The sequence below is a fragment of the Castor canadensis genome, chromosome 3 (genome assembly GCF_047511655.1).
Source record: "Castor canadensis chromosome 3, mCasCan1.hap1v2, whole genome shotgun sequence".
Lineage (NCBI taxonomy): Eukaryota > Metazoa > Chordata > Mammalia > Rodentia > Castoridae > Castor > Castor canadensis.
The window spans coordinates 33052999-33196212 of NC_133388.1; the positions used below are offsets into that span (position 1 = coordinate 33052999).

A 143214-nucleotide genomic window follows, 5' to 3' on the forward strand; every position below is an offset into this window, starting at 1 on the left:
ACAGAGGACCAGAGACATTAACCATTTCTTCTCCCTTGATTTTTTTTCTTGAACTGACTCATTTACATCCCCATGCTAAATTATGTCCTCCATAGTAATTTAATCATATAAAACTGTGCAGACTCAAAATTTGGGGCATTTGATGTTTTTGCAAAGCCAGATTCTAGGAACCATGCCCATTGCTGAACACATTGGATGTGGTTTAGGTAGCAAAGCAAATGACCTAACAAGGAATGTATGTGCTAAGCCCAGTTCCTGTTAAATTAATAGATTCACATTCTGGTACATTCACCACCTCACGAGTCATAGCAACCAGATGACGGCATGGCAACACGGCAGCTGCGGCCACTGAACATGAGAAAAATCGGAGCCCGGTGTCTCTGGAGGGAAAACAGAAATGGCCTCTACAATTGCCAGTTTCTGCAAGATTGGTTGAGGGGAGGAGCTGTGGGGGCAGTCACAAGCAGATGCCTGCTCTTGGTCAGGGCCAAGGAGAATGACATCTCTCCTGCTTCCTAAAAGTTTGTTTTGTGTTTTGAAAGTAAATAATTACCTCCAGTCAGAGAGGATTTGATGCTGAAAGACACCATCACACAACAGCCTGTTCTTCCCAGGCCTGGAAGCTGTATGGATGCAATTCTTCTCAGAATCTATGACTTGCTCTTGTAGGACCACAGCTTTTCTTTCTAGTTTTTAGACACTCCCCCCCACCAACACACACACCCAAATCACCTACCCTTTCTGGTTGCTAGAGTTAAAGGCCCTTCTTTCAAGCTCTCCTTCCAGATCCAAGGCCTAACTCCCTGGCCCCTGGTTGTGCCAAGGCTTCAGCAATCAGGATAGATGCCCAAAGAGGAGAAAGAGGATGCTTGGACAGGTGTCACTTCTTGTGACACAAAGACACCTGCACATGCTCTCAGGAAGGTGACACTCAATACCAAGGTTGCCTGGGACTGAGCAGCTGTCTGCACCCTCCGACCTAGTTTGAAGGATAACCTTTGTTCTGCAAAGGGAGTGAGGACCAGGATTTGTGTATTACACTTTAATCTGTTCTGGTCCTTGGTTTTTCCTCCACATTCTATTTCCAGATAGAATGGGTCTTCATTGACTTTTCTGTTGGCCTGTGTTAGTGATCTGTGGTTGTGTAATAAATTACCTCAAAACACAGCAACTTGGGCTGGGGATGTAGCTCAGTGGCAGAGTGCTTACCTAGTGTGCACAAGGCCCTGAATGTACACTCTCTCTCTCTCTCTCTCTCTCTCTCTCTCTCTCTCTCATACACAGCTTGAGACTCCAAACATTTAATCTTACAGTTTGTGGGTCAGGAATCCAGGCAGCTTATGTGGGGTTCGGTTGTAGTCAAGCTGTTGGCTGGATTGGAGAGCTCACTGGAAGGCTTTGACTTTCATGGGTCAAATGGCCAACCACTCAAAAGGTTGTTGGCAGGTCTCACTCTCCTTCCACAGGCTGTCTTAGGACATGGCAGTTGACTCCCCACATAGAGCAATCCAAGGCAGAGTGAAGGACAGACAGCACCCAAGAGGGAACTCACAGTTTTCTTTATAACCTAATCTCAAAAGTGATATCACATCACTTCTGCTATATTCTCTTTGTTAGAATTGAGTCAATGGGTCCAGCCTACGCTTGAGAGGGCATTACACAAGGTAGTGAATACCAGGAAGCAGAGATCATTGGCAGGGAGCTGTTTTAGAGGCTGTCTACCACATCCTCCACACTGTGCCCTGGAACTCTGGCAAATGCCACCCTATCCAGAGAAAAAGCAACGCACATGTGCATATGCAAGTGTTAGGCCTTCACACATTTACACTATCTGCTAATTACTCCCAGGCGTGCAGAAATACTGAATATTCATGAAATTGCAGCTGAGACTTTGGAGTTACAATACTAACAAAGAAATATTCTGCTCTTGTTTTAGCAAATATGGAGCATCATGTGATTGTCTTTAGACGGCTGGATGACATCTTCGCTCTACTCATTGGTTGTCTTAAGCAGAATGCACTAAGGAATTACTTCCCTCTGTCCCAGAATTGAAATGCGCAATGCCTCCACCACCTCCCCTCCACCACAGTGTGATGTAATAACAGTTCCAGAGAATTGTAATTATCAAGCCTAACGATGCACTTAGTTCTTAAAGCAATATTATTTTTCTTACGTTGTACATTTTGTATTTATAAATGTGTCACTAATGTCTCTGTAGAAATCAGAAGTAGTGTATTAAGAGCTGCAACATGGAGAATTTCATGTTGCTAGGGGAGCATGGATCTACACCCGCCCAGTCTTTGACTGAATATGTGGCTTCCTGTGAGGTGGTAAGGCGACCTGGGAATCATTTCCCAAATGTCATTTTCCATATCACCTTTCTACACAAAACCTTCACTCGAATTTATGTCTCCTTCTGCTTCAGAAAAAGATGATGCATTGGAGAGAGGTTTTATCTGACCAATGTGTTAGTAGAAATAGTATTTGGGAGGAAAAAAGGTAAATCTGTCCAGTCTTAACTGAGGCTTTTCAACCCCCTTTTAGAGGTCTCTGTTTTCTGGGGCAAGCTACAATGAAGCTAATGTTTGTTAGGAAAGACCTCCACTGCAGTTTGGCTGTTTGCTATTTTGTAAACCACAGCAAAGGCTAACCCCATCTTCTCTCCACCCTAAAGGGATTAGGAATTCTTGAACACAGCTGTGTAACTACTTTGTTGCTACTTACCAGAAACCCAAAAGGTGGCTTTCTGATGTAGTTTTATTTAATATGGTGAGCAGATTTATTCTGGGCAATGATAAATTTCAAAATTGTTATTGCCTGAGGCTCCTGTTCTTGTTCTCAGGGCTCTACCCTACCTTCTAAGTCACTTTTGCACGGTAATGATGCCCCAAATACATTAGGCCCCATAGAGACCTTTTGAGGCTTGAGTGAAAAGGAAGAGATTGAAACCACGGAGAAGGACAGAGAACAGAACGACCATTTTGCAGCCCCATGGCCCCTGGAATGTGATGCATGGTAAACGTCCCCAGCACGTACAATCCGTAAAAGTGACAGGCCAGCGGGGCAGGCCTTTTGAGGGAATGTAGGGACAAAAGACAGATGTTTGAAGGCCCAGCTGGGGCATTATTTAGAAAAACACAGAGCACATTGCTTTTCCCTCATGACCTTTCCAGCCCCAACCCTCGCTCATCCCGCGCGTGTGTGTGTGTGTGTGTGTGTGTGTGTGTGTGTAGGGGGGGGGTGTTTCTTCCAGAACCCCCAGCTCTCTGGTGTCCCTGGAGCCCTAATGCCCCCACCCCCCACATCAGCCCGGGAAGCAGGGCACCTTGGTGTGGCGCCCGGATCGCACATGCACGGCGCAGGGGGACGCGGCTGGAGCAAGTCTCCCGCAGCTGCGGCGCTGGGTGGCGGTCGGCGCAGGGCTGCGCGGGCGGGGCGGGCGGCTGCAGGGTCCGGCGCGCCACCGCGCGAGCTGCTGGGTCACATCGCTGGCGGCGCCGCCCGCTCGGCGAGGAAGTGACGATTGCGCCGTCCCGAGAGCAACAAAGTTTGAGTCTGCGGGCCGCGCTGGCTTGCGCCCCGCACCCCGCGCCCCTCCGAGCCGCCCGGGATCCAGCGTGCAGGTGAGAGCCGCGGACTCTGCGCCCCTTTCCGCCGCCGGGGCGCCGACGTGGAGCTGGGAAACGTTCCGGGGCTCGGCCTGGGCGGCGAGGTCGGGGATGTGGTGGGTCGGACAGGGCTGGAAGCCTGGGTGCCGGCTGCGCTAGGAGCGGGATGGCGGGGGTGCCAGATCCGAGCTGCGCCCCCGTAAAGGGCTGCTTTGCTGCAGGACTTAAAAGAGCCAGGGCTGCAGCCGGGCTAGCTCCAGGCGCCGTGTGCGAGGCGGGCGGAGGGATGCGGGGAAGGGGCTTGCCCGGGCCTAGATCTAGGGCCAGTCCTCTGTCCCGCGCCCCCATCCCTGCAGGCCAGGCCTCCCCAGCTCCTTCCCGGTGGTGTTTCCCCGGGAAACATTCTCTTCCTCTTTCCTTTAGACGAGGCTGCAGGAAGGAACTTAAAGGAACTTTCCCCCACCTTTATTTACTCCAGTGAGGAAGAGCAGAGCAACACCCGAGTCTGGGAAAACAACCCTATGCATTTCCAGAAAGCAAAACCCGAATTGCCCCCCCGACTCCCCCCCACACCCCCTTGAAACATCCTTCCTGACTCCCCACCCTTCCCCCTCTCTACCATGTCCAAACCTGACAGTGATCACTAAGGCCTAACACTATGCACTTTAGCCATAAAAACTGTCAGCACACCCACGTACATATGTGTGTTTTCTATATAAAACCCAGAAAGCCGCTTCCAGTAGACTCTGTGGCATCTCGTCCTTTTCTGTTTTCTAAAACTACTAGGGCTGCAGGAATGTGCCTGGAAACGTTGATGGTTGTTCCCGCCGCCCTCCGTAGCCTCGTGGCGCAGGGTTTTTAGAAGAACAGCTGAGAAGTTTATGACATCCCTTGAGGAGTAACTTGGGCCTTGGCGGGCCTGTCCGGATGGCGTGCGGGCTCCCTGGTTTGAGTCTGCAAACTGTAGCCTCGGTGGCGGGGACACGATGGTGTGTGCAGGAATGTGCTTCGGAGCTGTGGAGACTGAGATGGGATGTGTAGAGGTTGAATGGTGCAGTTCCTAGCAGCAGCTTCCTGCCGGCCTGTAATTACAGAGGGATTGCACAGTCAGGCATTGTTGGCGTGGATGTTTATACACAGGCTATTGTGCAAGACCTTGGTGGTGGGGAACAAAACGCAGATTTGCATTGCAAATGCCCAGGACAGATCTGGGCCTGAACTGCAGTTCTTTTTGCCCTTTAACCTTAGCTAGGTGATTTGTTTCCTTGCCTCTCCCGGAGCCTTTGAAGACCCCCAAATGCCTGAGAGCTGGAGTGGACTCAGGAGCACAGGATCGCACCACTCCTACCTTAGGCAGCCTGAAAACTGTGCCAGGAACTGTACCTTCATTTGTGTCTGGAGAAAATGTGGGATGACGTCAGCAGGAAAAAGAAGATAGGAGGAGATGGCTATCAACCTCCCTAAACGGGAAGGCTGTTTGAATTAGCAGAATTGCACGCGTAGCTGGACTATGGCTGGCTGTAGGGAAGACTGGTTAGATCACGAATGTCTGAGTTGGCCAGCTAGACTTTGAGCCTGGAAGTGTTAGCTGCAGAACTTAGGTGGGTCCTAATTCCTTGATTGTATTCTGGGCAAAGGGGAAATGTAGTCTGGGACAAAGGAAAAGTGCTGGGGCTTGAAACTGTATGTCTGTGATGATGTGGTGGGGGTGGGGGTGCTACAAGAGTGAGTCATGCACTTTTCTCCAGCATGGCTCCCAGGTCTGCCTCCTGAGTAAGGCCTGTAGTTAGTACAGTCTAAGTTGAGAGTCCTCACATCTACTAAGATGCCCTGCAAGAAGGGAGCTGAGCCTGCAAGTATGAAAAGAAAACAGTTTCTCCTTGAGGGCCTAAGACATGGCCACCTGAACTTGTAGAGGGATCACACAATTCCTCTACTGCACAATCCAAAGGCAAGTACTGAATCTGTGCAGGCCATTCTTTTCCCATTCCAAATCTCAGCCTCACACCCTGTCCTCAGCAGAAGAATCTCATGGGGCAGCGCTCTGCCCTACTAGGTTGCTATGTAACTGGGTGGCGTCACCTTACTGCAGCTCATGGCTAGCCTAGCTTCTTAGAGTACCAGGTACAGAGGACCCTGGCATGCTGGAGCTTCTTCATGCTTAGCCGTCTCCCGAGCCAAGCAACTGAGCTCCACCTGTAAGGAAAATGCTGTTTTGTAGCCTCGTGCCAGCTGTGTGTCATGGGCACAGTGACCATTTGTCAAACCAAAACATCAAGGTATAGTCCCTGGCAGGTACCTCTGTGCTTCCAGAGAGTTGAGGACAAACATGTAAAATCAGGACAGCTCTGGAAAATCTGGGATGTCTGGTCACAGTAGCCACAAGGGAATGAGGCTTAAAGCAAAAGCCCCACTGTAGCAGGAGTCATCACAGGTTTCATAACCCCCTGTTCTAGGGACATTGGGTTTTTACTGAACTTGACTGTCAAGGTCCAGGTTTGTTCTATCACCTGATCAGGAGTACTTTAGTGAAAGCCTAGTGGTGCCCAGTGCTTGGCTTGCCAGGCAGGAGGGATCATATTCCCTTCTGTCCCTAAAGGAAAGAAAACTATGAGTTTGTGATTTTTTGTGTGTTCATGTAGAACCTTATGGAAACTAAAAGTGCTCAAAGAGCTGGACTCTGGTGGCTCATGCCTGAAATTGTAGCTACTTGGGAGGCTGAGATGGGGATTGCAGTTTGAGGCCAGCCTGGGCAAATAGTTCATGAGATCTCATCTCCAAAATAACCAGAGCAAAATGGACTGGAAGTGTGGTTTAAGTAGTAAAGTGCTTGCTTTGCAAGCCTGAAGCCCTGAGTTCAAACCCTATTCCCATCAAAAAACAAAACAAGTGCCCAAAGGCCCTCCGGGTGTAGCTGGGAGAATGGAAGGGAGGGGCCCCTTGCAAGGCCAGTGAAAGAAGAAAGCCCAGCTTTCTGGAATTGTGGAGCCACTTGGAGTAGCCACCTGCCTACCTACATCTTTAGTTGAGCCTGGCTGATTTTTGCACAAGACTCAGGTCATTTCCCCCAGGTTTGCTGGCCTTTGCCTCTGTGCTCAGAGAGCTTCCCTGCAGTGGTACACAGCCCAGTTTAAGACCGGAAACTTGATCCTGACTTCCTCTCCCACCTTATGTAAATGCTGATTTATGGCTTGAAATTGCTATCCAGTTCAGAGCCTCTGAGCTGCCCTGTCTGCACAACTAGGAACAGCAATGAAAGAGCTCGGATTCAAAACTTGACAGATTTAAAAATTAATTTTATTGCTCCAAGAGGAAGAAATGCTGCAGGTAATTAGTGAGTTCAGCAATTCTGGCAAAAACCTGAAGGTGCCATTGAGAGAGACATAGAATCCCAGGGAAGGCAGTGGTCTTCGAGAGGAGGCCTTATGCCATCTGGGCCTGATATTTACATTTCTATTCTTCTATCTCCTCCTGGCTGCCTCACTCCTTACACAACCCAGTGTTTTGACATCACAACTCACCTCCAAAAAAGGAGGTCGAGCACCCCCAGCTGAAGAGGGCATTGAGAAAGGGCGGCAGTTTTCCAGACACTGTGGCTGGCTGCTCTGTCTTGCAGATTTGCTTCCTTCTTTAAGACATCCCCTCACCCCCCTTCATTTTTTCTCACTGAAGCATCTCTTTGTGAGACCCTTAAACCTTCTTTTTCTGGTCTACATGACACAGGGCAAAAGCGTCATGACTTTCTGTCTCAAGTGCCACTTGAAATACACCCAGGGCTTTGGATAAGCCTCAAATAAAGGGCTGCTCTGTAATCTCTCTTAAAATGCCTGTTTGCAAGGGTCACCCTCCTGCTTAGCAACCTTCAATGGCTCCCCACTGTCTGCATGGTAGGGATCAAACTTCTAGACTGGTGGTCAGGGCCTTCTACACAGGGGTACACCCTCTGCTGTTCTCCTGCCCTAATTCATAGCCCTGACCCAGTGACCCACTCTGGGTGTTTGTCCAAACCACTGGTGGCAAGCATTCCCACCTCCCATGCTTCCCTGGAGGCTTAGAATGCCTTCCTCTTCTTCTCTTCTGCTTGGTTTAGTCCTGCACTCTTCTAGCCTAGTTCATGTTCCCTTTGTTAAGAATTTCCCTGTCCTACCCTTTGTCCATCCCCTCTGGGACTCCAGTAACATTCACTGGGGCTTTCTGCTGAAGGAAACCTTGAATCCTGATGTAAGGATTTTCAGCTTCTCCTTTGGCTTCACCCTACTCTGTTCAGCAACTTAACTGTGCCTTTCGGTAGATAAAAACAATCACTTTTTAACTACACTGGAAGCCCTCATTTTGTATATCTTTGCTTTACTCAGCAATCCCAGTAAACATTTGATGATGATGATGATACAAACCGTCATAGTTGTCAAATTTTGTCCACTTGTGCATATGTATACTTGTAGGTCAAGCGCCAAGCACCATGGCTCCTGGTCTTTCTTCCAGTTACTCAAGCCTGCTTCCTCCTGCCTGGTAGCTTCTCTCTGGCTCCTCTTGGCTTTGCATCTTATTACTTTTTTCCATTTCCAGCATCTCTTTCTCCTGTGTGTCAAACAATATCTGGCTTTGGCACTGGCTCCTCCTTGTCCTGATTTGGTTTTGTTGGCCTCCTATGTCTTGGGGGCCAGTTTTGAGGAGAGAGAGTTTGTTGTGTGGGTTGGCCTGGCCTTCTGAGGGAACCCAACTGGTATGAAAGGAGGTAGGACTAACTCTCAGGCAAGACTTGTAAGGAGGAAAAAAAGCTGCTTCCTGGTTATAGGCTGATCATGTGTTGAACTTAAAAAACTAGGCTAAACTATAAAACTGAATCCTGGGGACATCCTGGCCAAATCCTGACATTGGACTTGACGAGGAGGATGCATAGCCTCCACCTAGTTCTTAAGCCATTAATCACAACCTTGCCTCATAAGCTAGATTTTTTTTTAATTTGAGATATAACTCACATATGATAAAATGTACCCTGTAAAATAGAGTCTTTAAAATTTTTGTTTTATTTAAAAATAAAGTCTGGTAAATTCTCCTTCCCCTAGTTTTCTATTTTTCTATCTGAAAAGGTAATACCACCATAGTTCAAAATTCAAAAGATATATTATACAGTGTAACATAAGTCTCAAAAATAATCTCAACATAGGCAAGAGATTATTATATATATATGCATGTATATAAATGCAATAGGATTAGAAAAATAAGTATCTATTTTAGCTATGAGAGACTTTCTTAAGAGATATAAAGCCCAGAAGTCATAAGAAAATATTGATAGAAATGATTACATAAAACGTTGAGATAATGAATTTCTCCATTTCTTCAATCCTCCAGTATCCCTCTCTCAGACAACTGCAATTTGATGTCATTGTTTTTTTCCCCAGTAGCTAAATTGTATCTCATTATATGAAAATGCCACAATTTATTTCACTAATTTCTTTATTTTTTTGATGGCACTGGAGTTTGAACTCAGGGCCTTATGCTTGCTAGGCAGGTGCTCTTACTGCTTGAGCCACTAGGCATGCCCTTTTTTTTCTTTGGGATAGGGTCTCTTGAACTATTTGCCAGGGGTTGGCTTTGAACCACAGTCTTCCTGATCTCTGCCTCCTGAGTAGCTGGGATTACAGACTGTCTAGTTTCTTATTGAAGAACATTTGAATTGTTTCTAGTCCTTTGCAACTCACATAGTATTACAGTTAACATGCTGAATTCATATTAGTTGAAAATTCTTATTGACTGAATGTGGGTAGAACTAGGATTACCATTGAAAACCGCTTCTGAAAAGTTCTACGTAAACCGAATTTGATAAATGAGTATTTTGTAGAATCTGCTGTTTGACAAAATAATCAACTTTTAGAACTGGATAGTATCTTAGGAAGTGTTATCATCTAGCCCCAGTTTTTAGTAACCATAGTAACAGCATCTCTCCAAATCCATGTGGTTCAGGATTTAAAACTAGGAAAGATACCTATGCTAACTCTCTCATTTTAACTAAAGCTCAGGGAAGACAAGATACCCTGTAAGGTCATACAGCTGTTGAATGAACATTTCGTTTCCATTCACCATCCTGCAGACTTAGTCATCATAATAATCAGTTCCAGTATGTCTATTTGTAAACTAAGAATTTCTTAAGACAGTACAACAAATATTTAGGAAGAAGAGACTTAGAAGAAGAAAACAGAAAACAAAAGCCAGGAGGAGAGGGGAGGCCTTTAAGAAGGGAGTGGGATGTATATAGACTTCTTACCTTTATATATTATCTCATTGTAGTCTTCATTGATTCTCTTTTCTTTTTTGGTGCTGGGGTTCCAACCCAGGGCCTCACATGTAAGCACATACTCTTATTGCTGAGCGACACCCCCTGCCCTTCATCGATTGTAATTGCTATCAACCTGTTGAGTTCCCAAAATTCTACCCAGATTTAGTTGGCCAACAAGATTATTTCATGTTTTCTAAGTGTGGAACAAGGGTTGGACAACACCAAGAAGTTAGAGAAACCCTTCTGGTTCCCAAAAAACATGAGGAGAAGGCCCAGAAACACAGATGTGACATCCCTGGAACACCAGTTGACATAAGGCCAGCTGTCCTGCTGAGCTTCTGTGGAACAGCTGCAGAGCTATCAATACAGTCTGGCACAAGGAGCAGTGCAAAGTGGGTCCCATACTCTCCTTCCCCCAGAAGACTTGCAAACCAGCTTCTGAGACAGGTCAGATGCGAGGGAAGTCTTGAATAGGGTTGGCTCTGTCACTGGGAGGGTAGAGTTTGGTGAGTAGTCAGTTTGTAAGGTGAAAAATTAAAATATAGTCAATATTAAGCAGGAAAGTCCTTTAGGAGAGCACCAGGTTGGCAGCAGACATAATGGCTCTTTTTTTTTTTTTAATTCATGTGTTTGTGTTTTGAGCCAGTCTGGCTATGTAGCTCAGGCTGGCCTTGAACTCATAATTTTCCTGTCTCAGCCTCCCAAGTGCTGGGATTATAGGCATATATCACCATGCCTGCCTCATGCTGGCTCTTGATAATTCAATTTATCTTAACCTGTTCTTCTAGTACTAGAAGTTGCAGTCTCTAAGGTTGAGCATGAGATAAAGTGGTGTTTTGTTTGTTTTTTTTTCAGTACTGGGATTTGAACTTAGGGGCTACACCTTAAACCACTCCACCAGCCCTTTTTTGTGAAGAGTTTTTTCAAGATAGGGTCTTGCAAACTATTTGCCCAGACTGGCCTTGAACCTTGATTCTCCTGGTCTCTGTCTCCTGAGTAGCTAGGATTACAGGTGTGAGCCACCAGTGCCTGGCTGGTGTGTGTTTAAATGTTACAGTCTCATTCGGCACACCAAGATATTTACACTATGATATTCTGCAGCAGCAGGCTCTGGGCTCTTAACCCATGCTCAGCCCTGATTGGAACAGCAGGTTTACATGGCTATTTTCCCTTGTTCTATTCTGTTCTGTTTTGTTCCTTTCTTCTCTCCTTTCCATACTTTCTTTCCTCTCTTCTACTAAGCTTGACTATTTGAATCTGTGTCAGTTAAATGAACATACTAAGAGATTCCATTGCCATGTGTCTCATGGGAAGATCATGGGGGCTATAAGTTGAGAACTAACCATATGAGGTTAAGCAAGAAAGGCTCTTAGAATTGGTGTACAGGGTGTAAGGGAGATCCATGGAGGAGGTTTTTAACTGCAGCTCATTCACTTAGGATTGCAGATGAAAACCTGAGGCTTGGGTTGCCCCATCCTTGGTGTTGGGCTGGGAGAGGGCAGTGCCCATGTGTAGTGGGCATTTTGCTCTAAGACCCTGGCTGTCTGTCTGCCCTCTCCTTGTTCCCCCTCCCCAGCCTTCCTATTGCAGGCTGTTACAAGAGGTCTGCAAGGAATCTACCAGCGTGATTCTGTCTTTCTTCCCCGGCATAAGCTCTGGAGTAACTCTGAAGCCAAGGGCCACTGCTGACTCCCTCTTGCATTTGCACTAGAGGAGGTGGGAAGGCTCAGGATTTCTTCCATCTTCTCTTTGAGAAGGATGTGCTGACCTAGCAGATAGCATTTAGGATCTGACTTCCCTGGTTATGGAGGCAAAAAAGAGGGGCCCAGCTATAGCAATGGTTGCACATGGTTTACAAGGCCCTTTCCCTCACTTCTTCATTCTTTCACTTGCTGATGCTACATGAATTTATTGAGCACTTCCTGTGCTTGGTTCAATGGATACAATGAAGAAGGTTCAGGCACCACTTTCAACATAGTCAGTGTGGAAGACAAAAGGCAGGAGCAGTTAAGTGGCAAAGAAGTCAATGTGAAAGTGTTTGGGAATCTCTTGGGCTCAGAGAAAAGACTGGTCACTTCTGCCAGGGTCAAGGGAGAGCAAAAAGTCAGGAAAGGCCTAGAATGGCCTCATGCTTTGCACCATGCCTGTGCTTAGTTTCTACTGTGGAATTAATGAACAACAGGCTGTCTGAGGAGCCTGAGAAATGAGTAGGTGTCTGCCAGGTGGCATTCTAGGCATAGGGATCAGTTCAGCAAGGCCTGGAGGCATGAAGGTCTGCTCTAGAACTGACTGTAAGTAGTGGGGTGCACTAGAGCACTGATGGGAGCAGGTAGGCAGGGGCCAGGTTGTGGGCCAGTTGTGCGTGTCAGCCAAGAGGTCGGAACCTTCTGGGGCAGTGCAAAGCTGCTGAGGACTGGGCTGGGGTGTGAAGGCAAGGGAAGATGGGTGGCAAAGACACTGATGAACAGTCATTGCAATTCTAAGGGCAAGAGCAAGGCAACAGGGTGGAAGGTGGACACTAGTTTAGGGAGGTATGGGAGTTGGGTTGACAGGCATTGAGGACCCACCGAATGTATAATGTGAGGGAGAAGTTAAATGGTTTGTTCAGATTTCTGCTAAAGACATAGAAGGAGGAGCAAATTTTAGGTGGAAGACAATGAGCCTAATTTTAGACATCTTGAGTTGAGGAGCTGTGGGACATCTGAGAGAGATGTTTGGTAGGCAATTTGCAGGTTTGGGGCAGGAGATCCCCAAGAGACGGCATGGGAGGTGTTGATCCTTCTACCCGATATATAACCTCCATGAACTCTAACCAAGCCACACAAATAAACACCATCTAAGTAAAAATGGTGACACAAGTTATAGACAAACCTGAACCCTTTGTCTATCAGGCATTCTGGAGCAGACATTTGGGGATCACCAAACATAGATAGCAGCTATTGCTCAGGGAGCCGATGACATCTTCCAAGGATTTGAGGGGATCACTCTTTAAGGGGTGAAGTTAAAGGGGAGTTAGCAAAAGAGACTAAGAAGGAACCAAGGTGAGAAAGGAAGAAAAACAGGAGATGTGTCAGGAGAACAAAGGAGGAAGAGGGAACTTTGCATTTGATAAGAGCAGAGACCAGGATTTTGTGCACTTAGTACAGTGCATAGCACTGGTGAAGTTCTCCATTATTATTTCTTAAATTGAGTTGAAAATGATCAATCATTGGTCAGTGAGAAGTCAAGAAAGAGTGCTGAAAAGACTTGTTGATTTAAGAATTAGGAGGTTATTGGGGCTTTGCTTAGGGGAGGGGAGCTTCTCATTTGATGCAAACTCCCTGAGAAAAAGGCAGTGCTGGCATCACTTGCCACAGGTTGAAGTGGCACGTGCAGGTTCTAGAATCTAGGTTTCCTGACTCCAAGTGTACCTTTCCCTGAACTGGTGAGGAAATAGGGAAGGGTCCAAGGCAACAGGGATGCCTTTAATTTCTAATATTAATGCAGAAACCAGGGCATCTGTCACATCCAGGGCCAGGGTTGTATTTGACCTTTACTGCATTTGCCCTTATTTGTTATTCTTAGGTGACAGGGATCCTTTTGGATGGTGTGAGTATTTTAATTAGATTCTTTTCATAAGAATCTAATCTTTGTTTCAAGGGCCAGAGGAGTCTATTTGCAGATAGAAGGAGATGCTGGGATAGTCCAGGTCTTAGGTTTACAAATAGCAGAAGCTAACTCTAGCTAAATTGAGGAGAAAGGGAATTTATTGGAAAGATATTCTGGCTCACAGAATGTCCTGGAAAGCTACAGAACAAGGCTCAGAATCAGTTGGGATTTTTGGAAAGTCAGTGGCCCAGAACCAAAGCCAAGGTGATAAAGATACTGTCCTGGGATCACTGCTCTCGGCAGACATAGATGCTACCACCCTTTTCAGAATGACTTCTGACCTCTCCCTACCTTTTTGTGCCACTCACTTTAGGGGAAAGGCCTAGGCTGAACATTGGCTTGGTTATCCCAGCATAGGTCATATGCCTGTGTTCTTGCTGCTGGTTCTGAAGAGCAAGGCTCTGGAGGCTGCAGCTTCCCCAGTGGCAGGCAGAACTCTGCCTCACATTGGGACTCATGCCAGGTACCTGAAACCAGCAGAGGGGGGCGCACAGGCTGGGTGGACAAGTGTCCCCCATAGAACTTGGAGCCCATTCTTGTCCTCAGACTGGGATGGTTGGGAAGTACTGGTTGTGGGTGAGGGAGACAAGGACATACCCCTTGGGCCACTGACAATTTCCCATCTTGATCTTAATCTCTTTAGATAGCTTTCCAAATCTTTAGCCTCTAGCTGAGCTGTAGGATTCTTATATGCTCTGGAGATCTGAGCATATCACTAGCAATTGGTTTTCTTCTCTGGAATCTGAAGTATTCCAGTGGATAATTCGGCATCTGGAGCCTTCTGGCACATTTGATTTTGCTTGGAAAACTTCATTGCTGCATGCAGCCAGTGAAGCCAAAGCTTGGCACTTTCTAGTTAATGGGTAGTTACTAGAATTCTGTCCCTCTCTCAAGGTTAGGTGAGACTCACAGGGCCAAGGGGTGTTTGGGAGGTTCCACCTTGTTTTTCAGACTAAAGGCTGGAGTTTGACTTCTGGTTTGTTTGCAGAACAATAGAGGTCCTGGTGCCCAAGCTGCTTAGGTCACTGGAGAGGTGGGCACTGCTCCAGTTCTGAAGATGTCACAGCTTCCTGAGACACACATCCTTTAGCCTGAGAGAGCTAAAGGAACTAGGGTTTTGTTTGCCTGAGCTGTCAGCGTCACCTGTTACATTCAGATTTCTTGCCCAGGTTTCTCATTAAAAAAAAAAAAAAGTAAGCTCTAGCCCCACTTCTTGTCCTTAGATCACCAGGCTGCATCTCTCTGAAGCAAGGGCACCTTGACTGAAAAATGTGATTATTCAGTTCCAATGACCTTAGATTAGTGAAACAATTTCCTTCAAAACCAAAAAAGGGAAATGGAGTTTTGAATTTGCCTGCTCTTGACCATGGTGACTGTAGTAGTCTAAGACTTTGCCCCTGGTGCCTTGAAGTAGGGAGCTGCTTCCCCATGGAGCTGGGAGTGCCATGGGCTGGTTTCTTGCAGCCCTGGACTGGAAGCAATTACTGATGCTGAGGCTTAGGAACCAATGCAGGGCCAGGATGGCTCTTGGGCTGGGGAGGCAGGGGTGTTCCTGGCCAGTGTTAGCTCTGGCCTAATTTACATTGAATGTGCACATTTGTATCCAGATGAAATAAATTATCTTAAGAGTAACATTAATGCAGAAATGAAGTCTCAGAAGACCCAAGTTATTCTATTAAAACACAGCTTTGGTCGTGTCACCCTTAACAACCTTTGAGAGCTGCCCACATCCTGCAGGAGAAACCCCACCTTCCTCAGAATGGCACCCAAGGCCATTGTGTGAGCCCCAGCCCACCCTCCTGGCTTCTTCCCCTGCCTCCTCCCTCCCCCAGCACAGTCCCGGACATACTTTCACTCCTCTGTGCATTTGTTCTTCGTTACCTCTGCATGGAATTCCCTCCTGCCCCTTTCCTCTTGCCAGATATCCCCAGGGCCAGCCAGAAGTCACCTGCATCTGCACTCTCCTCCTGAGCCACCACCTTTGCATTTCTGCCATTGAATGTGCTCACTATGGGATGTTTGAGTTAGATGCTGGTATGCCTGGCATCTTACTGTCCTGGAACTGTGCCTGGAACACAGTGAGTGTCCCAGAGTGGGAACTGTAAAGGCAGCCTGAGGGGATGTAGGGTGCAGTAGGACCCATGCTTAGGTAGATAGGTAGCTTGGAGAGCTGTTTTTTTTGCAGAACAACTCCCAGCCTGCCTTAACACCTGCCCCTTGGTGATTCTGTTTCTTTGAGCCTCCCAACAAGACCTTGGTGAGATAGGAAGGGGATTTGGGGACACAAAACCTAGTAACAGGCCTTGCTCGTTCTGAGGAGGACTCTGAATGGACTCTCTGAGAAGGCATCTGTATTGAGGAGCTGTCTAAATGTGGCAAAGACTTCCCTTCCCACCCTGAAGAAGAATAAATCCTAGCTGCCCTTAGAACACCCTTCAGCTTTTAGCCCCGGCACTGTTTGCTGGCTTTGCACTGAGAACGAGTCAGCAGACCATGGGAGGAGACAGAGATGGGGCTCTTTCAAATGAAAGCCCTGTTCAGTCTGGTCACGAGGCTGTCAGAGCAGCCTGCAGCTCTTCCTGTTGGACAGTGGAGAGGAACAGATGCTCTTGACAGTGACTTCAGGGTACAGTTCAAGCTCCAAAGTGCAAATAAAATGAGGTGGTTAGAACACAGGGGTTCTTCATCACTGAAATTCTGCAAGCCTGTGAACAGAGCCTGGCAGGTGGTGTCTTCATTGTGCCTCACAGTGGGACTTGGAGGCCTTGCAGGTCCTGTGTGAATAGTGCTGCTTAGTGAGTACTGTGGGGAGCACCTTTTTTGACTTTCTTTCTATTTTGGTGGACTGGGGTTTGAACTCGGGTTCACACTTGCAAAGCAGAGTGCTCTACCACTTGAGCCACACCTCCAGTCCATTTTACTCTAGTTATTTTTAGAGATGGAGGTCTTACCAACTGTCTGCCTGGGGCTGGCCTCAAACTGCAATCCTCCTGATCTCAGCTTCCTATGTAGCTAGGATTACAGGCATGAGCCACCAGCACTTAGCTGGACTTTCTTTCCTAAAAGTCTTTTCTTAAAGCTGAGGTACCCCTAGGGCAGGACTCACATGTCCATGGGCCATCTAGGCCACTGGTGAGTGCCCAACTTAAGTTGTTCTCAAGACATGTTTCTAGAACCTAGAAGCATATGATATTTCTGGAATCCCTGTTGGGAACTCACCAATATGTGTCTTTGTTCTTGGCTCCTGGAAGATCAGCTCAGGTGGAGCCTCGATGGTGAGTGGGGGGTGGGTTTGATGTTCAGACAAGGTGTTGATGTATTTTAGGAGGACCAGTATGTGGACTCTGCCTTTTTTTTTTTTTTTTTTTGGTGTGGGGGGGAGGAGGGGTGGGGCATGGGGATTGAACTCAGGGCTCCTGCTTACCAGGCAAATGCTCTGCCATTTGAACCATTCCTCCAGCCCCCAACCAGTCTTTTTGCTTTTAATTTGTTTTGTCAGATAGGGTTTAGTGTTACCTTTGGCCCTGATTCTCCTACCTCCACCTCTCTAATAGCTAGGATTACAGGTGTGTACCATCACGCCCTGCCCTGCCTTTATTTTATTTTTCTCTCCATAAGGCCTACTCTCTCTCCTCAACCCATCTCAGTCCTCTAACTTCCTACCCACATCTTTCTGTTTTCTTTCTTCATCTCCCCACAACAAATCAATTATGCTACTTCTAATAGACATTCAATCATAGAGTGTTACTCAGATGCTCATGTCACTGGGAGGTGGGAAGAGTGCATTTTAAAAGTAGAGCCATACAGGAGGGTCCTGGTTTCACTCCCCAGCAACATACAGAAAGAAAGAGAGAGTGAGAGAAAGGAAGAGGAAAGAAGGAAGAAAGGAAGGAAGGAAGAGAGGGAAAGAAGGAAGAAGGAAGGAAAAAGTATACCTTGGTTATTGGGAGTGGGAAGTGTTGTCAGGAAAACTTCTTTGGAAAATAGACAATTCAGGTGACTCACACAGAGCAATATACATCTAAAAATGTAGAACTTAAAGCTGTAAGAACATGCTAATTTCCTGTTACCTGTGAGTGTTACTCTTGGGAATTAATTCTAAGGAAATAGTTCTAAAAAGGAAAAGAACTATAAGCACAAAGATATTTCTGGCAATGTTGTTTAAAATAGCAAGAAAACTGTTACCCCCTCTTTGTTCTACATGGCTGCATCATTCATGACCCTTGGATTCCAGAGTATTGTGGCCCTGTTACATTAAGATGAAGATGATATTAATTCATGGGAAAATGTTGATGAATTTTGATGAAATATGTATCTGTTTTGTACTTGATGTGTGCAAAAAATTGGGTGCACCAGCCATAGATTAAAATGGCATAGTGTACATACTAGATTTAGGTGAAGAGGCTATGCATGGAGTAGCTGTGTTTGAAAGTGCTTTGGTAAAAATACAGTATAAGGCCTTTTTTAAAACAAGGCCTTAACATCAAAGAGTTTGGAAATGAGTAGGAAGGAGGCTGGAGAGGGACTTCAAACTTCCCATCTGTTGCCACCAGGAAGACCAAGCCAGTCTGTCTTACCAGCCACTGTTGCTGTATGCTGGAGCTGGGGCCTTCAGATTAGCCTGACTGCACTGCCTTGCTAACCATATAACTTTGGGGTTCACAGTGCTGGGGCATGTGACCCCAGGTGACCTCAACCCCAGAAGATGATTGTTCACACCTGGGTTTCCAGGGAACCAGCCAGAGAGCTGAGCATAGAGCCCTTGAGGTCCTGAGCCACCCACTCACCGGCAGGTCCCAGCCACAGCAGGAGGAAGCCAATTCTCTCTTTTGTAGTTCCCAACAGGCAGCAGGAGGACATGCTTTGCAAACTGACCTCCTGCAGCGCAGCCTCACCCAGGTGGGGCCCTTGTGAGGTAGTGTCTTGGGTGTGTCCGTTGTTGCACATATTTTCGCAGTGAATTTAGACTTGTTCCTTAGTGCTGGGCTCATAAAGCCCCCAAATTTATCCAGTCAACTTCTGGCTTAACAGTCAGGGTCATCTGACTCTCCATGAGCTCTACCGGGACAGGCAGCTGTAGAAGTGGCCCTATGACTGAGTAGTCAACCCATTGATCTCCTTGTCATATCCGGGTATCTCTGAACCTCAGGTGCCGGGTGAATGGCTTTCTTACCCACAACTCCCTCTTGAGTTAGCCTCTGTTTATAGCCTTTTAAGAGTGGGGAACTGGCTAGGTGCTGGTGGCTCATGCCTGTAATCCTAGCTATTCAGGAGGCAGAGATCAGGAGGATCGGGGTTTGAAGCCAGACTGGGCAAATAGTTCTGTGAGACCATATCTTGAAAAACCCTTCACAAAAATTGGGCTGGCAGAGTGGCTCAAGGTGAAGGCCCTGAGTTCAAATCCCACCCCCCCTCCAAAAAAAAAGAAAAAAGCGTGGGGAACTTTGTTGTCATGTAAAATATCTGTTTGGAGAGTCTTTGCTTGTTCTTCTCCTGTGACTATCCCAAGAGAACGACTGGGAATGTGACCCCAATGGGAAATGGAGACTCCTTGGTGTTGTTTGGAGTCCTGGGGTGGGTGGAGGCTAGAAAGTTCTGGGTGTACCTTGAATGGGCAGGTTAGAGCTTGCTAAAACAGAAGCCACTGCAACAGGGTATGTGTGGAGAGATGCAACAGGGTATGTGTGGAGAGATTTGCAGGTCCAGCTGAGGCCCTACATATTTTAAGTACATATTCACTAAAAGAAAATTCCAGAACTTTCAAAGATTTGGAGTTTTTTGTTCTGCTATCAGATTGAGATAGGACCTTCTGGCTGGAGGTTTGCCAGGGTCAGAGTGTGGGTTCAGGGCTCACTGGGCTGCTCAGGAGGGGTACCCAGACCTGTTTCATGTCTTCTAGGACAAGCAATGCTTGTGTGTATGTGTTCAGAGTGGGGTGGAGGCTATCCAGTGCTTCCATAGAATATGGTGCTCATTCCTAGATCCTCTGGCTCCGTCCTCATCCTGTGGTGACATGGAGCCTAGTTCTGGTCATGGCTGGTGACTGAATACTAACCGTCATGGAATCTAAGTAACTAGCTATCTTCTTGAGCTCAGGACCCAAGCTCATCTCAGTTCCCTAATTTAGAGACCACGTGTGTGCCCCAGGGTTATCGGCAGCTCAATTTTTTGAAGCTTGAAACACATTTCCATAGAAACAATGCTATAAATGGTGGTTGGGTTCCTAGGCTAGCCCACAAAGAGCCCTTATAACACCTCAGAAGCTGCTGAAATAAGGTATTAGTAAAATTGAGAACGCAAGTGCAGCAGTGGGAGCTCGCACCCAAGATGTTAGAGGTTAAATGGTGTGGGCTTATTTAGGTAACTTTTGTTTCTTCCATGAGAGGTGTCTTTCAGAGTCCTCCAGATAAGGGGAAGCTCTGGGGCCCTTCTGCCCACAGTGATAACCCCTTGTCCCAATTTGCATTCCTTCTCTTGTCCTAATGAAACCAGGTGTCTGGACTTACCTGCTCCCAAGGACCCTGGACGGGGGTATTTTTATGATGAGAAAACCCTGCTTGGTGGCCCTTACATCAGGATCTAGATCAGGTTGTCTTAGTAGTCTATATAGTCTTTATTGTTGATTAAGCTATCTTCGTCAACCTGACAGAGTAAACATTACACCCTAACAATTTACACTGTTTAGAATTCTCTTCTGATTACCTCTAATGGACCTGTGAAGTTTTGACATAGTTTGTGAATCCACCTTACATATTTCTTTGTGCTGATTTTGTCACCTCACATGATTTTGTCAACTGGTTTCATTTTTGTCCATTGGTTTCATTAGATTGTTCTATGTATTGAGCCCATTGGAGTTCATTGTTATTCTATCATACCATATGATAATCTGAATGGATTTCAATGTTTGGTTCTACAGACAGACACTATGATCTTCCTTTGCAAAAGAACTCTTTTGTGTGGTATTTTGGTATATTTTCATGGGAGATAATCTCCTAACTGTAATGATCTAGTCAGAGCCATAGACTCTTGCAACTCAGCGCCAGATCACACTCCAGAAAGACTTAAACAGCTTCTTGTAGCACGGCCATGTGTATTTAACTATTCCCCCATAGCCCTGCCAACAGCAGCTTTCTTGTCTTATTTATTTATTTTCAAGGTGACTCGGGGCCATAATGAGACCTTAATGGTGTTCCAATTTGCATATCCTAAATTGCTGCTGAGACTGTACATTTTTCTTCATGATGATTTGCTGTTTGTGTTTCCTCATGTATCAAACCCTGCTCATCTCCTGCAACTCCAGAGCCTCCTGCTTGCATTTATCTTCATGAGCTCCTCTCCTGTTGGGAAACACAAAGTCCTCCCTCCCTGGGTGGAACCCAGGGGCCCACCCCTCACCTTCTAACTCATCCCTACACCTGTCTAGTTCACTACCCCAATGACTCTTGTCCTTAGCCCTCTGACTACTGGCCATTGCCTACAAGCTATGGACACTGGAGGGAGTTCAGGGGACTGGAGACTGAAGACAGGAGGTTGAAGGGAGACAGGACCATTGTCTGAGTGGTTCTTGAAGGAGGTTCACAAGAGCTTAGATAATGAGCTCACAGCGTGGTGGACTTTGCACTGCAGGACAGTACCCAGGATGTCAAGGCCCAGCTACAGCAGCAGGAGCAGCAGCAGAATACCATACACCATTGAACCTAAGGAGCCATTGATTATTATATTCACCATTATTTTATGTATATCTAAGAAAGAGAAAGTACTGCTAATTAAACCATACATGCAACCTGGGTATGGTGGTGCAAGCCCAGCTACTGTGACCTCCTTGGAGGGAGGCTGCTGAGTCTGGGGACTCTCCCCACCACCTGTCAGGGCTGGAGAGGACACTAGAATGCATCTGCTCTAGGGTCATGCACTCAAAGGCTATCAGGGAACAGAGAGCATGAAATGACAGAGGCTGGCACAGTGTGATAATAGATGGTAGTGACCCATGACCTAGGAAGGGGTAAGACCAGCAGAAAATTAGGATGTTGAGTCACAGCCAAGTGCCACTCCCCTCAAAGTGCTATTCAGCTCCACCTCCAGGTAGGAAGGCTCAATGTGGCTCAGTGTTCCACAGTCACCCTCTCTCTCTCAAATTCCTGACATTTAGTTTAAGTCTTCTGATTTCAAAAAAATGTTGTCAGTAAATTCAGTTAAAAGAAAACACAATATGGGTCAAATAAAATAAGCCTGTGAGAGAGAGTGACTTATTGGGCTCCAGTCTGTGACCTCTGATTTTATTCAACTTCCTAATTTGGGAAACACAGGCCCAGAGAGGTATCCTTTGTGATGTAGCAGAGAGAAGGAATCAGAGTCCAGGTCAAATTCCATCTGTATGACCTCAGAGAGTTGTTTAACCTTTTTTGAACCTCGGCTTCCTTACCTATAAAATAGGGGTAATGGCTTCCTGCCAGGGACTGGGTGGATCCAGTAGACTTGTACCATGTCAGGCGTGTAGTAGAAACTTGATTGATGTGTTAGGTAGGGTCTGTGTAGGGTCATCCCAAAAATTAGAGGAAGAACCAGGACTAGAAATCTGCTCACATGACTCTCAGTCTAGGGCTTGTTTTACATCATATAGGCCTGCTTTCAGGGAAGTTTCTGGAGGTGTCTGGACACAGGAGTCCTTCTTATCCCTAGGAAATTGTAGGTCATTTTATGAGAGCTTGAGTGCCAGACAGCTACTGAGCTTAGATAATGAGTTCACAGCTTGGTGGACTTTGCACTGCAGGATCCAGTACCCAGGATATCAAGGCCCAGCCACAGCAGCAGCAGCAAAATACCATACACCATTGAACCTAAGGAGCCATTGATTATTATATTCACCATTATTTTATGTATATCTAAGAAAGAGAAAGTACTGCTAATTAAACCATACATGCAACCTGGGTATGGTGGTGCAAGCCCAGCTACTTAGGAGGCTGAGACAGGAAGATCCACTGAGCCCAGGAGTTCATGGCCAGTCTGAGATACAGAGTGAGACCTCATCTTACACACAAAAAAACAGAAACAAAACAAAAAACCCCAAACATGCTATCCATTATAAGAAGCATCCATGATACCTGAGATGTTAAAATGAGGAAAACATACATATTAGAATTGATGAACTAGAACAGCAATAAGAGAAGTAGTAATGATCTGTTACTTTTTATTGATTACTTTAAGTTTTCATATAAATTGTTTCATTCATGCATTTATCACAAGTATTCACTGAGCACCCATCATGTGCAGGCCCTGTGTCAGTACCAGGTATGCCAAAGTGAGGAAGATCTAGGTTGTGCTCTTGAGGAGTTCTGATTCCAGGCGATGGTATGCTATGCCTGAGACAGTTCAGCAAGCAGAGCAGAACAGTGTGCAGGCAGTGGAGTAATGATAAACAGAGGATGCCATGGATGTTTAGGGGAGAGAGTGGCTGTTTGGATCCTTAGGAGCAGAGACCAAGAAGAGGTTTGGGTGCCTCGAGTTTATTTAGGAAAGGAAGCAGGATACAGAAACAGAAATAGCTAAGCAAAGAAGGAAATGTTGTAGCTGGAGGCCATGGGGAGCACTGCTGCATGGATTGCTCCCCCCCATAGAATCGGTCCCACCAAAGGCTCCCTTTGGGAAGGGGCCACAGATAACCGAAGATGATGCATCAGCTGAGTAAGGAGATGAAGGGCTCTAACACTGCATCCAGCACCCTTCCTCTGCTTGGAGGAATTAAGAATAGCTTCTGGAAGAGCTGCTGTGAAGCTCTAGACTGCTGGGAAGCCTGGGTGTGGGGTTTACCTGCAGATCAAGGAAGAGGGAGGAGGTGCATGAGTGAGGCATGAGAGTGAGAAAGCAGGTATCTTGGGGAACCTCAGGTTGTGTGTCTGTGTTGGGCTGGGGCTGGGAAGTAGGGCAGAGTCAGATGGTGCCAGGAATGAAAGTGCCTAACAGTCTGGTTAACAGTCCCAGCTTTATGCAGTAGCCATGGGAGTTACTGAGGAATGAGCACTCTGGTGGCAGGGTGGACAGTAAAGTGTGCAAGAGTAGAAGCAAGGAGATTAGTCAGGAGATGAGGAACAATGATAGCCAGTATGGATCAAAGACTTGAAATGTGTGTCAGACATTTTTAAGTTCTTATCATCCTCATTTTGCAGACAAACCAACTTGAGTGGTTAAGTAACTTGCTTAAAATCATCAAGGTAGTGCTAGCCAAGATTTGGACTCAGGTCTTAGCCTGTGTTCTTAACCTGTACGTGTACATGAAAATGAATTTTGGATTCTAGTCCATGACTTATCAGTATGCTTTTGTTTTAAAAATAATGCTTTGCTTTAGTGCATGCCTCATTGTACGCACTGGGTCTTTGGAGATCCCATTCCTCCTGACCCACTGCCACAATGTAGGGAAGCCAGTTCTAGAAATCAGTCAACAAGGGAGTCTGCACAAGGACTGGTTGTGCAGAGGCTATGGGCCTGTGCTAAAGTGGGGCCCTCCGGGAAGCTGGCAGCTCTTGTTCTGTGAAGAAAGGGTCTTTCTGTCCCATGGCCCTGCTGGCCTGCCCTCCCTGGCAGCCACACCTGTTTTGTCCTTTTCCCTACACCCAGCCAGACATCTTTCCCAGAGTGACAGCAGCAACTGGGGACATCTACAGAAGCTCCCTCCCAGATCTGACAAAGGCACTCAGAACCTGGCTTAGCCTGCAGGGGAGAAAGACTGGGGAGGGGCAGGTGGGAAGGCAGAAGGATGCAGACAGCTGTGGGCTGGTGTGGCAGGCATGGCCCTGCACCAGAACAGGTGAAGTAAACTTGAATTGAGGAGGAGGGTCCCTGAATTCTCAAGAGTAAAAAAAATGGGACTTCTCAGCGCATAGTGGCTTAACTCAGAGACTGGAGTGGTTTTGAGCTCCCTCAGCAGGACCTGGCAAGAAGGGGCAAGGAGAAGGCACCATCATCAAAGGGGTCCCTATTCAGCCCAGGAGGGCAGCACTGTGGAAAGGCGTAGTGGAAAGTACACAAAGGGCTGGGTGGCGAGAGCAGCCTTGGGGGCGCACCTCAGATGTGACACTAAGTCCATTTTGGAAACAGTTTGAGCCAATAGGGCCTTTTAAAAGAAAAAAAAAAATCTTGCCTTGGGAGGATGAGATACAAAGAAGTAACAATTGTAACCTCTTATCCATATATAGCATGATGCAGTTGTAAAGCTTTTTTTTTTTTTTTTTGTCCATTTGATCTTCTCAGGTTACCTAGAAGGTGGGTACTCTGTCATGGTGCATCTGTTACAGGCCAAAAAAAAAAATGAAGCTCACAGAGGCCTATTGACAACTGTCCTAGGATCACTCAGTAGGTTTGTTTTAGACAGGATCCAACCTCAGTTCTGGTTCTCTGTTCTTTCCACAACTTTCTCTTTCTTCTGTTGTAACTGTAGGCAACAAGGTCTTAGGAGCAGTGCTTTTATTCTGCAAAGGGAAATGACAGTAGAAATACAAGCACATAGGGACATAAGGAACCCAGCATTGGGGACTTGGTATGCTCCCAAGAGTAGTTGTTTTCCCAATTCCTCACTTTAGTAAAGGTTGATTGTTCACTTAACACAGACCATGTGTGCCGGCCTCCGTGGAAAGGTACTGATAGAGAAGGGACATAGAAAAAGGATAGGAGTGCAGGTATGGGGCCTGGGACAAGAAAATGCTGCTTTTAAATAGTGAGCAATGGAAGCAGAAAGTTAATGGAGCCAAGTGGGTGGATGGTGAGACCCTGGCTTTCTTGGAAGTTTTTATTCTTTATTACAGTTTTATTGAGATATAATTCACAGGCCATAAAATTTACCTTTGGAAGATTTTAATGATCTGGGGTGGGTAACAGTGGGAGGGGAAAGATATAAGGAAAGGGTGTAGGAGTGTGAATATAGTGGAAATATTATGTAGTCATGTGTGAAAATGGAAAAATGAGACCTGTTGAAAGTAGTCTTAAGAATGGGGGGAGGGGATAAAGGAGACTGATGGAGGGGGTGAATTTAAGATGTATTGTGAGCAGTTTTGTAAATGTTACAATGTATCCATAGTACACCAATAATATGATAATAAAAATAAATTAAAAAAATTAAAAAGACAATGCCGCTTTTAAAAAAAAAGAAAAATGCTCTGGACACTGGTGATAACCACTCTGGGCAGTGCTGGACCACTCTTAGCAGAGTCTGGAGAGCTGATGCAGTCACAGGAGACCTCTGTAATGCCACACTGTACCCTCAGTTGGACCCAAAGTTTGGAAACCTGTCCAGGGTGCTCTGCTAGGGCGCTATGCTTCCTGGAGTGTTTCTCAGCAGATACCTCTTGGGAACTAGAGCTCTGTACTCCTCTCTTCCCTGCAGTTTGTGTAGAAGGGAGATAGTGGACAAAATAACATTCTATGGGTAAGGTCTCAAGAATGTCTCCTCACTACCCCAGGCCCAAAAGATCACTTTCTTGGTGGCTCCAGAGGCTTGTAGAAATGGCTGAAGCTTCTAAAACCAAAACTTTCACTTCACAAGTCACTGATTCTGCACTGTCATATCTGCAGCAAGATTGACCTCCAGGGCTTTCCCGGAAAGGCCTCAGCTTCCTTTATACCTCCCCATCTTCCCGTGTTGGGAGGCAGGCTTCCCCTCCTGTCAAGGGGAGTCTGTTTGGAAGTCTTGAGCCTTTCTATCCTGCACATCCATGTGTCCTCTTTCCTCCTTCTCCTCCTTTCTGAGGTGGCCCAAATTTAGTTTAGTTGAGGTGAAGCAGTGTGCTGCTTCAAGGTGAGCAGGGCTCACTGACTTTGTTTCTCTTGCCACCTGCCTCTACTCCCTGTGCTGCTCTTGGGCCAGGCCACACAGCTGGTCTGGGAAGGGAAGAGGTCCTGGCAGGACAAGGCTGAGCACTGCTCTTTGGAGTGGCTCCCACTTGTTCCTTGGAGGCTGGGTCCTGGCTCCATGGTGGCAGGCTCTTCTAGGAATGTGCTCCCCAGCTGGGTTTTCTGGTTGGTTGGGAATGTTCCTGGGCTGGTCTGCACTCTCCCAGGGGCCCCCTCTGGTCTGGCCCCAGGCCAGCTGCAGGGGCTGGGCCCTTAGGGAAGTCAGGATGGTTACAGGTCTACAGAAGAACCTGACGGTTCTCCAGTGGGCACTGGAGACTAAGTGGCATTGCTTTTGTTTTCCTCACTTGGATATTCTGTCAGCAGAAGGGAAGAAACCAGGCAAAGTGAAAAAACAAAACAAATCTTTACACCTAGCCTCAACAAGAGTCCTAAGACTAGCCTCCACTTAGGGGCCTGTGTACCTGAGCACTCCAGTCCCAGAATAAAGCAATTGCTCAACTGCCTTATTCCATGGGAGACTGGAGAAGTGATAGATGATGACTTATCCTGTGGCCTTGTGCTAGTCACATAACCTCTCTATACCCATGTTCTCAACCATCAAATGAGAGGGAGAAAACTCTCTCACAGTTGTTCAGTGGCTGTATGGGGAAGTGCTTTGAGACTTGCCAGGAACAATTCTGTCATAGTGGATGCTAGATCTGGGAGTCTGGACTTTTCTTTGCAAAAGGGGGTTTCCCAGGCTTCTCCATTCACTTTTTACAATTACAGAATCATGGATAGCAAACTGGAAGGTATTTTAAGAGGTCATTTGGTCTAGTCCCCTGGCATAATTATTGGTATTTTGTAGCTAAGACTGTTTTTAAGTGATCATTAGTTTGACATATCTGTCACAACAGGACAAATAAGCCCTTTTCCTCTGGGTGAGGTGTGACATCAGGTGCATATAGATGCTCCAGCCAGCAAAAGATGGAAAGCCATGTCCCTTAGGAGCAAGTGTAAGTTTTGCAGGGTTTCTAGGCAGAAGGGCCCATGTTGTCTGTCATCCACTTCCTAGTGGGGTGAAGGCCCAGACCCTGCAGACTGGGGCAAGGGTGGGGAGGTGGAGTGAGAATCATATTCTTTGCCACTCTTCTCTGGAGAAAGCAGGGATGTACCTGACTCTTTGGACTGGCCACAGGGGAAAGTGGCTACAATAGGACACAGTGTATTCTTTGGTGGTTTTTCCTTCAAAGGAAAATCTCCTCTGACTCATCCTAAAAAGTAACAAGGAAACTCTGAGCTACATGGAGGAGCCCAGCCCCTTAACTTGACTTTCCTCTAGCCTTGTAAGACCTTAAATTCTTAAACTGAGCTGCTGAAATTATTGCCCATTTTCTGCCAGTTGGGCAAAGAGGCACCAGGGCTTGGACCAGAAAATTATTGGGGGCTATTTAAGGGAAAGCAGGGGGACATATGGGCATGGAGTGAAAGGCTTCCCAGCTCTGGCCTGAAGTTGCTAGAATTCAAAGAGCTTTTCATCGCCTAAGTGATGGCCATCATGTAGGTCCTTTATAAGGGGCTGAGACCCGTTTCTCAGTAACCTTTACAAACCACTGGGAGGCTGATGAGCCAGAAAGTGAAATTCACTGAAGTGGTTAATAAAGTGCCTTGGAAAGGTAATGATTTTCCGTATTCACAACCAGAGTTTTCTTTGTGGAAGAAAGCGACCAGTGCCCTCTCCACCGACACACACACACACACACACACACACACACACACTTTCCTCACACACACACACACTTTCCTGGCAGGCCCGATGGGTTTCCAAACATTTCGTCACCGTCTCCTCCTGACCTTGGTGTGCAAGGAACTAGCCGGGGGCCTGTTGGTTCCAGCAAAGCCATTGGGGACGCCGGCCTGAGTTGGGGGAGGGTGGCTACAGATTCAGGAGTTGAGGTGAGGTCTGCTGGAAATCCCCAGCCCGGGCAGCCGCCGGAGGTTTAAAGCCGCCTTCCTCTGCCTTATTTGGTCGCAGGAAGTGGGCGGCGCCGGGCCTGCTGGCGGAGAGGCGGCCCCGAGACAGTTGTGCTGATGAAGTGGTAGAGCTGGTTCCTGCTCGCCGCCGTGCCGCGCGCGCCGGCCAGCAGCTGGGCGCTCCGCGCTCCCAGCCTCTAGTTGTGCAATCCTTTGTAGCGCGCCAGAGTCCTCCTCCTTCGCTGTTGCCTCTCTCTCTCTCTCTTTTTTTTTTTTTTTCAAGCTGTGAGCTCAACCGATGAGTCAGAGCCGTGCAATCCTGACACTGCATCGCAGGACTGGGGGTGACACGAAGGGAGGGAGAGCGCTCTCGAGGCGGACAGTACGGACGCGGGGCGCTCAGAGACTCAGGGGTGACAGCCCGCGCGTTCCGCCTGGGCCCTACAAGCAAACTTCCCAGTTTCGGGAGGCGCGGGCTGGCGGAAACCCCGCGATCGTCGTGGGAAGGCGACGGCGCCTGTTTGTTTTTAAAATCAGGCAGTGCGTGCAGGCGGCTGGAGTCCCGGAGGCGACTGAAGGCGGCGGCCCGGGGCGGAAGGGGGGACTGCCGAGGCCGGAGCTCAGACAGGAGTCGGGTAAGTGGCGCTGCCCGGTCGTCGGCCGAGGCCTGCACACAGCCGAGAGCAGCAAAGGGACCTCGGGCGGCGCGCAAGCGGTGACCGCTCGTCCCGCAGGCTGCAGCTCTGCAGGCGCGGCCCTGAGCCGGGGCGCGAGGCCGCGAGGACCGCCGCGCGCCAACTTCTGCGGCCTGGGCGGCGGTGAGAGCGGGTGCGTGTGGACGTGCGTGGGCCGCCGCAACCCGCCCCCGCGCGGCCCGCACTCAGTGCCTGCAGCTGCGGGTGCAGCGCAGCCCCGCCGTGTTTGTGCAGCTACGCAGCTCGCGCGCGGCCCCCGCCCACCCAGGCGCGGCCCCGACTGGAAAACCCTCCCAAGCCTCCCCGCCCGCGGCTGCTCCTCCTCCGCCGGAGCGAAACGTGGTGTCCGCAGGGACCCGCTGGCGTGACAGAGCTCAGGCCCGGGATGCGAGACGAGGGGCTCACGAGCTGCGAGGACTTGGCACGAGAGTCCTCTTCCTCTTCCATCGTGCTTGGGAAAGCGTGCTTGGGCACTGTGTCCGCGCCGGCACTTTGAGGGGGGGGGCAGAGGTGCAGCGGTGGGCAGAGAACTGGGCCAAGTGCAGTAGAGGCCTAGACTGGAGCGCGGGGCGCGGGCGAGCGTACAGCCGCCTCACCCCGCGCACTCCGGCACTGCTGGCGCACCTCAGACCTGTCATCCGTCTCGCCCGCCCCCGCATGTCCGCGCCACAGTGGCCCGCCGAGCCCGCGAGGCGCCTCGCCGGGTGCTGTGTTGCTTGGTGCCAGTGGGGAACGCTGGAACCTGGATTCGTCCCGGCAGTCCATGTGGCCAGCTTGGTGGAGATAATAACCTCCACCCCGCACACTGACATAGACTGGAGCGTGTGCACCTCTCGGGGTCCCCACCCAGGCCTTGGAGTAAGGGCCTCGGGGAAGCCGAGGAATCTCGTGAGCCCTGGGGCTTTCAGGTCTCAGCTCCAGGGCATATCTCGAGGAGGTGCCTGCCACCCAAAGGGGAGACACACCACTGAGCGGTCCAACCTATCCTGTGGTGTGTGCTGCAGGAGAGATGAAAGGGGAAGTTACTCGCCCCATTTAAAACTTTGTTGGCCACAGCTTTGGTGGCTGTTTCCTGCTTGCACGATCCCGCTTTGGATTTGGGTGCCAGGCAGTGGAGCCTCACTTGAAGGCGGCGGGATGGGGGAGCAGTGGCTGGCCCTGGAGGCCTTTGTGGCACGTGTTTGCCGGGGGATCCCTTGTAGGCAGCTGTGGCCCAGGAGGGGAAAGGGTGTCTGTCTTCTTCCAGTAGGGGGAGCCTGGCCTGGAGGTCTGGATTGTCCTGTCCATGCAGCTTAATGAGGTCTGGTGAAGGTGGAAGATTTGTAGCTCTGAGGAGAAGCCACTCCAATATTGGGGGGGGGGGGGGGAAGGTCGAGTAAACCATCAGTCTTGCTCCAGTGCCTCCCAGTGAAGGTGAGGTACATGCCTTTAGGATAAGAGAAATGCATCTTTTCCTCAGGTGTTGTATGGCTTCAGAACCAAAAGAAAAGGTCAAACCTTCCCAGGTTGAAAACATACGTGTTCTTTCTTTCCTGCTGCTCTGTAGTGAGTAAGGTTCAATTACTGTGATAAACCATCTCATTGCATGGCCCTGGTTTAGTCTCCTCTCTAATTGGATTGGCTTCTGGCTGGTTTCTGTGGTCTGTGTAGCTCCTAGGGGACAAAGGGGTAAAGAACCTGGAGGATGCTTCCTTTCCCCTCCCCCCCCCCCATCTTGTTCTGGGACAGCCTACTTGCTTTCAGTGTGGTCACTTCAAGACTAGGCAGAACCTCATTTCCTGTGGCTCTATTATCCCCCTACCTCACTCCAGGAAAGAGTGTCCTTGAAGTGTCCACAAGGATGAGAGTTTAACTTTTAAACGTGTGATTTAAAAATAGCCCCAAGTGTTTGACTCTATGGGCTGCTGCTTTTAATAAATGAAAGGAAAAAGAGGCAACGTGGCTGTTCAGTGAAGACCTCTGGAAGAAGAGGGGAGAGGGAGGAGGTTGGGGGTGCTCCAGGCATAATGTTCTGGAAGGGGAATGGCCCAGTCCAGGAATCTTTGGCAGTTAGGTCTCCCAGAAGAAACCCTTGCTCATGGCAACGTGGAACTGGCCACAGTGGCTGGGGGACTCCTTATCCTTTTAGTCCTGTTTGAAATGTCACTGCTGAAGGCCTTAGCCTTCTGAATACTGATTGTCACCTTACATATTATTTGTGCATATGCTGCAGCAGGGTGACCAAAAACATAGACTCAGAGCTAGTCTTTCTTTGTATCTCCTTCATAGAGTTGCTGTCAGGAATCTTGAGTTATTATACACAAGACGTAGCCTCTGCTCTAGTGTAAGCTCTGTGTTGTTCCCACAATGCCTGCACATGTGCTAAGCATGTGACTACCTCTGTAGTCACAGCTCCTTGAGAGACTGAGGTGGGAGGATCACTTGAGCTTCTGAGTTTGAGGCTAGCCTGGCTACATGGAAAGACCCTGTCTCAAAAAAAAAGAAAGGGGGCCTATCATGTGAGAGCCTGCTGCTGGAATATCTTCACACTGCACCATTAGTTTCAAAAGGATAAGTCCACTGTGAGTGATTCTGGTGTTAGTGAATCAAGTTCCTTTAGCACTGCCTTATTGCTGGGCTTCTGGAGCTTGTGACCTCAGAGTGAAAGAGTTGTGTAGACTCCTGACTGGGGATCTGCTAAGCTGGACATTTCCTTTGGCCAGGTCAGGTTGGCATCCTTCCAGTAAGTGTGTACGTGTACCAGTACAGGGGCAGCTATGGGGTTCTATTCTTTCCTGACTCACTGCAGCCTGCAGGAAAGGCAGCCAGTGGTCACGTTTGGTTGGAGGAATTGCTTCTGCATGTTGGAACTCTGACTGTATGGGGCTAAAGGAAATTGCATGCTGGGCTGGGACTAGGTGGAGTATGCTGAAATCCCCAGTTCTTACTAAGGGATCTGTATTTGCATTCAAAGCAACATCAGGATACTGTGATACTGTGAGCTCATTTTATGAATCAGAATCATTACAGCATAACTGCAGTGTTGGAAACTGCTCTTTGGAATCCAGATCACCCTCACTCCACCCCTACCACACGCACACTAACATGGGCTCTCACAGTCACATGCCTGGGAGCACTTAACAGTTAGAGGGGGCATCAATTCAAATTCCAGAACCACCAAACAAAACTTGTCCACACCCACTTCTGCCCCCACACTCAGAACACCATTCCTGGATGGTGTGTGGACATCACCCTAGCAGTGACTCTGAAAGAAGCTTGGCAAGTGCATGCATGAGAATGAAGCTTGGGCAGACCCAGGTTCATACTCCAGCTTCTTCACTTGCAATGTGGCTTTGGGCCTTGCTTAACTTCCTGAGCCTTGGTTTCCTCCCCGTAAAATGGGGAGGATAATAGTATGGTTGCTGTGAAGGTTAAACAAGATGCATGCAAAGCGACTAGCACATAGTAGGTATTCAACAGATGGTAACGGTCATTTCACTAGATCCAGCTCCTGTTTGCCTTTTGCTCCTATGAGGGAAGAGGAAATGAAGGGTGTCCTGCTTGTGGTAGGAAAGCTGAGTCCAAAACCACTGAGGCTTGTATAAATGAAGCTCATTTTCTAACTCCCTAGCTCTGGGCACGACATCCACTTCCCGCTAGATGAGCCTAGCCCCTGGTGCCTGTGCACCTTTGCAAAGGACTCTGTCCCTGGAGACGAGGGTTAAGGGCTCAGCTTCTCAGAGATCAGATTGTTCTCTGGGGAACCTACCCTCCCAGGCCCCAGGCTGAACTGCTCACTTAGTTGGGAGGTGCTTTGTCAGCCAAGAAAAATGTCCCCTTGTCTTTGCTTCACTTGAAGCCTCCCAGTGTGCATAGATGGAGGTTTGAGCGGAGCTGGGATGGGAGTTCTCCTACCAAAGACCATTTTGACTCCTCTTCCAGTTGAACTAGGAGCAGGGATGAGGGGAACACCAAGGTGTTATGTAAGAAGAAAGTTGCCACTTGCAGAAAAAAGCTGAGGTTTTGCTGGGTGGGGGGTGGGGAGTCTCTTTGCAGGAGGCGATTACTGGCTGTGGTTTGTGGGAACTGGTGGAGAGGAGTGGGACTAGGGGCCTGAGGCTTCCCTGGCAGCCGTGTTGCTCTTACTATTCCTGGAACCAAGCCTCTGGCTGAGCTGTGGCCAGCTGGGAAGGTGCTCCCTGTTCCCTCTGCCTTTCTCTCCAGCCACAGGGAGCTCTGGTGAAAGTGTATTTTCCAGGCACTGCTTCTTCCTTCAAGTCTCAAGGAGGAGGAGGGAGCAGCCTGGGTGAGGAGCAGCCTGGGTGAGGCTTTCCTCTGAAGCAAAGAGAGGGAAGTACATTGGGCTTGCAGCCAGAAGGGGGTTCCCTCAGGCCACCCAATTTCTTTGGGGGCAAATGGGGTCTAGAGAGGAAGGAATGCTGTGAGGGAATTTGGTCCTCAGCTTTTTCCCATAGGTAGGCAGGCAGAGGTCCCAATTTGGCCCACTGTTGTCAAAACATACCAGTTCTCTGGACGGGAAGGCCCCCGGAACTCAGAAAGGGGCTGAAGTGGTAACTTGCAACTCTAGAGTGCAGACTGGCTGGCCCTTCAAACTCCTCCTCCCAGCCTCCAGCATCTTCAGGGGCAAGCACTTGGCTTTTCAACTGACCTTGCTCCTTCTGAGGTCTCAGCTGGCCCTAGTTCATAGTCCTGGGCACAAAGCACTGGAAAACTCTGGGACATCTAGTCCCATTCCTTCACTATCATAAGGAGAAGCCAAGAGACTGAGTTGGTTGATGTTTCACTTTCACCGTGGGGGAGATGGAGAAGGCCACCTTGAGGGGAAAGAGGGCCTGTGCCCTGCCCAGCTGGGATCATTGCCCCTCTCAGTTTGGAAATAGGGAGGGCTGCTGCAGTGCAGGAAGAACCCAGAGGAATACTGTCTCGGCTCCTGGGCGTGGCTCAGCTCAGCTCTCAACTGGCTCCATAGTTATTTGTTTGTGTGTGTGAGCCCTGTGGTTGAGACACTGGATCTGAGCAAAAACAGAAGTACCACACTATGTCAGCTATGCAGTGTGCAGACTGGGCCTTAAAAGGGACAGTAAGGAGAGGAAGAAAGGGGGCAGAGGCCTCTCTGTATGGTGGCTGCTGGTGCTCTTTCTGTTCCTACCACAGGCTTGCACATGAGCGTAAAGTCCTTCCATATTGCTAGCAGCTGCCTTTCCTTGCTGGCTCTGGGCAGAGGAGGTGCCAAAAATAACCAGGCAGGCACTTCCATTGTGGGACATTCACTGTGATGGCCTTTGGGCAGTCATGCTTGCTTTCTGCAGCCCCAGTGTCTCTGTTGTCCCTGCTCCTACTTCCTGTGGCCACCCTTCCCCAGCCTCCCTCAGGCGATGGTGCAGTCCCTTTTATTGCTCTTAGAGTGAGCCCAGAAGGCTGGTAGCTCATCCTTGTCTGTGGCCCTGGAAGCACTGCCAGTATTATCTGGAAAATACTCTTGCCCCACTGTGTCCCTGAAGTCCCTGCTGGCACCACTGAGTCCAGAGGAGGACTGTGCTGTGTGTGTGCTCTGGAATTCTTTCCAGCCTTCTCTCCTGGGTTTGTAAGCCAGATGCCTTGTGTGCCCGCAGAGCCCAACACTATTGCTGGAACTCCTTGTTTCCTTGTCCTGCTCAGGCCTGGCTAGCCCTGCTCTGCCAGCCATGGAGCTGGAAGAGGCATACCATTCATTTCCCCCAGGGTGTTAAAGACTGCTAGCATGTCTGACTACCCCTGCTCAGCCAGCAAGGGGGGAAGGAAATCACATTTACTGAGTGCTTACTTTGTGTGAGGCACTTCATCTATATATTACCTCATTTAACCTCTCAATAACTGTAAGACAAAACTATTAATGCTCATCTACTGATAAAGAACCCGAGACTCACAGAGGCTGGTGATGGGAAAGGCCAGCTACACCTTCTGTCTGACACTTCTTACCAAGAAGCACCACACTTCTGACTGTTTTCATGGGCAGGAAACAGTGCTTTACTATTGGAATGAAGTATTGATGGTAGGAATTTGTGCATCATTCGACCACATGGTAAGGGAGAGATTTGGGGTTGGGAAGGGTGGGGAAGACCTCTTTGTGCTTCCCTCTGGAGACACTTAGCAGCCAGAAACCCAACCTAGAGGCCATGTTGCCAAGCTATGGGACTGGGGATTCATACCTGGCCCAGGGATTGCTGGACCTGTCACTCGTGCATGGAAGGAATAGAAAGGCTTGATTTAGGACCTTCCAAATATCTCCTTCTGTCCAAATGCATCCCAGCCTCTGCAGTCCTGAGAGCCGTAGGCAGGGGGTAGGTGGGATCTTGGGTGTCCCTGGCCGCAGAGATTGACCCTGGGGCCTATCATTCCTGTTGGGTTGGCCCATGTCCCAGAGAGCCTGGTTGGTGTGTACTTGGGGCTTAGGCTGAATGCTCTGCCGGTGCCTGGTATGCTGTGCCAGAGGCCTCTGGGTGTATTTCAGGAACAATAAAGAATAAATCAATATAGGAGAAAAGGCCCTACAGCAGCTGCTCAGAGACTGGAGAAATGCAAGGAATGTGCAAACATTTGGCAGAAGTCCTGCATCTTGACCAGGGCATGAGAAAGGGCCTGATGCTGCCTAGATGGTTGGGTAAGACAGGCAGCTCTCTGAGCCCACTTTGTAGCTCTTCTAGGAGTCTCTAAAGAACCATTCTGGGAACCCTCTTCTACTGGCTGCAAATTTTTGTGCTTCTTGGTCACTAGCAGCATTGGGGAGCTATATCAGCTTCATTCTTTATTCATATCCAAAACCAGCAGACACCAACTCTACACCTCCACCTCTACCCCTGGCTATCAGGTAGGTCTTAACTCTTTCTAGAGTTGATCAGGCAGGAGAGCTTGGGCTAATGAAGGCTCTTGAACCCATAAATCAGACCCCTGCTCCACTTTCCTGTGGGGGAGGAGATGAGCCAAATAAATGTCAAGGAACTGATGTTAGTGCCAAGTCTGAGGGAGTGCCAAGTGTAAGAACATCCACCTGGGAGCCCTGACCACTGCTCCACCCAAGTAGTCATCTGTGCATCCTTGGGCAAGTGACTATGGCCCATGGTAACTTTCCCTCCCAGGGCTTCAGTTACATCAGCCATAAAACAAGGTTTTCTACCATGATCTTTGGAGGGCATGGGCATTATAATGTCTCCTATTCAGGATGTACCATGAATGGCATTTAGTTAGAAATTTAAGTACTTGGGAGAATAAGACCTCTGAGAGCCCCATGCTGAGATGTGGATGACTATGGCTGGGGCTGATGCTCAGTGTCCTGGGTGGGAGCCATTGGTACAACAGGAACCCAAGCATAGAGCTGATTGGGCTCAGACTTCAGGGTACCAGGGGAAGTCTGGGCATCATGGGGATTTGAGGCCTCTGATACCCAGGGCTGTCAGAGTTGTGGTTTTATTTTTAAAGAGCTGTTGGCCAACTGTGGGTGCATGTTTGGAGGGTGTGGGAGGACCATGGCTTCCTCTTGGGGAGAAGCTGCAGAGCTTTCCACAGGTTGACCCAGGGCTGGGAATCACCTGTAGCCTCTTCAGAGTTACTCGCCAGCTGGGCTTCTCTCAGCCTTCTTCCCCAACCAGCCATGAAATGAACATCACAGTGATTTTCAGGCCAGCTGAAGCCACTCTTTAGGAAGCAGGCGTGAGCAGCTTGGAGATTTCTGCCATCCATAGCAGACAACCTGGTATGGCATCCAAACAGGAAGCTGAGCCTGAAACTTGGAGAGGAAGTTTGCAGAAAGAGCTCTGGAGCCAAGCAGGCTTGGGCTCCAGTCCTGGCCTTGCCTCTGTACTGTGACCTCAGGCAAACGATTTGACCCTTTGGGTCTTTTCAGGTTCCTCACTGAGAAAGGGGAAGACTAATATACTTACCTTGTTGTGAGGATTGAGCAGGATTAATTCAGGGTGTGGAGTGCTTTGCACCATACATGCATATTAGCATATTCAAAAAATGTTAGAGGTATTGTGATGGTTTTTTTCTGATAGGGTCTCATGAACTATTTGCCGGGGTTGGCTTTGAACCTGGACCCTCCTGACCTCTGCCTCCTGAGTAGCTAGGATTACAGGCATGAGCCTCCCATACCCTGCTAGAGGTATTGATAAAGGCTTATTTGTGTTAGTGGGATTAACATTGGCTCCAAGCTTTGCTCAGCATTTTGCTAAGAGGCTGGGCCTGCCTAAATGGATTTGTGAAGCATTGTTTTTGGAGTCCTTGTTTCTGGAGTCCTGCTGTGCTCTTGGCTATATATCCTAAGGCAAGTTTCTTTCCTTCTCTGGATTGCTATGTGGAATGAGGAACTGAAGTGGGTGAACATGGCCATCACTTGATATTTGGAATCTGCTCAGCTGGGCCCTGCTTTGCCAGTTGGCTCTGGAGAGGCCCACACCACCTTCTTCAGGTGGTGGGAGATCTCAGATCCTGCTGACCCTAAAGTTTTCAAAGCACTTCTACAAGACTCCCCTCCCCCTTTTACTTTCCACTGGTATACCAGGTGGACTCTCCTGATCTCTAGGGGCTTTTACCAGTGCCCCTAGGTTCCCTCCAGGGACATCTGGAAGGCTGGGGCTGGGATTATTTCTTGAGAGGAACATTTTACAATATGCTGTGGTTGGAAATGCCCCCAGGAAAAGCAGCCCTGGGAGGGAGCAGGAGGAACAGAAGAGTCCATGCTTTCTTTGTGGGATTCTCATAGGTAGCATTCCTTCTGAGGCCTACGATGTAGCGGAAAGAGTGGAGGCTTTGAAAGTAGATAGCAAACATTTGAATCTTGTTTCTACCACTTTAACAGCACAGCCTCTGTTTCCCTCTGTAGAAAGGAAAGACCCCTCTGTGGGTGGTTTGCAAAGTGCCTATAAATCCTTTTGTGAAGGATCTGCCTTTTGGATATTCTGTAGACGGGCCCTGGGAGTGGAAATATTTGCCTGTGGCCATTTTCTGGGAAAATCAAGGGGTGCATGACAACCTGTTACAATCCCAAAGTCCTCGACAACTCACAGCTGTTTTGATTCTGGGATCATTAAGCTTGGTGGTCAGAATTAGTGTGTGTGGTGTGAGGAATGGGCAAAGGACTATCCAGGCATTTGCAAATGTCTGAATCTGTTGGGCAAAAGGTATAGAGAACTTGGGTTGAGGAAGGGAGAGGCCTTTCTGAATGGGGAGAATGTCTGCACTTTGTTTTCTGTAAATTTCTCAACTCTTATTATTTGATGTCCAAATTCAGTCTGTTTTGATCAAAGAACATACTTTGTGTGATTTCAGTCCTTTTAAATTTATTAAGATCTGTTTTATGGCTTGATTTATGATCTATCCTAGAGAATGTTCCATGTACTTTTGGGAAGAGTATGTTCTGCTGTTTTTGGGTGGAGTGTTAAGTAGACATCTTTTAGGTCTAATTGGTTCATAATGTTTAAGTCATTTTTTCCTTGTTGATCTTCTGTTTAGTTATACTGTCTATTATTGAAAGTAGAATATTGAAGTCTCCAATGATTGTTTTGCCTATTTCTCCTTTCAGTTCTGATAGTTTTTGCTTCATATTCTTTGGGGCTCTGTTGTTAGGTGCATATATGTTTATAATTGTGATGGACACTTTTATCATTGCAAAATATCCTTTGCCTGTGGTAACCATTTTTGTTTCAAGAACTATTTTGTCTAATATTAGTATAATAATTCCTGTTCTCTTTGGCTACTGTTTGCATAGTATCTCTTTTTCCAACCTTTCAACCTATTTATGTCTTTGAAAGTGTGCCTATTGTAAACCATTACCTTTTAATTGGAGTGCTTAATACATTTACATTTAAAGTAATTGTTGATAAGGTAGGATTTATTTCATGTCATTTTGTACATGAGACATTTTTATATGTCTCTTGTTTTTTTGTTCCACTGTCCTCATTACTGTTCTCTTTTGTGGTAAATATATTTTTTGAATATACCATTCCCAGCCTGTAAAATGGGACAAAAGTAAGGGTTAAATGAGATCCTTCCTGTGATGCACTTAGCACAGTGCCTGACGAACAGTAAGTGCTCCAAAAACATGGCACTCAGCTGAACTCATGTTCTGCGAGAGCCACCGTCCTCCCTAGGGTTAGCGAAGAGCAAAGTCCTCTCAGGGGCTTGTGGAACCTCCCCCTGTCTCAGGAACAAGATACAACTCTCTGACAAGTAGTCCCTTTTGGGGAGTGAGGAGCGATGGGTCCTGGAAAACTTCACCATCCCAGGCTCTGAGCCTCAATTCCTTCCCTGCTCTATCACCTGGCACTACCTGGGGTTCTTATGAAGCCTTGTAGATTTTCCTCCTGCTCTACCTCTTCTCTCTGCCATATCCATCAACCTCCTTTGGAGGGTTTTCTGCACACACTGAAATTTGAAAACCATGGCTCAAAATTGACACAGATGGGCAGAAGAGTGTGACAGAGAGAGGCCTAGTTTGGAGTCAGTGGGCTTGGATTCCAATCCTGGATCCTCACTTGTGAGTTCTGGGATCTGGGACAAACCAATTTTCAGAGCCAGCCTCTCATGTCTCAGTTAGAAATAGGTAATTATACAAGTAAGCAATGCTCACATACCTTGGACGTGCAGGTGGCGCTGTGGCTACTGTTTGATGTGACAGAGGCGATTCTCTGGTTTTTTTCATTCCCACCCCTGGTTCTTAAGTTCCTCAAAGGCAGCAACCAGCAAGTATAGACTGTTGGCTCAAACACCTGGTTCCCTGACAGGCAGTCTGCTGCCCTCTACCTTACTGTCTCCAGATCCTGCTGCATCCAGCCTTGGGGTAGAAACAAAAGAAGCATTATGGAATAATGGTGAAACAGCAGAAGATCCAGAAAGTGCAACAACAGTATGTGCTGGAGGGCTTCCTGGAGGAGGCAGGCCTTGAAGGAAGGCAGTTGTTAGAATTGAGGCAGGGCTTTCAGATTGAGGGAGCAGCTTCATTGGAGGCTCAAAGTTAGGGAGATCTCTGGGGTGGGGGGTCATCTGTTCCTTGTGTTTATCTCTAGCCCCTGAACCAGCCACCTTATATTGTAGTTAATATGTGTTTCTCTCCACCCATCACAGGGTAGAAACTGTGCCTTGTCTGTCTGCTCAGAGCCTGGCCTGCAGCCAGCACTAGCAAATGCTTGCTGAATGGATGAAGGGGCCTAGGCAGACCTGCAGGGCTGCAGCAGGGTGTGTAGAGCGAGGGAGGAGGCAGGGTGGGGCCTGTTAAGGGAGGCCCCTGTGACTGGCCTCCTTAGTATCTTGGCCCAGGGCCCAGGTAGGCACTGGGGCACTCACTGGGGCACTCAGGCACAGACTGCAGAGAGCCCTGCCCTAGACCTGCTGGGACTCAGGCCTTTCCAAAATGGGAGCAAATTGCTGGAGCAGCCTCTGGTGGTGTAAGCATCATAGAGAACACCGTGACAGGACAGACCAAGTCTCCAGCAGTGCCCAGGAGAGGTTCAGTCATCTGAAGACATTTGCTGTGTTGGGTTTTTGTTTGTTTGTTTGTTTTGTAGAGATACCTGCCAGTCCCCTTTTTTTTTTCCTGCCGAGTCTTGAATCCTTGGGAGGAGTTTTCCTCAGCCACCTGTGGTCTTTGGTGGCCCTTACCTGGGAGGAAGTCAGCCAGCCCACAGTGTAGGCACAAGCTGAGCCTGGAGGCTCCATCCTTTGCTAACTTTGCCCATGACTCTGCATTTCTTTCTGCATTAGCTTCTCCTCTATAAAAGGGACCTAGTTATTCTGACTTCTGGACAATCTGCTGGTGTTTGTGGGGCAGTAGGGGAGGGAGACAAGAAAGGTGGATGCCTGCATGTAGCTCTGAGTGTCTCACAAGGCAAAGGATTCCCCTCTTACACATATCCCTTTAAAAGCATCTCAGTGTTGGCATTTTTGCTGTCAAAGCTCAAACTGCAGCCAGTTTGAACCTTGGCCAAACTTCTGCAGCTGGCTGGCTTGATGGCTGAGACCCCGGGGACTCCCTCTCCAGCCTTTCAGCCTGAACGCTGCATTTCAGAGCTGAAATTCAGTGCAGGGAAGGAGTTATCCAGGGACCCTGTGCATTGGGAATGGACAGGTCAGAGACCTCCTACCTGTTCTCCCTGCTTCCTATGGGTGGCAGATCCATACTTCTTGCACCTGAGGTCCTTGAGAACAGGGCCTGTGTGTCTAGTGGTCTAGAGAAATGGGGCCCTCTAACCTGGGTGTGAACTCCCATTTGTGGTGAAGTGGAGGGCAAATGAAATTCAGACAGCTGTCTGTGTCCAAGGAAAGGTTTATCTAGGGCCTGGAAAAATCTAGCTGGCCCAAGATGGCAGTTCTAGACCACTTATCCAGTCTGGATGTAGTAGGAGATACCAGATATCTGTGAGAGAGACGTTCAGAAAGTGAGCCTGGACTAGGGGGGCAGCTGGGCCATACTGGGCCTCTTGTCACAGCCTCCTGGTGTTCTAGTCAGACCTTGGTGTCTCGAGGTCTAGCCCAGCCATGTCAGGGCATGAGGTAAACAGATCCACAAGTGCGTGTTTCTGGCCGTGGTCTAGGCAGGGCTGGGAAGCTTTGTAGGGGGAGCTGGTACTTTTCCAGGTGGCTTAAATGTAGTGTGGGACAGTAAGTGCCAGTCTAGGAGCAAGTGACTCATGGGCTAGCCATTGGAGAAGGACTTGTATTCATCTTTGCTGGAGAGACCTGTGCTGTGTGCATGGGGGTGGGATGGGGTTCTGAGGCTGGACCTTTTCATGTCATCTCTACATTCTGGGGAGCTCTGCTGTGCATCAAGTAGAGAAACTGGCCTCAGGACCAGGCAAGTGCCCAGGTGTACACCTGGTTGTGAGTAGTACCTCTGCCTGGGCATGCTAGACTCACCTTGCAGTGTTTTTTTTGGGTGGGACTGGGGTTTGAACTGAGGCCTTCACTCTTCAGGCACTCTACCATTTGATCCACACCTTCAGTCCCTTGGGTGCAGTCTTGAATGAACACCCAAAGGCAGTTACAAACCAAGTTTCAAGCCACAATGGCCTGCAAACTCTATGCCTCCTGTCTGCCAGGGTTGGGGAACCAGGCACCAAGCACCAGGGAGATGATGTGCTGAGCACATAGAAGTGGGGTCAGACTGTGTGATGAGCTCATAGGATACAGTTCCTGTCTCAGTCTTGGAGTCAGGGAAGCTTCTTGACATAATCAGTGTCAGACACCTGAAGAATGGTCATATGAAAAGGATGGGAAAGTCTCATAGATAGAGGTACAGCTTGGTTAATGACCTGAAATCAGAGTGGGAACAGCTGTTGGAGGCCCTGACTGTATGCTTCAAGCATGACGTGTTTGGAGAAGTGGCAAGAGCCAAAGTCTGCGGGGACTTGTGGGCAGGTTAGGGAGTTTGTCCCAAGACAGCCTCTTTGGTGCTCAGACAGTGACTCGTCTGGAGTTTAGGGCTTTGTTTGGGTCTATCTAACCTTGGTGGGGAAACCATGAGCTCTGACTCCCCTGCTTCCTTGTGAAGCTTGCAAGGGCCTGGGATAGTACAGCTTAAGAGCAGGAGCTTAGAGCATCAACCTCCAAGAGCTGGGGGTTCTCCAGGTGGCTCTCAACACCAGGTCAGAGCTGAGCTGCTCAGATCAAACTGGGCTCTCCTTTGTGGCCTGTATGACCTTGTCTGGGTTTCTCAGATACTGAATGCCCAGGTGGCTTGTGAAGCCTCAGCCTTGCCTCCTGCCTTGTGGCAAGAGCTCACTGGACTCTTCTGGGTGAGCCAGCCAAGGTTGGGCATGCAGCTGGGTTGCTGATGGCACTTGGGCAGTCATGTATAGCAGAGCTGTCATCTCTGCAGATCATGGTGACCATCAGTGCAGAGCACCTCAAGGCCTTTCTGGCACCTTCCTCTCTTGGGTCTGCAAAACCCAGATGTGGGTTCAGCACTGCTTTCTTTTCTTGGTGCACAATGCTTTCTTCTATAGAGAGAAAGTGCTTTTCACTTAGATCTTTCTGATAGCCTCATAGGTTGCAGGCTATGGATACTGACACTTGCCTTGTCGTTAGCCCAGGCAGACCTGTGGGTCTGGTCAAGGACTGGTTGCAGCAGAGAGCCTGGAGGAAGGAACTGGTGAAGAAAGTGTGGCAGGCAGTCATACAGACTGACAGAGTAGGTTGCACTGTCTAGGCCCCATGGTGGCTGTGGGTTTCCTTTTGCAGTGTTCCAGCATCCGTTGTCAGAGGCCCTGCAGCTGTCCCAGGGGTGAGATGCATGCAGGGGTACCTCCTTATACCCTCTTTCCTACACCTTGGGGACTTGGCCCATAGGTCAGCAGCCTTTGGAGAAGGTGGCTTTCTTTCTCTTCCTCACTGTGAGGAAGTTCAGGCTGACTTCCACCTGAGGGACAGAGGAGTGGGAATGTGGCAGGAGAAATGGGAGGAAGTGGCTCAGTCCTATCCTGAGTTGCAGGTTGGGAGATGCCAATGGGCTCTGAGAGCTAGAAGCCCTACCAGAAGCAATCAGAACTGAGCTGGGGTGGGGGTGCTGGGGGCCGGCCAAAGTGGGCAGGTATTGGGCCTCCTACAGCTTGATCTCATATACCTGCTGACCCCTCTGTGGTGAGGCCCTGGTTCCCATAAGACTGAGGGTCTCAGGTGTATCTGGGGAGAGTGGGAGGAGGTTACCTGCCAAAGGGTCAGGCGAGAGTAGGGGATTTCCCAGTGCTAATGAAGAGGGACATCTGCATCCAGCAAGCCCTTGCTTTGAGGCATTGGCCGTGTGCTATGGAAAGGTGGACTCAGAGGACTTGAGGTCTCAGTGGTGCCTGTTGGGGATGAGAAATAAGAGTTTAAGCTTTGAATCTGACACACCTGGCTGCAAATCTTGACTCTGTGGCATAACTGTATGGGACCATAGGCAAGTTTACTTAGCCCCTCTAAGCCTCATCTAGCTTACCTGCAAAATAGCAGAGTCTGTTATGGGAATTAAAGGAACACAAAGCACTTGTCACCCTTCTGGTGTAGGTGGGCCACTAGTATTATTACAGTGCTGTGTAGTATCCTGTTGCCTGAGTGGTCCCTCTTCCTTCCTCCCAGTTTCTCAGGTTCTCTAGGCTCAATGATGCCTTTTTTTTGGTGTGTATTGGGGAAGGTTCTAGACCCTAGCACTCTTAGGTCTCCTGTAGGGAGCACAGAGAGGCCTCTGCAGCAGGAAGCCTGGTGATTCGGCCTTCCCCAAACCAGGCCCTTTGATTTGCTCTAAGCAAGTCTCTGTCACAGCTTTAGAAATCTGCTGTGGTATCCTGAATAATGGGCCTCTTTGGTGTGTAGGGCAGTGGGTAGGAGGCAGAACAGCTGAGCCCAGCCCCTTTGGCCTGCCTCTGGACCCTTCTCTGGGCAGGAGTAGCCAAGTCCTGGAGCCCCATTCCAGACTCCAGTTCATCTCTCCCTAACCCTGCACATGTGTCCCTGCCTGCCATGTGGACTTTCCCTCGCTTCAGGCCCCAAAACCCATGCTGTGGGTTCATAAGACAACAGAGCTGTGATGGAGTAGAGGTGGGGGGCCATGAGTGTGTACATCGTATCCTGGGGTCACAGTCCCCTGGAGGCACATGGCCCGCTGAGCTCCCCTCTGCTCTCCTCTCTCACATGTTCTCCTTCCTCTGTCTGCTTCTGCAGGCATATACTTTTTTTTTTTCACTAGGAGGCTCCCTCAGAGAGGTGCAGCCAGACAGTCCCACCCCACAGCTTCATGTAGGCACCCAGGGCGACTTTCCATCTAGGGGCTGACTTTTGGGTCTCTATTTTATTGGGCTGGCTTTCAGGGAAAGAGGGCTTAAAAGTAAAAGGAAGTGGTTGGCTCAAAATTTTGTTTCTCTTGCCCTTAGCTTTCCCCTCCTGTCCAGATCCCCCCTTTCCTGCTAGGGGCTAGGGTGACTTGGATGCCCTCCTAGTCTCTGTCTCTCTCCCTCCCTGAAACTTCCATAAATGAAGACAAAGAGGGTAGCCGTGACGGTCTCTCATTGCCTTCAGGGTCCAGGAGCCAAGGAAGGAAACCAAGGAGGAAGTTACTCCCCTTCTGGGTGCCTGGTGAAAGTGAAAGACAGGGAGGGGGCCTCCAGTGAGTCAGCCAAGCAGACAGGCCAGCCTGGAGCCAGGGCAAGAGCTGCGGAAACGTGCAGAGGAGAGATAGCATGGCGCAGTGCGGGGAGGGGGCAGCACTGTGTGTGGGCAGGTCTTTGGACCCGCCCAGCCCCTGCCTTCTGCTGGTTTCCTGGGAATTGCCCAGGCTGCTAACAAGGATCTAAGCATTGATTGAGGTCACCTGGACCTACAGATTCATTCTCCAGGGCCACCTGAGTGCCTCGTTCCTCCCTTGCCCTAGTGGCCCAGGACCAGAATCTTGGGGACAAGGTGGGCCAACTTCCCAGGGAGAAAAAAACCAAACCAAACAAACAAACAAAAAAAGTCCCTCTGAAGAAAGAAAAATGTCTTTAAAAATGCATGCAAGCAGTTATATAAGTTGTAAAATACAAGTCTAGATTCCGTTCTGTAGCAGGATCAATAATCGACCCTTTTAAAAATCAAGTTAGAGGGAGCCGGGGTACTATTCAGTTGTAGAGTGTGTAACATGCTTCAGGGCCTGAGTTTGAGCCTCAGCACCAAAAACAAACAAACAAAGTTATCAAATAAAAACAAAAAAACCTGAGCACTTTCTTTAGTTAATGATATCATGGAGAAATCTTCTGTATCTAAGTTCTAGCAGTTTACACCCTTTATATCTGAGTTCTTTGCTCAAAGTGCCAGGGGGCTCTTTAACAGTGGAGGGGTAGGAGGTGAGGGCAACAGCAGTTGCTGGCCAGCTACTGGGCTGGATGGGCCTCCAGCCAGCCAGGGCTGCAAAACAGGTTCTGTGCTAGTTTGAGAAAGACTCTGGCAGTCAGAGCCCCACCCAGCAGCTCTTCCCAGGGGTGGGGCCTCACCTACGTGGCTCAGCGTGAAGGACTGAGCCTGGCCCTGAGCCCTGGACTCTGAGAGCCTGGTGAGATTACACAACAAGGATGGTGTGCTGGGGACAAACCCTGTCCCCTCACTTCCTGTGTCTGGGATGTTCTTGGAGTATCTGAGGAGGCATTGGCTCTCTTCTGGTGGGAGGCTTTGCATAGACAGATGTATAAAAGGACAAAGGTGCACAGTTTGGCCTTTGTCGCCCCTTTTCCCAGTTTTCCTCAGGGGCTTAGGCTGGTTGTTAGCCCCACAGTATACAAAATGACATAACCAAGTGCAGTAGACCTGGAGCCTAAGGTGGGGGTGGGGGGGAGTGGGGGGGCGGTGAAGAAGACAAGAGGAAAGTGACAGGGTACTTTGGAAAAGTCTGTACATTCTGCTGCCTTCTTGGTAGCTATCACACGGGTCCTGGCTCCTTCGTTACCAGTGCTGCTCTGAGATATGAGGTAGCAGGATCAGAAGGCTTTGGAGGTCTCTTTCTTACACTTGGGCTGACATCCCGGGATCCTGTGGCTGACGCTGTCACTGTTCTTCTCTCTGCAGGTTCCAGGACCCTGTTGAGCATCATGAACTGGGAAGTGTAGCTGGGCCCAAGAGCCTCTCCAGAAGAGGAAGGAGCCAGCAGTCTTCTCTCCGTGCCTGACCCAGTCATCTGGAATCTTCTCTGCTCCTGCTCTTCCTCACCAGCTTCTGTTCTGGGGCCAGGCTTCCAGCAGGACCTTTCCCCAGGGGATGGGCAGCTGGTGAAGGAGGTCTCACTCCCCAGGCTTAGCTGGCTGCACCATGAACCTCCAGGCCCAACCCAAGGCTCAGAACAAGCGCAAGCGTTGCCTCTTTGGGGACCAGGAGCCAGCTGCCAAGGAGCCGCCACCACCCCTACAAGCCCCACAGCAGTCCCTCAGAGTGAAGGAGGAGCAGTACGGAGGGCACGAGGGTCCTGCAGGGGCTGCCGCCACATCTCAACCTGTGGAGCTGCCACCTCCCAACAACCTGGCCCTTCTGAACTCTGTGGTGTATGGGTCCGACAGGACCACAGCAGCCATGTTGTCCCAGCAGGTGGGCTCATTAAAGTGGCCCAACTCTGTGATGGCTCCAGGGCGGGGTCCGGAGCGAGGCGGGGGTGGGGGTGTCAGTGACAGTGGCTGGCAGCAGCAACCAGGCCAACCGCCACCCCACTCCACATGGAACCGCCTGTCCCTCTACAGTGGACCCAAGGGGAGCCCTCATCCCAGTGTGGGGGTCTCTACCTACTATAACCACCCCGACGCACTGAAGGGGAACAAAGTAGGGGGCCCACAGCTGGAGCACTATGGAACTGCAGTTCGGCCCATGATGCCCCAAAAGTTGCAGCTGGAGGTTGGACGACCCCAGGCACCCCTGAACTCTTTCCATGCAACCAAGAAACCCCCAAACCAGACACTGCCCTTGCAGCCCTTCCAGCTGGCATTCGGCCACCAGGTGAACAGACAGGTCTTTCGGCAGGGCCCGCCACCCCCCAACCCCGCTGCAGCCTTCCCGCTGCAGAAGCAGCAGCAGCAACAGCAGCAGCAGCAGCAGCAGCAGCAGCAGGCGGCAGCCCTGCCCCAGATGCAGCTCTTTGAGAACTTCTACCCCATGCAGCAGCCACCTTCCCAGCAGCCCCAGGACTTTGGCCTGCCACCAGCTGGGCCCCTGGGGCAGTCTCACCTAGCTCACCACAGCATGGCCCATTACCCCTTCCCTCCCAATCCGGATATGAACCCAGAACTGCGCAAGGCCCTCCTTCAGGAGGCCCCGCAGCCCGTGCTACCTCAGCCCCAAATGGCCTTTCCCCGCCGCTCCCGCCGCCTCTCCAAAGAGGGAATCCTGCCTTCCACCACCCTGGACGGGGCTGGCACCCAACCTGGGCAGGAGCCCTCGGGCAATCTGTTCCTACATCATTGGCCCCTGCAGCCGCCAGCACCTGGTTCCCTGGGACAGCACCATCCCGAAGCCCTGGGATTCCCACTGGAACTGAGGGAGTCACAGCTGCTGCCTGATGGGGAGAGACTGGCACCCAATGGTCGGGAGCAGGAGGCTTCTGCCGTGGGCAATGAGGAGGGCACGAGAGCAGGGGGCACAGGAGACTGTGGGCAGATGATGCGAGGTGGGGTGATCCAGAGCACCAGACGGAGGCACAGGACATCCCAGGAGGCTAATTTGCTGACCTTGGCCCAGAAGGCGGTGGAGCTGGCCTCGTTGCAAAACACAAAGGTGAGATTGGCAAGGGGGGGTGGGGGAAGGGACCTGCCCTGCAGGGGACATAGCACAGGGATAGCAAGTGACACTAGGCCCACAAAGACAGTTTTGTCAGTTCATTGAAGGAATGAGAGAACCTGTCCATGCAAAGAATCCCTGCACAAAGCACCCCTACTTGAAGAGAACCCACAGTTACACACCCAGAGGTTGGCAGGCAGGAAAGGCCAATATACCGCCCTTGTTAGCTTCTTCATGTGGAAACTAAGGGTTGGGAGTAAGGGGAAGTGAGACCATTTCCAAATCCAGTGTGTTAAAAGAGAAGAATAGGGAGGTGTTTACACAGTGACAACACATATCAAAATGCCTCGAAGTGTAACCTAGGAAATAAGGTTGATTTTGTTGTATGAAAATTATACTGCAAAAAAGTTGATTTAAAAAAAAAAAGACAATAATGATAGGAAGAATGAACGGAATTTGAGCACCTTTGTTGCACTTAGAGCTTTTTTTTTTTAATCTGATCACAAATAATTTATCATCAAACCCAATAGGAAGGGTGCTGTTACCTATTCCTATTTTCTAGCCAGAGAAGTTGAGCCTCAAGTGGAATTTCCCAAGGTCATGTAGCTGGGTTAGAAGCCTCGTATCTGACCCCAAAACCAGTGTTTGCCTTTCTTCACTATAGGTCTAATGGCTGATGCCTTTAGGGTCAGGTTGGTAGGTAGGAAGCTGCAGAATTTGCTTAGGGATAACCACACTTCACCACCCATGGGGAAATAGATACAAAGAACACCTTTCATCTTGCCACATGTTCGTTGTTTACGTTTTTTTGTTTTTGTTTTTCTGGTGGTACTTGGGGCCTTGCCCTTGCCAGGCAGGTGCTCGTGCTCTTACCATTTGAGCCACACCCCCAGCCCTGTTGCTGTGGTTGTCTTTTGAATAGGGTCTCACATTTATGCCTGGGCTGTGCTGAACAACCATCCTCCTATTTATGCCCCCTGCTTAGCTAGGATGACAGGTGCATTCCCCTGTGTCCAGCTTTTATTGATTAAGATGGGGGGTCTCAAGAACTTTTTGACCAGACTGGCCTCACCTCGATCCTTCTGATCTCTGCCTCCCAAGTAGCTAGAATTACAGGCATGAGCCACCACTCTCAGCAACTTACTTTCTTTTGTACAGAGATTTTTCTCTACAATGTTTAGATGCTATGTCATGTGCCATCCACTGTATAGGCCAAATGAAACACATCTGTAAACCAGATGTGCTCCAGACCAGGATGGCAGGACCTGGCAGAAGGGAGTCTGTGTTAAGTGTTGGGAATATGGTGAGAGAAGGATGCTCAGGGAAAGGCCAGGTTGTCAAACGCCAGTGGGAGCCAATGTGGGTGTTTGAGTCCCTGGATTAAATGGGCATGGGAATTCTGATCATCAGGACATAGCTTCAGAACCTCACTTCCATCCCCCCAATCTCCATTTTTTCCAGGATGCCAATGGCTCTGAAGAGAAGCGGAAAAGTGTATTGGCCTCAACTTCCAAGTGTGGGGTGGAGTTTACTGAGCCTTCCTTAGCCGCCAAGCGAGCACGAGATGAGAGCGGGATGGTACCCCTCATCATCCCAGTCTCTGTGCCTGTGCGAGCTGTGGACCCAACTGAGGTGGCCCAAGCTGGAGGTATTGATGAAGACGGGAAAGGTCTTGAACAGAACCCCACTGAGCACAAACCATCGGTCATCGTCACTCGCAGGCGGTCTACCCGTATCCCTGGAATGGATGCTCCAGCTCAGGTATGAGAGGCTGCTCCTCTAAACCCAACCTCTCCAGTGCTTGGGTACTGCTGGGCAAGGACCCTATGGGAAGCAGAACATGGCAGTTTTGGAGGAATTTAAGGAACCCAGGAGATAGTATTTTTATTTTCCAAATCAAACTTCTGGACAAATGAACATATGGGAGATGAGACAGTTTTATATTTGAAATTGAGACTGGGAAAATCTAGGAAGTGTGAATCTCTTGTTGCAGGTCAGCAAATTTTGACTGGCCCCTAAAATGTATCAAGGGCCCATGCTAGGAATGAGGATGTGGAAGTGTTTGCTTGCTCTGTCAGTACTGAGATATGTACCTTAAAATCTCAGGTCTGTTTCTTCTTTTACTCTGCCATTATTTGTTTTACATGTTTTGATGTAATGTTATTTGGTGCATACTCATTTAGAACTGGATCAGACATTTTCTCATTATGAAAGGTTTCTTATTTTTAGTAACATTTACCTTTTAAAGTATACTTTGTCTGATATTTACCTTTCTTTTGGTTAGCGTCTGCAGGGTGTATCTTTTCCCTGGATCCCTACAGGATGATCCCTACAGGATCATCTTTTCTGTATCCTTCACTTAAAGAATATTTTTCAAGTGATATATAATTGGGATGTGTTATTTTCTAATCTAACAACTTGTCTTTTGATTAAAATGTTAATACAACTTATATTTTTCCTTCTATTTATTCACTAATAACATTATATATTTGATGTCAGATGTTGTGGTGCATGCCTGTAATCCCAGCTACTTGGTCAGCAAAGACTGGAGGATCATGAGTTAGAGTCCAGTCCCAGCAAACTTAGGGAGAACTTATCTCAGAAACAAAACACAAAAAACAAAAGGATTGGGGGCATGGCTCAAGAGGTAGAACACCTGAAGCATAAGGTCCTGGGTTCAATCCCCAGTACTGCAAAGAAAATACAACATACATTGTAAAGAATAAAGAACCTGATGTTTTTTATATATGTAGACTCTGTGGAATGGCTAAATCTTGATAATTAATATAGTCATTGCCTCACATACTTACTTTTTTGTGGTGAGGACATTTAAAATCTGCTGTCTTAGCAATTTCCAAGTACACAGTGTGCTGTTAACAGTGAGAGTCACCGTGTCATACAGTAATCCTGTACAGTATTCCTCCTGTCTAACTGAAGTTATACTTCCTTTGTCCAGCATCTCCCCATCCTCATCCGAAGCTCCAGCCCTTGGTAACCACCATTTTACCATCTGTCTTTATGAGTTCCACTGTTTTAGATTGCACTGATACCGTTCATTTAATGTAATTACTGGTACACTCAGGTTGAAATCTTTAATTTACTGTTAACATTCTGTTCATTCCATCCTGCCTTTCCTACACTGTGTTCCTTTTTTCCTTTCCCCTTCACTTTCAATTAATTGAAATTGTTATTCTACTTTTATTAGTTGATTTTATTAGTTGCATACTTAATTATTTCTCTTTTAGTGATTATACTAGCAACCCTCTCACATTCATTTTAAATTTGTTCCCAACACTTGCCCTTCTGTTGCTTTCTTCTCCTATCTCCAGTCTTCTATCTCGATCTTTTTTTTTTTTTTGGTGGCACTGGGGTTTGAACTCAGGGCCTCACACTTGCTAGGCAGGTGCCCTACCACTTGATTCACTCTGCCAGCCCCATCTCAGATCTTTTATATGCTGTGGAGGAATATCTCATAGCATTGCTTTTAGTGTGCATCTGCTAGTGATAAATTTTATTTGTCTTTGATTATCTGAAAGTGTTTTTATTTTATCTTCATTTTTGAAGGATAACTTTGCCAAGTAGTGGATTCTAGGTTTGTAGTTATTTTCTTCTGGCACTTTAAAGACACCATTCTATTGTTTTCAAGCTTCATTGTTCTTACAGTGTTAAGAAAGTCCTCATGAGAGGCTGAGGCAGGAGGATTGTGAGTTCAATGCCAGCTTGGGTGACATAATGACACCCTGTCTCAAAAAAAACCAAAATTATTACTGTTCAAGCCATATTGTTGTTTGAATGTAAGGTGCTTTTTTATCTTGTTGCTTTCAAGATTTGGAGTGTTTTGTTTGGCTGGTTTTTGGCTTTGATTTTCAGCAATTTTGCTATGTTTACCTAAGTATATTTTTCCTGTTTAAAGTTTGTAGTGAGTCTTAAATATTTCTTGTCCAATTTTTCTCTTCTCCTTCTGGAACTCCAGTTGCATGAATGTCAGACCTTCTTCTATATCCCCAACATATGCCTGTCATGCACTTTCCCGTATTCTGTTTTTCAGTCTTACTATCTTTACTTCATTAATTCTTGTATTCACTGTGCCTAATGTGTTGTTAAACTCATTCATTGAATGAGTTATTTTTAGTTGCTTTACTTTTTTTAATTACCAAATTTCCATTTGGTTCGGTTTCAGTTTCTAGTTCTTTGAAGAAAGTTCCAATCTTGCCTTTTATTTTATTGTATACAGTAAGTCTAGTTCTCTTAAAGTTTGTGTCTGATGACTCCGTTAACGTAAGTTTTCTTCTGTTACCTATTATTTCTTGTTTTTAAATCACATTTTGCTTTCTTGTATATTTAGTTATTTTTTATTGAATGTTAGTGTATTTTCTGTTGCTATAACAAAATGCCTGACGCTTGGTACGTAAAAAGAAAAGGCATTTATTTAGCTCACACTTTTAGGGGCTGAAATTCCTAGGTTGATGACCCCACCTGTTCAGCCTCTGGTGAGGGAATCCCTTTGGCCGCATCACCACATGGTGGGAGTATCTGCAAGAGACAGCAGTCCTGTAGCAAGACACGAAGCAAGAGGGACATAAGGGAGGCTTGCTCTTATTATAGCTTGCTCTTGAGAGAATTAACTCACTTCTTGAGACCAGTATTAATTTCTTCTAAGGGCAATGCCCCCATGACACAATTACCATGCATTAGGCCCTCCCTCCTAAAGTTTCTACCACATAAACACCACCATACTGGTGTTCTAGCATATAAACTCGTAGGGAACAAACCACATCCAAGCCATAACATCAGACTATATGTGAAAGATTGCTTAATGTCTGAAGGGTGTTGCTTTGGTTCCATAAGACTTCTCCCATCCTCATCTCTCTAATGGCTTCTTTCAACAGGGCTGGGTTGGGACTGTGTCCAGGCTGGTTCCAGAAGCTCTTTGCACCAGCCCCCAGTGCAAAGCCAATCCCAGCATTAGTTCTTTTCCCATGAGCTTACTACTCTATACTCTGAAAAATTGATAACTAACTTCAGTACTTTTTTCTTCTATAAAATATAGATCTCTTTTCCTTCATTCACTATTGTTCAGTTAACATCTCCCTACCTTCTAGAGTAACTCCACTCTTACCTGCCATTTTATTTTCCAGATGAGAAGCCATGGTTTCATAGCCAAGTTCTAAAAACTTTAAAAAAAAAGCTTGGTGCCAATGGCTCATGCCTGTAATCCTAGCTACTCAGGAGGCAAGAGATGAGGAGGTTCGAAGCCAGCCCTGGCAAATAGTTCAAGAGACCCTATCTCGAAAATACCCACCGCAAACAGGGCCGGTGGAGTGGCTCAAGGTATAGCCCTGAGTTCAAGCCCCAGTACCACAGAAAAAACCCAAAGCAAACAAACAAACAAAAAAGTATATGTGTTCCATCAATTCCTCCAAGATGTGAATCTTCCTTTTTCTTCTTCTTTTTTTAAGTGTTGAGGTAATTAAAGATTCTGGATGATATTGTCCTCTTCCAAAGAGGATTTATCTTCACTTTTGATGGGTAGCACAGGGCATGAGCAAGCCTAAGTCACTTGGATTTAATCAGAAGTTGAGATGGGCTGATTTGAAGCTGGGCTTCCCTGTAAGGACAAGGTGGCTTCGGATTCGCCTTTGTCCTGAGATACACCTCTTTGGAGTCCCAGTGCAAAACCTGGGCATTTACCAGACTGTGCTTCCTTGGTAAGACCTAAATCCAGTTTTCATCGTGATAGCTCCTTGAATTTGTTAAAAGCTCTGTTCTGTTTCTTAGCCTCTCATTTGCTTTTTGCAGTAATGGCATCCACCTCTAGGAAATAGACAGCTCCAATACTGGGTTCACCTCTTCAGCTTTCTTGTCTTTTCTTTCATTCTGCCCTCTCCCCTTCCACCATGGTTCTTTAATTTGTTGCCAACCTATTTGTTCTCTGAGACCTTCAGGAATGTGCTTTTTACATTGAAATCAGATTTTCTAGTTATTTGCAACTGGAGGGTTGGCCTGCCTGCCTCTAACAGGAAGGGAGAGGGGGCTTCAAGAGTATTGTGAGATAATAAATCCAAGGTCATCTGTTCTCTGGGGTTTTGTTCTGTAGTTTTGGGAAAAGTTTGTGGTAGGGGCTTTAGGCTGAGGCCTGGGCAATTTGTCCTCAAAGTGGGCAGGAGAGAATCTGAGCAGCTATATAGCTGAGCACATCCATTTCATAGATGAGGAAAAAGGTCCGGAACAGGCAAGAGACTGATTGTATCAGTCTGCTTTTCATTGCTATAATGAAACTCCTGAGAAAGGCTGACTTATAAAGAAAAAAAGTTTATTTTAATTAATGGTTCTGGAGGTACAAAGTCCCAAGGTAATGCACAATGTCACATGGCACGGGACAGGGAGCACATTTGTCTGTCTGTGAGTCCTTCTTATGAAGTCACCAGCATTCAATCATGGGGCCTCCATTCTAATGACCTCATCTAAACCTAATCACTTTCCAAAGGGGCCCCACCCTCTTTTTGGTGGCACTGGGATTTGAACTCAGGGCCTCATGTTTGCTAGGCAGGTACTCTTACCTCTTGAGCCATTCTATCAACCAAGGCCCCACCTTTAAATACCAAACTGACAGAATAAATTTTCCTCCTCTTAGTACATTAGCATATGACTTTGGGGATTAAACCCCTTGGGGAGTATGCGTTTGGGGTGCAAATCATATTCACATTTTAACATTGGCTATTTGGTAGAGCTTAGTAGTTGGGCACTTGTCCAGCATACATGAGACCCTGGGTTCAGTCCTCAGCACTAAAAACAAACAAAACAAAACAAAAAATACCCTGCAAACCTTAGCACTGACCTGAGGTCGGATGACCAGATAATGGCAGAGCTAGCTCTGGAATTTGGATCTCTTGAATACTTGCCTGAGGGTTTTCACTACATCAAGCTTTGGGGGAAGGTTTATTTTCAGCTATTTGTTTGTTTATTTAGTATTTTTCTTTGTTTTACGGATATTTTCAACAGTGGATAAAAACAGAGAATGGTATAGTGAGTGGGTAGTTAGCCATCATCCAGCTTTTCACAGTTATCAAAATACAGCCAATCAGGACTGGCAGAGTGGCTCAAGTGGTAGAGCACCTGCCTAGCAAGCATAAGACCCTGAGTTCAAATCCCAGTACAGCCAAAAAAGAAAAAAAAAAATACAGCCAATGAGCATGAGACCCTATCTGAAAAATAACTAGAACAAAAAGGCAGGGCTGTAGCCAGTCATATTTCATCGTATGTCTACTTTACCTGCCCCTAGATTATTTTGAAGTATATTCCAAACATCTCATTCCATTCATGAGTACTTTAGTTTGGATCGGAATATATACATATGATCTCTATTTCTCTCTTTTTCTTTCTCCCTTCCTCCTTCCCTCTTCTCTTCTATTTTCTCTTTCTTTATACTGGGGCTTTGCACTTGCTATGCAGGCACTCTACTGCTTGAGCCACACCTCCAGCTGTCTTTTTAACATACTCTTAATACCATCATCACACCTAAAAAAATATCAAATATATAGAATAGTTTAAATCCCTTAACTACAAAGACTTAGAGCTGGCCGAGTTTATGTTAGATTTCTTGTCTAGCAAGTTGGGGGTGCCTTTGGTTCTACTGCATTTATTTTCTGTGCAGTCATATTGTTCCGTAAGGGTAGAAGGATGAACATTTTCATTTCATCCTATTTGTAGAATAGAAAAGAGGGTACTTATGGGTAAAGGTCATAGCCAGGGCCACAGAGGGAGTCAGCCCTCTGATGGAAGGAATTCCAGGATCTGGTCATTGGAGGGGGAGAGAGCCGGTGTTACCCACTTCGTCAACATGGCCAACCTTATCTGTTTTGCTGTACCCCCAGAGAAATGACCTGGGTACCATTCAGCCTTGGAGGGCTCCACTCTCTGCCTTTTTGAAAGTACAGAGATGAAGCAGCGAAAGGCCTCTGTTCCCTTTCAGCTCTGCTTTGTATGCCATGTGGCATAGCATGCAGAGACAAGTGTGAACCAGGAGGGCCGACCTTTTACAGCGTGAGCTGAGCATGCCTTTGACAGATCTACTACCCCCTGAGCGGAAGGTCTGCAAGTGCTGGGATTCTCCCGTTCCATTCCGGGGTCCCATGCCCAGCACACAATAAAGGCTGCCATTTAATGCAGAGCCTGGAGTTTAAGTAGCGATGTATCTGTTGAGTAGTTACTGTGTAGCAGGTAATAGCTCATTGATTTCCATCTGTTGACTCATTTAGTCTCCAGTAGGTACTTTTTGTTGTTTTTGACGGTACTGGGGTTTGAACTCAGGATCTCATGCTTGCTAAGCAGGCGCTCTGCTACTTGAACCACTCTGCCAGCCTTTTTTTTGTGTTGAGTATTTTTGAGATAGGGTCTTGCAAACTGTTTGCCCAGGCTGGCTTCTAACTGAGATCCTCCTGATTTCTGCCTCCTGCGTAGCTAGGATTACAGGCTTGAACCACTGACTCCTGGCTGCTTTGTGTTTTTGAAACAAGGTCCTGGCCTGGAACTTGCTTTGTAGTCCAGGCTGGACTCAGACTTGTGATCTTCCTACCTTAGCCTCCTGAGTGCTGGGATTATGGACGTGTGCCACCATGCTCAGATAGGTAGGCACTCATTATTCCTGTGTTAAAAATGAAGATGCACACAGAGATTGTGTAATTTTAAATGAATAAAGGACCCATCCAGGCAGTCTAGCACCATAGCCAGGGCCCTTCACAACCCTGCTTTCCTCCCCTATCACATACTTTACAACAGGGTTTGGACGCTATGCCCTCGGGGCCAAATCCTCAGCTAAGAATGGTTTCTACATTTTTACAGGATTTTTTTTTTTTTTTTAAAGAAAAAGGCAAAGAAATATGTAACTGAGACCACATGTGTCCCACAAAGCCTAAAATACTTACTCTCTGGTCCTCTGCAGAAAAAGTTTGCTGACCTCTGCCTTAGAGAAAGCAGTGAGAACGGCTTCTGGACTGCTCCCCCTTTCAGTCTTGCTGTGGTGGGTGTGGTAGGCAGACAGTTCCAGAGGTGACACTGCCAGGCTGTGGTCAAGACTTTGGTCTTCCTGAGACAGGGGAGTCTGAGCCATCTTTGTTCTGTTTTCTTCTCCAGGCTGAGGACCTGAATGTCAAGTTGGAGGGAGAGCCTTCTGTGCGGAAGCCAAAGCAGCGGCCGCGGCCTGAGCCCCTGATCATTCCCACCAAGGCGGGCACTTTCATTGCCCCTCCCGTCTACTCCACCATCACCCCATACCAGAGCCACCTGCGCTCTCCTGTCCGCCCAGCTGACCACCCCTCCGAGCGGAGCTTTGAGCTGCCCCCTTACACACCACCCCCCATCCTTAGCCCAGTGCGGGAAGGCTCTGGCCTCTACTTCAATGCCATTATATCAACCAGCAGTATCCCAGCCCCTCCTCCCATCACGCCAAAGAGTGCCCATCGCACCCTGCTCCGGTCTAGTGAGTGACCATGGTGGTGGAATGTGGGAGGAAGGGCACTGGGTAGGGAGGGAGCTTGGTTTTTGTTGTGATGCCGCTGGGGATTTGGCTGGAGGCTATGGGAGAAAGGACTTTGTTCTCCCCCCTCTGAGAAGGAAGGAGGTTGTCCTGTAAGAGCCGGGAGGGGGTGGGGTGTGGATCCTACTGCTTGGATTCAGATTCCAGATCCAGTGTTTATTATTGCATCCCCTTGTGCAGGTCATTTAAACTCCCTGGGCCTCTGTTTCTTCAGAATTGAAGTGTGCATTTGTAGTGTTTGGCTGATGATTACATTGCCAATATTCAGCTATTTTTAGATCCACAAACAGCAGTAGCTCCTAGGGTTAAAATGAAGATACATTTGTATACAGAAAACTCTTAACGGTCTGTTCTTACACTGACTGCACAGAAAGAGGAGGCAAACTAAACCTACTCCATGTGTACCTCAATCCAGGCCCTGTTCCTCATCTGTATTGCAAATGGGGAGATGGGGTGGGAGAAAAAAACAAAACAAACAAAAAAGAAACCAGGTGCTAATGGCTCATACCTGTAATCCTAGCTACTTGGGAGGCTGAGATTGGGAGGATCGAGGTTTGAGGCCAACCTGGGCAAATAGTTTATGATATCCCATCTCCAAAATAACCAGAGCAAAAATGTACAGGAAGTGTGGCTCAAGCGGTAGAGCACCGACTTTGCAAGCATGAAGCCCTGAGTTCAAACTGCAGTCCCACCTAAAAAAAAAGAAAGCCCTTAACATCAGGTCTGGTTATCATGTTTATTCAGAATATTGTGTCAGATCTGGTCTCCTGAGTCTGTTGAATAGTCATTTGGGCCAAGAGCAAACATTTTGGAAATGTTTGACTGGTCTGGGTAGTATATTGCTAAAAACAGCCTATTCCACAAAGGACTCCATTTCCTCTGAAAATTGAGACAATCCTTAGGTGGTGGAGAGGATCTAGTGAAATAACACCAGGGTGCCTTGACTCAGTTTTAACCTCTGACCCAGACCTCACTCATGATGTAGCTCTCTGCTGCCGCCTGGTGTCTGAGGGCCAGAAATGGCTTGCCCTTGGCTGGCAGGCAGCCGGCCTTTTCTCTCCCTGAGGTTGTGTAGGAAGTCACTTGTAGCAAGCAGACTGGCACCCAAGAAGAGATCAGTGTGTCCACAAGTATTTACTGCGCATGTTGGTGTAAAGCCTTGAACTGTGTCTTGTGAAGGCTTCAAGAATGATGATCTTGTTCTAGAGAGAAAGTGCAGTGCAGGGTCATTAGGGAGTTGACAAGACAGACTGGGAGACAAAAAAGCAGAAGTTTGTCAGTGTGGGTCCAGCAGCCAGTGAGTGAGGCTGACATGAAGCTCCAAGCCTGGGAGTGAGGATAGCTTTTGGGAGGGGGTGGGGCTTGAGCTGAGCTTGAACTGAGGAGGGGGAGGGGCAAGGAAGGGAGGGATTGCAAATGACTGTTGCAAAGACCTGTAGGTGGGACTGTGCAGGGAGAGTGATAGCCACGAGGTAAGCTGTCTGCTAGGACTAAGGGGCCAGACAAGGGGTTGGTGGAAGGTAGAGACACCCAAGGAACTGTCTGGAATGCTTAGCTTAGCTGAGGATTTCATGTTTTATCTCATGCTGCAAAGGGTACCAGCAAAGAGGTTTTTTTGTTGTTTTGTTTTGTTTTGAGCAAGGGAGTGTCTTGATCACATGAGGCCTTAAGAAGATTAAGAAACTGAGGCAGAATCTAGAAAGGAAGTGAGAAGATAATTATAAAGCAGCAGTCTCTTTCACCACCTCCCTAGTGTGCCCAAAGTTTCAGCCTCTTCCAGAAAACTGTAGTTTTATGTTGAAACAAGTTCTATAGTATGGAAACTCCTGAGGGCGGGAACTGGGCTTTGTTCATAGTCATCATCATTGTAGTAGTGATAATAATAATAACAGCTAATGTTTATGGAGTACTTGGCTCTGTGCATTATTTCATTCAATCTTCATATTAACCCAGGACATAGAAATAGCTCCTTTTTGCAGGTCTGAAAACCATGCAACCAAATATTTGGTAAAGGGCCTGAGTCAGCACAGGCTGCAGAGCCAGGGCTCAGGGCGCTGAGTTCTAAGTGCACTCAGTGAGTCACCACTGTGACTTGCTTGCAGGGCAGGGTTGGAGGTGATTTGCTGAAGGGAAGAGGGTGCCATTTACCAATCTGTTCTTTGTCCCATAGACAGCACTGAAGTCACCCCACCCGTCCTCTCTGTGATGGGGGAGGCCACCCCTGTGAGCATCGAACCGTAAGTGCAGCACTTCTGTGGGCCTGCAGTGTGAGAGTGGCGAGGGGTCCAAATGCATGCAGCTGGGGTCTAGGAGTGGGGGGTGGGTTCTGTTGGGCCTTCTGCAGTTAGCCCTGGGCTCTGCTGTCTTTGCGCTCTTGTATGTGGAAGTTGCAGGGAAAAGAAAGGACTGGGTCAGCTTGAATTTGTCTCTGAATAGAGCAGGATAGGGGTTCCAGAGGCTCTCCCTATCTGCCAATGTGGAGAATTATTCCCCTCTCCAGTTTTGGGCCTTGCCTTTCCGATTATATCAGGTGCCAGGCTGTTCTCACAGTCTCCCAAAAGCCAGATACTCTCCAACAGCTGAGGCTTTGGCCTCTGCCAACTGCCCTGTCTTCCTGTTCCCATGAAGTAAGGCCTTACTTTACCCTTTCCATCCCTGCAGACGGATCAATGTGGGCACCCGTTTCCAAGCGGAAATTCCCTTGATGAGGGACCGTGCCTTGGCAGCTGCAGACCCCCACAAGGCTGACTTGGTGTGGCAACCCTGGGAGGACTTAGAAAGCAGCCGGGAGAAGCAGAGGCAAGGTGAGAGGGGACCCGGGAGTGAGCAGGTCAAGGCAAGTGGGTAGACAGATGTACAGGCCAGGCTTGGCCAGGCCCAGACCTGAATGTGATTCTTTCTCTCCTCCTCCTCACACTCCTGTGAATCCAGTGGAAGACCTGCTGACAGCTGCCTGTTCCAGCATTTTCCCTGGTGCTGGTACCAACCAGGAACTGGCCCTGCACTGTCTGCATGAGTCCAGGGGAGACATCCTGGTAAGTCAGCACTATTGGTTGGTTTATCAAGGGTCCCTCAGGGAGCTAGCACTGGTCCATGTCTGCTGCTTAGATGTCGAGTGGGTAGGAGGGTCTGACCAAGGAGGGGGTTGCAGTGGCTCAGCCCAAGGAACCCTAGTTCCAAACTCCAGATTGGGTGTTCAGGGTACTCCTGTCCATCCTGATCTCTAATTCTAGGTTAGTGGGTCCCACTCTCAGACAAGAGTGTCACTGAGGGTCTTCTGCATTGGTCCTAACTGCTTTGAGGACCATAGTTCCCTTAAGAGGCCCTGTGGCCTGGTTCCCGGACAGCCGTGCCCCAAAACTCTGTCCCTTAGCTGTTAAGGGGGGAAACAACTAAATGCCCAACTGACTCAGAGGCTCGAGGAGGTCCTCTGTGTTTTGCTTAGTCCACCACTGAGACCCCTGCCAGGGTCCTGACTTTCTCCTCACTTCCGCTCCAGGAAACACTGAATAAGCTGCTACTGAAGAAGCCCCTGCGACCCCACGACCACCCACTGGCAACTTATCACTACACAGGTGAGCCTGACTGGAGAGGACATGTGGCCTGGAGCCTTGGGTCTCCAGCATCAGTTGGGCCTTGCTCAGTGCTGAGTTATAGCCCTGGGTACAGTGGGGAGGGGTTGGCCAGGGAGCTCTCAGGGGGCTTCCTGTGGCCTAGAAGATAAGAGTAAAGGGTGAGGACAGGTAGGAGTCCATCCTGGCAAAAAAACCCAAGTTAAAGGTACAAGGGACAAGAACCCAGGGAGTGCCATCCAAATGGCCTTAGGTATCTAAAACTTAGATGACTCTTGGAGTGCATGGATATCATACTTTAAGAGGGACATTGACCAAATCATGTCATCCTAGCAACCACTGCTATTGATCTCTGTACTAACAGAGACATTTTGTCTGCACCAGGAAGAGCACCAAGAGTTTCTCCTGCATTATCTCTTAGTCCTTGCCATACCTGGTGAGGTAGGTTCTGATGGTAGTGCCCATTTCACAAGAAAGGGGAGTGAGGCTCTGAGCAACTGGTAGTGAGTGGCTGGAGCAGGATGTGCGGTCCGCTCTGAATGCATGCAGAGACTGTGTGTGGGTGGCCTCACACTTTTCAAAGTGAGTTGGAATCAGCCCTCCAGTGTTCATCATCCTGCCTTAGCCTGGCTGGCTCTCTTTCTGCCCCTCAGGCTCTGACCAGTGGAAGATGGCTGAGAGGAAGCTGTTCAACAAGGGTATTGCCATCTACAAGAAGGATTTCTTCCTGGTGCAGAAGCTGGTGAGCTGGGGCTCCATTTCAGGGGCATTTTGGGACTCCCTCTGCCTGTGGGGGTCCTGTAGTCACAGGTATAATTCCTCTTGGAATTATAGCTTAGTGGTAGAGCACTTGTCTAACATGCTGGGGGGCTCTGGGTTCCATCCTCAGCACTGCCAAAGGGTTAAAAAAAGTGGTTAGATCAATGTCATCAAGTAGCCTCAGAGACAGTTTTCTAAGCAGTACAAGAAGGGGTAGGAGCCTGCCTTTCCCCCTTCCTTAGGGTGGGGTGGCCGTGTTCTAGTGTCTACATCCAGAGGGGCCCTGGCATCAAATGTAAAGTAGGCAGCAGGACAAGATGGGAATGGGCCGCAGACAGAGGTGAGCTATTCCTCAAGGGAATGTGGGAGAGGAGGTCATTCTAGGGCAAGGGGAACTGAGTACCAGCAAATACCTGCTACTGACCCAGGGGACCTCTGCCTTCTTTCCGTCTAACCCAGGTCTTCCTTCCAGTAACTTTGGTGACCAAGCCTCCATTCCCTAGATTATCTTGTCTTCTCACCATACAGTGTTTTGCTAATCCAAGGAATTGCATTCTTCTCAGTCCCATCTCACAAACTCTGGGAGAATGAATAGTATGGGCTGTCAAGGGAAAAGAGCTTCTGAGAATGCACTGTCTTTTCCTGGTATGGTAGATTGTGTCAATAATGGCCCTGGGGACTTTACAGAGCGCTGATGAACTCTGCTACGAGGGCTATGTTAAAAGGACAGTCATTTGCTATGTTTTAGTTACACTCTGACCCCTAATTGAGCAATATTACCGGGAAGCACATGCCCATGAAATTCATTGACGTGCCCTACAGCCTAATGAAAAGAGGAGACCGATGGTCAGACAAACAACCAGAGAGAATTGATAGGAAGAGTGTAACCTATCTAATTAATACATTTGTGGCTTGGCTATTCCTGTGAGATGAAGCATGTCTGTTTCCTTCTCAGGCCAGAGAACCCTCACTGTCCCTGAACTATCTGGTCAGGACTCCCAGCCCAGCAGTTGACTGAGCCTGGTGGAGGGTCCGGGAGTGTCAGAGAAAAAAGCCCTTGTGTGGGAAAGCAGTCCAAAAAACCAAACCCAGTTGGCCAAATAGATTTAAGAAATAGGAGGGCTAGAATGTCAGGGTTTGAGAGGTCCCTGGAGATTAGTCTCACCCTACTTACTGTTTACACATGAAAAACCTGAAATTAGGAAGGTAAGTGACTTCCTAAGGTTACACAGCCATTTGGTGGCAGAGTTAGGAGCAAGACTTGGACCTTCTGCTTCCTCTTCAGGTTTTCCAGGGCTTTTTTGTTAGTTTCTCTTGAGTCCTCTCCCACATAGGACAGGGTGACACTTCTCTACCTTACTTGTTGGGCACTATTCCCTGGAGAGGAATGAAACTGTTTGATGGGATTGATGGGGGGTAGGGGGTGGCTTCATCAGATTGGGGCTGGTTTAGATGTGGAGCTTGCCCCGCCTCTTCCCCTTATTTTTTAGTTTGAAAAGTTTCAAACTTACAGAAGAATGGAAAGAACAGTACAATGAACTACCATTAACCCCTTGCTTAGATTTACCAGTTGTTAACATTTCCCCCGTTTGCTTTTTCTCTTTCTCTGTTTGCCTCTAAACATACATGTCCACACTCCTGTTTTCTCGTTCCTTCTATTTTAGCTACTCAAGTAAGTTCAGGAGAGAGAGATGGGTGAATGAGATTGAAGTACATTGTATATATGTATGAAAATAGCATAGTGAAAAGCCACCAAAAACACTTAAAAAGGGAAGAAGTTAGGAGTCATTTAGACAGGGTGAGTTTGATCAAAGTACATTATATGTATGTATGTAAATATCACAATGAAATCTCTTTGTATAATTTATGCTAATAATTTTTTTAAAGTAACAGATATCCTATCACATGATTGAACAGATTTTCAGCATGCATTTCCTAAAAAAAAAAAAAAAAAGGAGGGGGAAGTTATTTTCCAGTCAAGCCACAGTACCATAAACACTCCCAAGAAACTGAAACCAACATGATCCTGTCCAACATGCACTCCACCTTCAGCTTTCCCCATTGGTTCCAGTGTTGGCCTTTTTGGCCTTGTTTATTTCTTTATTGAAAACAGTGCGGAAGCATTGGTCAATTGCATTGATCAGAGGTTTGTGTCAGAGCAGACATTGAAGAAATGCTTGCATTTCCTGGGTTTGCCAGATTTAGGTTTTGGCCTAAAGTCAAGGGAAATTTGCAGGGATAGAAAAAGATTGGTGAGCCAGCCCCAGGCAGGTGAGCCAAATCAGCAAGCTGTGACCTCAATTTTGGCTTCAAACCAGATCCAGACCAAGACCGTGGCCCAGTGTGTGGAGTTTTACTATACCTACAAGAAGCAGGTGAAAATTGGCCGCAATGGAACTCTGACCTTCGGGGACGTGGACACAAGTGACGAGAAGTCAGCCCAGGAAGAGGTTGAAGTGGACATTAAGGTGACGCCTTTCCCCACTTCAGCTGCCTCAAGCTTAGCTAGGGGGGGGTCTAGGGCCCGGGTGAGCTGGGAACCGAGCTAAGCTCTCCAGGAGTCTGTGGAAGCAGGCAGAGGAAAGCAAGTTCCATTCTGGCCCCCAGAACTGGTGTCCCAGGCCCTAGACCTTTGGTTTCTCCTATCTAGTTTGCTGGAGTCACAGTAATAATACATGGTGTTCGTGTAGAACATTGGAGAATTTGTAACAGCATAACTTACCATCTCCTCAGAGCAGACCTCTAACAGTTTCCCCAGCTCTGGTCATTCTCGCATCGTCTTATGATTTCTGCTCTATCTGCATCCTCCTACATGTCACTGTTACTATTTCTGTCATGCCCACATGCCACTGACTTGTGCTATTACTTAAAATTTTTCTATGAGTTCACTCATTTTTTACTCAAAAAAAAAGGAAGCTTGGGTTGGAGCTATGGCTCAAGTGACAGAGTGCCTGTTTGCAAGCATGAAGCCCTGAGTTCAAACCCCAGTCCCACTAAAAAAACAAAAAACAAAAAGGAAGCTTTATGTCGCAATCATAAATAGCCAGTATTGTTTCCCATAAATAGAAGATACTAATAAAAGTGAGTACATATGAAAACTAAACAATGTTACTAAATTCTAGCTAGATGCTATGCTGCCTGCCAGGGCTGTGAGACAGACCTGACCTCTGTTAAAGAGATTATCAGGTCTAGAGAATCATAAAAGACACATTAACAACAACCCTAGACTTTGTCCTTGACCTAACCAGAACTGAAAGAGAATTGAAAAAGGAATGCTATTTAATTTTGTTTCTGTGTATCCACCTGCCATTGTCTGGGGGTCACTAGTCCACACTTGGGACATGCCGCTCTAAGACAGGGAGTGGATTGGTCCCCCTTTTGCAGATGGAAAGGGAGTAGAGATACAGAGAGCATGACAGAGATAGTTAGAAACTGGGGTTCAAGGCTACTGCCCGGCTCATGAGTCTGCTCTGCCTGAGGGAATGTGGGCATCTGTCCAGGAGGCCAGGTTGCTTTTGGGTCCTGGCATGCTTCCTCAATCTCAAGTACTCAGGCTCACCCTGAGGGCTCCCAGGAACAAGACTCTCTTCTGTCCCCAGGCAGGCTAGCCGTGGAAAGGCTGCAACTTGCCATAGAGTCCTAGTACAGGAGGCTGTGCTGGGCCAGACCAGGCCAGCAGGACAAGTAGGGGCTCATGTGCCCTGGCTGGGTCAGAATCAGTATAGTATGGCAATGTGACCAAGCTCATTCTTGTCCCCCATAGACTTCCCAGAAGTTCCCAAGGGTGCCTCCTTCCAGAAGAGAGTCCCCAAGTGAAGAGAGGCTGGAGCTCAAGAGGGAGGTGAAGGAGCCCAGGAAAGAGGGGGAGGAAGAGGTGCCAGAAATCCAGGAGAAAGGGGAGCAGGAAGAGGGGCGAGAGCGCAGTCGGCGGGCAGCTGCCGTCAAAGCCACGCAGACACTACAGGCCAATGAGGCGGTAAGTGTGACCTCCCTGAGCCCAGGACCAGGAGGGCTAGAGCTGAGCCCGGGAGGGAGGAGGGAGGGCAGGACAGGAACATGGTGGTGATCTTCATCATAACAGCAGGAAGTGCACGAAGTACTTTATGCTGTGAACTCATTTATTCCTGAACACTAATGGGATTAGTATTAATCCCATTTTAAAGATGTAGAAATTGAGACCCAAGATAACACAGCTAGCAGGCAGCCAGACTTCAGTTGCTATTTGTTTTTATACTGTTCCACTTCCGTATCTGAGATTTGAAGGAAAAAGACCTTGTGAAAACCCAGTAGGTACATGGGACATTGGGGGAACATTCATGAGCTCCATAGCTCAGTCAGGGCTTCTCCGAAGAGATGTGCCTCACAAGAATATCTGAAATGGAGCTGAGACAATGGAACAATGATAATGATCCCTCATGCATGTTCTCTGTAAAGTGCTTTCATTTCCATTAGCTCATTAATTCCTCACAATAACCCCATAAAGTGTTTACTCCCATTCTGCAGATAGAATCAGGTTCAGAGCTGCCAACTGACTTGCATGAAGTCACATCCCAAGTCCTTGGACTCCTCATACAGTTCCCTGTCCACCACATCACAGGCCAGGAAGCAAGATATCCAGCCACAGCTGGCTTTGTTAGGGAGAGCTCTCCCAAGAAGGCAGAGGGCTGGGAATTTGTTAGTACATTTTTGCTTTGCAGAAACCCATCAGCTAAACACAGCTGCTTGCTCCCTTCTGAGCTTGGCTGCTCTGCACCAGGACATGTGCTCCTGTGTTCCTGCTCTGTTCAGCTCTGCTGACTTTGTGAACACTTTCCAATGAGGGTTGGCTCAGGGCACATGTTGTCACTTCTGATGGTCAACTGGGGCCTGGAGCAGCACCTCTTCCAGGTCTGCCCCATGTGTCCTGTGTCCTCTGCTCTCTGACACCTGCTGTTTCCTGTTCTTCCTCTTTTAGCATTTGCTGTTCTCAGCAAGTGACCAGCACATCTGTCCCTTCCACTAGATTGGGAGCTCTCTCTGAGGGCAGAGGGTCCTGTCTATCAACCTCTGTGCCCCAGCACCTGGCACATCTGCAGATCTCTTTTATGGCATGAAGGCAGGAGTGGACTAAATGACAGACAACATGAACACATGCTTCATTAATTGAGATGCCAAGATTTCAGCTCAGAAGCGCCAGAAAGTCCTATGGTTGCTAGAATTACCCTACAGAATTGCCACTTTGTTTGGAAACCATAGAGCTAGAGCTGACTCAAGACGCAGTGGGTTTCTGAGGAGGTCCTGAGGGGGATCCTGTCACTGGAAGGACCCAAGTGGATGCTAGGTGACCATTCGGCAGGAGCGTATGACCTTTAAGGGCCCTGTGTTCCTGAGATTCCCCAATTCCGGTCTATGTTTCCTCAAGTCACTCAACGCTCCTTGTTGATCCTCTCTTGTTCATTCTCTCCAGGCCAATGATATCCTCATCCTCCGGAGTCACGAGTCCAATGCTCCTGGCTCTGCAGGGGGCCAGGCCTCCGAGAAGCCAAGGGAGGGGCCAGGAAAGTCGCGAAGGGCACTACCTTTTACGGAGAAGAAGAAAAAGGCAGAGACATTTAATAAGACCCAGAATCAGGAGAACACTTTCCCTTGTAAAAAATGTGGCAGGTAAGATGTCCCGGGCCGTCCCCTGGAGACCTAGTGAGGAAGTGGGAAGGGCAAAGCCAGACCTTGTCCGGGGTGAGGTTTGTGGGGGCGGGGGGGGGGGGGAGTGTTCATCCGTCTTCTGATTGGCGCAGCGCGTTTCCAGGGCAGTGACGTCATCGGCGGGCAGCATTAGGAGGAGGGGTTGCGGAGCGGGCGTGAGGGAGGGTGGACCGTGGCTAGCGCATCCCGGGTGCACCCACCTCTGCTCGGGGGTGACCCGGGCGAGCCGGCCCTTACCCGAGCCCTGCTGCCCGGCTGCAGGGTGTTTTACAAGGTGAAGAGCCGCAGCGCGCACATGAAGAGCCACGCGGAGCAGGAGAAGAAGGCCGCGGCGCTGCGGCAGAAGGAGAGGGAGGCGGCGGCCGCGGCCGCTGCAGCCCCGCACCAGCCTGCCCTGCGGGATGAGAGCGGTGCGGGCGAGAAGGGCTGAGTGAGGGTGGCCGCCCCTCTCGCTGGACTCCCCGGACCTCCTGCACCCAGGAACCTCAAGAGGGAGCGAGGAGAGGGTCACGAGGACTTTGCTCTGCAAAACCAACGCGACAATGACATAAACGGCTCTTTTACTTATAAAGGCCCCAGGAACAGTGTTAAGGGCTGCAGGATCCAGTTCTTTTGGCATCTGATCTGTTGGAAGTTGTCCTGCTCTCCTGGAAGCCTGAGAGCTCTCCTGGTCTTGGTGGGGGAGGAGGGCTGCTCGGCAGCTGCCTCACTTTGGTCTCTGCTGACTCTCTGCTGCTGCAGTTTCTTCTCTTTGCCTCTCTCCCCGCACCCCGCGGGCTCCCCCCACCCACCCACCCACCCATTGTCCAGGAAGCCACCGTGGCAAGCCAAGCACAAGCCCACCCCATTGCAGCATTATTTCTCCCCCAAAGGACCTGGAGGGCTGCACAAGCCTTGCCCCAAAGCCCCAGAACATGGACTCCGTAGAGGGAGTGTGGTGGGCTGGCACCCGTGACCTGCTCAGTGTTCAATCCTGAGCTGTTTCGGTTCTAACCTGAGTGAAGCCCAGGACAGGCAGTGTCCCTTCACTGTTTGCGAGCAGCCCTGCTGAGGCTGGAAAGTTTTCTCTAGCATCTGGGGAAGGGGCAGATTTTGTCTCTGCTCTCAGCCTGCTACAAGGGAAGGGGATTGTACAGAGGCTGGAAGCTGCAGGACTAGGCCTGAGAGAGCTTTTGACAAGCCTAGCTCCTGCTTCCCACCTTTTGCCAAATACCTTTGGGCCCTGGAGGCTGCTAAGGGAGCTTAGCCTCAAGCAGGTCCTGGAGAGGCCCAGCCTGCTTCTCCTCGGTGCCAGCTACCTGCTTGCCTCTGTCCTGCCCTCAGCAGCTGCCACCTAACCCCAATGTACCCCTCCCAGTGTCGATGTTCACAGCCACCCCCATCCTGCATGCTGGAGATTTCTGGATCCTTCCCTGGGAGGGAAGATCTCCTAACTAGATTGAACAGGAGCCTTCATACCTTGACTGGTGTCATTTGGGAGCTATTTATTTATTCTTAATATTTAATTTTGAACATCCTCTCAGGGACCAGGGGCCTCCTGCTTTCCAGAGGCCCAAGTGCATTTATCCCCAAGTAAGGCACCTTCTTGACATCCGCACCCCATCCCCCAATTCCCAAGGCCCTAGGGTTCCCTCACCTTGTTGCTCTGGAAGCTCTTGCTAATAGGAATGGTAGTAGCATTGAAAGAGCGTGAGAAGGTGGAAGATGTCATCAAAGCCACACAGAGACCAGCAGGAGCGGGTGAGATCAAAGGAGTCCTTGTTGCCCCTCCTGTACTTTCAAATTGCTTGAGGGAGTTGGCAGGAGGGTAGAATTTTAGTTTTGTTTGTCAGGCCTGGATTCTTGCTTGAAGAAGCCATATTTGGCATAGAATCACTGAAATGAAAGGGCCAGAAGGTTCTGGAGTCCTCTTCATTTGCCAGTTCCATACAGAGCCTGAGTTATTTTTCTGATCTCATTATTCAACTTTAGTTGTGCAAAAGAAGATCTAAATGAATGTGTACACGACAGTTCATGTCAGGAAGGAGCCAGAAAGGTTTCATTTTGCTACTTCCTTAGGAGAAAATCTAAAGGCATCCTGTTGGTAACTGGGAAAGGAGAGGGGGTTTTGTTTTCATTTTTAAACTATGCATTATCAGGTATTTTTCACATTCATTTATGCATTAATTTAGTTCTATTAGGACTCCTGCTAGGGGAATAATAAAATTCTCTAACCCCTAGACTCATGGACAACTATGTAGATAGAGCTTCAGCTTCCCTGTTAAGTTTCTTCCACAGGCTTCTACAAACTCAGTCCCAAGAGTGCAAAAATCTGGTGTTCCCTCTAGAGCAGGAGGGCAGCAAATTTAGGCTCTCTTCTAAATCATTTGTATAATATGAGTGCCTTCACAGCTTAGCCCCAAAGTGCTACTTACGTTCCCCAAGGTTTTTTCTATTTAAACCATCTTTGGTTTCAGGCCCCTTTTATGGACATGTGATAACAGAAACCTCCTTCAATCACATGAGACCATTCTGTTCAGTGGTAACATCAAGTACTTGGAAATTTTTTTAAAAGTAGGATTGTACTCTTTTAAACTCATAGAGATCAGACCAGGCGAATGTAGCCAGGGAAAATCAAGATGGTACCTTTTGGTAGTAATCCCACCAGACACCATATTTTAGGAGGGCCCATGCTCCAGAATACATTTGTATCAAGAATACAGTGTGAAAACTGAAATGTTCAGAGGGCAGTTGTAATTGTGGCAAGTGACCTGCAACCATAGAAGCTGGCACAGGTATATCCTTTAATGGTGCTTTCTCCCTGTGAACACATTAGCTTGTCTTTGTTGTTTTTCCTTCCTATTCAGAGTTCATTGCTTTAAGAAGTTAAGTGACAAATATCTCTAGCTTTACAGTGTCCTCTCCTCACCATCTCACCATAGCCACCTCCCAACCTCCATCTGCATTCAGCTAAGGGTGTGAAACTGACGTAGTGCCTGTGTTCTGGACCATTTCTGAGGTCTCTTACCTATCCAAGGAGACAGTGCTGTCATTACTGTTCTCCATGCCTTCAGCAGCCCCCTCACAGCTAAGGTACACACCCGCCCCTCTGCCATCCCACCTCCAGCCCTGGCACGGAGGAGGTCTTGTGCTGCTTATGTCTAAAGGGATTGCCTCTATTTAACTGCCTCAGTGACCTAACCTCTTTCTTCTCATGTGCCAGATGTTTAGATGAAGGAGGAATTCAACACATACTCAAGCCTCAGCTGTTCAGATGTTTTCACTGGGGCTCACTTTCCGGGATGTTATTTATTACCAGACTGGCAAGCCTAACTCCTTAGGTTTACAGGAAGTGCATATTTTTATAAAACAATTGTGTCCACCCCACATTTGGCTGTGTTGATATTTGCCTCTAACAATTTGCAGCTGTTTCTCCTTTTCCTCATTCGTCTCTTAAGTCGAAGGCCTTGTTGGAGGGGACAGAGCACAGGAACAGCCTTGACAGTCTGTAATTATTGTATAAATATTTTAATAGCATATAAATAGTATATTCCTTTTATTTTGAAACGAAAATGATCAGACACTGCCTTTTGTGTGTTTGCTGCCTGTGACACCCTTTTTTAAAAAGACTGTTACATATTAAAATAGTGTACATATATAAATATTACCTCTTTTGCTGTACAGTTGTGATAGACCAGACCGAAGATTTTATTTTTTGTGTGCTTTTTATAAAAAAAATTAATACACTAAAGAGAATCTTGCTGATGTGATTGTAATGTACCTATGTAACTTATTTACTTTTGAATGTTCTTCTGTATCTTTAAACCTTTTATTAAATAAGGTTTTAAAAATTCACAGTTGAATGCTGTGTTCTCTTTGGGGGATTTTCACCATCTGGGATTGACGTAAATGGGACTTGTTTTCCTCGAAGGGAGACTGGCGGACATTTTTGAGCCATAAGGATTGTTTCTGTTTTACTAGCCCATTGTCAGTAAGGCCAGTTCAAGGGCAAGAGCACACTGTTTGCTTTACAAAGATGACAGAGCAGACGAAAGTCAAGTCGATGTCTCCTACACAAACACATCGATGGTAGACTGCGTTTTGCTTTCGCTGGCATGAAGTAGGGTGCAGGTGTGGTCAGGTGGTACACGGGTGCTGAACGAGCAGCCTGAGACAATGATGCATTCATTTTCAACAATATCAACTTAAATCCACGCCAGATTTAATTATTTTTAAACACGATGCTTAGCAGTATTTTATTGTAAAACAAAAACGTGGAAAATACGAAAAAAGAAATGGGCCATCAGAATGGAGTGCCGGTGCCCCTCACCGCCGCGTGGGCACCACGGCAACCACTGGACCCGCGGGCGGCTGGAGCGCGCAGATCTCGCGTTGTCTGGGACACCGTTGCCATGGCTACGCTGGCGCGGGGGCGAACCGGGGCGGAGCGCTGGGCGCTCCAGGCCGGCCCTGCCCTCCACTGCGGCAGTAAGGCCGCGGCGGATTGCGGGGAGCGCGCGCTTTGCTGAGCCGCTGCTGCCAGCGCGCTCGGTCGCCCCTACCTGCGCTGGCGGCCGCCGCCGCCTCCAGCCTCACCTCTCTATCCTCCCGCTGCCTCTCTGCTGCCTCCGCCGCCCGGAGGGGTCCGTGCGTCCGCGAGGAAGCCGCTGACCGGCTGGCCTGGCCGCCGCCGTCGAGACCTTGGGACATCGTCTCCCGCCAAACCACCGCTTCTCGCTCGCCTTAAGTCCGGGCTGCAGCCGCGAACGCCTGGCCGACTCCGGGAGCGACTGCGAGCGAGCGCCGGGCATCCGAGGAGCGGCCACCCCCCGCGACCTCACCCGGCTGTCTCCCGCCCCCGAGGCACCTGCCCTCCTGTGGCCATCCCTCCTCGTCACCCGCCGGCTACGCGACGCCCAGGCTGCGGCCCCCGGCCCCCGGTGCAAGATGGCGACGGCCGCGTGACTGAGCATTCACGAGACTCTGCTGCGTGGAGACCCCCCACCCCCCACCAGGACTGAGTTTGGGGCAGGGAAAGGGCGAGACCAGGACTCGGGTCATTTGTTAATTGTGGTCGCGTGAAGCTTGCAGCCTTCTTGGGGGGAAGTGTCTACTGTCCCAAGGCCAAGAACACGGTGAGCCAGTCTAATCCGCATCTGTAGAATTGGCGCCCTTGCTCGTTGGGGAAATGGCGATGACACTGTTGGAAGACTGGTGCAGGGGGATGGATGTGAACGCCCAGAGGGCTCTACTGGTGTGGGGGATCCCGGTGAACTGTGATGAGGCAGAAATTGAAGAGACCCTCCAGGCTGCGATGCCCCAGGTCCCCTATCGAGTACTTGGGAGAATGTTCTGGAGGGAAGAGAATGCCAAAGCAGCCTTGTTAGAGCTCACTGGCGCTGTCGATTACTCCGCGATCCCCAGGGAGATGCCAGGCAAAGGAGGGGTCTGGAAGGTGATCTTTAAGCCCCCCACTTCCGATGCTGAGTTTTTAGAAAGGTTGCACCTGTTTCTAGCTAGAGAAGGGTGGACCGTGCAAGATGTTGCCCGTGTCCTTGGGTTTCAAAACCCTGCTCCAGTCCCAGGCCCAGAAATGCCAGCAGAGATGCTCAACTATATTTTGGATAATGTCATTCAGCCCCTTGTTGAATCTATATGGTACAAGAAACTGACGCTGTTCTCTGGGCGGGACATCCCGGGGCCTGGGGAGGAGACCTTTGATCCCTGGCTGGAGCACACTAATGAAGTCATAGAGGAGTGGCAGGTGTCTGATGTAGAAAAGAGAAGGCGTTTGATGGAGAGTCTGAGAGGCCCTGCCGCTGATGTCATCCGCATCCTCAAGACCAACAACCCTGCCATAACCACCGCTGAATGCCTGAAGGCTCTGGAGCAGGTGTTTGGGAGCGTTGAGAGTTCCAGGGATGCGCAGGTCAGGTTTCTGAACACATACCAGAACCCGGGAGAAAAGTTATCAGCTTACGTCATTCGTCTGGAGCCTCTGCTGCAAAAGGTGGTGGAGAAGGGGGCCATTGATAAAGATAACGTGAACCAGGCCCGCCTGGAGCAGGTCATTGCGGGAGCCAACCATAGTGGGGCCATCCGAAGGCAGCTGTGGCTGACCGGGGCTGCAGAAGGGCCGGCCCCTAACCTCTTCCAGTTGCTAGTGCAGATCCGTGAGGAGGAGGCCAAAGAGGAGGAGGAGGAGGCTGAGGCCGCCCTCCTGCAGTTAGGCCTGGAGGGTCACTTCTGAGTCCCCGGAGAGGAGGCTTTTGTGCAGACCTAGATGAGAGCTGCTTTCCGTGTCCTTGTGCCGTCATACAGGCCTGCCTCGAGAAGTAAAGACCTAGCCCTGTTCTGTTTTTTGTTGCTTTTTTTGTGGTGGGGGGGGGGCGGGGCAGGGGAGTCAGGCCTGTATATTCCTGTAACATTTGTAAAATTGTTCAAGCGGAGCACCATGAATTGTTGCAAAAAATACAAGTGGGTCATGCTGGCTTAAATGCCAGGGAAAGACTTGGACACAAGTGCTTGGTGCAAGCTGTCATCAAGGCATCCTCAGTTGTGAAAACCATGAACCTGGGACACTTACCATCAAGATATCTTAATTAAATGTGACATTGCATGTTCAGATGTTTAGTACAGAGCCTGGCTTGCAGGAAGTGTCCAGTAATAATGTGAACTGTTAACATTTGTTACTAATACCGTGAATAGTTTGTTTACTGTCAGCTGTTCCTGATTTATATTAATTGGAAAAAATGTGCACTTATTAGATGATTTTACTCAGTTTTACAATGCAGATTTCTTTCTCATCTTTCAACATCTGGATCCGTCTAACTGAATTCTTTGACTACAAAATGGGATGTTAGAAAAAATATGGAGCTGTGAAAGTCAGTTTTTCACTGTATAAGACAGGTACAAATTACCTGGGAGGTTGATCAAACTAGTTACACAGTGACACATTCTCCCATGTCACATCTTTGTCATGGCATAATTCTGCTCATGGTGATTCTAAGTGTTCTAAATTTGAAATTATCAAGTAAATATATACAAATAAAAATACTTTTAAAATTCTGTTGTCTTCTTGGTTTTCTGACATGTATAAAAATTTTCAGTGTAATTAAGCTCTTTTTTGTTGTTTTTTTTTTGTGGTGGTGGGACTGGGATTTTGTGGCTTCAGGCTTCATGCTTGCAAAACAGGTGCTTGAACCCCTCCTCCAGCCCTCTATATCCTTTTTTCTTATGAAGACTTTCTCCCATGTCATAAAACAAAATCTAACCACAATTACTATGCGAGTTTAAATAGCAATACCATTTTATGTACTCAGTCTTTATGTTTTCTTGAAGGAAAATGCTAGGTTAAATAGATGTAATATGTTTACGTAAAAATTTTTTATTAAATTAATGGGAGTATGGCTCAAATGGTAGAGCTTGAGGCCCTGAGTTCAAATTCCATACAGCCAACTTTTATATATATATATGAAAAATCCTGAAATGGGTTTTAGTAGGCTATTTGCCAGTGTTTTTTCTCCCTTTTAAGACCACTTTGCAGGTCTGGGAGCATGGGTCAAGTGGTAGAGCACCTGTCTAGCAAGCAGAAGGCCCAGAGTTCAAGTCCCAGAACAGCCAAATATGTAAAATTACTTTGTAGCTAAAAACTTCCCTGAAGAAATAACTATAACATCACACCCAAGTAAAATGAATCACTTGTTTTATAGCAGCCATTTTATCCAAGATAAGAAAAGGGGGAAAGGCTTTCAGATGTGTATTTGGCTGTAGAGATTTGAGTGACTACAGATGTTCACCTTTGAGACACTTAGTAAATCCAGAGGTGATTACCTGAACATTAAATGTTCTATGGGGGTTCCATTTAGTAAGGCTTTAAAATTATAGCTGATGAAACAACCATACGTTACCTGGCTTATAAAGGCCACTTCCTGTGCTTTTCCAGGTTTTTCTAGCAATTTGTTTCTTCCCACATCATCTCTGTACCTCTCTCTGATTCCTCTCCTCACAAATGCACATTCTTGTCCACCCTCTTTCTCCTTCAGCCAATGTACATATCTTCAGTTCCCCCACAAACATTTGTAGTGTCCTTGTCCCTCATCCATCGGACTCCTAACTTCCCCTTCCATTCCACCAGCATCCCCCCCACTTCACACTCTCTTCAGGCATCCACTCACTCTCCCCTCAATAGTCTGAAAACTCCCTCCTCCCACTGTGTAAGAGTAGCACATCGGTCTCCCGACCCCAACACACATTCCATCTGCACACTTAATACACACACCTTTTATTACACACGCTAACCAGGCACCCTTCCAGTCCGTACTTTTAAAATTTTTATCAGCATTTTATAGTGGTACCCAGGGTACATTGTGACATTTACAAAGTGCTTACATTATATCCTAGTTAGATCCCACCCCCTCCATCTTTTGCCTTTATCCCCCCACCCCTTAGAACAGTTTCAACAGGTCTCATTGTTCCAGGTTTTTTTGTTCCATTGTCATACTGAGTACACAGTACTTCTACCATATTTGCCTTCCTACACCCTTACGTCCTCTCCCTTCCCACTGGTACCAACCCCTGGACAGGGTTTGTTTTACCTTCCTATCCTTTGTTTTTTTTAAAGATATTTTTGTTTATGGTAGTTATACAGGGAGTTTCATTGTGACATTTCCTTATAATACACATTATTCTTAAAAACAAATGGGAGGTCCCTCATTTTTCACTCAGTATGTTAGGGACATCCAATGTCTGTATGTAGGAGTTGTAGCTTTGATTTTTAGTTCTTTGAGACATGGTTTCACTGTGCAGCTCAGGCTAGCCTCAAACTCCTGATCTTCCTGTCTCAGCCTCCCAAGTACTGGGATTATGGACGTGTGCCACCACACAGGGCTATCCCTTCTTTTTATAACTGCAGAGTTGATTGCATCTTAGGAGATAAGGTCTTCTATTATATATAACAATTGTGTATACATAAACACACACATATATATATATTTAATATAATACATATGACATAAAACAATGTCAGGATCCTAGATAGCCATCTTTGTTTGAGACAAACTATGTAGCTAAAGCTGGCTTAGAACTCACCATATAGCCCAGGTGGGCCTCAAACTTGTGACCCTCCTGCCTTAGTCCCCCCCCTCCCCAAGATGCCCATCTTTTGATCTAGGAAACAAAACTATGAACTATTATGATTTGAAGTGAGCTTTACAGGCTCAGAAATTAAAATTTGTCTGCTTTTTAAGTACAGCAGCAAAACCCCTATCCTGATCATCAAAGAGCCGTGGATTAAGAAGTAGAAACTGCACTCTAGTCCCATGACCGAGATTACATTTTGTCGGACAGCACAGACTATGTGCCACAAAACGTGATGTGACCAATGTTGCTGGGTTATTCCTGCCGCTCATCTCAAGGGCCTACTAGCCTTTATCTTGTGCACATCTGGAAGTAAGGCAAGGACCAGGAACAATAAATACAGTAGTGACTTGCTGTCACTACTTTTTATTTTTTTGCTGTACTGGGGTTTGAACTCAGGGCCTACACCTTGAGCCACTCCAACCTTTTTGTCATGGATTTTTTTCAAGATAGGGTCTCTCAAACTATTTCCCCGGACTGGCTTCAAATTGCGATCCTCCTGATCTCTGCCTCCTGAGTAGCTAGGATTCCAGGTGTGAGCCACCATCCTGGCTCTCCCCTTCTCTCTGTTGTCTATCTTACTCCCTGTCTCTATCTCTGTCTCTCCCTCTCCCCACTCCCACAAGCTGCATGGACTGTGTTATCCAAGGGCTGAATTTCTTCAGAATTGAGTATTACTGAAGTTCACATAGTATGCATTAGCTAAAACTAATGATCACATAAAAAAGACACTTTTTTTATAAAATAACACAATTTATTACTATTTTAAAACAAGTCTCACAAAATAACATTCAGAAACTCAATATTTCTAAATAATTTAACACACAATAAGTTTAGTCATAAAGTCATGCTACAAAATTCCTGTGTATAAAAGATTATTACCAAAGTATTAATAGATGTTAAAATGTTCTTCAGAATGGAATTGGTTCTAGAAGCCAATTGAAATGACAAGGGTGATGGTAACTGACAACCTAGGAGAAGCACTGGATATATGGACAATCTTACCAGCCTTTTGACCGCTGTGATCCCTCCAGGTAATAGCACCTCGGAGGGCAGTTACCCCTACTGATCAAAGAAGCAAAGATCTTCCCAACCCCACGGAACTCAGCCACGGTTCAATTTAGCCAACACTGAAATGAGTTTTGAAAATCTAGATATAAGACAAATCACAAAGTTTCTATTCTGAGTGGGAGAATTACCTGACATTCCCCAGAGGGATGACTGTGGACATAGGAGACATGGAAGATGACCCAGGGGAAGCTGGGAAATCCTGACTGATCAGCCCACAGAGAACAACTGCTCATGGGGACTTAGAGCAGGGTGAGCTCTGATTCTCTAGCAGCTGTGTTCAGGCTAAGCATTTATCCAGCTATCTGTGGAAGTTCTCTACCAATAGCCAGTTCATAATTTAAAGTGCAAATCTACTGAAAAATAGTTTACTCCCTCACCTCCCTGATAATTTGGCTGCCTGGTTCCCCTCTAACCTGCCCAATATGGGAAATTAACTAGACTTCAATTATGATGTCACCATGTGTCAAGTGAAAAGTTTTGCCAATGTATCTTAGGTCAGAAGACTCAGTCCAGTTTTTCCTTTCAGTTGTCTTCCTTTGCAGTTACCAATTAATATAAAGGAAGGAATGGAGATAAATATATAGCATTTCTAAAAGTTCAGTGATTTTTAAGTGTACCTCTTAATTTAAACAATTGCACCTATTTTGTTAGTTTCACAAGAAGAAAACCATATGCCATACTAAAGATAAAGGAATCTGATGAAGTTAGCTGTGTCAGAAGAAGTACTAACTCTTGCTACACTGAATCTTGTTCCACTATTTATAATGCATTAAACAGCCCACAGAAAGAAGGAATTTCTGGCAAAGCATGGCTTGCAGTTCAGCAGTTTTCTCCCTTTATCAGCATTACAATGTCTAAGGTCTTGGTGAACTGGTGGTTTCTAATGCAGAGAGACAAGAGCGACTCATGATCGATGCTTTGGCACTTCCCCCAAGTTAAGTGAATGATTAAATCCAACCTTCTCAGAAAAACCATTTGCTTTTCCATTTCACCCCAAGAAAAGCCCAGGTAGAAGATTCCAACTCTCTAAGCATCATTAAACTCTGAGAATAGGTCAACAGTAAAGAATCACTCCTCATCCACTGGCAGAAGAGTGTCAGAAGAAACACCAATTAAGTAGAAGTTTCCTGGGTGTGCCTTATACATGGATGGATCCAGTTATGAGATGGCATCCTGTGCAGACTCAAACTCAATACTACACCTGCTAACTTTCATATATAACAAATCATACACGGCTGCAATAGTTTGTGCATTGTGAATGATGATCTGCTTTCTAACTTATACTCAAAATATTCAACTTCAGAGACAAAGCAAAATCTATTGTGAAGTTGGATTCTGTTGATAGTAACAGAGAGGTAGGTTAATAATCACTGTCTGAAGATAAGCAAGGATGCTCACAAAAAAATTTGAGACCCTGGTGAAAAAAGATAAGCTGAACCTTCCAGCCCTGAGTTTCTAGAATGATGTAAAATTTATGAAATTGAGCATTACAAAAAAGGGAACCACCACTGGCCAGTTCCTTCCATCTATGATGATGAAACACATCACTTTCTCTCATACAGCTCTTGTGGTCCATGGCTTCAGAGTGAAAATGAATGGACCCTGGACAACAGGAATGTTGGAGCAAAAAGCTTTGGTTCTTAACTGGGGGAGAATTTGTTTTCACTGCTTGCCCCAGGGGACAGATGACAATGTCTGGAGACATCTTTTGTTGTCACAACTGGAGAGAGAGCTACTGGCATGGAGTAGAGGCCATGGATGCTGCTAAATGTCCTTCAATACACAGGGCGGCCCCCACAACAAGGAAATGTCGGGCCCCAAATGTAAATAGTGCCAACGCTCTGTCTTAAAGAAACAAACTCCTTATAAACAGAGAACACAAAAAACTCTCAAGGCCTGGCTAGACAATATGGCCCTAAGCTTAGAATTAGAGAACATAGAAAAGTTGAGTTCCTTGGAAGACTAAAGTAAAATTTATTGTGGAAAAAGTAAACACTGAACTGATTCTGAAGCTCTATTATCATTTATAAGATTAGAAGTAAAAAGTTTAAATAATCCACTAACAGGAGACAGCATCCATTCCAACTGGGTCAAATATCTAATCTGAGGCATAATCCTAAGGCATTTTCTATCAATTAAATTTCCAGCAGTAAAAGATGACTTCAGAAAAAATTTGAGAGGATATCCTCAACTTCCTCACATACCTGACCTTCTGTTTTCTAACTGCATGGATTCTAGCTTTAATTCCAGAGACAGGGATTCATAGAAGCCATTCAAATATTTGAATATGAATTTAGTGTGAAATGGACACAGAAAAGCCCATTACATTTCTCTGAGAACTACCAGAGATTGCAAAATGTTAAGAAACAAGGGAAAAAAAGAGAAAACTTCCAGGGGATGGTGGCTCACGCCTATAATCCAAGCTACTTGGGAGGCTGAGATCTGGAGGACTGCCATTTGAGGCTAGCCCAGGGAAAGGGTTCACAAGACCACAAGTCCAAAAATAACCAGAGCAAAATGGACTGCAGGTGTGGCTCAAGTGGTAAAGTACCTGCTTTGTAAGCACAAAGCCCTGGGCTCAAGCCACAGTCCCCACCATGGAGGGGGGCGGGTATGAAGAGAGGAAACTAATTTCTGTATTAGAGAATTCAGAAAAACACTAAAGCCATTTCACAAATAAGTTCAATATGAAGTCATCCATTTACTGTCATGTTCAGTTCCAGAGTAACTTTTAGAAAACACACCCACACGTGACATACATACCACACGTGACAAAATGGCTTCAAGTTTGCCTACTGGATGAAATACAAAGCAAGCATAAAGAAGATCCAGCTTCCCTCTCAGTTTATGGGCCTTAAACTACAGTCACGGATAATGAAGAAAGAAATCCGAAGGTCTTTTGAATGCATAAGCCAGGCGGGGTAAAGGTTTCTTCCTGTTAGATTGAAAGGAAGAGCTAAAAGGAAGCTGAAAAGGTATTAGAATAAGTGTTCTGGTTTGGACTTAGAGTTGATTGTCAAAGCAGTGGTCCTTTTGATCACAGTGGGTTTTAGAGACATCAGTTCATATTTAAATGATTGCTGCAAATTTCTCAAACCTAGGACTACTTACTTGATCACTTAAAAAAATGATTGTCCCCTCTTTCACTGTGATTTCACGGAAGTAAAATCAAGCATGCAGATAGGGGAACAAGAATCAATAGTCTCTGATGGAGACTTTAGGCACAACGTGGCAAGGTCCTGACTTCTTTTCTGCAGTCTACCAGTGATTCAGTCAAGGCCTGCTCTGGACTTTATCTGGAAAATGCATGACGTCTCGCATTTTCCAGAATATTCTTTTCTTACATGATACATTCTAATCTCTGTACCTACCTATTGCTTTGCAATTTTGAGGTTAAGTCACCTACAAGCTTCACATAGGGGACAATCCTCAAACATGCTGCCATTTGCTTGTGATCCCATATTGACATATCTCTTCTCCCTTCCCTCCACAACCACTTACATAACACACTTTAAGAGCTGTTCAACTTAGGACTTCTCAAAAAAATATATTTTGAAATACTAAATCTCATTTATCAAGAGGTACCAACTTCAGTCTTTAAGTCTGTACCCTTATAACCATAGCAGTGAGGGTCACCAGACCAAATCATTAGGGCAAATTTTGACACATATCAATGGTCAATATTTAGGTTAGAACTATTGACTACTGCTTTAAACATATAAGGAATTATAAACCAAAAAGTGTGCTTAAGGCCAGGTCCATATGAGTAACATGGCTACATTACTGGTCAAAGGAATGATCGTGCCAGTCATTTTAGCCACTGACCCAGATAACAGACTGACCAATTGTACACGATGACTCAAGTGGCTGTGCATGTAAACACAACCTAAATTCCAATTAACAATGCACATGTTTTTGGAAAAACAAATAATAAAATATTTCATGGTCTAGAAGGCCTCCAAGATATTAATTCTTCCTTTTTTCACCATAGAGTACTCAGTTGGATTTTGCAAGCTTGATTCTAGGGCTTCTGCTGTATTTCTAAGAGGACCTCTTCCCATCACCTTGGGAGTGATTCTTCAGTTTACAAACTGGCTTCCCCCCCTTAACCAAAGGCATGACACATTTGTGCTTCTGAGGCATAAGGAGATGGACCTTCTATAGATTTGAAATGTATCTTTTAAATGACTGGCCTAAAAAATACTAAACAAACCGAATAAAGAACATTTGTTCCCTTGCTATTAAAAATAACCGGTCTATAACTTTCAGTGGATGGGGCCACACAGTTCGTAACTGGAAAATCTGTAGTGTCAAATGAAGAGAACTAAGTGGATATTACTGGTTTGGGGGAGAAACATCGAGTAAGTTAAAAAAGATGGAAGTAAGGGATTTTTTTTTTTTAAAGAACCTTTTGTTCCACACAGAATCTTTAAAGTAGATAGTTATACAAAGCTTATCTATTGTTCCCATGACATTTAAATAAATTAACACAAAGTGGAAAATATGGCCTTAATTTTCATCTTCTTCATCCTCTTTGATCACAGGAGTGCCTAAAATGAAAAAAAAGTTATTTCTGGTCATTCTCAACAGACTGTTAAAATTCTTTTGTTGTTGTTGCTGTTGCTTTTTTTGAGACAAAGAGTCTAAATATGTAGCCTATGCTCGTCTTCAACTTGCTATGCAGCCCATGTTGGCTTCTAACCTCAACCTCCCAAGTGCTGAGATTATAGGTGTGAGCCACCATACCTATCTTCTCTTTCATTCTCATTTCCATTTCATATTTCATTGGGTGAATATGTATAGAGTCTTCCTTGTTCCTTCCTTCTTCCTTCCCCACACCCTTTTTTTTTTTTGGTGCTGGAGACTGAGCCCAGAGCCTTGCACAGGCTAAGCACACATACTACCACTGATCCACATCCCCAGCCCTTCTTTGTCATTGTGAAATATTCATTTACACAAATGCAGCCTAAATCATTAAAAGAGTCACAAACTAATAAATAATACTCACTACCCAATTGAGGAATTAGAACATTAATGGTATTTTAGAAGTCTGTTTGCCTCTTCCTGATTTTTCCTGTACCTCTCCACAAGAGGTAATCTGTCTTTGTCATTTTATCTCTAGGTATGTGTCTAGAAGGGGAAAAGAGGAACATTCTGCATAGTTCCATTTATATAAACCTCTAGAAAATACAAACTGATTTAAAGGGACAGAAAGCAGATCAATGACTGCTTTGGGAAGGGTGGTGGCAAGAAGCAGGAGTGAGGGATTACAAAAAAAAGGAAACTTATGCTTGCGTTCATTATGTTGACCATGGTGATGGCTTCAGAGGCATGTATACATGTCAAACTTATCAAATCATACACTTTTAACATGCATAGTAACTATACCTTAATCTAAGCTGATGCACACATATATAAAATATTTGGTATAGGAAAAGAACTACATAAGGGCCTTTTATTAAGGTAATAGTTTCCTAAATGGAGGATGAGAGTATCTCTCTTCCTCTGGAGGGATATCAGAATCACTTGTAAATTTTTCAAGTTATCCATGTCTCCTTTACTCTCTTCCCTAGAGATTCTAAAATGTCCTCCCATAGGGATGCAGCCCCATTTAAGAAGGACAGTCATAGGAAGTTGGTGGATAAAATTTTAGATCATTGTAGTAAGGGAAGGATGAAGAGACACAAAGTAGGACTAAACATGGAACTCAGAGATGCAAGGTGGTGAGGAAGAGAGAAGGGTTAGGAACAGGGAGGTCTCTCGGCTCTGGATATGACTCTCATGCATGTATGGTGATGAAGACAGTAAGGACAATATGCCTTTGATATATAGTGTGATGACAGTCATTACCACCATCATCTGTTGGAGAGTGCTTATTTTATTCAAAGTGTTTTCCTTTCTTGCATTCAACAGGTGGGCTAGTTAGCTCTGTGCATGACTGTTTTGTTTTAGGGGCAGTACTGAAAACAGAAGGAGAACATGAGTCTTCTGGGTTTTGCTTTTGAAAAGCTTAAGATCACTGAGAAGATCCTGTTCATGAGAAGAGGCAGAATAATGTGTAAAAGGAGGGGAATGGTGATTCTTTTTTCTTTTCTTTTCTGATGGTTCTTGGGTTTGAACTCAGAGCCATGTGCTTGCTAGGCAGGTGCTCTACCACTTGAGCCATGCCCCCCTAGCCCCTTTTTCTTTAGTTATTTTTCAGGTAGGGTCTCATGTTTTTGCCCAAGGTGAGCTTTAGACTATAATCCTTTTACCTATAGCCTCCCTTGTAGATGGGACCACAGCCACCATACACTAACTTTTTGCCTGAGCTAACCTTGAACTGCCACCTTCCCAATCTCCACTTCCAGAGTAGCTCAGATTAAAGATGTGAGCCACCATGCCATCCCAGAATGGGGATTCAAGAGCTATTTTCCAAAAATGGCAAAAGAGAAAGGTCTGTGGGTTCTAGAACAGTAGGAATCCTGGCCCTGCTTCTTGATAGCATAAACAAGAAGAGATAAGACCCACAGAGGAATGTTTGTGTTTTAGCTAAGGAGATGATCATATGGCCATCAAAGATCTCATTCTCAAAAAAGCACTTCCCCAACCCAAGTGTAGCAAGGATGTGGCAGGGAGCAGGCAGGATGAGGAGGCCATGGGAATGGGGATAATACATATCTCAGTGGTAAACCTTGGGGATGACTGATCCATGACTAGAGGACTTTATTTCATGTCTGGGCCCTTGAATGATGGCATAATCTCAGGGACACTTTAGGAAAAACGGATTAAATTTCTTAACAACTGAATTGAGTTCAAAGTCAAAATGAATTTATATTGAAATATAAATTCATACATTTGAATTTTTAGATTATTAAAATCAAAATGATTGTAATAATGGTAATAATATTTTTGAACACTTTGTGCTAAGTACAATATTTAACAGATTATTCCATTTAGTCCTTATAACAACACTACTATGTATATTGGAAAATGATTACTAATGGCATTATCATCTCATGTTTTTACAGTACAAACGAACAAGGTTTGCTGAGATTAATTAAGCAGCAAAATGTCACAAAAGCTAAATGGTAGAGCTGGACTGGGCCAGTCAGTCAGGATATCTACTGATTTCAACATGGATCCTAGGAACCGGCAAAATATAATTAAGGGGGAGTAAGTAAGAGAGAATGCCACAATTTTGATCCATCAGTGAAAAAGCAGCTACTTATCATTTATGTGTAATTATTCCACTAAATAATGCTTTTGTGACTTGAGAATAAGCCTCACTTTCTTATAAGCTTTAGGTCTAAGAATGATCTTCTACCAATCTAAATATCCTAGAAGTTTTTCATCTCACCTTGGCTTAATACTAACTAGGTCATTAAATTTCATATGGACAGAGATGGCCTTAAAGATGGGATAACACATGCTGTTACCCCATCACTTTCTTTAGTTTTGCTCCTTGTCATGATCCTATGCCAAATACTCAATTTCTATTCCTGGAAAACATTTCCAAGCTACCCTGCAGTCACTCACCATCCAGCTTTTTCAGTTTGGGCACTCTCTTGGTTGCCTCATCAATCCAGTTGCCCTCTGCAGTATGTTTCTCTTCCAAGGGATTGCCTACAAAAACCAGGTCTTCCAAGGATGGCAGTTCTGCCAGCTTCACAAATTCAGCTACAAGTACAAAGAATGCTTTCCATATAAAAATGGTTAAATTGTACTGTTACAATTCTGGAGAATGAATTCCATTTACTAGCCTTCAATCTGTGACTATGCAGGGCAAGTGTTTAAGATTTTGAAGAGGGTTAGAGAAATTTTACCATATGAACTCATTCTCTGAGGACATTATGGGATGCGAGGGAGAATGAAGACCTAGCTCTTCTATCTTTAATGCTAGCCTAAGGATGGGAGGAAAAGAGATGAAGGTGAGTGGTGAAAAGAACAACTCAATCTCCAGCAACAGGTCTTCACTACGTTGTGCTGACTCAGTGCAGGCTAAGTTACACTGCCTTTGTCTCTAGTCAAATTTTCCTCAATTTTGATTTTTTTTCTTTTTTCTTTTCTTCTTCTTCTTCTTTTTTTTTTTAATAGTACTTGGGTTTGAACTCATGCTTGCTAGGCAGGTGCTCTTACTGCTTGAGCCATTCCACCAGCCCTGTTTTGTGTTGGGTATTTTCAAGGTAGGGTCTCACAAACTATTTGCCTGGGCTGGCTTCGATCTGAGATCCTCCTGATCTCTGCCTCCTGAGTAGCTAGGATTACAAGATGAGTCACCAGCCCCTGGCACACCTTTGAATTCTTAAAGCAACTCATTCAAATCTTTATTGCAAACTTATCACACAGTTTTATAATTACTTGCTCATAAACAAATTTTCTCCACTAAGCTGTGAACTCCTTAAGGGCAGGGACAGTGTCCTATTCAACTATGTATATCAAAAGTCTGTCATAGTTCATGGCATACAACAGGTCTTTAACACATGCTGAATGAATAATGTACAATAAAGGGCTATGCAATACAGATATTGAACATCTTCCACCCAAGAATTACTAAGTTTAAAGGATTCATTCAGCATTTAGACAATGATTAAAAAAATTTTTTTTTATCATATTTATTCTATGTAAATGCATTTAGGAATTCTCATAGTTATTTCTATGGGAAATATAGGAACTTCTGTAGCAATTGCTCTCTGTGCTTAGAAATAAAGGTTCCCATTTTACATATTTTTTTCTATATGTTTTTTTCTCTTTGATTTTGTTTGTTTGTTTTGAGACATGGTCTCACTATGGAACCCAAGCTGGCCTCGAACTTGTGATCTTCCTGCCTCAGCCTCCTGAGTGCTGGATTAGGAGTATCATCACACCTGGCTCCTATTACTTTCTATAAACAGGAGGTAGGTTAGCCAGAACCACTCTCAGCTTACCCCAGTCTTTTACCAGGTTATTAGACATATAGAGAATCTTCAATTTCTTCATTACATGGATTCCTTTCAATTTCTCGATAAAATTGTAGGAGATCCAGAGTTCCTCTAATGTGTCCCCAACTGCTTCCTGAAAAAGAAAGCAATCTGATGATTCACATGCTTATTTTTAACATTTTCCTTCTGCCTCCTTCTTTATAAACATAATAGACGATGGCTTTCAAAGAGAACTAAGACCTGCCTGGCCACTTGTAGGAAAGCAGATCATTGTGTGGATGTTGTTTTCCCATTAAGGGAATGGAACCGAACATTCTCTTCTCTTCAAATTGATCTGAATTCTTCCTTTTTTTGATTGCTTCACTGAGCAAAACCCACAAAACATCCAAGAATAGCTACTGAAATTACCAAGAGAAGTAATGGCACTATTTTATCACTTTTATTGAATGATAGTTTCAAATTACTTTCCTATAGATTATATTATTTGGCCCTTAAAAGATTTAAGGTAGGCAAGGCAAATTATTTGATTTCTGTTACCTAGGGCTTTTCCTAATACCACACTGATTTTAAGTAGTAGAACTAGCTCTAACATTCAGGGTTTTCTCAACATTACAGAAAAATTTTAACATAAAAAAGTTGAAAGAATTTTATATTAAATACCCCTCTGCCCACTGTTCAGAGTCTACCCTTAGTATTTTCCTATACAGTAGACCTTTGGTATCCACGGGTATATGGCTCCAAGGAGACTGCCATTCAGGAAAAATCATGAGTGCTAGGATTGCTCAGTACTGTACTGAAGGTGTTTGGTTCATTTCCCCATAATACCACCACCCCCTGCTATAGACATGCTGCCTTTCAACAAATCTCAGTTTTTACTTTACCACTTAAATTGAGCACATTTTGTACCCCTTCAGCTTAGAAAAATTACCATAACTTTGCTTTGCTTTCTTGGCACCATTTGCTTTTAGGAGGCAAATTTATCATATTTTTCACACAATTAAGGGCAGGGAAACACTTGGGAGATCACATAATGGTTTAAACACAACTGACAATAATGTGAGATTGACTGAGAGCTTCTCTGTATCACCTGAGCTCTGTGATGCACACATGGAAATTTAAAGGCTTTGTTTTAAAAAAAAATTTTCTTTTTTGGTGGGGCTGGGATTTGAATTTAGGGCTTCCTGCTTGCACAGTGGAACTCTACCACTTGAGCCATACTTCCAGCCCATTTTGATCTCATTATTTTGGAGATGGGGGTCTGGAGAACTATTTGCCAGGACTGGCCTTGAACCATGATCCTCCCAATTTCAGCTTCCCAAGTAGCTAGGATAACAGCGTGAGCCATCTGAGCCTGTCTCTTTTGGTTTCTTCAAATTTATTTTTTGACTACACTTGGTCAAAATCATGCAGGCTTACTGTACTTGTCCTATCATATCTGATCATCTATCTATTTCACTATCCATCCATCAATTCATCATATCTTTGATAGATAAAATTCAGTTTTAAGCTCTTGATATTTCTATATTATAGCATAAAGGTTATATCATACTGTCTCTTAAATTTTAGATATAATCAACAGTTGTACAAAGATTTTTCTGTTATAACCTTAGACAAAGATAGTGATTTTTTTCTTTATAAAAACCAAAGAAATACTAGGTAGGATGAATTAGATGCTCAATTCTCCTCTATCTCCCCACATTTATCTATATCCACATGGCAATGTCTAGAATGTGGGCCCTAGGTCTATGTCTGGCAACAGTCCCTTCAGAGACTATGGAGAAAATGAATGTACCTGAATTAAGATCCTTATACATTTCCCATAATGGTAGAACAGAGGGGAAAAGTTGAGAATGGGGGTGCCTGAGTTAACTCCATGTATCATCTCAACCCTCCCTCACATTTCATCTTAGTTTGAACTTTCCAAGTAGAAGAAGCAATACTTTTGAAGTAAAAGGAAAATTTAAACCAACCTGTCTTGGCACTCTTACAGCAGAAATTTGTGATTTAACCAAGCCCCCTATATGCTAGCATTCTGACATATTTTCCAAAGGATTTAATCGCTATATTACATATACCTGTTGGAGAAGAATCAGTCTTCAGATAACTTAAATTTCATTGTGTACATGTTCATTGCCTGGATCCTCATCCTTCTTCACTCCAGTTTATAAAGTGTGTGGTAGCAGAAAAATCACTAATACTGATCAGAAGATTTAAGCTTGAGAGGGGTTGTAGCTCAGTGGTAGAGCTTGGGCTTAGCATGTATGAGGCCCTGGATTCAATCTCTAGCACCAGAGTGGGGAACAAGAGAAGATTTAAGCTCCATTCTGGGTTTTGTCACTTAGTTAATGTCGGTTTACATGTACTGGTAAAGACTCCTGGTCAATTTCATATTGCCAATTTGACTAATTCTCCAAATTACCTGCTTGCTGAATTTGTTCTTTTGCTGTTTTACTAAAATAAAGTTTACTTGCAATTATAGAAATTTGTTTCAGATAAGATAGGGCAGAGTAAGATAGGATAGAAATTCTTTTTTTTCTTTTTTTTTTTTTTTTGGTGAGATTGGGGTTCATGTTTGCAAAGGAGGTGCTCTACCACTTGAGCCACACCTCTCAGTCCATTTTGCTCTTGTTATTTTGGAGATGGAGATCCTCACCAACCTTTTGCCAGGCTGACATCAAACTGGGATCCTCCTGATCTCAGTCTATCAAGTACGGGTGTGAGTTACCAGCACCCAGCCTAGAAATTCTTTTAGCTAGGCTAGCTTTTTTAATGATGCTTTCACTCATTTGAAATATCTATTTATTTTTGGTTTAGCTATAGCCATTTGAATGCACCTGTTTTGCCATGACCAAATTTCAGTGCATTTCAGGACTTGACTTGGGAATATGACTTTGGGAACCAGAAATTCTTATACACATCGAATTACAACTATTTACATTTTGCTAGGTGTGTACTCCACTTGAACTACTCCACCAGTCCTGTTTTGTCAATTGTACACATTTTGGATGTCTAGGGTATAATTATATTTTTCAAAACATCTCAATTTATTCCACTGCTTTTGTACTTCCCTAAATATAAGAATTTATTAAGCCAGGTGTGGAGGTATACACCTATAATCCAAGCACTCAGGAGGCTGAAGCAGGAGGGTGGTGAGTTTGAAGCGAGCCTGGCTACATAGAGAGACCCTGTCTCAAAAGAAAAAAGCATTTAACCAGCTCAATTTAGACCACTGTGTTTATGTTTTAACCATTTGACAATCATTAGCCACTAATCAATGTCTAAAATATGAAACTGACATTTCACAAAGATGGACTGCAAATCCAACAGTTGGAATGAAAGAGCTGTAGTAAAATTAACACTAAACAAATCTTTAAGAAAATTTCAAAAGATATTGAAACCATTCCAAGCAATGGAATTTCCTTGGAAGATCTAGGTGAAGCAATCTGGTAAATATCCATGAGTAAAAAATCCTGGTGAAGTTTGCATGAATCAATTCAGTGAAATCTGTCATTCAATAAACTGGCCCTTTGGAAAACTGGACACTGAGTGAAGAGGCACTTAGCAGATTGGTATCACTGTTCCGCTTGTGAGCCAATCAATCCTTCCCTCGTTTTCTTTCTCCTCCTTCCTTTTATTGTTATATGAGAATAGAGGTTCTGTTCTGTGAGATGAAGACCACTCTGGAGATGGATGGTGGTGATGGTTGCATAACCATTTAGACGTACTTAATACCACTGAGTGTGCACTCTAAAATGGAGAAGATGGTACATTTTGTGTATTGTGTGTTTCACCACAATAAAAAAATTGGGAAATGAAGCATCTGGACAAGAAGTTCTCTAGAGTTCGTTTCAGCTATGAAAATTTATGACTTTTTGAGGTCAATTAACATTATGAGTATTGAAATAAAAGAAACTATCTGCTCTGTGAATACAGAGAAGTGCTGGAATTTACAGAAGTGGGAGGGCTTTATGAGGTACTGTAAAAGCTCTCAATTTTGTATCATATAAAATGATGGATTATTATTACTGTTTGGTTTGTTATAAGTAATGAATTCAGATAGTATAACATTGCTTTAGAAGTCTTCAGGGAGGTCTGATTTGTAAATAGTTAAAAAGTATTTGTAGGTAATTGATTATATAAGTATATAAAACAAACAACTTTTATTTATAAATAAGTTGTCAGAGGAAAAAAATACCTCATTTATCATAGCAACAAAAGCTATAAATTGCTCAGGAATACATTTTTTTACAACACTTTTTTTTTCTCTAACAAAGCAGTCACTCTACCACTTGAGCCATGCCTCCAGTCCTGTTCATATATTTTAGATAGTAATCCCTTGTCAGATGAGTAGCTGGCAAGGATTTTCGCCAATTCTGTAGGCTGTCTCTTCATTCTGGTGATTGTTTCCTTTGCTGTGCAGAAGCTTTTTAATTTGATGCAATCCCATTTGCAAATTCTTCCTTTTATTTCCTGAGCTACTGGAGTCCTGCTCAAAAAGTCTTTGCCTGTGCCTATATCTTCAAGTATTTTCCCTATATTTCCCTCTATATTTCAAAGTTTCAGATCTTCCATTAAGGTCTTTGATTCATTTTGAAATTTTAAACAGTGTGAAAGACAGGAATCTAGTTTCAATCTTCTACATGTAGAAATCCAGTTTTCCCAATCCCATTTGTTGAACAGGCTGTCTTTTCTCCAATGTATGTTTTGGACACCTCTGTTGAAGATCAGATGTCCATAGCTATGTAGGTTTATTTCTGGGTCTTCTATTCTGTTCCATTGGTCTTTGGTCTGTTTTTGTGCCAGTATCATGTTGTTTTTGTTAGCATGACTCTGTTGTATAATGTGAAGTCAGGTATTGTAATATCTCCAGCATTACTCTTTTTTGCTCAGGATTGCTTTGGCTATTTGGGGTCTTTTGTGCTTCCATATGAATTTTAGGCCTCCCCTCCCCACCCCACACTATTTCTGTGAAAAGTGTAATTGGGTTTTTGATGAGCACTGCAATGAATCTGTAGATCTCTTTTGGCAGAATAGCCATCTTAACAATATTAACTCTCACAATCCATGAACATGGGAGATCTTCTTCAATTTCTTTCTTCCAAGTTTTAGTTTCATTGTAAAGGTCTTTCACTTCCTTAGTTCTTTTCCTAGATATTTTTTAAGGGTATTGTGAATGGAATTGTTTTCCTAATTTCTTTCTTAATATGTTTGTTATTGGCATGTAGAAAAGCTACTAATTTTTGTACATTGATTTTATATGCTGCTACTTTGCTGAAAGTGTTGATAAGATCTGAGTTTTTTGCTGAGTTTTTAGGGTCTTTGAGTATAGGATCATCATCTGCAAATAGCGATAATTTGATTTCTTCCTTTCCTATTTGTGCCCCTTTTCTTTCTTTCTTTTGCATTATTGCTTTGTCCAAGAATTCAAGTACTATATTGAATAAGAGTTGACATCTTTGCCTCATTCCAGATTTTAGAGGAAATGATTTCAGTTTTACACCTTTTAATATTATATTGGGTATAGGTTTGTCATATATAGTCTTTATAATGTTGAGGTATGTTCCTTCTACTTCTAGTTTCTTCAGGGCTCTTATGAAGGGATGTTTAATTCTGTCAAAGGCATTTTCTACATCTATTAAAGATGAGACTTTTGTCCCTGATTCTATTTATGTAGTGTATTATATTGGCTGATTTATATATGTTGAACTAATCCTTTGTCTCTAGAATAAAACCAACTTGATTATGGTGAATGATTTTTTAAATATGTTGTTGAATTTGGTTTGCAAGTATTTTATTGAGAATCTTTGCATCTATGTTAATCAAGGGAAAAGGTGTATAGTGTTTTGCTGTTGTTGTTTTTGTGTCCTTATCCGGTTTTGATATTAGGATGATCCTGGTTTCACAGGATGAATTTGGTAGCATTCCTTCCCTTTCTATTTTCTGGGATCATTTGAGGAGCATTGGTATGAATTCTTTAAAGGACTGGTAGAATTCAACCATGAATCCATCCACTCCAAGCCATTTCTTTGTTGGGAGACTCTTTATTACTACTTCAATCTCATTGTTTGTCATAGATGTTTAAATAGTAAAGGGCTTCCTTTTGATTAAATTTTGGTAGTTCATATGTGCCTAGAAAGTTGCCATTTCTTCTACATCGTTCAGGTTTTTTTTGAGTGTCAGTTTTCAAAACACTCCCTTAATGAAATTCCCTTCTAAATTTCATTGGTATCTGTTTCAATGTCCCCTTTTTCATCTCTAATTTTATTGATTTAGGTCCTATCTTTCCTTCTTTTGGTTAGTTTGGCTAAGGGTTTGTCAAGCTTGTTTGTCTTTTTGAAGAACCACTCTTTGTTTCACTGATTCTTTGTGTTGTCCTTTTAGTCTCTATTTCATTAATTTTTATGCTGATCTTTGTTAGTTCTTTCCATCTACTCATTTGGGGTTTGACTTATTCTTATTTTTCTAAGAGCTGGAGGTGCATCGTTGCATTATTTATTTGCGGTCTCTCTGATTTGTTTTCCCCAGTAACTCAGTAGTTAAATTCCACATGGAATCATCAGATATGTGCTTGGAAATTATCACATCACTGTTTTCTCTCTGAGTTTTTAATGTAGGAACTCATAGCTATACATTTCCTTGTTAGCATTGCTTTTGCTATGTCCCAAAGATTCTAGGAATTTGAACCTAGAAATTTATTTGAGCCTAGGAATTTATTTCCTCAATTTCTTCAATGATCATTTAAAAGTGTGTTGTTCAAAATTAGAGATAAGGGCAAAATAGTTTCTGCCTGGTAGCGAGGGGGTAGGAGGGGAGAAGGAGGGGACATGGGAAAAGGAGGGGACGGGGAAGGGGGAGAGAAATGACCCAAACATTGTATGCACATATGAATAAAAGAAATTTAAAAAACTGAATAAAAGTGTGTTGTTCAAGCTCATGCATTCATTATTAATTTACAGTTTTATTCCATTATGATCTGTTGAAATACAGGAAATTATTTTGGGTTTTTTTTTTTTGTGTATTTGTTAAGATTTGCTTTATAACCTAAAACATGATCTATTTTGGAGAACGTTCCATGGGTCGCTGAGAAGAATGTATACTCTGGATATCTATTAAGTCTATTTGATCTATGGTACAGTTTAACTCTGAGACATCTTTACTGATTTTTTTGGTCTGGATGAGCTATCTACTGATGAGAGTGGGATATTGAAGTCACACACAATTATTGTATCTAGACCTATCTGTTCCTATACATATAGTTTTGCTTTATGAAATTGGGTGCAGCAACATTCATTCAGTGCACATATATTTAGAATAATTATATCTTACTGATGGATGCACCCTTTATTAATATGTAGTGACCTTCTTTGTCTCATCTAATTTTGAAGTTTATTTTATCAGATAAAAGTTTAGTTATTCCTGCTTGCTTTTAACTTCTGCATGCTGGGTATATTGGGAATTTTTTTTTTAATGGTCTTGCTACATAGCCCAGGCTGGCCTGAAAATTTATATAGAGTCCAACCTGGTCTTGAGCTCATGCTCCTTCTGCTTCAGGCTCCTGAGTGCTGGGATTACAGATATGTATCAGCATTCCTGACTTTAGAGGGCTGGTTTAGATACAGGATGGTAGGGTAGTTGGGTCACCTGTGTGGGGTGACATCCTAACTGAGATGTGAAGGTTAAGAAGAAGCCAGCATAGAGGAAATCCATGGTAACAGTGTTTTAAAGGCAAGCACAGAGGTCCTTAGGTAGGAATGAATTGGCATGTTCAAGGAAGAGAAATAAGGCTGATGGCTAGAGATTACTAACTAGGAGAAGAACCCTATTAAATAAGATGAGAAAGGAAGGCAGAGGTAGCTCAGACACAAATGGACTTATAGTTTGCTTTACTAGTCAGTTTTCCTAGTAGGTTTATTTAGTTGTTCATTTTTAGATTTTTTTTTTTTTTAAATAGGGTCTGGCTATATAGCTCACACTGTCCTCAATGGAACTTACTTTATAGTCCAGGCTGGCCTCTCAATTCTCCTGCCCAAACCTCCCATGTGCTAGAAGATTACAGGTATGTGCCACCAAACCTGGCTTCCTAAGTAAACTCCTTCCCTTCAATTGAAAATTTTGTTTTACATATTCAATAATCATTTGTAATTTACTGAGTCAGCTATTTAAATCATACTATGAGGCAGGTGAGTATGGATGAATAATTCCACTAGTATGTGAACTCATGCAGCTTTGTTTTTCTTTAGTTTATGCAGAAGGAGAAAAGGTTTTGCACACACACATACACACACACACACACCCCAAACACACACATATATCATGGAGAGAAAAACAACTTGGGTGTTATTGATAGTGTGTATAGAAAGCAAAGAGATGTAAACAAGTGATGGTTGATTCACAGACTATCTCCATCCATTCCTTTATTCTTGGAAGGCAACTATGCTAACCAGTATACTACCAACACCTCTGTCATGCCTTTAATCTTATACTCATAATTTCTGTGGTCTTCAAGTATTTATTACATTCATGGAAGAAATTATATTCTGCAGCAATACTTGAGAATCTAGGATTCTGAAAATACTGGGGAAATATCAAGCACCTAACATACTGAACCCCAAAATTCTGTAGTATACTTATTTGCAAATGCTTCCTTTATAGATAATTCAAAGTAATACTTAGGTTGAAATATAATAAATTCTAAATATCTATACTATAATTTAATATTTTCCTCATTACAAATAATGTTTCTATATTTGAATCTTTCTTATCTAAGGCTCAGACAATGGAGAGAAAATATCATTAAATTTGTCAACAAAACATCAAACAAATTAAACTTTTATATATATATATATATATATATCACTAGAGATTTTATTTGTCAATCTTAATAGAAAGCTGGTTATTGTTTTGGAGGAAGAAATTCCCTTTTCCTAACTCCAGAATCTGATCACTAAGAATTCCCAAGAATTTTATAAATGTATTAGTAACATTATGTGGGTAAATAGACACATAGAAGTGGGAAAATAATTCAGAGATTGGCTAATAAATCCAAGCTAATTCTGAACTTGAACCTCTGAAGACTGACTCCTATTCATGGGGGATGGTCATTAATAGCCTGGCTGGTCTTGGGGAGTTGTTGGGTAGCACTGCAATTTCAGCCTCCTACTGCTTCTTATGAAGCACATGTTGGATTTATTGGGATGGGGGTAGGAAAAGAGCCATAAAAAATTTTCAGCTTGTGCATGGTGGTACACGTCTGTAATCCCAGCACAGAGAGGCTGAAGCAAGAGGATTCTTGAGTTCAAGACCAGCCTGGGCTACATAGCAAGACTCTGTCTCAAACAAACAAACAAACACCAAACAAAGAGCAAAAAACTCCAGAATATTTATGAATTATATAACAATAACCATTTTTTAAGTATTGTCTTTTGGGGAAAAGATACAAGAAAAAGAAATTAGCTTCATCTTTCCTATAAATGCCATGTTTTATAATATTGTTTCATCTGTCTTTCTTTGGAAGGAAATCCAAATAGCCAATAAATAAACAAATGAAAGCTGGGCGTCAGTGCTCATGCCTGTAATCCTAGCTACTCAAGAGGCAGAGATCAAGAGGATCGTGGTTTGAAGCCAGCCCAGGCAAATAGTTCATGAGACCTTATCTCGAAAATGCCCATCACAAAAAAGGGCTGGTGGAGGGGCTCCAAGTGATAGTGTTCCTCACAAGCTTGAGGCCCTGAGTTCAAACTCCACTATCCCCCCCCAAAAAACAAACAAAAAACATAATGTCAAAAAGAAAAAAATTAAAGTACAAGGTTAGTATGGGGAAATGGGAAACCTTACATATTTTGGGTGGGATTATAAACTGTTACAAACTTTCCAAAGGGCAGCTTGATAACACCTTACAAAAGTCTAAAAGGAAGTTCAGACCTTGGACTCAGAAATTCCTTTTCAAGAAATTTATTCAAGGAATTATTCATGGATAGATGCAATAATATAGCTAAAAAGAAATTTTGCACAGCATGGAGTATACTAACTCCAAACTAGGAGCAAGTTAAGTAATATGTAAAACAACTGATTTAAATAAATTATGGTAATAAAATAAAATATTATGCTGTATTAAAAAGAGCTATCATTAGGCTGGTGTGTATCTTTGAAGTAGAGGGCTTTCCCAGTATGCCTGAGAAGGCTCTGGGTTCAAGAAATGCAAAAAAAAGTAGGGTATGATTGAAAATTATTTTAAAAACTTAAGTCTCATCTTCTGATCTAAAACCTCCAAAGGCTTTGCAAGACACTAGGGAAAAATCTAATGTCTTATCATGGCCTCTTAGGTCTTATGTAGTAGGGTTCCTGACTCTCTTTCGACATCCCTGAGGACCACCCTCTTTTCTGCAATCAACTCTTCTTACTCTCAAGCATGTCAAGCAGATATAGGATTAGCACATTTTCACTTGCTATTCCTTGGCCTGGTTCCTTCATCAGCTAGGTAGCTCTGTAGCCTACATCTTCATTTCTACAGAGGGGACTTCTGTCACTCTATCTTCCCTATTGTGCCTCAGGGACAACTTTTAATATGTCTCCTGTGACTATAATGTAAGTTTTATGAGGGCAAGTGTTGTTTTATATTCTATCCCATCCCTAGTGCCTAGACCAATGCCTGGCTTAAAGTAGGCGCAGGAAATACGCTGAACAAATGACATGGAAAAATGTCTTTTTTTACATCTTAAGTAAAAAAAAAAAGAGATACAAAACAATATATATAGTATGGTTTCATTATCTACATACCCATTGAAGAATTAAAAAAGAAGGTTAAAAAAGATGTAAATAAAAATGTTAGCCATGTTTAAATTGTCAGGGGTTTGTAGGTACTTCTTATACTTGCCTTTTTCCTTTGTAAAGTCTGCAATGGACAAATATTATTTTTATAATAAGAGAAAGTGTGTGCTTTTTCAAAAAGTAATTAAAAATAACAACCTACCAGTCCATTTAAGTTCTTTATGTTGTTTCTTCCTAAAGACAATATCCTCAAGTTTTCTGTAGTGGAAAGAAAGCATTTTCTTTATGAGAATCATATTACACAACTGCAAATCTAGTATAACAAAACTTTAAGAATTTTTATGACTAAATATCCTATATATAAAGACTACATTAATAAAAATAGGCCATCAAATAGGAAATAACATTGACCTAGCATCTAAGCCAAGCACTAGAACTGTGTAATTTCACATCATGCCAATATTAAATTTAAAACTGATATAAATATATCATTATTATAAATATGATATAAATTTAAATATTAAATTTAAAACTGATCATCTGTTTGGAGTGCATGGTCTTAAATTGCTGGTTTGTTAAAAGTATTACAGGGATAAAAGAAAAGATTTGAATAAGTGTGGGCATATATATATTTCAAATGCGTATGAAGATATAGTAAAGACTTAAATAGAAACACATTTTTATGTATAACACGCCTTATTCCATGAAGGATTAGAAGATAAATGAAATAAATTTGGTATTTAAAGATATTTTGTTTTCAGGCTGGAAGCATGGCTCAAGTGGTAAACTGCCTGCTTAGCAAGTGAGGCCCTGGGTTCAAAACCTACTACCACCAAAACCAAAAACAAGCAAACAAACAAAATCTGTTTTCAATCTTTCAAATAATTAGATTGTGATTTGGTCAAAAAAAATAAAAATGTTTGCCTGTAGTTTTTAAAAACACTGTTTTCTATTTGTATATTTATAGGCATTTTCAGGAAGAGAAAAAAGAAAGTACAAACAATTGTTGCCTTTAGGAAGGAACTGGTCAGAAGATTTATTTTTCATTGTAATCTCTTTTGAACAATTTCAGTAAAACCATGTGCATACATTATTTTTCCAAATTAAAGCAAAAAGATTTTTAGTAAGAGAGAGGAATCTTCACTTCTGTTCTAAGAAAATACTGTGATTACTTTTGAATAAGAAATACATTTAGGCCAGGTGCCAGTGGCTCATGCCTGTAATCTTAGTTACTCAGGAGGCAGAGATCAGGAGGATCTTGGTCCGAAGTTAATCCAGGCAAACAGTTGTGAGACCCTATCTTGAAAATAACCCAGCACAAAAAAGGACTAGTGGAGTGGCTCAAGGCGTAGGCTCTGAGTTCAAACCCAGTACCACAAAAAAAAAAAAAAGAAAGAAATACTAGCCACATTATTTTAAATTAATTAAAGTTAAATTTTAACTAAATTAAAATTTTACTTTTTCAGTCACATAGCCACATTTCGAGTGCAGATGTCTATAACATTCACAATTCAAGGGTAGGAACACAAATCCAGTCAACTTCCCACTCTAGGGAAGCAACCAAACCTCTTTCCTCTTTGAATCTCAGTTTTACTATATGTAGGATGGCAGATGTATATTCTTAGAAGAATATAAGGATTAAATGAGGTAGTTAACATATTCAATAAAATTCCTAATCTGTTGAAAGTACACAATAAGTAACATGTATATGTAACAGGCACATAAAGCTTTGGTTTTAATTCATTTAATAAATTGTTTTAAATTCTCCTATGAGAAATATTGAACTTTCAGAACAAGTTCTGGCTTTTGGTTTTTCGTTTTCACTTATTTATTTTAGTACTGGGAATTGTTTTGATTTAGGGAGAGGGCGGTATTGGGGTTTGAACTCAGGGCCTCACGCTTGCTAGGCAGATGCTCAGCCTTCTGAGTCACTCTGCCAGCCCTAGTACTGGGGATTGAACTCTCATGCTTGCTACCACATCATACCAATATTAAATTTAAGTGCTCTACCATTTGAGCCATGCCCCTAGTCCCAGACTTTTGTGTGTGTGTGTGTGTGGTACTGGGGCTTGAACTCAATTGAATTGAATGCAATTGTAGGCAGGTGCTCTACGACCTGAGCCATGCCCACAGCTCTTTTTGCTTTAATTATTTTTCCAACAGGGTCTCACAGTTTTTGCCCAGGCCACTAGCCTGGACCACAATTCTCCTATTTATGCCTCCAGGGTAGCTGGGATGACAGCTGCATGCTACCAAGTCCAGCTTATTGGTTGAGAAGGGGTCTTGCTAACTTTTTGCCTAGGTTGGCCTCAAATGACAATCTTCCTGATCTCTGCTTCCTGAATAGCTAGGATTACAAATGTGAATCTTCATGCCTAGCCAGAACAGGGTATTTTAAAAAAGTAATCTAATTTATGCAAAATGGTTTACCTGTTACAGTGTGACTCCATGTTATGGCCTAAATTGTGTCCTCCTCAAAGTTCATATGCTTAAATCCTAACTGCCTGTGTCTTAGGATGTGACTGAACTTGAAAATAGGGTCTTGAAAGAGATAAATAGGGTAAAATAAGTTCATATGTGTAGGCACCAATCAAGCATGACTATTGTCCTTATAAGAAGAAGAAATTAGGGACACAGATAGATATAGGAGAAAAACCATGTGAAGACATAGAGAGAAGTCAAACCAAGAGCCTTTCATATGCATTAGGTAGCTATTTTTTGCTTTACCATCACAGATAAAATGTATTTCTCAGCCACAGACTGCAGAGGTAATATTTATTACAAGCAGCACTAGAATGAGTCAAGTGCAGCAAAGGCCTCTATTTTCTCATTCCATGTTTACAGCAGACATCAACCATTGATCAGGACACTGAATTTCTGGAATGCTTAATATAATTTTCTTGAAAGTCATTACCAACTGACCAGTTAGAATGTGAGTTAAAAAACTTCCAGCCCTATGTAGAAGGTCATCCATTTTCCCTATTATCATAGTCAAGTTTTTATGAAAAGAAAAGCATATAATCTGTTATGACAAATAATGTGATATCAATATGGACTTAATTGAGCAAACTGCTTCAATTACTCAAAAAAACTGAGGAAGAGAATAAAAAGAAATAATCTAAAATGTTTGATGAGTTTAGCAAATAGCTGAAACAGAGAGAGTTATTTCATACACAACTCTAACAGTTAACTCTCCAGCACTGTAAAACTATGGAATGTCAACACTCAGTAAGGTAGAGTGGGAATGGAACAGAAGATCTTATAGTTTGGGATATGAAGTGCCCCCCAATATGGCTCATGTATTAAATTACTGGTTCCCAGGGCAGCAGTGTTCAGAGGTAGGGCTTTTGGGGAAGTGGCTGGACCATGAGTGCCTGATTTCATCAGCTGATTAATCCTTTGATGGTATTACTGGGAGGTGGTGGAAAGTAAAGGTGAGGCCTACTTGGAAAATGTGAGTCACAGGTGGAGGTGCTGGGGGAAGGGTTGCCCTGGAAAGATATACCTTGTCCAGGCCCCTTCCTGTCTCACTGCTTCCTGGATGCCATGAGGTGAGCAGCTCTGCTCCACCATGTCTTTCAGCTACGATGTATCACCACAGGCCTAGAAACAATGGATCCAGCTGACCATGAAGCCCTTTGAAACAGTGAGCCAAAATAAACCTTTCTTCCCTTGTTCCTCTCAGGTATTTTGTCAGTGATGAAAAGTCTAACACAGAAAACTGGTGCCAGAGAAGTGGGGTCATTGCTGTGACTGTCTGGCAACATGGTTCAGAAGTCTTTGGAACTGGTTTGTGGGACAAAATTGGAAAAGTTGGCTAGATGAAAGTCACTGCAAGGGGAGCTCAATGGGGAATTCTGGTGAGAGCTCAAAAGATGGTAATGCTGATAGAAATGTGGATGTAAAGTCTGGGTCCATGAGGTTTCAGATGGAGATAAGGACTCTATTGGGAACTGGGCTAGATGTCATGCATGTTACTTTGTGGTAAAGAACTTGTCTATACTTGTCCATGCCCTGGGACATTGCAGGAGACTGAATTTGTAGGTGATGGAATAAATCTAGCAGAGGAAATTTCAAGGAAGCCCAGGATTCAGCCTGTGTTGCTGGCTGCTTTTAGACAGGTTTACGGTGAAAATAAGGAGCACAAATCAGAGTGGAAAGCTTTGAAAAACTTGCAGTCTGATTAGAAAAGTCTGTATGTTGGGGCAAAGGAAACCAGATTTCTAGAGAAATCTGATTGCACTGGTACAATACAAAAAAATGCCTGAGGCCATTTCAGGAATTACTAAGACTCCACCAATGGAAGTTTCAAGGGCATAAAAGTGTAAACTCATTTAAAAGACTTTCTCTTGAAAAGAGAGGACTGCTAGGGCACCCTGCTGGCACAAAGTGGCCCAGAAAATTTCCTTAGGATTCATTTCACCTGCTCAGCCACCAGGTACTCAGAGGCTGCTGCAGCCATGGTCTAAGGGGACTTGGCTACATACTGCTTGAACTGGTAGCAGATCTTGGCATCATCCACGTGATGCTGGTTTTGAAGACCTGCAGAAGGCAAGAGTTGTGGGGTCATAGAGGCTTCCACCAGATTTTAAAGGAAAGCCTGGAAGACCAGACAATGTGTAGCAGAAGCTCTGTGAATAGCCCTTGAGAAGGTAATGAGTGAAGCTGTGAGAGTGATGCAGAAAATGCAATGGAGCCCACAGGAAGTCAGAGATACCAGGAATGTGGGATGTCTGCCAAGAAGAGCTGTGGGCAATGAGCAGAGACAGCCTAAGAGGTCTTGGGCTGCCCAAGACCTCTGGGGCTCACATCCCACCATGCTCTGGATGCCAAACATGGAGATACAGGATTTATTGTTTGCCTTGCTGGGTTTTGGTCTTGCTTTGGTCCCATCTTTTTTTCTTTACTATGTCCCCAATCCTTTTTTTTTTTCACTACTGGGGCTTGAACTCAGGGCCTACACCTTGAACCACTCCCCTAGTCCTTTTTTTATGTGAAGGGTTTTTTCAAGATAGGGTCTTATGGAACTATTTGTCTGGGCTGGTTTCAAACTGCAATCCTCCTGAGCTCTGCCTTCTGAGTAGTTAGGATTACAGGCATGAGCCACTGGCACCTGGCTTCCTTTTGGGAATGGGTTCAAACCCCAGGGCTAGAAAAAAAAATGGGCTGGCAGAGTGGCTCAAGTAGTAGAGTGACTTCCCAGCAAAGTGCAAGGTACTGAGTTCAATCCCTAGTACCACACATAAGGGAATAAAAGGAAACAAATGAAATGGGAATGTTTGCTGTATCCCATATTGTATGTTGGAAATATGTAACTCCATTTTTTATTTTTATAGGGGCTCACAGATTAGTTTGCCATGGGTCTCGGAGAAGACTTTGGAGTTGAACTTTTGAGCAATACTGGAACTGTGAAGACTATGGGGGGCTCAGTCTTAGAGCAAATGTACTTTGCGTTGTGAGATGGATATGAGCATTTTGGGAGCTAAGGGTAAATGTTGTAGTGTGAATATGAACTAACTGTTCCCCAAAAGGCTCAGATATTGAATGCTTGGCCCACCTGGTAGATTCAATCACTGAGAGGCGACTGGCTCATGAGGGCTTTAACTTCGCCAATGGATGAATCCCTTGATGGATTCCTAAAATGATAGCATTATTGGGAGGTGGTGTGAAGTTGGAGGAACTGGGTCACTTGGGGCATGCCCTGGAATGATACAATTTGTCCCAGGAACCTTCCTGTCTCTCTGCTTCCCTCTGCCATGCCCTTCTTCCATGATGTTCTGCCTCACCTCAGACCCAAAGCAATAGATCCAGTCAACCTTGGACTGAAATCAGGAGCCAAAGTAAATCCTTCCTCCATTAGACTGATTCTCTCAGGTATTTATCACAGCAAGGAAAAGTGTGACTCATGCAGAAATTAAAAAGATTACTAAGATATGATACCTGCCTCAAGAGATTTACTATCAACAGAGCAGAACATGTTTCCAACTATAGTAAAGGCTAGTATTTATTGCAGGTTTTTCTTAAATTCTAGGGAATGAACCCAAGGCTTCAGACATGGTAGGGAAGTGCTCCACCATGGAGTTACATTCCTAATCCTTTTTTTAAAAATTTATTTTTAACCTTGAACTTGTTACCCTCCTTCCTCAGTCTCCCTAGCAGCTGGGATTATAGCTGTGAGCTGCCATGCCCAGCTCTATTGAGCATTTTATATGCACCAGGCATAGTGTTATACTTTATAAAATTTATTCCATTTAATCTTCACAATAACCATATGAGGTAGGTAATTATTATTAGAATCCAAGGTAGATTATTATAAATATTCTCAAAGAAAAAAATAATAATGATGATGGAGATTAGGGAAGTCTTTAGAGGGGGAGATAACATTCAAATGTGGCATTCTAGTTTGAATTCAGGGCTTTGTGCTTGCAAAGCAGTTGCTCTACCACTTGAGCCGTATCTCCAGTTCATTTTGCTCTGGTTATTTTGGAGATGGGAGTCTCATGAACTATTTGCCCGGGCTGGCCTTGAACCTAGATCCTTCCAGTCTCAGCTTCCCAAGTAGCTAGGATTAAAAAGGTTGAGCCACTGGCACCCAGTTCAAAAGTAGCATTCTTAATCTTTCTTTCTATCCCTTTTTTCTTCTGGCAGTACCAGAGTTTGAACTTGAACCTCAAGCACTCTACTATATGGGCAAGATCTTTTTGTTTTTAGGTTATTTTTCAGATAGGGGCTGGCCTGAGCTGGGATTAAAAGCAGGCACCACCCACACCCAGCTTTGTTTGTTGACAAAGGGCCTAACTTTTTCCATGGGGTAGCCTTGAACCTTGGCCCTCCATATCTCTACCTTCCAAATAGCTGGGATTACAGGCATGTATCACTGCTGGCTAATCTTTAATTTCCTTTTTTGGGGGGAAGGGCAGTTTAAACTCAGGGCTTTGTGCTTGCTAGGCAGGTACTCTACCCCTTGAGTCACTTCACCAGCCCTTTTTCATGTTAAGTGTTTTTGAGATAGGGGCTCACTTTTGTTGCCCAGGCTGGCCTCAAACTTCAATCCTCCTGATCGCTGCCTCCCAAGTAGCTAGGATTATAGGTGTGAGCCACTGGTACTGTCTAATCTTTTATTTCTTATATGATTTTTCCTCTGAGAGAAGGGGCAATCCTCAATGAATGCACTGCATTAACAAATGAAATCATTAAAAAGAATTGTATGTTTGGGTGTGACTAAGGTGGTACAAAGATTACAATTTTAGGTATTGGGTCTTTACTAGGCAAAGAAGATCCATTAAGAAGTTTTCCAGAAAATTATGCATTTTCTGGGAAAATGATATAAAATGGTATTTTTAGAAAGGAAAGAACTTAGTATCAGTGATCAAGGTCAAGAAGAATGAGGGATGGGAAGTCAGAAGACAGGAGATCAATTAGGTTATAACACGTCATCAGGCAGTTTTTCTCAAACTATACAGTATGTATTGTTTTATAAACTTTATTCCAGTTATTATGTGTATGTGTACATTTTATATGTATATGCATATGAATGTATAATGAATTCAAATTTTTTTCAGCACTAGGGAATTGAACTCAGGGCCTCGCACCTGCTACAAATATATTTACTATAGTTACTATAGAAAGTGGCCAAAAATGTTTAAAAACATGATCGAAGGATTGTAGCTCCTGAAAATGGAAAAGCACCAAATTTATTTGGGAACTCTTTCAAAGACAAGAATTAAGAAGACAGTGCCGAGCACGAGTGGTTCACACACCTGTAATCCTAGCTACTTAAGAGGCAGAGATCAGGAGGATCGTGGTTTGAAGCCAGCACAGGGTAAAAGTTCACCACACCCTATCCTGGGGAAAAAAAACCCTTCACAAAAAAGGACTGGTGGAGTGGTTCAAGGTGAAGGCCCTGAGTTCAAGCCTCAGTACCCCCCCCCCCACACACAAAGACATAGTGATGAACTTGGAGTAAGGCTTAAGGGAAGAAAAGAGTATTGTAGGCTAAACAATGGCTCTCCAAAAGATACCTGCATCCCAATCTCTGGAACCTGTGAATATTACCTCATAAAGCAAAAAGTACTGTGCAGATGTGACTAAATTAAAGATCTAGAGATGGGGAAATTATCCTCAATATCCGGGTATGCCCTGAATGCATGTGTGTGCATGTCTTCATAAGGGAAGCAGAGATGTGACCATAGAGACTGAAATTGGCATGATGATGAGAAGCCAAGGAATGTGACAGCCATCAGAAAATGGAACAGGCAAGAAAAAGATTCTCCCTCAAAGCCTCAGAAGGCCTAAGTATGGCTAGATTTTTTGCCCCAGTGAAACTGACTTCAGAATTCCAAATGCAAAACCATGAGAGAATAAAATTTCCGTTTTAAGCACCAAGTTACAGCAGTCACTAGAAACTAATTGCCTTGGTGGGTAGGGTTAGGGTGGTGATATTATTACCAAGGACAAGGAGCACAGGAAAAACAGACAGTGAGGAATTAAAATTTAAATAAAACCAGTTTGAAATACATACAAGATAAATCTGAACAAGAAATATAAAAATCTGATTTTCTATTTAAGTCATCTTGATTCTAACTCTATATATAAAACCTTTAAAATTTTCATTTCTCATGTTATCTCTAATTTCCTTTGAATAAGCAAACTTAAGATTGTGGTTTACATATTCTCTCTGTTATATGACAATCACTGCCATTAAAACAGGTGCCAGCTTCTGGAATTATCTAGTGTCTCTGAAATGTTTATTCTAATAACCAAAAAATCCAAGAAACATCTGTTATTGTAGATCACTTACTTAAGCCATTCAAGTTGGCGATTTTTTCAATGCAGTTTGTAGACAGTGAAAGTTTCCTTTAAAAAAGAAAAGTTTGAATTAATATGAAAAACTGAAATGGTATATCAGAAATTTCCTCAACAGTACTGCCCATGGAAGACAATGTTTACATCATGTTTATTTTTTATTCTGAATTCTTTTCTCCCCTTCAGTCATGGAATTTATTCATTCATTTTGAAATCTTTTTCCCCTTTGATTATAAAAGTTAGTATGTGCTCATTGTAGAAAATCAAAAACCTTTTTGAGGGAAATTTGGTGTTATCTATTAAATTTTTTAATGTGTATATTCTTTGACCCAGTATTCCACAATCTTCTGAGATGAATATTACTATTAGCCATTTTTATAAATGTAAAGGTGAAGCACAAAGATGTTAAGCAATTTCCTTATTATTATAAGTTACAAAGTGATAGGGCCAAAATTAAAATCCAGGTAAGTTTGACTCTAGAGCATGTATCTTACCCTTATGATTTGACTTGAAGAGGAATTATTCATTTTTTATCTGCTTGAAAAAGCAAAAGCAATTACTATATAGTGTAAATAATTGATCAAATCTGCATATTTTCTAGTATCCCCCACTCTTGAGAACTACCAGTGGAAAAAAACAGAGTGCCTTTAAATCTAGGAATATGGTTAGAAAGTAATTCTTTAATTCTTATTTAGGTAACCTATTCAAAGAGATTGTGGACAATAATATGACCAGGTTGACTCTTTCTGTGTGGTTTCTAAGGCACTTTATTATGGTGTACAAAACCTCTCAAATTTGTTTGAATTTGAGATGGCTTTATGATAAAAAGATATTTGACCACTATAAAATCATGCTTGAAGCCAAAAAACAAACAAAAATATCCCAAGGTAGATTTTCACATGATACAGTAAAAAGAGCAATGAAAATTTACACACAATGACTAAATCTGTTTGCTTTTCCTTTCAATCCCAAATACATGTATCTGTCTAAGTATAGGTGTCTGAGAACCACCCAAGTAGTTTATTGTAAACACAGTTTCATTAGGAGATACACTGTTTCTATAAAATTGGGATGGGGCTTATCTCCTGCAAAAAGAGCAGGTGGTAAAGGAGTCACAATTAGACAAACACAGGTGAAGGAGTCAGAAAACCTCTGGGATTCTAAAGGAGACAATGGAGCTGCCTGAAAACATGGTTATGAGGCATTATGGTATAATTGCCTCAAATTAGCCACGGAATCCTGCTAAAAACTGTGCAGAGTATTAGAAAGTAGATTTAAAAGAATTAAAATACATCTGATATGTAAAGGCATGGGAAATGGGATTACAAAATGAGAATAATATGATCCCAGTTAGAATTTTTTAAAAAAATCAGCTCTACATCAAAAGACTGATGAAACAGGTTCTGCAATGTATTATAATTTAGGTTGATGTTAATTTGTTTTCTTTTTGCTTTTTATATTTTCTAGAAGTTTTGCAATGTATCATAAGTTTTTTTTTAAAGGGGTATATTTTAGGCATTCACTAACTATGATTTTAACTTTGGTGATAATTTTATGAGAAAAATTAGATAATTTTTGTGTGTGGGGGGAGAGTGTTCCTGGGGATTGAACCTAGGGCATTGCATGTAGTAAGTAAGTAATCTACCACTGAGGTAGACCCCCAGTCCTTTTCTTAAATTTTTATTTCGAGACAGGATATTACTAAGTTGCCCAGGTTGGGCTGAAATGCCTAATGCTCCATTCAACCTTGATCTCCCAAGTAGTTGGGATGACAGATGTGTACCACCATACCTGGCCTAGAAATCACTGTATGTTATGACAGAGCAATAGTCTATTGTGTTATTTAGCTTCTCCCAAAAGACTAGGAAATTTCTATATCCAAACACATTATAAAAACTGTACTAAAAAAATACTGTACTATTCAATAATACTGTCAATAATCCTATAAACCAATAGTCTTTCATGCTTGTCTTTGCCAAAGGGAGAATTAGAATAAAAAAAATCTCAACCAGCAAAAACACTTGTTCCTTCCTATTATTACTTATACTCTCTCTTCAACAAAATTAGAGATAAGGGCAAAATAGTTTCTGCTGGGTATTGAGGGGGTGGTGGGGAGAAGGAGGGGGCGGAGTGGGTGGTAAGGGAGGGGGTGGGGGCAGGGGGGAGAAATGACCCAAGCCTTGTATGCACATACGAATAATAAAACAATAAAAATAAATAAATAAAATAAACACACACACAAAAAAAAGAGTATCACCAAAAGCAAACATTTTTCGAGTTTGTGTAAGAAAAGGAAGGAAAACTTACAGGAATACTAGAAGTATGGCAAAGAACTTACTCGCAGTTAGCAAGCATGGACAAAGATGTGTCCATCTTCTCTATTGGGGGAATCTGGGCGTAAAGCTTTATCTCTTTGGCTTCAGATGGCCTCTGACCAGTTTTCTCTTCCTATAAGAAAAACAAATTTGATACAAAATGTTACCTGGATGTAATGTGGAACAAAAGAGGCCAGAATTTCCCAAGGCCTTTTAATGTTTATTTCAAAATGATTATGAGAATTTAATAACTGATTACTAATTATTCATCATTCACTTATTGGTTCCTTTACTTGCTGACCCTAATAACCAGTCTTTTACCTAGCTGTATTAGATAACTGTTAAATCCCTACTAAAGGCAAATGAAGGGAAAATAAAGAAACTTATATATTTACAATATTTTAAATCATTTAAGAGTCTACCAACTAATAAACACAAACATAACCCAACAAAAATATTATCCTAAAAAGAATTCCTTGTCCCTAAACAGCCATTTCTTAAAAATCAGATTCAGACCTGTAAGATTATTCTGTCTTCTTTTCTCTATACACAGTTCAGCCTGAGCTAGAACCCCCAAATACCACGAATTTTAAGACATGCTCTTTACAGTACATCTGAGGTTAAAGCTATCTGCTCTATTCTAACTCACTACTAAATCCTACCCTACAGTGTAATTTCATTACTCTGCATACAATTTAAAATTTAATGACCAGTCTATACTGCCTATGAATATTTTTGAAGCATTTCATTACTTAGAGTTAGTTCTCTCCAACAAAACTTTAAGCTGAGGGACTATTTCCTTTGCTTTTCTGTGTTTTCTGCAACCTAGCACAGTGTATGACACAAAAAGGCTCATTTGATTAAAGTCAAATCATCACATATCAACAGTAGAAAATATACAATCTACTGAAAGAATAAGATCTCATATACACACATTCAGTCTTATTTTGCATCATACATTTGCAGGTTATAGTAGAGGAAACTGACACCTAGTAGATCTTCAATAAATGTTGGGTTAGTGTGACATGGATGAGCTTGGAGGATTCATTCATTTTGTGTGAAACGTGCCAGGGACAGAAAGATAAAATACTGCATTCTCTCACTTGTATACGGAAGTTGAGATAGAACAGTGGTTACCAGAAACTAGCCAAAGTAGGCAGGAAAAGACAAGGAGAAATTGGTTAATGGGTACAAAATTACAGTTAGATAGGAATAAATTCCAGTGTTATTACACAATAATGAATTATATATTTCAAAATAGCTATGAGAGGATTTTGAATGTTCTACCACAAAGCAGTGATTACTGTTTGAGGTGCTGATATGGTAATTAGCTTGATTTGATGATTATATGTTGTAGACATGTATCAAAATGTCACAGTGTACCCTGTAAATATGTACAATTATGTGTTAGTTAAGATATTTTTAAACAGTAAAAAGTGTTGGGCTATCGAATGAGTGAGCTTGATGCCTTCCCGTAATCTTGAAGTTAAAGACTAATGGCCATAATATAAACTAGAAAAGAAAACAAATAAACAAAAACTAGAAACAGAATCTACAAACCAAACTAAAACAAGACAAAAAACCTAATTATTACAAATAGATAAGATGTCCTAAAATCCAAATTAAAGGAAAATCAAATCTGAGTCTATGCCATAATTTTTTTTCTCTAACAAAAATATTTTTATTAAAACTCTAATCCAATAGAAATGAATTTTTTTGCGGGGGGGTATGGCACTGGAATTTGAACTCAGGATCTCATGCTTGCTCGGCAGGTACTCTCCCACTTCAGTCACTCTGCCAGTCCTTTTTTGTGTTGGGTGTTTTTGAGATAGGGTCTTGAGAACTATTTGCCCAGGCTGGCTTCCAATCATGATCCTCCTCCTGAGTAGCTAGGATTACAGGCATGAACCACCAGCGCCCAGCCCAGAAATGAATCTTTAAAATGCAATTTGAGTAAATAAGAAATTTATAAGCATTACAACAAGAATTCAAATATTTCATTACTCCATCCACTTTTGTCTATTTTCCCTAGACACTAAAGCTTCTGAATGCCTAGCTACAAAAGCAAAAGGTTCATTATTATGTAACAAACTACATAGCATAGACAAGTTCTCATAGAAACTATGTACCCTATGGAAATCCTAAGACCCCGAATTACAACTGTTCAAACTATAGAATGTTATGATATTCAAAATACTTATGGTCCATGTTTACCATGTTTTTGACAATGTGGTTTTCTTTCTAACATAGGCTTTAGTATGTTACTCCATGATTTTCCAGTTATCTATGTACGATTTACATTTGTCTGAATTGGCTATCTGTTCTAACCTACAGCAGACTAAGAACATCATCTGATTAAAGCCTAGAAAACCCACAAAACATGCCACTCTATCACTTGAAAATGATATATGGTCTAATGATGAAGCTGAAAAAGAAAATGTACCTTAGCACAAACATCCAGCCGTTTTAGAGCAGTAGATGAATCAGCCTTTCCATATTTAAATTTTTCCAGTAGTCAGAACATTTTATTAAATGTATGTGTGTGTGTGTGTGTGTGTGTGTGTGTGTGTGTGTGTGTGTGTGTGTGTGTATAACTGGGGTTTGAACTCCGGGCCTCAAACTTGCGAGGCAGGCACTCTGCCACTTGAGCCACTCCATCAGCCATGTTTTGTATTGGGTATTTTCAAGATAGGGTCTCAGGAACTACTTCCCCAGGCTGGCTTGACCCATAATCCTCCTGATCTCTGCCTTCTAAGTAGCTAGGATTACAGACTTGAGTCACAGGTGCCCAGCTTTTCATTGAAATTTTTATGAAGATGCCCTGGTTCAATTCCCAGTACTGGGAAAAATTTTTTAAAAAGAAGAAGGAAAGAAACAAGAAAAAAAAAATACAAATTTTTTTTGTAGTTTCCTTCAATGGCGATATTCTGCAAAACTATAGTATATCATAACAGTGTATCATAACTAGGGTATTACTGTTGATATAAACCATCAATTTTATTCAGATTTCTCCACATTTAGTTGTACTCATTGATATGTATGAGTATGTATTTATGTGTATGTGTTTACTAAGTCCTACACAAATTCATCACCTGTGTGGGTTCAGGTATCCACCACCACAGAAAAGACAGTCAAACCATTCTAATACTTCAAAGCTCCCTTATGTTGAATGGTCAGATTTAAATAACTATCCAAATTTTCCTTGTATAATCTAAAAGAAGGAAAAACTTATATACTCACCCATCTGGCTAAGGCTTCTTTGATTGTTGTTGCTTTCGCCTTAAAAGAAAAAAAGGAAAAAGAAACAGGCTATCTTATTAGTGTGATGTGTTAATTCAATTTTCACACAATAATAATTGTGCTTGGTTTCTCCCATTAAAAGGATTAATTTCTTTTTTTTGAGACCTTAAGGTGAAAGGATGTTTTAATTTCCTAAAATCAAAAAGATTTCTTTAGCTATCATTGTGTTAATGCCTATACATTTCACTCTCACGTGGTTTACAAAATATATATAGCTTTCAATACTTGCTATTAAAATAAATCTTATTTCATTGATTCTAAGACCTACATCTTTTTTTACATTTTAACACTGAAATTTGGATGCATCTGTATTACAACCAGGAAAAATTTACCACTGCCAGGTGGCAGTGGTAAAATTTTAGAAAAATATAAGCAATTTTATTCCTTTTCATATTTGCAGAGGATGACATATGGTAAAAATTTACATGGTTAAATACATTTAAAAGACTTTTATGTGGCACATAAATCAGGTGGCATAAGCCTGTATCCCAGATACTAAGGAGGCAGAGACAAGAGGATCACTGTTGGAGGATAGTCCAGGCAAAAGTTAGCGAGACCCTATCTGAAAAATAAACTAAAATCAAAAAGGACTGGGGCACTTGCCTAGCAAGCATGAAACCCTGAGTTCAATCTCAGTACTGCCAAAAAAGAAAAAACAATTTATCAATAAAGAACTCTATCAATAAGTACAAAATATCTAAATAAGAAAGTATTTGTTATAATTTAATTCGTTTATTTTTCTTCATCCTTATTTTTATTCCTTAAAATAATGTTTTACCTTATAATCCATTGCATCTTAGATTCAATTCAATATACTTAAAATTTTGAAGGTACACAAAGGAGGATGTGAATTATTAATTATTGCTGGAGCTCATTCAAATGACAACAAAAGGAAGTATTTCTGACACTTTCTGTCAGAGTCTCACTATGTAGCCTAGGCTACCCTCAAACTGTAATCCTCCTGCCTCTATCTCCTGAGTGCTGAGGTTACAGGCATGCATCACCACACCTGGCAAAATGAAAATTGTTCGTTTTTTTTGGCAGTACTGGTGTTTGAACTCAGGCCTCATGCTTACTAGGCAGGTAGTTTACCACCTGAGCCACTCCACCAGCCCTTTTTTTGTGTTGAGTAGTTTCAAGATAGGATCTCCAGAACTATTTGCCCAGCCTGGCCTTAAACCACAATCCTTCTGATCTCTTCCTCCTGAGTTTCTAGGATTACAGGCATGAGCCACCAGAACCTGAAAAAAGGAAAGTTTTTAAAGACATCATTATGTCTAGAAATAAAGATATATTATACTAATAACCCTTCATCAAAAAGAAAATTATAAGCTGGCTGCCAGTGGCTCACACCTGCAATCCTAGCTACTCAGGAGGCAGAGATCAGGAAGATTGAGGTTCGAAGCTAGCCGGGGCACAGTTTGAGAGACCCTATCTCAAAAATACCCAAAACAAAACAGGGCTGATAGAGTGGCTCAATGTATAGACCCTGAGTTCAAGTCCCAGTACTGCCCCCCAAAAAAGAAAATTATGAAACAAAAATTTATGTCAAAATTTGAGGAATATAAGACTAAGAGGGAAACATATCTTCAAATGCATTTATCAGAAAACCATGACCTAAGCATTAAAGACATTTTAAAAAAGTACATCATTGCAAATCCAAAAAAGGCAGAAGGAAGTACAAAGGAAAAAGTCAAAGAAAAACAGAACAGAGGCAACAGATTAATAAAACTAAAAATTGGTTCTTAAATCTCTCACAAACCTGACTGGGAAAAAAAAAAAGATATACAAATTTAAAAAATAGAATGAGGGTCAGGCACAGTAGTTCATGCCTATAATCCCAGCTACTTGGGAGGCAGAGATTGGGAGGAGTTGGAGGCCAACCTGGGGTCTCACAAAAAGTAAGTGAGACCTCATTTCAACAACAAAACAAGCTGGGCCATCGTGGCACTTTTCTGTGGTTCCAGTAGCAGGAAGCTTAAGTAAAATAGCAGTCCAGGCCAGTCCTGGCAAAAAATGCAAGGCCATACTTGAAAAATAACTAAAGCAAAAAATGCAAGGGGCTTGACTTAAATGGTAGACTATATGCCTAGCAAGCATAAGGCCTTGAGTTCAAACCCTAGTACTACCAATATATATACACATACATAAATGCACATCTATATATAAAAACACACAGGAGAAATAACTAGATACAACAGAGTTTCTAAATATAAAATACAATCAAAATATGGCAATAGTTTTAAAAACAGAGGTGTCAAAATGGTCACAAAAGGTCGAGAAAATTTGAATAGACCTACAGTACTTCAATGTTAAAATGATAATCAAAGACATTTACCCTCATCCTCCTCCGTACAGCTCCAAGCCCAGACACTGTTACAAGAGTTCTCACAAGCTTTCAAGGAACAGATCTTCCTTGTTGTACAAGTTGTTTCAGAAACCAGAAAAAGGGAATGCTGCCAACTTATTTTATGAGGCTAGTGTATCCTTGATGCCATAACCACAAAATGAGCCCTTGTGATCTCTCAGCACAGATTTGAAAAAGCTGAATGCAATATTAGCTCTCCACAGGCAACTGATCAAGAACAATTTATCCCAACATACAAGGAGCACAACAGGTAAATTTCTAAGTGTAAATCATTAATTAACAGATTAAAGAGGGAAATCATGTTTATTTCAGTAAGTGCAGAAAAAACATTATAAATTTCTATATCTAATATTAAAGGTTGTTGGCTAAGAGATAAAGGCAAATTCCTACTTGATAAAAGCTATATAGCAAAAGTCTGCAACTGAGTGTCTACTATGTTCCAATCATGTAACTTACTAGATGGAACAGATGGTTTTACATGTACATTTATATAAAATAGATAATTACATATAAAACCACCTGCTATATATATACCAAATATAAAGTAAATAAGTTACGTAGTATATAAAAATATACAATTATATATAAACATATGTAACCACCTGATGTAGATAAGCTATAAATAAATAAGTGAACAATACATTAGAAGATAACATTTACTAAGGAAAAAAGAAATCACTGAAGTTGGTAAGGGCTATCAGCATGTATGTACATGTGTGTGAAGAGTGCTTATTTTAAATAAGGTGGTCCAGGTGGCCTAATCGGGAAGGTAACATCAAAAGGATTTTCAGGATCCCAAACCCATCAGTGATGTTCACTATCCCTGTGACTTTTACATGGCTCAAGGGATCTTTATCAGTGTCACAATAAAAGAAAAACAAATTGGTATGAATAAAAGGAGGAAATTAACCTGTCACCACATGTGGATGATATTTACATAGAAGACCCAATAGAATAAAACAACATTAGAGCAAATTAGGTGAAGCATACCACTGACAAAGTGAACAGTAAAACTGGGAGAAAGCAACCAACCAGACCATTACAGCATCTACTACATACACAGAACTCCTAAAATTCACAAGCAAAAAGAAAAATTGAAAAACTGGCAAAAAATGAAATCTACGTAACTGAGGAGACTATCAAGAGGTGCTTGAATTCACTGACAATTGGAAAGACTCAAAGTAAAACAACAGCATACTAAGCTACATTTTCAGATGAGGAAAAGTAAGAAAGTTGGTGAGAATGTAGGTATGCATTGCTGGAAGAAGTAAAAAGTCATTCAGCCATTCAGGAAAGCAGTCTGATGGCATAGACCCTATGCCAGCCATCCCTCCCTCCTTCCTTCCTGAACAATCCACTCCTGGTTGTAGTTCCCAGAGAAATCTCTGCATGAACCCACAAAAAAACACATAAAAGAACACTTTCACAACATTATTTGTGGAAACAGAGTTAGATACCATTTAACTATGGATTGGGGTAATATAAGTTGTTATGGGTCATGGTTCCCCTTATAGACAGGAGTCAAAAGCTCAAATGGCTAATGACCAAGTAGATGTAATTAATGGGTAAGGTGGTTCAGGTAAGGCCAGAGCTCAGGTACAGGGGATAACTTCTATTCAGCTCCAGACAACTGTTGGCAGGTGGGACTTGGGGAAAAAAGCCCAACACCATACTTCTAACTATAAGTAACACCCATATTTTATATAACATTAAGGAAGAAAAGATGGCTGGGTATGGCAGTACATGCCTGTAATCCCAGCACTCAGGAGGCTAAGGCAGGAAGATAGTGGTTCCAGGATCACCTGGGCCAGAAACCTGAGTTTTCATGTGAAATAAGATTTTTTTTCTTTTATTATTCATATGTGCATACAAAGCTTGGGTCATTTCACCCCCTGCCCCCACCCCCTCCCTTACCACCCACTCCACCCCCTCCCTCTCCCCCCACCCCCTCAATACCCAGCAGAAACTATTTTGCCCTTATTTCTAATTTTGTTGTAGAGAGAGTATAAGCAATAATAGGAAGGAACAAGGGTTTTTGCTGGTTGAGATAAGGATAGCTATACAGGGCATTGACTCACATTGATTTCCTGTGCGTGGGTGTTACCTTCTAGGTTAATTCTTTATGATCTAACCTTTTCTCTAGTTCCTGGTCCCCTTTTCCTATTGGCCTCAGTTGCTTTTAAGGTATCTGCTTTAGTTTCTCTGTGTTAAGGGCAACAAATGCTAGCTAATTTTTTAGGTGTCTTACCTATCCTCACCTCTCCCTTGTGTGCTCTCGCTTTTATCATGTGCTCAAAGTCCAATCCCCTTGTTGTGTTTGCCCTTGATCTAATGTCCACATATGAGGGAGAACATACGATTTTTGGTCTTTTGGGCCAGGCTAACCTCACTCAAAATGATGTTCTCCAATTCCATCCATTTACCAGCGAATGATAACATTTCGTTCTTCTTCATGGCTGCATAAAATTCCATTGTGTATAGATACCACATTTTCTTAATCCATTCGTCAGTAGTGGGGCATCTTGGCTGTTTCCATAACTTGATTATTGTGAATAGTGCCGCAATAAACATGGGTGTGCAGGTGCCTCTGGAGTAACCTGTGTCACAGTCTTTTGGGTATATTCCCAAGAGTGGTATTGCTGGATCAAATGGTAGATCGATGTCTAGCTTTTTAAGTAGCCTCCAAATTTTTTTCCAGAGTGGTTGTACTAGTTTACATTCCCAACAGTGTAAGAGGGTTCCTTTTTCCCTGCATCCTCGCCAACACCTGTTGGTGGTGGTGTTGCTGATGATGGCTATTCTAACAGGGGTGAGGTGGAATCTTAGTGTGGTTTTAATTTGCATTTCCTTTATTGCTAGAGATGGTGAGCATTTTTTCATGTGTTTTTTGGCCATTTGAATTTCTTCTTTTGAGAAAGTTCTGTTTAGTTCACTTGCCCATTTCTTTATTGGTTCATTAGTTTTGGGAGAATTTAGTTTTTTAAGTTCCCTGTATATTCTGGTTATCAGTCCTTTGTCTGATGTATAGTTGGCAAATATTTTCTCCCACTCTGTGGGTGTTCTCTTCAGTTTAGAGACCATTTCTTTTGATGAACAGAAGCTTTTTAACTTTATGAGGTCCCATTTATCTATGCTATCTCTTAGTTGCTGTGCTGCTGGGGTTTCATTGAGAAAGTTCTTACCTATACCTACTAACTCCAGAGTATTTCCTACTCTTTCCTGTATCAACTTTAGAGTTTGGGATCTGATATTAAGATCCTTGATCCATTTTGAGTTAATCTTGGTATAGGGTGATATACATGGATCTAGTTTCAGTTTTTTGCAGACTGCTAACCAGTTTTCCCAGCAGTTTTTGTTGAAGAGGCTGCTATTTCTCCATCGTATATTTTTAGCTCCTTTGTCAAAGACAAGTTGGTTATAGTTGTGTGGCTTCATATCTGGGTCCTCTATTCTGTTCCACTTAAGATTTTTTTAAGACACTGTTTTTAAAAAAAATTTAAATACTATGTGGGCATATATTTCTGGAGGGCCCCAGGACTACCATTCTGCAGTCTGAACTAGCTCTGATTCTCTATTTAAAGGTTTTTCAATAATTCCCATAATTCATACTTTCTTAATTATTTAGGGCTGAGTCATTCTTCATGTGAACAGGTGAACCTAGAACCTATACATAGAACCTAGGTTCTAAAGCTTTTTATTTTCCTTGACAGTGATTTTTAGCTAATTGCCTATGGAATAAGTTAGGAATGGAGGTTGGAAAGGAAACTACTTTTTTTTGGTACTGGGGTTTGAACTGAGGGCCTACACCGTGAGCCACTCCACCAGACTTTTTTTTTGTGATGGATTTTTTCCGAGATAGGGTTTCACGAATTATTTGCCCTGGGTTGGCTTCGAACCGCAGTCCTCATGATTTCTGCCTCCAGAGTAGCTAGGATTACAAGCGTGAGTGACCCACGTCCTGCTAGCAAACTACTTTTTAAAGACTGGTATTTAATGTGGTTGAGGGTGGCCATAGCTTCTTCAGGGGACTCAATTTCTGCCCACTCATATAGCATTGGGAACACACAGGACTGCTAGTTACACCGTTTATGCTTTTCTTTTTTTATCCTGTGCTGAAGATCCAACCTATGACCTCATGCATGCCAGGTAAGTGCTCTTTTACCACTGAGCTACACTCCTAGCCCCAATACTCTTTCTTTAACAACATCTCCACCTCGTTGTACAATCGCCTGCTTTGTTAAATAGCTTTTGCGGCGTGTGTAACCTTTTTCAAACTACTAATTGGAAATTCCAAGTGGGTAAGGCAGAGAAGAGCACACTCCCAAGGGAAGCATCGCCAGGTAAAATCATTACTTGAACTCTGACAAACCACTGGTAGATTTCAAAACTAAGGCAGCAGCGTTTCTCAAGGTGTGTTGGGACGCTCCTCAAATTTAGAATCACTCGAGGTGCAATGTCGCAATGCACATTACTGAGCACTTTCCCCTCACACAATCACATTAAATTTACATAATCTGCATATCAGCAGGCTTGTACTTATGCATACTGAAATTTGAGAAACACTGTCCTAAGACATCCAGCAGAGTGGGTTTTACAGCTGCACTCTCAGTCATCCAGAGGCAAGCTGGGTACCTCACAGTTAGGAACACCGCAGCAATCAATGTGGCAAGGACCCGGCATGCAACCAGCCCCCGCCCCCATCTCGCCGTTGTGTGTGGGGGGGGGTGTTAGTTAAAATCACTATGTAAAAAGTCATCTTTATCACACTCCCCTTCCCATCACCTTGCTTACTCCAATCCGCTCTTTGTTGAGAATTTCCTCCCTATTCTGTCAAGAGTCCCTCCACCTTAACCGAACTTCCAATCGGCCCCAGGCCGCCGTCACCCCGACCACCCCCTGCCTCAGGGCTTCTCTTTCGCCTCAGGCCTCCTACTTCACGGAGCGAGCATCCGCCATTGGCTCCATTCCGCCGCGAGCCCCTCAAACCCCCTCAGCATCTCACAATCACCCTTTTTCACTCTCAATCTGTTCTCGGCTTTGGCTGCGAGGCCTGGAGGATACTCACCATCCCGGCGGTTGCTACAGTCACTGCAGTGGTTGCTAGGGCCCGCGGGCTCAGTGCGCATGCGCCCTGCAGATGCCTGCCCCGGCAGCGGTCCTCTCTCCCCGCCCCTGGGGGCGGGGGGTGGAGACGACGCGCGCAGGGCATTGTGGGACAGCGGCCACTCTTCCAGGGCTCCCGCCCACCTGCCGCTCCCTTCTCCTCCCTGTGGCCGCTGAACCCGCAGCGCACGCACCAGCGTCAGGAGTGGTTTCCCCGCTCGCGAGAGCTTTTTCTGCTGTTGTGGAGTTTAAAACTTTAAAACCTCCCAATGGCGTTTGCCCTTCTCATGCAAGCTCTTTAAAAATTCCTCCCCTTCCCCGCCCCCAAGATTGACCAGGGACAATAAGCAACCTGCTGTAATTCCCCGCGACCCAGTTTCTTCTGTTTCCTTACTTAACCAGATCCTCCCGGAGCCAGAGGTGCCCGAAAGTCCAGTTGCACGTTAAAAGTATTACGAAACATTAGTTTTTACATAACGGAGGTGTCTTTCCCCCTACTTACCAAATTAGATAAAAATTGTAAATATGTTTTTATAGGGTTCCTAAGGGTATGGGGGAATCCTGGTGCACAAATACACGGTTTATAATTTGATGCAGTCTTTCTGGAGCGCTGCTGGCAATAGGCATTAAAAGCTTTAAAAACTTATGTAGCTCTTGTGGTCAATGTGGAAATTCCATCTCCAGGAATTCATCCTAAAGAAAAATTCAATCAAGTACACTCAACACACACAGCTTTAATAGTGAACAGAAAACCCAAATGTTAACCAAAGAGGTTTAGTTAGTAGTATTGAACATTCAAACAATGAAATAATATGCTTCTATTAAAAATATAGCTGAAATGCATCTATTTACATGTAAATGAGGCCGGATAGATAGAGGAAATTGAGGTATGGGAAACAGCAGCCAGGAATTCAGAGATAAATATATGGATAAATGGCTTGATTAAAAGCTTAGTCTCTTTGTTTCAAATTCTCTCTTAAACTTCACTGTTTAAACTTCTGGGTTGTGTACTGTATGTCTATCTTTCCTTACCCATTAGTACCATTTTTGTTTTGTTTTATTTTATTCTCTGGCCTTAGTTTTTTTGTTATTGTTGTTTTGGTTTGTGTGTGTGTGTGTGTGTGTGTATGTGTGTGTGTGTGTGTGTGTGTGTGTGTGTGTGTGTGTGTGTGTGTGGTAGTGCTGGGGTTTGAACTCAGGACCTAAACCTTGAGCCACTTAGCCAACTCTTTTGTGTGTGTGTGTGTGTGTGTGTGTGTGTGTGTGTGTGTGTGTGTGTGTGTGTGATGGGTCTTTTTCAAGATAGGGTTGCAAAAAAAAAGGGTTTCACAAACTATTTGCCTGGGCTGGCTTCCAACTGTGATCCTGCTGATCTCTGCCTCCTGTGTAGCTAGGATTACAGGCGTGAGCCACCGGTGCCGTCACGGCCATAGTTATTTGGTTTTGTTTTTTGTTTGTTTTAGCAGTCAGGATGATTTATTGTTGTGCATGATTAAGGTGATTAAGGAGGGAACAGCACAGTGGGAGCCCTCAGGAGTGCAGGGCTCACCACTTACCCAGGGGACCATGATTAGGGATCTATTTGACCCCACAGCCATCAGGGATGAGCCGCTTCTCAGCTACCATGTCTTCAAATCCATTGCATTAAACTTGGTAAAGCTTCACTTCTTTGAGATGTGGATCTTCTTGAGGCCAGGGAACTTGAACTTGGCCCTGTATACAGCCTCAATCACATGTTCCTTATTCTGCAGCTTGGTGCAGATGGACATCATTACCTGGCCAATGTGAACCCTGGCCACTGTACCCTGGGGCTTCCCAAAGGCACCCCGCATACCTGTCTGGAGCCTGACAGCCCCAGCACAGGATGACATCTTGTTGATGTAAGTGACGTGGAAAGGGTGGAGCTGAACTCAAATATGAAAGCCATCTTTGCCACAACTTTTTACCATGTACTTGTTGGCACAAATTCGGGCAGCCTCTGGGGCTTTGGAGGAGAGCTGCCCATATTCATCAGACACCATGTGGTCACAAAGTGGGAATTCGTACACTTTCGCTGCCTTCTGCATCAGGCGTACCTTGGCAAAAGCAAGATTTGGAATATGGTTTGTTCTTATGATATCGGTAACACCAAGCAGGGTCGCAACACCAGGATCTTTGGTGGCATGCAGGAGAAAAAGAGTTGTTTTTCTTTTTGTTTGTTTGTTGAGCTAGGCAGGCACTTTACCACTTGAGCCACCCCACTAGCCATTTTTATGTTGGTTACTTCTAAGATAGGGTCTTGCTTTCTGCCTGGACCTCGATCCTCCTGTTTGTGCTTTCCGGTGTAGCTAGGATGACAGGCATACCAACACACCCAGCCATTCCTTGAAGTGAGATCTTACAAACTTTTTGCCTGGGAGGGCCTCAAACTGGGATCCTCTCCATCTCTGCCTCCAGAGTAGGTAAGAGTACAGGCTTGAGCCATGGCTACCAGCATGATCACCATATTTAACTAAGAATTTGTTTATTTTTTTGAATTCGGCAATTTAATCCCCAGTGTGGAATTCTGCTCAGACTTTATATATTATTCCCCCCACTTCCCAGCTGGAAAATGCTTTAAATCTCTCCTTTAAATATTCTTAGTTGTTCCTAAGGACCCTGGAGGTATGTGTAGGGGATAATGCAGAGTGGGCTCTTAAAAGTAAAAAAATTATTTCACGTATTGATCTATTCACTCAGCCTATGTTCCTAGAATTCCTAAGAGGTCAGAGCTTGGTTCTCAAAGAATTTAATTGGGACCTTCAGTTTAGCATCACCTAGCTATTTGATTTGTTTGAATTAAATTAGTTTCCTAATTTATTTATGAAAGAAGTTGTTGTTTTGTTGTCTGTGTAATGGGCAACAAAATATCAGACAAAAGCAATTAAAGGTTATCTTAACATGAAGCTGAGACAAATAAAAGGACCTAATTGTCCCTAAAGGTAGTTAAAGAGTTTAACACTGTTTAAAAAAACCTACTAAATCAGTGGGCACCAGTGGCTTATGCCTATAATCCTAGCTACTCAGGAGGCAGAGATCAGGAGTATCAAGGTTCAAAGCCAACCCCAGGCAAATAGTTCGTGAGACCCTATCTTGAAATTATTCAACACATAAAAGGGTTGGTCTTGTGAGTCAAGTGATAGAGTGCCTGTCTAGCAAGTGTGAGCCCTGAGTTCTAACCCCAGTACTGCAAAAAAAAAAAATGTGTTAAAATGTTATTGATAGGTCTTTACGGCAAGCATCCTTTTTAATAATTGTTATCCTTTTAATAAATGTGTTGAGGGACAGAGTGATTTGATACCCTAGTTGACAGCTGTTAGACCCTTTTCTGGTGCCCCAGCTGCCTTGAGTGAAGGATTATCAGTCACACAGTCAGCCAAACCTTTTGGTCATCAGAAACCTGGATGAACTTTAAGCAACTATTTTCACCCAGGCCAAAGGGGGAGTGCTTCTCTTGGTAGCCCAGTGGAAGGCCTCTGATTGGACTAAATGTGGTTTTCATTCACATGAAGGACTGCTGTGATTGGTGCAAACACCCTGGTCATACCTCCTTTTTGTCTACATAGGCAGGCTGTCAGCTCACTTTTGGAGTCACTTGGGGGATACCCTTCTGTGCTGCTGAGGCCCTAGGAAACGGGTGGTGGTGAGAGTCTGTTGGTACACTTGGATAGAAATCAGAGGTGAACTCCAGCAACAAAGATCAGAAAAGTTTTATTTGTTGAGAAGAGAAAGGAAAGGCCTCATAGGGTCATGCAGTGGGACCCAAAAACTGGTACCTCCCAGTTGGTCAGGTTGGAAATTAGGTTTTATAGCTTTTTTATTGCCAGAGGGCAGAGATTTTGGCATGGATGAATCCATCCACAAAGGAGAGGTGTCTCTCTGGCACAAACATTTGTTTATTGGGAAGGAGAAGTGTCTCCCTGCTGCAAACAGATGTTTCTTGGGAAGGAGAAGGGGCATTTCCCACCCTGGCTAATTGCCACCTTTTGGGAACACGTGGACCTCCCATAGTTCACACTTCACTGCCCCTGGTGTTACATTGGGTCCAATAGCAGGCTACTCTCAAATGGTCTTTTCTTGCCTGCTTTTGATCTTTTTCACTAGTAGAGTGGGCTGAACTGGCAACAGGAAGAAGAGATAGTGGGGATAGTAGCAGAACCATAGCAGTGGTGGTGTGGCAGGAAGGCAGGGAGGGGGAAGGGAGATAATGAGTGCTACAGTGATACAAAGAAAAACCAGATTTGGGAAATGTCACCTGGGGTGAGACCAGAGAAGAGTCACCTTGCCTCAGAGGTTAAAGTGGCCAATGAAATAGCATGTGACCATGTATGGGACAAGCTGCACCTCCCATTTCTGTAACCTGCTCTAAATGCTATATAAGGAAAGCCCTCTTTGTTCTCAGGGCTAAGCCTTTGGATGCTAGTACACTGAGCCACTGCCAGCCTGCTTAATAAACTTGTTTCCTGAAAGCTTTGGTACCCCATCTCTGTCTGAGCCAGCCTGCAACATTCTGGGGGCTTGTGGCCAGGTTTCAGAGGGCAGTGTTTTCACCTTCTTAGCTCTGGCTCAGTATCCCTAGCCCACAGTGAGGGCCACTCCTGCCAGTTGCTACCAGACGTGTTGATCCAAGGGGAGAGAGCCTCTCTCCTGGTGAACCAAGGATGAGAATTCTGGTTTCAAAAAGGAACATGGAAAAGCTCTGTAACCAACTTGGGAACCCCACTCATCAGACTGGTAAGAACCCATGTTCAAATTCAAGCTAGAAGGGACGATGATCAACTCCCAAAGACACCCAAGTAACCCCACTTTGGGGTGAAACTGTGTCTTTCAAGTTCAGGGAGTGGGATGGAAGTATTATGCTGTGTGAATGTGTGAAAGTGCAAGCCTGAGGTATGAAGCAAGTGCAGAGTCCTGATCCACGGGTTGTGTCAAACTCATATGGTCTAGAGAGAGCCCTAACATGGCCTCTGGTCCAGGGTTTATATGAACTCACTACGGCTAAGAGACACCTAAATCCCCATGAGGGATAAAATGAGATGGTATTATTTGTTTTCCCCTGTGTGCCAGAGAGGAGGACCCTTTACCTCCTCTCCACAGCCCTCAACCCTTTCATCTCTGTCTCTTTCTTGATGTCTGGAAAATGGAAGGAATGAGAGAGGATAAGAGTAAGAACACCCTCCCCACCCAGAGTACGTGCTTAAGAACTTTAAGAGGAGATTTAATGGAGATTATGGGGTCAAACTGCCTCCTGGCAAGCTTAGGTCCTTCTGTGAAATAGACTGGCCTGCTTTTGGTAGAATGGTCTTTGGAGGGGTCATTAGATGAGATAATAGTCAATAAAGTTTTTGAAGTGGTTGTAGGGGAACTTGGACACCCAGATCAATTTCCTTATATTGATTGCTGGCAGGATGCAGTTCTCAATTGGTCCATGTGGCTAATACTTACCTAGAAGAAGCATATAGGGTCATGGTAGCCAGGGTAGCAGCAGCTTCCAAGTGCAGGGAAAAATGTAAAATGCTGGAGAAACTCATATCACCAGGGGATCCCGAGGAGACCCTACCCCCTTATGTGCCACTGTACCCACCTTTGCCTCCACCATCCACCTCTTCACCTCCACCCTCAGGAGGGAAAGCAGCATCAGAAGCAGCCACAAATATGCCTACAAGGCTGAGCCCAAGAGTCCTTGAGACTGCAACACCACCACCTTCCTCAGGCCCCATGAACCTCATGCTCACTCCAAGCCCACCAGTCCTCACTCCACAACTCCCTGTGAGACTGGCCCCTAGATTTAACCAGGAACATTTGAACAGTCCCTCTCCCCTGTAACCCACAACCCTGCAGATGCCCCTGAGGGAGGTCCAGGGCCAAATACATTATGATCATCATGGCCAGATACAAGGAAGAAGGTAAACATTTTTCTACCAGCCCTTCTCCACCACAGACCTCCTTAATTGGAAGCACCATACCCCCCTTTTCACGGAAAAGCCTCAGGCCCTGATTGATCTAATGCTGTCCATCATCCAAACCCATAAGTCTACCTGGACAGACTGCCAACAGCTTCTTCTGACTCTATTTAATACTGCAGAGTGATGCCATATGACCTTGGTGGAGCTAAGGTGGCTGAAGACCATGCCCCTGTGGACACTCTAAATACTCAAGCCTATGCCCAGGGCCAGTTCCCCAAGGAAGACCCCCACTGGAACCCTAATTATGACCAAAATTACTAGTGGCTTGAACAGTATCAGGAGGCATTATTAGGAGGCATGAAGGAAGGAGGAAAAAAAGGCCATGAATACCCATCTTTGCTTTCCAATGGGAAAATTCTAGTACTGGAGAAAAGAGACAATTGACTTGGACTTGGTGGCCACAAGGCTTCAAAAACTCTCCCACTATCTTTGGGACTGTCTTGGTGTTTGACCCAAAGACTTTCTCAGGTGACCAGCATGGCTGCACACTCCTCCAGTATGTAGATGACCTTCTGTTGGCTGGACAAAGTTAGGAGGATTCTATGGAAGGAACTCACCTCATTTTCTCCCTTTTGTGGAAGGCAGGCTATAAGGTTTCCCAAAAGAAATCTCAGATTTGCCAGGATACTGTCAAATACCTCAGGTTTCACCTGTCATAAGGACAATGTAAACTGCGACCTGAGAGGAAACAGGCCATCTGCTCCATTCTGGTCCCCAAGACCTCTCGACAAATTAGAGAATTTCTAGGAGATGCAGATTTCTGCTGGATCTGGATTCCCAATTACTCTTTCTTGTCAAAACCCCTTTATGAAGCCACAAAAAGAGGAGAACAGGAACAAGAAAAGGCCTTTAAAGAAATTAAGAGGGCACTCACAAATGCCCCTGCTCTGAGCTTGCCAGTTATGATGAAGCCCTTCTTCCTATATGTACATGAAAGACTGGGGACAGATGTAGGAGTCTTGACCCAGCTGCTAGGTTCCTGGCACTGCCCAGTGGCCTATTTATCAAAGCAACTTGATTCAGTTTCCCAAGGCTGGCCACCCCACCTGCATGCCCTGTTGGCCACTGCCATCTTGGTGGCTGAAGCAGACAAACTTACTTTGGGACAAGAACTCATAGTCCATGTTCCTCACTCTGTTTTGACTTTCATGGAATATAAAGGAATAATTATTGGTCAAATATCAAAGCATGTTATGTGAAAACCCATGTATCTGGTTAGAGGTTGTTAAGACTCTAAATTGAGCCACCCTGTTGCTGGTTGATTCAGGGCCCCCAGAGCATGCCTGTTTAGAGGTTATGGATGAGGTGTTCTCCAACTGGCCAGACTTCACTGACCAGCCTATTAGTCATCCAGACATTGAGTATTTCATGGATGGTTGTGGCTTTGTCCAGGATAGCACACATTCTGCTGAATATGCAGTAGTGACTCGACGCTGCCATTGAAGCATGTCTGCTGCTGGTTAGAACCTCTGCACAAAACGCTGAGCTTATTGCTTTCATGTGGATGAGATCACTGCAGGAGTGCAGGTAAACAGACTCCAAATATGTCTTTACTATCATTCATGTCCATGGAGCCCTATACAAAGAGAGGGGGCTCATTAACTTGGGAGGAAAAAGTGTTAAATATGGACAGGAAATTCTGGAATTGCTAGATGCTGTATGTCCCCCTAAGCAAGTAGCAGTCATGCACTGCCTAGGGCATCAGAAGGGGGAGACAACAGTTGTTTGGGGAAATTGAAAAGCTGAGGGGAAAGCCAAACAAACAGCCCTCACAGGAGGACAAACCTCAGCCTCACTGACAGCTGCCTTGTTATCATGCTCCTTATCTGAATGGGACCCATGGTTTACTTCACAAGAACAGGCTTGGTTTGAGACTGAAGGAGGAAATTTTCTACCAGAAGGATGGTGCAAGTTTGCTGATAGCCGCATTGCCGTACCTGAATCACTGGCTCCCACCTTTGTCAAGCAGTTCCATGAAGGAACCCACTCAGAGCAGACAGCCCTTGACCCAGCATTTTTATGTCCCCAAGTGTCCAGCATAAATTAGACAGTATGTGAGAGGTGCAGTTTGTGTGCCAAAAACAATCCTGACAAGGACCAAGAGTGCCATCCCAGGTACAAAGTGTTGGAAGAACTCCTTTTGAAAACTTCATTGTGGACTTTACTGAGATTCCACAGGCCAGAGATGTAAATGTTTTCTGGTGTTCATCTGCACCTTCTCAGGATGGGTGGAAGCCTTCCCCACTCAGACTGAGAAAGCCTGGGAAGTGGCCAGGTGCCTGTTAAAGGATTTCATTCCTCAATTTGGAATATCTGTGTCTCTTGGATTGGACAATGGTCTGGCCTTTGTGACAGTTGGTGGCTAAGGGATTAAGAATAACTTGGAAGCTGCACACAGCCTACCATCCCTAGATTTCAGGGAAAGTATAACATATGAACAGGATTCTAAAATTGCAATTGGGAAAATTATGCCAAGAGACCCACATACAATGGGATCAATTACTGCCCAGAGCCTTGCTCAGGATTAGGTCAAGCCCCACAAAATGGACAGGTCTCTCCTCTTTTGAAATTTTTGGGCTTCCACCCCTTTTAGTCAAGGGCCTGCAAGGAGACCTTAAGGAAATATGTGTCTTCACCCTGAGACAGCAGATGCAGACCCTTGGGTTGACTCTCTCAAAAATCAATTACTGGGTAAGAGAGAGACTCCCTGTCAGCCTGACAATTCCCACACACCCTTATAAACTGGTGGTGCTGTTTGGGTAAAGGAATGGAATGTTCAATTGCTAAATCCCCACTGGAGGGGCCTTTTCTTGTTCTTTTGTCCACCCCCACTTCAGTTAAATTAGCAGAGATTGTTCCATGGATGCACCACAGCCATGTGAAGCCAGCTTCCCTCAAGTGGGAGTGCATCCCTGACCCAGCCTCACCATGCGAGATCACTCTTCAGAACACCCACACCCTTCCCTAGCAGAACCCTGCTTCCCAGGAGACAACAGGACACCACGAGACTTCAACCCTGTTCTAGTCACAGTGGATGCTGACTAGTCTATGCACGGTGGAAGCTTGAGGAGTCTCCCATCTCACCTTTGAGGATGAGTCTGTTCTCTGTTTTCTTCTTGCAGATCTTGGTAAGCTCTCCACCTGGGGACCCCGAGGCTTTGGACTGTGACTCATGCACGTGCACTACCCAAGCAGGGAGTGCTGTTACCAAAACTCTGCTTTTCCATACTTATTATGCTTGTGCAGGTACAGTTGTTGGGACATGCACCCACAACCATACCACCTACTCAGTGTGCTCTCATGATGGTCAACACATCTGTTTTAACTGCATCTATTGCCCTTGGAGCAATGCCTAAAGGTTAGAAGCTTTACCAGCACTGGGGAGATCAGGGATACAGGTTTACAACTCCAAAAGGCCAGTGTCTGTATACCTTGTTGTATACGCTGTAATAGCTAAAAACACTGTCTATTGATCTCAGGGTATTGGAAACACCTGTGGAGGCTTGGCTTTAGAGAGGACTTATGTGTCAAATGATAAGTATATATGCTGGGGAGACAACTCTTGGCCATGTACTGGTACAATCTGGAACTACTGCCCATACTGGAGGTGTGTTTCATGGGCTACCTGACAAAAGGCCGAACCCTTGGCCCTTCTTCAAAAGGAATAGCCACCTCTAACTGCTCCCTTGGTACCTATAACCCTGTAAATTTTACTATACTTAAGCCCTCAGATTGGGAACAGGGACTTAAGATTGGTATAATGATAGATGGAAAGGGGATTGATCTCGGGACTCTACTGCACCTCAAATTAGTAACTATTACCTACGAGAGCTCTTCATATCAGGTCTTTCACTCCTTCTATGAGGGGATTCAAAGTGAGTTTCCCATCTCAGTTAAAACAAAAAACTTGTTCCTCTCACTAGCTGAGTCCATAACACAAACTCTGAACGTAACTTTGTGTTATGTTTGTGGGGGAACGAATATGGTAGACTGTTGGCCATGGGAGGCAAAAGAACTAAACCCACAAGAACTCTTTAATGAAACCACTCTCTCTAGCCTCAGGGAGAGCATTTGGCTCTTAAAAACCTCTATTATTGGGAATTACTGTATCTCCTGTCCAAAAGGTCAATTCTCCACCCCAGTAGGGCACTTGATCTGCTTGGGACAAATGTTTTACAATGATACTGCTCAGGAGACTCAGTGGTGGCAGGGCTCCCTATCACATGGAGCCTCAACCTCACCTGCTGGCAATAGCCTGAAATAATCTAACCGCAGGCATGAAGTGGCAGGTGCCTAAGGGGTTGTATTGGATCTGTGGGAAAGGAGTTTACACAGTCCTTCTCAATGACTGGTTTGGCTCCTGTGTGCTGTGCACCATCTGGCCTTCTTTCTTCTTGCTCCCCCTCAGACAAGGTGAAAAATTAGGAGACTCCATATATAAGGAAAGGATAAACAGGAAAAAGCGAGATGCCCTACAAATAGGAAGTGGGAAGAACAATGAATGGTCTCCAGAGCGGATCGTTCAATATTATGGTCCCGCTACATGGGCAGAAGATGGCTCCTGGGGCTATCACACCCCAATCTGTATGCCCAACTGCATCATTCAGCATCAGGCAGTGGTTGAAATTATAACTAATGAAACAGCTAAAGCTCTCAACATATTAGCCAAACAATAAACTAAAATACACAGTGCTATCTACCAAAACTGTTTGGCTTTGGGTTATTTGCTAGCCTCAGAGGGTGGAGTATGTGGAAAGTTCAATCTGAGCAACTGCTGTTTACAGATTAATGATGAGGGAAAGGTAATTGAAGAGATTACCAACAAGATGAAAAAGCTCGCCCATGTCCCTGTGCAGACCTGGAAGGGATGGGTCCCAATGACCTGGTTGGGAGCTGGTTCTCAGCCCGAGGTGAGGGTTACATTAGGGTCAATGTTCCTTGTCTTAGGAGCATGGCTGATATTCCCCTGCCTCATTCCCTGGTACTGTGATCCTTCAGGACCATTATGGAAGCCACTGTAGTAAGAAAGACAGCTGCTATGTAATGGTGCTATGGAAATACAAACCCCTAGATCAAGATGATGCTCTTTGACCTAGCAGAGTGTCCGAGCATCAAACATGGGGAATGTGGCAGGAAGGCAGGGAGGGGTGTTGGAATTAAAGACCTTCCGGTGCCAAAAACAGACCTACAAGAGACAGAGAAAATCTTGACAAGGCAATTTCTTTTGAACAAAAGGGTGCAAGCACGTATTAACTCCAGCTGAGTGGACATGGGAACACAAAATGGTTGACAGTGGCTCCTCCTTAAATCCCTGATGCAGTTATACCTGCCCCTCACCTGTGTTTTTCCAGTTTAAAGGTTCACAGCCTTTCTCAATTGGCTAAAAGGCTTGGGGAATGGGTTAGGGCATGTAATTTGTGGGCAATGGGGCTGTACAAGAATCTGGAAGAAGAAACAAGAACCCTTTAAACAATGCAAATCACTGAAGGTGGCGACCTGAGAAATTTTAAGTAATCCAAGAGGGTGATATACACTTTGATAGAAAAGATTGTTTTTCTTACAATTTCCCTCCTCTCTTAATTTAAATTCTTTTCTTCAAACTTATTTAGGAGCCATTGGCTTTCATGTTTCTGTGTTTCTTTTTTTCTTTTTCTTTTTTTTTGTTTTATTACTCATATGTGCATACAACACTTGGGTCATTTCTTCCCCCTGTCCCCACTCCCTCCCTCTCCCGCCCACCCACTCAATACCCAGCAGAAACTATTTTGCCCTTATCTGTGTTTCTAATAGGAACAAATTATTTGTGTAGGGCAGGGATGATTGCTTGGTGAGGGCTGTCTCAACTAACCACTATATTAGTCCTCAGACACAAGGAATTATGTAACATCCTACTAAAATTAAAACTCCGGCCACTATGATCAAGGAGATTAAGATTGAGGTCCTTCCATCTCCCAAACCATTTTTCCATTAAGTCAGTGAAGGCATCATTTATACCTGAATTTTTAGCTAGCTCATGGGATAGGGTAGTTAATCTCTGTAGGGCCTTAGTAATAGTTCATTGGGGCTGTATTATTTGGTATATATGTGCAACACAAAACTCCAATCCTTATGCAAACTCCTCCCTTTTCAGCCAACATCATGTCTAATGCTAGCTGTTCTCCCAAGCCATCTGGCTAGTTGGTCCCAATTGCTCTGCTATTCCTTTGATAGCATCCCTGGTATAGTTAACAAACTTTTGTTCATTATAATAATGAACAAAATAACTACACTTATATAATAAGTGTAGTTAATCTAATTGACATTTTTATTTATGGTGGACCACCAAAAAAGTACTGATTCAAATCCTGTTGCAATTTGATTTCTGGCTTTAAATTCATTTGGCACCCCTCTAAGAACCCCAACGGCATCAATGTAAACATAGGGATCCAAGGAGCATCTGTGGCTGGCTGCAAAATCTATGTCTATGTCTCTCCTTTTCCTAGGTGTTGTGGCATGGGCTGGGGATCTAAATGCTAGGATGAAGGGGATTGCCAACTGTACCAAAGCACAGGTGCCTGCTCAGTTACTTGGGAGAGTCTCAAGTAAAAGTCCTCTACAGTACTACCAGACATTAGCTCTGCCTACCGAGAGTGTGGACAGGCTTGTGAGACTGTTGAAGGACTGACTTTCACTGTATCCCATCAGGTTTTCCACATTTGTCTTACCTGCCTGGTAAGACATGAGGTATAACAGTCCTTGGGGGCTGATCCACAGGACTTCCGACCTCTGGGAACAGTAGTGACAACATCCAGTAGGATGTGTTACCCAAAGCCATGGCATCCTGAAACAGAGCCAATATGCAATATATTCCACCTGAATTAGAGGGCCATCCTAATGGAAACAGGACCACCTGAGACTCTGGCCTCCCAGTAGTAACAATTGCTCTTATTTAATGTGCGGACAGAATATTTTATCCATTCCATCCAAGCATTTCTATTCCCATTCCCAATTTCAATAGCCAGTTTGTCTTAGGTTCTTGACTTCTATTATGGTTACCTGAGTCCAAGTGTTGTATAAATGTGGAGGTAAGATTGGAGCAGAGGCAGACCTGGGTGTCCCCTAAGATGGTTTGGGAGCTAGACAAAGCTCAAAGGCACCTAAAGGGTCTTTTCCTGAGACATCTGTCCCCAACCCATATTTATGAAATGTGGATGGTTCTTTTGTCATACTCCAAGAGCTTTCTCTGACCAATTTGAGTTACACTGTTTATCTTTGCAAGAAGGAGAGGGGTGTGTCTGAAACAGCTGTAATTTTGACTGTAGTCTGTTAAAAGACTGTCAATTGTTCTGGATGGTGGAAACTGGAGTCTTACCAGTGCCTTGGGGTCTGGTCCAGCTCTTAGGATTGTCCTAAAAGGGAGAAGTATATCCTTGGAGCTGGAGTTGGGATGTAAGTTCTCCACAATGAAGGATCTGGCATGCATCAAATTCAACAGTTAAGGGAAAGGTACTCTGAGTTACATTAATAATAAACATACCATTTCCCAAATGAAAGAGAAAGAATAATTTCACTATAGTCTCTTTAAGGTTACTTTGGTGTTGCCTAGATGTGCCAGCATGGCCCATTGTTCCTTCTGGTCAGGTTGGGGCACCTTCTTTACCCGTGTGTGATGAGTACACCGCTTCTCCACGGTCTGGATAGTTGTTTCCATGGTCAGCAGGACCAGGAAGGGTCTGTCCCAAGCTGGCTCAAGCTTATTTTCTTTCTAGGTCTTTATCAGCACATAATCACCAGGCTGGTATGGGTGAATGGGAAAGTCAAGTGGAGGAGCCTGTGGTAACAACTCCATTTTCCTAAGAAAAAGTAAGGTAGAGTACAACCCAAGTATACAATTTTTGAGGAAATAGTCTGGTTTCAAAAGTAGGCACATCAGTAACAGAGCTAAGGTAAGGAAGCCCATAAAGCATTTCATAGGGGGAGAGGCCAATGTCCTTCCGAGGGGCCGTCCTAATCCTCAGTAGTGCTATGGGAAGACATTTAATCCAAGGCAATCTGCTCTCTAAGACTGATTTGGTGAGCTGATTTTTAAGAGTCTGATTCATTCTTTAAACCCTCACTGAGGAAGGTGAATGCCAGGGAGCATGGTTTTCCCATTTGACCTCTAGAGACTTCATAAGTCCCTTAAGGACGTTGGTGGTGAAGTGACTCCCTTTGTCTGAGTTTGTATTTTCCACAACTCCAAACTTTGGGATGATGTGTTCTAGTAATGCCCTAATAACATTTGTAGCAGTGGCCTCCAGGAGAGGGATGGCCTTGACCCAGTGTGTGAGATGGTCTACAATAACCAGAAGGTATTTAAGATGACCTGTTTTGGGCATCTCAGTGTAATCTACTTGAATACTCTGGAAGATCACAACCTGAGGTTTCTACCTCCAGCTGGTTTCTGTCTCAGGGCTTGCTTTTTCACTTTTTGACAATTGAGACACCCTTCTGATACTTGTTTGGCTAGTATACAGGTCCCTATACACCACAGACTCACAAAACTGCATCACACATGGCCTGGGGTCCCCAATGGCTCCCCTGATGGAGATACATAAAGAGTTCTCTCATTAGAGGCTTTGAGATCATCTCTCTCCCATTGGGGAGAACCCATTTTCCCTGTTCAGTCCTGATTGCCCCAAGTTTTTTTTAGTTGTTCTTCCTCAGGCAGGGTAAAGATAGGGGTAACAGGAGGAACAGGAAGGTGCAGGATAAGAGCAAACACTGGGACCTCAGGGGTGAGAGCAGCCTGTTTTGCTGTCTCATCTGCAAAAGAATTTCCCCAAGACTCAAAGTTTACCCCCTTTTGGGGTCCTGGCCCGTAAACTATGGCTATTTCTTCGGGTAGTTTTAGGCTGTCTAGTGTTTGTTGAATTAATTTTCCATGCACAAGTCTTGGCCCTGCTGTTGATTAAACCCCATTCTATCCAGATTTTTCCAAAGGTATGGACCACACCAAATGCATATTTTGAATCAGTGCATATGGTCCCTTTTTTGTTCTTTAGGTGTTTTAAGACCTGATTTAGAGCAAATAATTCACAAGTCTGTGTCGACCAATTGTTAGGGAGTTGGCCTGATTCTGTTATAGTTATGGCCTCCTCATCTACAATAGAATATCCATTATGTCTTTTTCCTTCAATTACCCAAGAGGATCCATCCACAAAGAAATGGAGCCCAGGCTGGAAAGGAGTTTCCCCGAGGTCTGGCCTTCCTTTCATTTGGTATTCAAATGAAACATTTACATTTGGGGGCTCCTCCCTCCTGCTTCCCTGCCAAAAAAAGTGGCTGGATTCAGGGCCTCATCAGTAGTTAAAGTCAGGTTATCCTTCTCTAGCAATATAGCCTCATACTTTAGGATCTGAGGATCTATCAGCCATCTACCCACCTTTTGGTTTAAGATCATTCTAACTTGATGGAGAGTGCTAATAACTAGACTCCCCCCAAAGGTGATTTTTCTACTTTCTTCAGTTAGAAGGGCTGTAGCCACTATTGCCTGAATGCACTTAGGCCAACCTCCGGTGACAGGATCTAGGAATTTAGATAAGAGGGCCACAGGTTGATGTTGACCCCCATGTTTTTGGGTTAGCACCCCAAGGGCAACTCCCTTGTTTACATTTACAAAGAGGTGAAAAGGCTGTTCAGGAGAGGGCAAGGCTAGCAACTGGGCTGTGATAAGGGCTTGTTTTAGCTCATCTTCTCATTTTATCTTCTTGGGGGTCCAAAGAAGAGGGTCTGGTCCCTCATGGGTCAGTTTGAGATATAAAGATTTAGTTTTAAGGGTGTATGAGTCTATCCACACCTGATAGTATCCCACTAAGCCAAGGAACTTTCTCAATTCTTGTTTTGTTCCTGGGAGTGGGAGACCAGTAATTCCTTCTATTCTTTTTGGCCCAATCCTTCGTTGACCCTTACTGATCAAATGTCCCAGATATTTCACTTCAGCCTCAGCAAACTGTAACTTATTCTTTGAAATATGAAGTCCCCAGCTTCCCATAAAGCTAATGGTTGTGTTAATCACCTCCCCCTGGTTATCCCCTGACAGAAGTAAATTGTCCACATATTGGAGGAGGCACATGTGGGGGCCTAACTGGAAGGGAGAGGAGGGGAATTGGGAGCCTGGGGGAGGGGAATGTGCCTGAGCCAGAGGAGCAGTGGAGTTATAAGGGTGGGGAAGGGAGGAGAGTAAATCCCAGTTAGAAGGAGTTTCTTTTTTCTTTCTCTTTTTTTTTCTTCAAGTGGAAACCGGACTGTGGGACTCTGTCTCCAACAGAGTGACTGGGCTTTTGTCATTTACATGTTGAATTAATAGTTAGCAGACCCAGTCCTCATCAGACCCAAATTTTGTTTAAAAACCAAAGGCTTTAAGATCAGTTCCTGGGGCCCCTTTAGTATGGGGGCTATCATCTCAATATCTAAACATCTTTCTTTGGGGGATCTCAGAGGGTATTTTATCCTGAACCTTTATTTGTTGGCCTCCCTCTTTGCTGACTTTATTTCCCATTTGCCCCTTCTGGTTGAATGTGCTCTGTCTATCAGGAGCTCAACCCCCCTTTTGCCTTGGAGGTTTCCTGCACTCTGATTATCTTTTGTTTTGTCCGTCTCTGGCCACATCCCTTGTGGGAGCTTGAGGCACTTCTTGGTAGCCAGTGGTCAGTATAAGCTCCTGACCTGGATTAGATTCAAGAATCTAATTTCACCTTAAACAGTATAAGGTTGCCTCAGAACTGCAGATCAGTTTCCCTTTGTGTCACCTGACATGTCTCATTTGCACATCACACAGCCTCCGATATCCCAACCACCAAGACATTGTTAGGGTACCTTTGAAGCTTGCAGCCCACTCAGCCTGAAACTGGCCATGGCTAACATGACCCAAGCCGCCACTTACTGGAACTAAGGGAGGTGGGATGGTTTCTGGGAACAGGGACTGTTTCTGGTTAATCTTGCTAAACGGTATGTGAGTCAATGAGTTAAGACACCTGGTGTTTATCAAGTTCCTGATAAGTAATCTTCAAGTAATCTTGCCCCACCACAAGGATGTGGGTGATATCAGAAATATGTGACCCCAGGGGCCATAAAAATTGCTGTGTAACCATGACTAATGTTTAAAAAAATATAAAAGCAGCCTGAACTTTGCATTCGGGGTCCTTGTTGAAACCCGCTGCATCGGGCGGATACCCGGACCCCAGCTGGCTGGAAATAAACCTCATTTTGTGGCTTACATTATCGTGAGTGTCTTTTGTTCCTCTGAGGGTTGGTCAACCTCGGACCCCAACATCTGGAGGTCCCACTGAGATATCGGCCCCTCCCTGAGGGGACCAAACAGCCTCCAATACTGAGGTTTAATTGAGAAACACCGTGGAAGGAGGATTGGCCACCTCCATTTGGAGGGACTTAGAGTCCCCATCTGAACTTGGTTGAGAATTCTCGAGTGGAAGGAAGGGGTTACAGCCCTGGAGGCTCCATTATTGGAAGTCGTGGGAGACATCCCCGATGGTCAGGAACTGTGCCGACATCCTCAGTGGACGCCATTTGGGCAGTCTTTGGGTAAGGATTCTGAATCTGGTGTGAATGGAATTACGCCTGTGAGAGTAGTCTGGTTGGCTGGCCAGTACTTGTGCATGTTAGAGAGTCCTGTGTGAATTTGTTTGTCTGCTGGAATTGTCTCTCTTGTTCTTTGTTGTCTCCTCTGTCCCTCTCTCCTGATCATCATGGGACAGGCTCAGGTAACTCCTAAGACCCTCTTTCTGAGTCATTTTTCAGAAATCCGTGCTAAGGGACACAATCATGGCATGGAAATTAAGAAAGGTAAGTTTAACACCCTTTGTTCAGTGGAATGGCCAACCTTCAATGTAGGCTGGCCTCCTCAAGGTACCTTCTCCTTAGACACGATTAAGAAGGTCCGAGATGTCATTAATAGACCCAGTCTTCACGGCCACCCTGATCAATATCCCTATATCCTTATGTGGCAGACTTTGGTAGAGGACCCTCCTTCCTGGCTGCAGCCATTTATCCATGAGTCACCTGCAGACCGGCCTATGATACTGGCCGTGTCAGGGAACACCCCCATTCCTGTTACTTCCCCTAAAAAGCCTATTCTACAGGAAGAACCGATTCTCCATCCATCCTTGATAGACTTAGATTTTGAAGTAAATCCCCTGCCATATGCCACTGCCATGCCGCTCCAGCCAGAGGCAGCTGGCCCCCCTGAGCCTCCCCACTCATCAGCCTCCCCATCTGCACCCCCGGTCTCCGGACCGGCAAGGGGACTTAGGCCCCGTAGGCAGCGAGAGGAAACCCCAGAGGAGGAGCCCTCCTCCACTTCCACCAGGGCCTCCATCCTCCTGGTGTGGGCCCTGGGTGGTGCTGGTCCCGATGGGGGACACACCTATCAGTATTGGCCTTTTTCAAGTAGTGACCTGTACAACTGGAAAGCCCAGAATCCTCCTTTTTCTGAGGGCCCTAGAGGCCTGACTGATCTGTTCGAGTCCATTTTGCATACTCACAGTCCCACATGGGATGACTGTCAGCAGCTCCTTAAGACTCTATTCACCACTGAGGAACGGGAGCGGATTCTCACTGAAGCCAGAAAGAATGTCCCCAGTGACAATGGACAACCGACCACCCTGCCGAACCTGATTGATGATTGTTTTCCTTTGAACAGACCCGACTGGGACTGTGGGGACACAGAAGGTAGGGAGTGTCTCCAGGTCTACCGCTAGACTCTTATGGCAGGCCTCCGGGCGGCAGCTCGCCACCCTACCAATTTGGCTAAGGTAAAGGCAATAATGCAGGGGGAAAATGAAAGCCTGGCCACGTTCCTTGAGCATCTTTACGATGCATACAGACAGTATACCCCCCTAGACCCACTAGCAGAGGTGAATCAGTCAGCCATGATAATGTCCTTCATAAATCAGGCTGTGCCAGATATCAGGAAGAAACTATATAAGCAGGAAGGACTTGGGGAAATGACTATCCGGGATCTGATGAAAGTAGCCGAGAGGGTTTTTAACACCCGAGAAACCCCAGAAGAACGAGAGGATAGAATCAGGAAGGAGAATCAGGAACTACAAGAAAGGATTCGGAAGGAGGACAGGGAACACTAGAATAAGGAAAACAAGAAACAGCAAAAGGAGATGGCTAAGATATTGCTAGCAGGAGTCCAGGGTCTGGCCAGACCGAGTTCTGGATGGACCAGCCCCACAAGTCCCTGAAGAGATCGACCCAGGCTAGACCAGGGACAATATGCCTATTGTAAGGAATATGGACACTGGAAGAAGGAATGTCCCAAACTCCAGGGTCACCCGGGACCAAATAGCAGGCCCAATAATGATGCCCAGGTCCTGTTAGCTGGAATGGACAGTGACTAGAGGGGACGGGATTCGGATCCCCTCCCCGAGTCTTGGGTAACCATATATGTGGAGGGGAAGCCCTTGAGATGCATGGTGGACACAGGGGCCCAATATTCAGTCCTTAATAAACCTACTGAGCCACTGTCCCAGAAAATTAGTCTCATGCAGGGAGCCACTGGGTCCAAGGCATATCAATGGACCAGAAAGCATCAGGTGGATTTGGGCCGACATCAGGTGACCCATTCCTTTCTGGTCATTCCTGGTGCCCTGCCCACCTTCTGGGATGCGATCTGCTAACTAAAGTGAGGGCTCACATTCACTTTGAGCCGGACGGTATCAAAGTGACAGATGGACAAGGACAGCCCCTCCAAGCCTTGACCATGTCTCTCGAGGATGAACATCACTTGTTCTCCTTGCGGGACCCTCCCCTGAAACCTATTGAGTGGTCCCCTGAAATGGCTTACTGGATTCAAACCTACCCCCAAGCTTGGGCAGAAATAGCAGGTGTGAGGCTGGCAGAACATCAAGCCCCAGTAATAGTAGAAATCAAGGATTCGGCTCAGCCCATCCGAGTCCGTCAGTATCCCATGTCTTCTGAGGCATGGAGGGGGATTGCCCCTTACATTAACCGTCTACTGGAGGCCAGAATATTATGGCCCTGCCGTTCTGCTTGGAACACTCCACTCCTCCCCGTTAAGAAACCTGGGGGAAAAGACTATAGGCCAGTCCAAGATTTAAGGGAAGTAAACAAGAGGGTCGAGGACATCCACCCCACAGTCCCAAACCCCTGTACCTTGCTGAGCCATTTGCCCCCCTCCCATGTTTGGTATACCACTTTGGACTTGAAAGATGCTTTTTTTAGCATAGCCCTTACACCAAACAGTCAACACATTTTTGCCTTCAAATGGCATGATGAAAATATGGGAACCCTCAGACAGCTAACATGGACTAGAAAAACTCCCCTACTCTGTTCAATGAGGCTCTTAATCAGGATCTGGACTCACATCGCTGGAGCCACAGTTCCGTCACACTTTTGCAGTATGTAGATGACTTGCTTCTGGCAGCTGCATCTGAAGCTGAGTGCTGGCAAGCCACTGGAGACCTCCTCCAGGAGCTGGGGAAGTTGGGCTAATGGGCCAGTGCAAAGAAGGCTCAAATTTGTAGACAGTCACCTACCTGGGGTATGAACTAAAAGAGGGAACCAGATGGTTAACAAATGCTATGAAAGAAACTATTCTCAGACTCCCCATTCCCACCTTGGCTCGAGAAGTCCGCGAGTTCCTGGGGACAGCGGGCTACTACCAGCTGTGGATATTGGGGTATGCTGAACTGGCAAAACCCTTATACAAGGCAACTAAGGACAAGACCCCTTGGGCCTGGGGGCCAGATCAACAAAAGGCCTTTGAGGAGCTCAAGACTGCCCTCCTGAGAGCCCCAGCCCTGGTGCTGCCAGACCCTCTAAAGCCCTTCACTCTCTTTGTAGACAAAAGGAGGGGGATAGCAAAAGGGGTACTAATGCAGTGCCTAGGGCCCTGGAAGCGTCCAGTTGCTTATCTATCCAAAAGGTTAGACCCAGTTGCAGCGGGCTGGCCCCCATGCCTGCGGATCATAGCGGCAGTTGCCCTAATGGTAAAGGACGCAGATAAGCTCACTTTTGGGCAACATCTGAAGGTGGTAACCCCCCATGCAGTAGAGGGGGTCCTAAAGCACCCTCCAGGTAGATGGATGACCAATGCCCAACTGACTCATTACCAAGGGCTCTTGCTGGATGCTTCCCGCATCCTCTTCTCCGAACCAGTCTCTCTGAACCTGGTCACCTTGCTGCCAAATCCGGATCTGGAAGCCCCTCTACATGACTTTCAGGAGATCATAGCTGAAATCACCTAAGTGTGCCCTGATCTCCAGGACTCAGCCCTACCCAACAGTGAGCTGGTATGGTATACAGATGGGAGTAGCTTCGTCTCAGATGGGGTGTGTAAGGCAGGCGCAGCAGTGGTGGACCAAGGTGGGAACATAATTTGGAGTGCCCCGTTGCCCCCGGGGACCTCAGCCCAGAAGCCCGAATTGATCGCATTGGCAGAGGCACTTGAGCAGGCTGAGGGAAAACGAGTGACTGTTTATACCGACAGCTGTTACGCTTTCAGCACCATCCATGTACATGGTGCCATCTACCGGGAAAGGGTTTCATTACAGCAGAAGGAAAGGAGCTACGTAACCTCCCAGAGATCCAGAGACTATTGACTGTGGTGCAGAAGCCCCAAGCTGTTGCGGTAGTACATGTTCCTGGTCACCAATCTGCCCAGACTCCAGAAGCTATGGTGAACCGGCGTGCAGACGAAGTGGCCCAAAATGCTGCTTTGGCCTCCATGACCCTAGCGCTGACCTTGCCCATGCCCGAGCTTCCACGCTTGCCACCGTGACCCGAGTACAACCCAGAAGACAAACAGTGGATCCAAGATCACCGATGCCCGGAGCCCAATCAGCAAGGTTGGTATCATGATATCGAAGGGTGGCTGATCCTTCCTGAAAAGTTAGGACTGTTCCTCCTCTCCAATTTACATCGAGCCAACCATTTAGGCAAGAAGGAACTACTCACCCTCCTCAAGTCGGCCCGCCTCCAGTTCCCACATCAAACAGCCCAGATTCAAAAGATTGTGGTCCAATGTGCCAGGTGCCAGGCTATGAAACCCAGCAAAAAGGGACTCCTATATACAGGTACACAGGTATGGGGGAGGGCGCCGGGACGGAGCTGGGAAGTGGATTTTACTGAAGTGAAGCCGGGAAGGTATGGGTATAGGTATTTGTTGGTTCTGATAGACACCTTCTCAGGCTGGGTGGAAGCCTTTCCTACAAAACGAGAGACTGCCCAGGTTGTAGCTAAGGTTTTGCTGGAGGAAATCATACCCAGATATGGCATCCCTGAAACTCTAGGCTCTGATAAGGGTCCGGCTTTCATTAGTAACGTCCTACAAGGGCTGGCCCGGGCAGTGGGGACTAATTGGAAACTACATTGTGAATATAACTCCCAGAGCTCAGGGCAGGTAGAAAGAATGAATCAGGCCCTGAAGGAGACCTTATCTAAATTAGCCATCGAGACTGGCGGAGACTGGGTGGCCCTCCTACCCTATGCCATCTTCCGGGTTCGAAACTCACCACATGTACATGGATTGACACCTTTTGAAATTCTATACGGGGCTCTGCCCCCCATTGTTGTCCAAACCCTACTGGACCAAGACCCCAGTATGGCCCCAAATTACTTGGCCAGCTTAAAAGCCCTACAGGAGGTCCAACGTGAAATCTGGCCCATAGTGCATGCCTTGTATGAGACAAAGGACACATCGAACCTGGAACATGGCATCATCCCAGGGGATTGGGTATGGGTAAAGAGGCACAGAGCCTGCACTCTGGAAGAAAGATGGAAATGTCCTTACCTGGTCATTCTGGTTACCCCCACTGCTCTTAAGATTGACGACGTCAGGCCTTGGGTCCATCACTCCTATGTGCGTCAAGACAGTCAGCAAGAACAGAAAGACGCTGGAGAGTGGACCGCACGGTGGCACCCAGATAACCCATTGAAGCTGAAGCTTCTGCGACCCTGGGAACATGCAGAGTCTTCAAGAGCAGCCACGAATGGGTTGGCTTGTCGCTCTGATCTTGCTCAATGCCCAGAGCAGGAGCCTCGCAAAAACCAACCCTCACCAGCCCTATAAGCAAACCTGGATACTCACCGACGGGGAGACTCATACCACCCTTAACGAGACTACTCACACTGCCCCCATAGGAACTTGGTGGCCGGAGCTTCAATTCTGCTTTAGAGACGTCAATCTTGCCTACAAGTCTACTGCCCCAGAGTCAGCCCGACATTATGGTTTTTATGCTTGCCCCGGCCACAAAAAGAACAAGGACTGTGGTGGGATACAATACTCCTCTGTAAGTCATGGGCATGTGTCACATCCAACGATGGTGAATGGAAGTGGGAGATATCAAAACTGGACCTAGTCAAATTTGCCTTTGTAAACGGGGTACCCTGGGGATGCAGAATTCCATCACCCACCCATGAATGCCAGCCCACAGATACAGATAGAATCAAGGTCACTTTCACTGACAGTGGCAAAGAGGACACCCCCGGGTGGATACAAGGCAAGGTGTGGGGACTTGTGTTTTATAAATATGGTGGACATTCTGGCTCGACCATAGTAATCAGATTAAAAGTTGAACCCATGGGGCCCAACAAAGTACTCAAGCCGCCCTATGTAGAGCCGCCTCTCTGACCTCACACAACCCCGGTCCCTACCTGGCCTCACACAAAGGCTAG

The 143214-nt window shown here is 44.8% G+C and overlaps 3 protein-coding genes, 1 non-coding gene and 2 pseudogenes across 7 annotated transcripts; 3 read left to right on the forward strand and 3 right to left on the reverse strand.

The window, feature by feature from the left end:
* Positions 1 to 3487: 3487 nt before the first annotated feature.
* Positions 3488 to 71634, forward strand: Mideas (mitotic deacetylase associated SANT domain protein). Of its 4 annotated transcripts, none has more exons than XM_020166750.2 (13): positions 3488 to 3623; positions 46563 to 48251; positions 49716 to 50015; positions 57387 to 57732; positions 59960 to 60026; positions 60451 to 60593; positions 60721 to 60824; positions 61289 to 61364; positions 62015 to 62103; positions 64439 to 64588; positions 65884 to 66096; positions 67567 to 67763; positions 68064 to 71634. In XM_020166750.2, exons 2-13 carry the CDS (start codon positions 46803 to 46805, stop codon positions 68230 to 68232), a joined length of 3303 nt encoding a protein of 1100 aa, XP_020022339.2. In that variant the 5' UTR covers positions 3488 to 3623; positions 46563 to 46802; the 3' UTR covers positions 68233 to 71634. The 4 variants fall into 4 exon arrangements, with proteins under 4 accessions (XP_020022339.2, XP_073923681.1, XP_073923678.1 ...); XM_074067577.1 differs by lacking the exon at positions 3488 to 3623 and adding an exon at positions 28474 to 28964; XM_074067580.1 differs by lacking the exons at positions 3488 to 3623; positions 65884 to 66096 and adding an exon at positions 28472 to 28964.
* LOC141421795 (small nucleolar RNA SNORA51) lies at positions 58123 to 58243 on the forward strand (annotated as a pseudogene).
* Positions 71635 to 72256: 622 nt separating the features above from the next.
* On the forward strand, positions 72257 to 74849 carry Pnma1 (PNMA family member 1). Its single transcript, XM_020166724.2, has one exon. The coding sequence runs from the start codon at positions 72970 to 72972 to the stop codon at positions 74029 to 74031; it is 1062 nt and encodes a 353-aa protein (XP_020022313.1). The 5' UTR covers positions 72257 to 72969; the 3' UTR covers positions 74032 to 74849.
* A 2802-nt stretch (positions 74850 to 77651) lies between these two features.
* Dnal1 (dynein axonemal light chain 1) lies at positions 77652 to 119669 on the reverse strand. The gene is made up of 8 exons (XM_020166725.2): positions 119511 to 119669; positions 112018 to 112056; positions 108801 to 108910; positions 106458 to 106513; positions 97860 to 97915; positions 86897 to 87023; positions 85509 to 85649; positions 77652 to 82540 (listed from the first exon to the last, which is right to left on the reverse strand). Exons 1-8 carry the CDS (start codon positions 119652 to 119654, stop codon positions 82500 to 82502), a joined length of 714 nt encoding a protein of 237 aa, XP_020022314.2. The 5' UTR covers positions 119655 to 119669; the 3' UTR covers positions 77652 to 82499.
* LOC141421829 (small nucleolar RNA SNORD121A) lies at positions 93410 to 93493 on the reverse strand. The gene has a single exon (XR_012446519.1). It is a non-coding gene; the product is annotated as a small nucleolar RNA SNORD121A (small nucleolar RNA).
* A 1409-nt stretch (positions 119670 to 121078) lies between the features above and the next one.
* On the reverse strand, positions 121079 to 125034 carry LOC109688410 (large ribosomal subunit protein uL16-like; annotated as a pseudogene).
* Between the last annotated feature and the right edge of the window lie 18180 nt (positions 125035 to 143214).

Coding starts and splice junctions, on each gene's coding strand:
- Mideas (XM_020166750.2), top strand. CDS start 46,803: ATGAACCTCCAGGCCCAACCCAAGGCTCAGAACAAGCGCAAGCGTTGC. Junction 48,252..49,715: donor CCTCGTTGCAAAACACAAAG/GTGAGATTGGCA, acceptor CATTTTTTCCAG/GATGCCAATGGCTCTGAAGA. Junction 60,027..60,450: donor ACCCCTGTGAGCATCGAACC/GTAAGTGCAGCA, acceptor CCATCCCTGCAG/ACGGATCAATGTGGGCACCC.
- Pnma1 (XM_020166724.2), top strand. CDS start 72,970: ATGGCGATGACACTGTTGGAAGACTGGTGCAGGGGGATGGATGTGAAC.
- Dnal1 (XM_020166725.2), bottom strand. CDS start 119,654: ATGCCCTGCGCGCGTCGTCTCCACCCCCCGCCCCCAGGGGCGGGGAGA. Junction 108,911..112,017: donor AAGAAGCCTTAGCCAGATGG/GTGAGTATATAA, acceptor TTTTTCTTATAG/GAAGAGAAAACTGGTCAGAG. Junction 87,024..97,859: donor TAAAGAACTTAAATGGACTG/GTAGGTTGTTAT, acceptor TTTCTTTTTCAG/GAAGCAGTTGGGGACACATT.